Source organism: Phyllobates terribilis, unplaced genomic scaffold (assembly GCF_046119375.1).
Source record: "Phyllobates terribilis strain yellow unplaced genomic scaffold, ASM4611937v1 Scaffold_4__5_contigs__length_816908805, whole genome shotgun sequence".
In the NCBI taxonomy this organism is placed as follows: domain Eukaryota; kingdom Metazoa; phylum Chordata; class Amphibia; order Anura; family Dendrobatidae; genus Phyllobates; species Phyllobates terribilis.
The window spans coordinates 672,859,786-673,003,964 of record NW_027362764.1 but is presented as its reverse complement, the minus strand read 5'-3'; the positions used below and the strand labels follow the sequence as shown (position 1 = coordinate 673,003,964).

The window sequence follows — 144,179 nt, the reverse complement described above, 5'->3', positions numbered from 1 at the left end:
CTGCCTGATCTGGTGGACCTATACAACCACATCCCGGTAGGTTCTACCAACTGTACCCCGGCTTACCTGATGAGAGCAAGACCTGGTAAGCTGCCTGTTGATCTGGATATGGGAGTCCTGACACCCGAGGACACTTCACCAGAAGCAGACTGGGACACAGAGAGGCAGCAGCAGTACCAGAAAGTACAGGAGAGCGTTGAGCGAAGTCTCTGTCAAGCTAGAGAAAGACAGGAGAAGACTTACAACCAGTATGCTCCCGCTGTTCCCCTGGTACCTGGAGAGCAGGTCTTGAAGAGGAAGAGACGGCTCCACAAGTTGGACGACCAGTGGGAGAAGGACCCGTACACCGTACTGCCCTCAAGCCATGAGAACCCAAAAGTCTGCACAATCAGTAAGGACGGAGGAGAAACCACAGCCATTGTCTCCCGAGATCACCTGAAGAAGTGTCCCGAGCAGCTACGAAATCCTGAAGAAGATCAAGAAAACCCTCAACCCGTAGAGGAAAGGGAGGAGATGGTTAGTACTGTACTCGGAGACTTCCCTCGGTCTTGGACTCAAGTAAATGGCGCTGTTGTGGTACCCGTCCTCACCTTCTTCCAGCCAGCATCCCAAGTGCCTACGGAAAAACAGGTAGAGCTGGAAGAGCAGCCGGTCCAGGAGGCAGAAGACCCCACAAAAGCAGACCAGGAGAATCGATCCTCTGCTTATAGTGAGCCTGCCGTACCCCTAGTGAGCCAAAGAGCCCGTAGACAGCTGCCCAGTTTACCTTTGACAGCTCCTACATCTTGTAGCTCAGGACCAGTCAGTAAGCTCCGTAGGTCCACTAGAGCCACTAGAGGCCAGTTGCCCGTACGTTGGAGGATCTAAAGTGTTTAGACTGTTTTATTTGTATTTACCTGTTTATTGTTGCTTGTAAATAATTATGTATCTCTAGTTATTTCATAGGTGTCTTTAATGGATTATCCGGAATCCTTTGTATATATGTTTGGAGCGTAACCCAGGAAAGGACTAAGACTGTTAAAGACTCGGGGTAGGACAGACCCCTACCTGGTTACGGCTCCCTGTTCCTTGGTGAAATGGACACCCTTGTTTTCTTCAAAAACTGCACCCGGTTGCGGACACGCCGTGACCATCATAATGTGTTTTTCTTTGTTATGATGTTTCTGTTTATAACTTGTTTTGTTTGCAAAAATATGTTTAGTCCCGGAGTACTAAATTTCACTAGGGGGGAATGTGGCACCCCAGGGGTCTGGTTTCCACAGTAATAGCCATATTACGTCTGTGAGCAGGTGGGAGGTCTCCTGGTCAGGAATCCTAAGCATACCACACCTCCTGCCCAGTCCTGGGAGGGGAAGAACTTCCCCTATATAAAGCTGGGGCTGAGGCAGGGTTAGTAGAGTAGAGTGAGAGAACACAGACAGAGACACAGTCTGGTCTGTAGTGGAGCAGCTTTAGGGAAAGAAAGATCAGGAGCTCTGTGGGAGCTGTGCTAAAAGAGATCAGGGGCTGGAAGCTGTAGAGCTCGCCCTGATTGAAGAGTTCTGACCGGACCCGGAGTCCGAGGCTGTGGGGACGAATCCTTACCCAGCAGCAGAAACCGACCGGCAGGGGATTTCAGGTCCTCTGGCCAAGAAACCCGAAGGCACGGTCACACGCAAGGGACCAGCACCGCCGTCGTGGAGCGGAAGCTACCAGAAGGCCCCGAGTCACCGGCCATACGGGTGAGCACCACACGGTACACTCTGGGACGTGGGCTACTTTTACCCGCCTCTAGCAAGGTAGCCAGAAGAGTACGCTTAGTTGGGGAGGCCTACAACTCTGCCTGGCCAGGGGAGATTCCATCTGCTCACGGACTGACCAGGCCCCGATCGCTAGCCAGTACTCCGGGAGGGTCTACCTTTGCCACCAGTAAAGACCCTGAACTACACCGCACCGTCTCTGAGTGTTTCATCATCCACGTCCGCTGCCCTGAGGCCATACCCCTCCCGTTGGGGGTTATACCATCCACGCTGCACAACCGTACCACCGGCCTCAGCGGTCTGCCCTGCAGCGGCGGTCTCATAACCGCATTCAACGGGTGGCGTAGTCGAGCAATATAACATCTTCTGACAAGCACTGCCACTTAGTTTGACTCCCTGGGCACGGACCGGGTCACCGCCACGAAACTACTACCCCTATCAGATCCGGCTCCGGGTAGGCCCCCGCGTGCGCAACGCTACTCGGCACAGGTCCAGGGGCGCGTCAACTTTTGGCGTAGTCGGCAGGATTTCGTGCCCGCAACCACCGGGTACTGCGTGCCTGAAAAAGAGACTTTTAAACTTACCTGTGGTGAAGATTCCCGCCATCCGACGCCATCTTCTACCTTCTTCCCGCCATCCGTGGAGTTTTCCCGCCGTTGGACGCCATCTTCTGCCTTCTTCCCGCCATCCGTGGAGTTTTCCCGCCGTTGGACGCCATCTTGAAGACGCCACGCGGGAAGAAGAGGGGCGTGGACTCCGAAAGCGCGCGAGAACTGGAGCTCCGCCTCACGTCCGGACGCTACTCGGCACAGGTCCAGGGGCGCGTCACTAAACATCTCTGGGAACTCCTTCAAGATTGTTGGAAGACCATTTCCGGTGACTACCTCTTGAAGCTCATCAATAGAATGCCAAGAGTGTGCAAAGCAGTCGTCAAAGCAAAAGGTGGCTACTTTGAAGAACCTAGAATATGACATATTTTCAGCTGTTTCACACTTTTTTGTTAAGTATATAATTCCACATGTGTTAATTCATAGTTTTGATGCCTTCAGTGTGAATGTACAATTTTCAAAGTCATGAAACTACAGAAAAATCTTTAAATGAGAAGGTGTGGCAAAACTTTTGGTCTGTACTGTATAAAGGGAAGCCATCTTAGGGCGGCAGAGAACAGTTCGTTCAGAGAGTGCGGACAGTCAGTCAGGGAGTAGAGTCTCGTTAGGAGCTCTGCTCCATAAGTGGGGCCTAGTGATAGAGGCACAGGGGGGGAGCAGAGGAGAAAGGCTCCATTCTATAGAAGGGATCCCAGGGGGTACGGCGAGTGCAGGACGGCACCCGTACGCCCCGAATCTGCCAGGCGGCAGAGGGATCAGGCCGCAAGAAGGGTACCGGCCCCTGGACCAGCCGTGTTACTCCAGGTCTCGGCTGGAAAAACCGGAGGCTTCTGACTTTTATAGTGCAGTTTCCACAGCCTCATCCTAGTCACCGTGAGAGTCAAGTAGGTCCGGGAACTCCAAGTTGCCCAGAGGAACTTCAGAGCACCCGATCGGGACTGTGTATGGGGAAGCGCAGGGCAGGAGGGAGAAGACCCAGCATGAGAAGTCGGTCTAGTGAGGAACATAAGAAAACTCCGTCAAGTGCTCCTGACCTACCTGAGGAAGAGCTGAACCCCTGTTCTGGTAGACGCAGCGCGACGTGGGAGACTGGCACCCGCGCAGTGTACCTCTGGAACTTACATGAGAACTGTGAGTAAAAACTCGGATGACTGCACTGCACTGCCTCCGTCAGTTATTTCAGCTGCGCCATCTCTCCCTCTGCACTACAACGCCCAGCATCACCACCATCTGCACCTACACTGCCCCGAGGGCCCACTCCACCTGTGGGGAGCAGAAACATCCCAGCTGCCATCCCATCACCCCCGAAGGACTGCAGCAGCGCTGGTAATCCTTACCAGGTCCCACAGGTGGTGTCACGAACACTTCCTAAAACTACAAACCCCATATAAATAACATTCCCCTTTTTGTTGACCGCCCTGGGCTCGGACCGGACCAGCCGCCGTGACATATCCCTTTTCTCAGCATCCACCGGCCCGGCACCGAGTACCCCTCGGCCCTGGGGGCGCGTCAGATACGTACCTGATGCTGCATCTTGAGACAAACCCACGGGGCATACTGCCTCCGGCAAAGAAGGAGGCCAAAATCCAAGAGCGGTGTGCTCCTGATGCTACATCTTTAGACGGACCCTCCGGAGCCTACCGTCTCTGGCAAACCAGGAAGCTGAAAGCCAGGAGCTATGTGCACTTGATGATGCATCTTGAGATAAGCCCTCAGGAGCATACTGCCTACAGCAAAGCAGGAAGCCAGGAGTGATATGTATATGATGCTGCATCTTGAAGCAAACCCTCAGGAGCATACCGCCTTCAGCAAAGCCGGAAGCTAAAAGCCAGGAGCGGTGTGCTCCTGATGTTGCATCTTGAGACAAACTCTTTAAAGAAGTCTATGCAAGTGGTAGAAGACAGTTAGTGGCGTACCACCAATAGCGGCAGACCATGCTATGAAGCCTGCGAGTTGATACAGTTGAAAGTAATGATGGAATAGGGAACCGCGAGCTCCCTCCTCCATCATTTTCCCACTGCGTCTGAGCTCTGAAGTCTCAGCGCAGCAGGTGCGATGACGTCACTACATCGTGCCGATCAATCTAGATCTTCAGAACAGAAGCTACGGAGACTGGAGCAGTGGGGGAACGAGGAGCGGTGAGGGGATTTTTTTTTTGCTTTTTTTAGCAATGAGTACAGTCTACTGAGGAGGGCTAGTGAGGGCCATTATAGAGCGTGGAGGTTTGTGCTGAGACCATCATATTGTGTGGAGGATTTTGCTGGGGCCATCATACTGTGTAGAGGACAGTGGTGGCCATTATGCTGTATTGAGGGCTGTGTGGGGCTATTATATTGTGTGAAGGGCTGTCTTGGGGTCATAGTTGGGGCATCATACTGTGTTGGAGTTACCATACTTTGCCGTTGGATGGGTACAGTGGGATCATCATACTGCATGTGTGGAGGGTACTGTGGAGGAATTCTCTATGGGGGTATCAATGTGTTTGGGGGGCACTTTTGTTGGCCTCATACTTGGGGCAATTAAAGCAGAATTTAAGGGTTTAAGAAGGAAGAAAATTACTTTGTATGGGCTGCAGAGATGTGAGATATGCTCTTCTGTGACCCTGCTGAATATATATATATATTTTAGTGGGGGGCCCAGTTAGGACTTTTGCTATGGTGTCCCATGATTTCTATGTACGCTACTGAAGACAGTACCTGTATAATGCTATAGAGTCACATGGAGGCTTCTTCTCACGGATTCATATGGAGATAAATGTGGCTGGCTGTACCACATGTGATATTACAGATGTGTTCTCCCCAGGAGCATTGACTGTAAAGGTGAATAGAGGAAGACTTGTGAGACCCAAATTTTTAGGGTACCACAACATCCAATATTAGAGAATATTGTACAGGTTACATTCTTGTTTTGTTAATGCAATTACTACTAAAATCTGGTGGCAACTACATTTATAAATCCCTCTCGTGTGGTTTCCTATGTAGCCCCCACTGTGAAGTGCTGAATTATACCCAGTATTTCTTTTTCTACTTAATTGAGTCATGTGAATATGGTTGAAAATCCTGAAACTATGAATGGGTAAGGGGTTTAACTAAAATAAGTCACTCAACGACAGCTTTCAGATAGTGCCATGTGACTTTCCATGTGCAAATGAGTAGTCCAAATTAAGCACATTCATTAGGTTTACTGCCTTTGTTTTTAAAGCAGTTTTTTAATGAAAAGTAAATCATGCATGACAAATAATTGTAATAAGTCAAATTTGGTTGCCGAAGTCCGATTGAAATAAGTAGTTCAAATCAAAAGGGTTGTCCAGTACTTTTAAAAATATCCCAATGTGTTTTAATGATAAGTAGAAGCTTCTTTCTAATTACCTCCTGGTGCAGTTTCTGCCTGTGAGCGGCGCTATCAGTGGCAGCTCACAGGCAGCACGTGACCCCCTGCTGATGTCACGTCAAGTGAGGTGTGACTCAGCGCTGGGGTCCCCGTGGTGGCTGCTGGGTTGTGGGCGGAGTTATTCCCCGCAGCACACCCAGCATCCACTGCGCGCTTTCCCAATGAATGGGGACAGGGAGAACGCGCGGTGGATGCCGGGTGTGACGCGCGGGGTAACCCCGCCCACAACCCAGCAGCCACAGGTGGAACGCGGAAGAGGGACCTTCGGCTGCAGCCTGGACTTGTCGTGATGTCAGCGGATGTCAGAGCCGGCTGCAGCCGGAGGTCATGTGCTGCCCGTGAGCAGCCATCGATAGCGCCGCTCACAGGCAGAAACAGCACCAGGAGGTAATTAGAAAGAAGCTTCTATTTATCATTAAACCACATTGGCATATTTTTAAAAGTACTGGACAACCCCTTTAAGGTTTGCCTCAATACATGTGAATCGGTCGACAGGGGTAGGGGTACTCGGATACCGGGATGGATGGGCTACTTCGGTGGGGATCACGATTGATCGGTTCCCGTTCCGTGCCCTGGACCCTCAGTGAAGTGATGGGGGTTAGGATGATGGGAGTACTGTCTCGTGACACCTCCTGTGGTAACTGGTAATATCAGTTACCAGCGCTGTGAATGGTCGCTGAGGTGATCGGCATACGGCTTGTCCGAACGCTATAGGCAATAATCACAAAGTAGGCACACACACACACACGTTAAGTCTTTGTTTTAGTACCTTTCTTTTACTGATGTCCGGTAACAGGTACAGTTCAGGAGGGTAACCAGGTTTTCGGTGCAGGTAGAGATATTCACTCTGGAGATTTGTGCGGCCTCCTCTAACAATGTGTGCGTTGTTTGGGATCAGTCCTGCCTTAAGCTGAACCTGCCACCTTGACTTTCTTTGGGGTCCTTCTCCACACAATGAGGACCTTTCCTTGGGGCTACCAATTCTCTTTTTTGAGCCCCTGGTCCTATACTTGGTCAAGTTTGGCAACTCTTTCCCCTTCTTCTTCAGGGGGAGTAGATTCTCCTGATCTGTCCAGGTTTTCTATGCTATTCCTAAATTAATAGCAATCTCGGACTCCGGTGTCCGGGTGAGCTAAAGGGATAATCGTTTTATCTCTTTCTTTCTCCTTCTAGCCTCCGTCCCTCTCTCTAGGGCGCTTCACAACACAGATCGGTTTCCTAGTTCAGGGCTTAACTGGTCCCCGGCCAACAGCTCTCTTCTTCATCCTTCCTTCACCCCCATTTTCCAGACTAACTGCCGCTTTGCTGTCTCCCTGGAAACTGACTCCTCCCCTCAGACCTGGGGTGGAAGGTGTTGTGTGTGCCCAAGCGAACATCTCCTCCTGCACCTATGGATCCTGTGGTAATCCCCCGCAGGGGTGCCACACATGTGTCCTGGTTGACCTAATTATGTACTGATTTAGCCTTCTGTATTTTGTATGGCAATACACATAGTGTAGACACTATACATTTAGCCTCGCGCTGTGTGTGTTCTACAATTGGCCATAAAAACTTGCTAATTTTGATATGATCTACTGTGGGGTTGACCAAAATAGGGACTGGGGATTATACATGCTGTTTATACAGATCCCATTGGTTTCCCAATCCCCCTTGCATGTATCGGAGTGGGCATGTTAATAGTATAAGATCGTACTCAGTCAAGGTCCTAGTTGCCCTACCTCCTTGGGGGCATTTTTGTCCTTTTTGGAATACATTTTATTATGTGTTTTTTTCTTAGTACATCTAGAGTGTATATTTATATATGTGGTGCATTCAGTAACCTTTTATACTCTGGGTTCTATTTTAAGATTATTTCAATAAAGTCTATTAGTTTTACCCCTCTGTTATAATTTACACTATTAGCTGGGTACCACACTAGCTTTCTATTGCAGCCAATCAACAAGCTTTTAGGCTGTGGGCACTTCCGCAGCCTTCACAGTCATGCCAAGTATTGGCATGCCTGTGTCATCCATGACCTGGCCTGTATAACTGTAAAGCAGGTGTCAGAAATGCAACGCGCACAGACACAAAGTGAGGGCAGTCAGAGATGTGTAAAAACTATTTATATATATATTTATATACACTGCTCAAAAAAATAAAGGGAACACTCAAATAACACATCCTAGATCTCAATGAATGAAATATTCTCATTGAATACTTTGTTCTGTACAAAGTTGAATGCGCTGACAACAAAATCACACAAAAATCATCAATGGAAATCAAATTTATTAACCAATGGAGGCCTGGATTTGGAGTCACCCCCAAAATTAAAGTGGAAAAACACACTACAGGCTGATCCAACTTTGATGTAATGTCCTTAAAACAAGTCAAAATGAGGCTCAGCATTGTGCGTGGCCTCCAGGTGCCTGTATGACCTCCCTACAACGCCTGGGCATGCTCCTGATGAGGTTGCGGATGGTCTCCTGTGGGATCTTCTCCCAGACCTGGACTAAAGCATCCGCCAACTCCTGGACAGTCTGTGGTGCAATGTGACGTTGGTGGATGGAGCGAGACATGATGTCCCAGATGTGCTCAATCGGATTCAGGTCTGGGGAACGGGCGGGCCAGTCCATAGCTTCAATGCCTTCATCTTGCAGGAACTTCTGACACACTCCAGCCACATGAGGTCTGGCATTGTCCTGCATTAGGAGGAACCCAGGGCCAACCGCACAAGCATATGGTCTCACAAGGGGTCTGAGGATCTCGTCTCGGTACCTAATGACAGTCAGGCTACCTCTGGCGAGCACATGGAGGGCTGTGTGGCCCTCCAAAGAAATGCCACCGCACACCATTACTGACCCACTGCAAAACCGGTCATGCTGAAGGATGTTGCAGGCAGCAGATCGCTCTTCACGGCATCTCAAGACTCTCACGTCTGTCACATGTGCTCAGTGTGAACCTGCTTTCATCTGTGAAGAGCACAGGGCGCCAGTGGCAACTTTGCCAATCCTGGTGTTCTGTGGCAAACGCCAAGCGTCCTGCAAGGTGTTGGGCTGTGAGCACAACCCCCATCTGTGGACGTCGAGCCCTCATACCACCCTCATGGAGTCAGCTTCTAACCGTTTGTGCAGACACATGCACACTTGTGGCCTGCTAGAGGTCATTTTGCAGGGCTCTGGCAGTGCTTCTACTGTTCCTACTGGCTCAAAGGCGGCGTTAGCGGTCCTCCTGCTGGGTTGTTGCCCTACTACAGCCCCCTCCATGTCTCCTGGTGTACTGGCCTGTCTCCTGGTAGCGCCTCCAGCCTCTGGACACTACGCTGACAGACACAGCAAACCTTCTTGCCACAGCTCGCATTGATGTGCCATCCTGGATGAGCTGCACTACCTGAGCAACTTCTGTGGGTTGTAGAGTCCGTCTCATGCTACCACATACAAGTTATGACACTGTGGACAGAAAAATATGCCTATATATATATATATGCATATCTGATTTTAATTTATATGCACAGTGCACTTTCTTCTGGGTGATAATTCTACATGTTTTTTATCAGAATTAAATAAAACATTGATATTTTTAACCTCTTGCTACTATTTCCTGATTGATAATTGAGGTTATCCATACTAGCTATATTGTTGATTTCACAGAAGTTTGATTTACTTGGAGTTATATTCTGTTGCTTAAGTGTTCCCTTTATTTTTTTGAGCAGTGTGTATTAGTGTTGAGCCACCCCCGTAGTGTTCGAGTTCGGTTCGGTTCGTCGAACACCCGTGTGTTCGCCGAACTGTTCGTCGAACTGTTCGTCGAACACCTTCGAACACCGTTAAAACCAATGGCAGGCAAACAAAAACACATAGAAACACATAGAAAACACCTTCAAAGGTGTCCAAAAGCTGACAAACTGCTCAGAAGACACAACTAACACATGGAAAAGTGACAAGTACATATAGTCATGCGAAAAGAAAAGAGGTGGAGGAGTAAAAGGAGGGGGAGACACAGATATAGGCATGTCATGCCCTTCTAAAATCCAAAAAGTGAGAAGCCGAGACGGCCAGTCCGCTCCTGCCCGTGCCACCTCCGTGTCGCCGGGTTTGTGCCAGAGCCGCGGTGAACCCTGACGGCCAGCCCCCCTCTCCCAATACTGGTGCCTGTCCGCTGGTGGGTCGAGAGAGCCCCCCTGTGGTGGAGGCAGCTCTAAGCTTTTTAATTTAAATTGTCCCTCTAATTTGAATGAATACACTTTAAATCCATTTACAAGGATCTATTGGAGGGAAAGTCTCATGCCAGCAGCCGCGTAATTCCAGCTCCAGTAGCGTCCACTAAAGCTGCTGCAGTTAAAAAGCTTTTATAAGGATCGAGCTCGGCTGTCCACCGCAAGGCATCCTAGTGCCAGTCCCAGCCCCTATGCCTTGGGGTGCCTCCTGATGCTCTTCACTAAGTATCCCGTGGTCCCGAAGCATTTCCTTTGAAAAAATTAAGTGTCCAAACTACAGGTGGTGTAGCTTGCTTAACAGCCGGGATAATCCGCTGACTAGCAGACACTGCTACTAGGCACAAAGTATTTCCTGGGCTAGATGCAGTTAAAAATTTGTAAGTAGATACTCTCGTTGGATGCTGAGAAAGCATTCCATAGAGTCTCCTGGCACGCCATATATGATTCTCTTAAAAAGCTTGGGGTAGGGGTCTAGGGGACCCTTTTATAGCCAAAATCACGGCCCTGTATCACAATACGTCACCTAGGCTGAAGATAAATGGAACTGTAGCACCGAGGGCTCGGTTGCTACAGACGTATTGCACCTCACCCAGAGGTGTGATATCTCACTCTCAGATAAGGATGGAGTGTGGATCAGGACCCGACACCTGCATGCATTACACCACATTGCCGTGGGGCAGGGCGACCAATATGCCCCTGAGATGGGCACGACAGTCCCTGTCCCTGGCTGGAGTGGGGGGAGGGAACACTGAGGAAGGGGAACCCTGCAGTGCAGGAGCAGGGAGGAAGCAGTTCCTGGGTGCATTGAGAAGGGAGTATAAAAGGTGGGCACCATCTTAGTTCAGTGCAGAGAAGTCTGAGCAGAAGTGGCAGGGAGCAGGGGCTCTGCATGAGCTCTGCTCCGGAGGCGGACCTAGTAACAGAGGCCCAGGCCTGCAAGAGGGAGAAGGAAGGAAGAGGAGCGGAGAAGGCTCCAGGAACGAGGAATGAAGGGATCCCAGGGGTGCGGACGGGCGAGTCGCCACCGCACGCCCGAATCCACCTGCGTGGAGGGGTCAGGCCAAAGGGGGAGACCGGTCCCCGAACTAGTGGAGGCAGGAAATGACCCTCAGCTAGAAACCGGAGGCTCTGACATTTTATGTGGCACAGCCCCTTGCTCCACCCGCTAGGAAGGCACCACATAGGGTCAGGGAAACTGGCGCCAAGTTTACCAAGAGGAGGCCCGAGGCAGCCGGACAGAAGTGTTGGTAAGAAAGGCCAGACAAAGGACACACAAAGGGGGTCCTGTGAAGCGCTCCAAAGTTATCTGGGAGTTGTCTGAGCCCCTCACCTGGTGAGCACAGTACGACGTGGGCAGCCGTTACCTGCAGACGTGGTCTGGATAATAAGAACTGTGAGTAAAGGCCCTGAACTGCATCACTGACTCCGTGTCGTTACTGCTGCTGCCCTGCACCATCACCCCCATCCTCCGCATACACTGCCCTGAGGCTATACTCCTCCCGTGGGGAGTTATGCTACGCTCTGCTGCACCCACAACACCAGCCTTAGCGGTCTGCCCTGTAGCGGCGGTTCACTCTGACCGCAATCCACGGGTGGCGTAGTCGGACATTTAAACATCAAAACCACATAAATAGTTCCGCCACTGGTTTGACCGCCCTGAGCCACGGAACCGGATCGCCGCCACGAAGACTACAACCACCAGCATCCACCAAAAAGGGTCCGGCTCCGGGTGTCCCAAGGCCCAGGGGGTGCGTCAGAACATTTTCATCACCTTTCACAATCACCAATGGGACAAGGCAGGGATGTCCTCTGTCCCCTCTCTTATACATCCTAGTGACGGAGCACCTGCTCTCATCAATTCGCCATAACCCCAATATTAGGTGGATTGAGGTGGGAGGCACCGAGTACAAGTGCTCTCTATTTGCTGATGATGTCCTAGTATATATCACTCAATCACATATATCCATCCCTGCTGTTATGGCTGAAATAGATCACTTTGTTACATGGTAAAATTTTAAAATCAATGCAGCGAAGTCTGAGGCCCTCGATGTCTCCCTCCCTAAATCCATATAGGATTCCATCCAGTCCAACTTTCCCTTTGCCTGGCCCTCACAGGGTATCAAATACTTAGGAATTCCTATTCATAGAGACCTCTCCCATCTATGTTATCTTAATTTTGGGCCCTTTATTGAACAATTCCATACAGACCACGGTTGGCAAGTTGGAACTGTGAGATTCACTACGTGCACCACTGGTATTTTGTGGAAAAGCACATGTAAGATTCTGCAACAGTCTCTGCTGATACTCCTGCATGCGTGCATCCCTTTCTATGGCAGGAATAATTTCTGCAAATTTACTTTTGTACCGGGGATCTAACAGTGTGGCAACCCAGTAGTCAGGATTATTTCTAATTCTCACAATTCGAGGGTCATGTTGCAGGTAGTGCAGCAAGAAGGCACTCATGTGTGTTGCGCATCCAGGAGCACCAAGTCCCTGTTGTGTTGGTGGTGAGGTAACAATCATGCTTCCTTCCTCTGTCCTCTCCCCCCAACCTCGCACAACAGAAATGTGATCAAGGTCTCCCTCATCTGATGAGTCTTCCATCAGTTCGTCCTCCACTTCTTCCTGGGCTCCTGCACCTTCCTCACTAGTTTGGCTGCTACCATGCGCCCTGGTAAAACCATCTCCCCCACCCTCACATGCCTGCCGCCTTGGTGCTGCCGACCGTCTGGACCTTGCAGATGTTAGCCCTTCCGCATACAACTCCTCCTCCTCTACTTCCTCCACCTCCTCTTGTGCCACCACCTGACTCCGAATTCTGTTTAACATGTGCTCCAGCATGTAAATCACCGGAATAGTCATGCTGATAATGGCATCGTCAGCACTAAACATCTTCGTCGCCATTTCAAAACTGTGCAGAAGGGTGCATAGGTCCCTGATCTGAGACCACTCCTCCAGCGTGATTTGCCCCACCTCTGAATCTCGTTGGCCCAGGCTATACGTCAGAACGTATTGCACCAGGGCTTGTCGGTGCTGCCACAGTCGCTGCAACATGTGCAGAGTTGAATTCCACCGGGTAGGCACATCGCATTTTAGCCGGTGAAGTGGCAGGCCCAACGACTTCTGTAGAGATGTAAGTCGCTGAGCTGCGGGATGCGAACGGCGGAAGTGAGCACACAGCGACCGTGCCCTCTGCAGAAGGCCATCTAGTCTGGGATAGTGGGCTAAAAATTGCTGGACAACCAGGTTCAACACGTGAGCCATACAAGGCACGTGTGTGATATTGCCCCGGCGAAGGGCCGCACCCAGGTTTGCAGCATTGTCGCACACAGCCTTCCCTGGTTTCAGGTCCAGTGGAGACAACCATTCATGAAATTGGTTCTCCAGAGCTGACCACAACTCCTCAGCTGTGTGACTCACATTTCCCAGACATTTCAATGTAAAAACCGCCTGATGACGTTGAGCCCTACTGCCAGCATAGTAAGGAGGTGTGCAGGATCCCTTCTGCGCAGTTAGAAAGCTTGTGGCATGACCAGACAGGCTTTGGGTGCAGGTGGAAGACCGAGAGGAGGTTGAGGAGGCAGAAGCAGTGGAGGAAAAATGACATAAAGAGGATTGACGCACAACTCGTGGGGACGGCAAGACTTGGACAGCAGCCCCTTGTCCTGCTGTCACCATAGTTACCCAGTGCCCAGTCAGCGACATGTAACGCCCCTGTCCATGCCTACTCGTCCAAGTGTCTGTGGTGAAATGCACCCTGTCACACACAGAGTTTCTCAAAGAAGCGGTGATGTTGTGTGCGACATGCTGGTGGAGCGCAGGCACACCTTTCTTTGAGAAGTAGTGCCGACTGGGCATCTGGTACTGGGGCACTGCGACGGACATAAGGTCTCGAAAATCCTCTGTGTCCACCAGGCGGAAAGGCAGCATTTCTGTAGCCAAGAGCTTGCAGATGGTGAAATTCAACCTCTTAGCTTTCTCATGGCTAGGAGGAAATGGTCTTTTACTTGTCCACATCTGAGGGACCGAGGGCTGGCTATTGTGCTTAGACGGGGTTGATAAGGGTGTCCCCGGCAAACTGCCGGTCTGTGAGGAAGATGCAGGCGGACATGTTAGGTTGCCTTGATCCAAAGGTGGTGCTATCGATGTCGGACAGCGCTCAAGACCAGCTGGTGTTACCACCTCCAAAGAAAATGATGACCTGCCAATCACGCTGGCTGTTGCGGGTAAAGAGGTGGCAGGTCTGCGCCCCAAAACAGGTGTGACTGCTGTCCCCCCAGTCACAGAGGATGAAGAGGCTGCGGATGCACAAGATATGGCAGACGGTGGTTGGCCCGGCCGGCTAGACCGCATTGTAGCACACTGAGCTTCCCACTGCAACTTATGCTTCATGTCCATGTGCCGGTTCATGCATGAAGTACTCAAACTATGTATTTTTTGGCCTCTACTTAGCTTTTGCTGACAAATGTTACAGATAACACGAGTTGGGTCATCTTTATCGATCTGAAAAAATGCCCAGGCTATGCAAGGCTTAGCACCCATGCGACCTGAAGAGCCACCACGACTTGTGGTGAGAGGCAGAGTTGTGTTTGAGGATGCAGTTGTTGACGTGCTTCCAGTACTACGTCTCTGTCCAGGAAGGCGCAACCTGACCTCGTCGTCACTAGCATCTTCCTCCACCTCCTCTGCTGACCTCATCTCTTGGCTGACTGTGGGTTGACAGTAAGTGGGATCTCCGACCTCATCATCATCACCCTGTGCGTTATCACACCCGTCGTCCTCAGAGCCAACCTGTTCCTGCCCTGACAAAAAACTAAAGTTGTCGCTCCAATCAGGTATTTGAGTCTTATCATCGTCTTCCTCATTGTCTCCACCAACAGGAGTTACAGTTTGGGAATGAGAGTCTACATTATGGTCAGAACCTTCTGCGTCTGGTCCTGGATCCGACTCATAAAGATTCTGGGCATCAGTGCAGATCATTTCCTCGTCTGGATTCACAGAAGCGCTGGAGTCGACCTCTGATTCCCAGGCTATAGTATGAGTAAACAGCTCTGCAGACTCAACCATCTGTTCTACCTCATACTCAGACGGGCAGCTGGAGATTTGGGAGCTGTGAGGAAGCAAGTGCGATTTGGGTGACACCTTTGAGGACTGGAGTATTTGTGATGTTGAAGTTGATGTGGAGGAGAGCCCACTTAAAGGAGCACTTGATATCCGTTGAAGCACCTGCTGTTTTTGTGCCTCATCTGGAATTTGTAGCGATTGGCGTGGCCGTAAGAAAGGGATCTTATCACATTGTCCGCTAAAAGAAGTAGACATTTTAGTTTGGCTGGAAGATGGTCTTTCTTCTGCACCTACCCCACGGACACAACCTTTTTTCCCCTTCCCAACACGCCTATTCCCCTTTCCACCATCAGCAGGCCTTTTTCCACTCATTTTGGTGGTTAACTAATTCACAACTCTGGAGTTGTTTGCACAAAAAAACAATGGATGGTAACCGAGCAGAGCTGAGTGGCCAAACTGTGGTATTAGGCCAAAACTATTGGCTGGGTTAGATGCAGAAAAAAATTATTTTTAATTTGCAACCTGATGGAGGTCAGTATAGATGGACTAATAGACCAAGTCCCACACACCGCTAGAAGCCCAAATATTTTTTCAGAGCTAGATGCAGAAAATTTTTTTATTCAATTTGCAACCTGATGGAGGTCAGTATAGATGGACTAATAGACCAAGTCCCACACACTGCTAGAAGCCCAAATATTTTTTCAGAGCTAGATGCAGAAAAAAATTATTTTTAATTTGCAACCTGATGGAGGTCAGTATAGATGGACTAATAGACCAAGTCCCACACACTGCTAGAAGCCCAAATATTTTTTCAGAGCTAGATACAGAAAAAAATTATTTTTAATTTGCAACCTGATGGAGGTCAGTATAGATGGACTAATAGAACAAGTCCCACACGCTGCTAGAAGCCCAAATATTTTTTCAGAGATAAATGAAGAAAAAAAATATTTTTAATTTGCAACCTGATGGAGGTCAGTATAGATGGACTAATAGACCAAGTCCCACACACTGCTAGAAGCCCAAATATTTTTTCAGAGCTAGATGCAGAAAAAAATTATTTTTAATTTGCAACCTGATGGAGGTCAGTATAGATGGACTAATAGACCAAGTCCCACACACCGCTAGAAGCCCAAATATTTTTTCAGAGCTAGATGCAGAAAAAAATTATATTCAATTTGCAACCTGCTGGAGGTCAGTATAGAAGGACTAATAGAACAAGTCCCACACACTGCTAGAAGCCCAAATATTTTTTCAGAGCTAAATGAAGAAAAAAATTATTTTTAATTTGCAACCTGATGGAGGTCAGTATAGATGGACTAATAGACCAAGTCCCACACACTGCTAGAAGCCCAAATATTTTTTCAGAGCTAGATGCAGAAAAAAATTATATTCAGTTTGCAACCTGATGGAGGTCAGTATAGATGGACTAATAGAATGATGCTATGCCCAAAAGATTTTACTTCACTAGGTGCAGTAAAAAAATTGGTATTCTATACACAGGTGGTATATCTTGCAACACAGATAGGCTACTCCACTGACTAACACACTCTGCAATAGGCCAAAAAGGATTAGCTTTGCTAGATTCAGCCAAATGCTGTGAAAAAAACTTGCACAGCACTGGCACAGACCTGCCTGGCAAAAACTGATAGGAACTGATGTAACCTAGTCCTGAAAAGGACTCCAATTACAATTAGTCTTTACTCCCACAATCTATCTATTTAAGAGCACAGACCTGCCTGATAAAAGTCGTAGGAAATGCTGTAACCTAGTCCTTAAAAGGACTGCAATCACAACTATTCCCTACTCCCAAGCTATCTGTATATTTGTGCGAAAATTCGCTTGAAATTAACAAGGTATAGCGCACACAGCAACAGCGGTGCCGTCTAACACGCAGCTGCAGCAGTGAGAAAATGGTGGCGACGGGGAAAATGGCTTGGTCTTATAGGGCAAGGACATGTGACATACACTGCCAATCACACATGCCCTTGCTTGTGTGAAAAAAAGCACTTCGCTCCGTGTGTGCGCTGCTGATAGGCTGACAGATTGCACCTCCCCACTGCAAATGCGGGAAAGAGAAAAAAAAATGGAGATCTTCATTGTTCATGCAGAGATCCATCCCCTGCCCCTCCCCCCGCCCCGCTGTACACTCAAAATGCGTATTAACATTAATTTTCATCATTACTGAGAAAAAATCCAGTTATGATTTTGGTGCACGAACAGTTATCGAACATAACCTCGAACAGCCGAATTTTTCTCAAATTGTTCGTGTTCGCCGACCGGCTCGAACACCGCCCAAAACAGCTCGAATTTGAGATTGGCGAACAGTTCGAGTAGAACAACGCTCATCTCTAGTGTGTATATACATATACAGTACAGACCAAAAGTTTAGACACACCTTCTCATTTTAAGATGTTTCTGTATTTTCATGACTATGAAAATTGTACGTTCACACTGAAGGCATCAAAACTATGAATTAACACATGTGGAATTATATACGTAACAAAAAAGTGTGAAACAACTGAAAATATGTCTTATATTCTAGGTTCTTCAAAGTAGCCACCTTTTGCTTTGGTGACTGCTTTGCACACTCTTGGCATTCTCTTGATGAGCTTCAAGAAGTAGTCACCGGAAATGGTCTTCCAACAATCTTGAAGGAGTTCCCAGAGATGCTTAACACTTGTTGGCCCTTTTGCCTTTACTCTGCGGTCCAGCTTACCCCAAACCATCTCGATTGGGTTCAGGTCTGGTGACTGTGGAGGCCAGGTCATCTGGCGTAGCACCCCATCACTCTCCTTCTTGGTCAAATAGCCGTTACACAGCCTGGAGGTGTGTTTGGGGTCATTGTCCTGTTGAAAAATAAATGATGGTCCAACTAAACGCAAACCGGATGGAATAGCATGCCGTTGCAAGATGCTGTGGTAGCCAGGCTGGTTCAGTATGCCTTCAATTTTGAATAAATCCCCAACAGTGTCACCAGCAAAGCACCCCCACATAATCACACCTCCTCCTCCATGCTTCACGGTGGGAACCAGGCATGTAGAGTCCATCCGCTCACCTTTTCTGCGTCGCACAAAGACACGGTGGTTGCAACCAAAGATCTCAAATTTGGACTCATCAGACCAAAGCACACATTTCCACTGGTCTAATGCCCATTCCTTGTGTTCTTTAGCCCAAACAAGTCTCTTCTGCTTGTTGCCTGTCCTTAGCAGTGGTTTCCTAGCAGCTATTTTACCATGAAGGCCTGCTGCACAAAGTCTCCTCTTAACAGTTGTTGTAGAGATGTGTCTGCTGCTAGAACTCTGTGTGGCATTGACCTGGTCTCTAATCTGAGCTGCTGTTAACCTGCGATTTCTGAGGCTGGTGACTCAGATAAACTTATCCTCAGAAGCAGAGGTGACTCTTGGTCTTCCTTTCCTGGGGCGGTCCTCATCAAGTGCCAGTTTCTTTGTAGCGCTTGATGGTTTTTGCAACTGCACTTGGGGACACTTTCAAAGTTTGCCCAATTTTTCGGACTGACTGACCTTCATTTCTTAAAGTAATGATGGCCACTCGTTTTTCTTTCCTTAGCTGCTTTTTTCTTGCCATAATACAAATTCTAACAGTCTATTCAGTAGGACTATCAGCTGTGTATCCACCTGACTTCTGCACAACACAACTGATGGTCCCAACCCCATTTATAAGGCAAGAAATCCCACTTATTAAACCTGACAGGGCACAACTGTGAAGTGAAAACCATTTCCGGTGACTACCTCTTGAAGCTCATCAAGAGAATGCCAAGAGTGTGCAAAGCAGTCATCAAAGCAAAAGGTGGCTACTTTGAAGAACCTAGAATATAAGACATATTTTCAGTTGTTTCACACTTTTTTGTTAAGTATATAATTCCACATGTGTTAATTCATAGTTTTGATACCTTTTGTGTGAATGTACAATTTTCATAGTCATGAAAATACAGAAAAATCTTAAAATGAGAAGGTGTGTCCAAACTTTTGTTCTGTACTGTATAACCAGGCTTTGAACAAGGGTTAAGTAACAAGAATGATCAGGTAATAGTACAATAACAATGAACAATCTCCCAAAATAATGTGATGCGCCCTAGTCACCGCAGCAGTTCTTTAACTCCGTGAATGGCCCTAGCGGGAGTCACCGGTTATTCCCGCTAGGCTGCAAGTCTTTTTCTAACAAAGTCAATTAAATCTAGTTTAGCTTTTTCCTCTTCGCCTGCCCCCCTCTCAACTTGACATCTTAATCCCCACTGCCCTCGGTACCGTGGATGATTATTTGAAGTGTCGGCCCTATTCAGCGATGCAGCTCCTCTATTTCTGCTGGCATTACTCCTCCGATGCCGTTCTCTCTTATCTCTTCTTTGCTCAGCCGTTGGAGGCGGTCTCTCACGCCTTGGATAGCAGGGTCTGGACCTTGTCGGTTGACGGGCAATGTCGGGTACTGTGAAGTCACTCAGTACCACAAGCAGATCCCGAATCTTCTCAGCGGCCGCGGTACTTGGGGGACCTCTGCGGTGAATCCGGCATTTGTTCACCGGCGTCCGCCTGTGCTGCCTCGTAGGTCTCTGCCTCCGACCTGTCAGGCTGGTTTCCTCAGCGCAGCCAGTGCGTGGCTCCTTCTCTCTGCAGCTTGGCGCCGAAATCACCTCAGGTTTGGCGCGCTCGACAGTTATATTTAAAAACTCCTCACTGGACGTCACCTGACCGGGTCTCACGTTCAAATCTGTTCCCCCTTCAACATTCCTAAGGCATCTTGGTTCCGTTTGATTGCGGTCAACCAGCAGATGACAATAAGGCTTTTTGACTTCTATTACATAACCACAGGATCATGGGTGGCACCACCATTGTGCTCTGACTAGCGTAGGGACAGGACGCTGCTCAAGTGGGGGATAGTGTAAAATAAATAAATAAATAAATTTAAAAAAATGACGTGGGGTCTCCCATATTTTTAATAACCAGCCAAGGGAAAGCAGACAGCTGTGAGCTGGCTAATTATGCTAGGAAAGGGCCTATATCCATGGACCTTCCCAGCCTATTAGCAACAGCGGCTACCTCCCTCCTGCTCTGATTGACACACCTTGGCCTGGGTGTTTATAAACTCTCAGTCTGCTTCAGGGAGTTGGAGGTGATAATCACATTTTCGCTTGTGAAGGCTTGGAGCTTTAGCAGTTGGCTTACTTTCTCTCTGGTGCCCATGGAAGACGTTTGGTGTTATCTCTCTGGAGTCTGCTCAAGCTAAGTTTCTCCCCCTTTGTTTGTCCCCCTTGTTGTCTTTAGTTTATAGTGGGGACTGACCAGTGCTCATCCCCCCTCCCTATCCAGGGCCTAGCTCTTGGGATATACAGGGCTTAATTTTCCTGTTTGGCGATTGGTGTGGAACCAATATAGGGATGGTAGGGGAGGCAGGGTGTTATTAGATTTGCCTAAGGATCTCCACTCCCCCTTTCCCTAGTTTCTGGGCTTCCTTCCCTTCATCCCTTCATTCTGCACTTAGTCTTTCCCACACTGTGTTTGACATCATCCAAAGCCTTTTAAAGCTGGTTAAGGTAGCAAGTGCACGCTGCTACCACATACTTTCCAGGAGTCTAGCCACTCATCCCACTTAGCTTGGTACAGCCAAGTGCATTGTATACTCTGCTGCTCCTGAGTGCTATTTGCACATCCAGATTTGCTACAACAGGGTGCCTGATTGTCTTCTAAACTCTGCAGCACCAAGGTATCTGCCTACTCTTCTCTACCGTTACTACAGGATCAGACAAATGACAAAAGGTGATGTCACAGCTTGCCTTCACAGTGATCTCTGCACAGGTCACATTCATGCCCAAAACACTCTCCCATAGAAGTCAATGAACATGTCCAGAGCGCAGGTTCCTATGGTGCATGTAGTTGCTATAAAGCATAACAGTATAGGCGATACATTTTCTTTATAGCCAGCAATGCTGATCTGTGTCATCTAGGTCTGCTACATGGGGGCTCGCTTTATTTTTTATAGCAAACACATTTGATTTTTTTAGGATCAGATTTAGAGACTCCGGAGAAGTGCTTACGTTACATTGGATATTTTTTTAGGGGTGTTACTGACACTGAAATAAATATTTCCCATAAGTGCTTGTAATGGGATACTTTATAAAAATATATGCATTAAAGGGAACCTGTCGCGTCCTATCTACTATCTACACTGCCCCCATTGCTTTGTTAGTGATGCAATGTACATCAGTAACAAGATTTTTTCAATAAAATCGGTGGTAGTGTGGCGCCCCTGCGGGTTCAGTCGCCACAGAGGTACTGCATCTCACCCAGAGGTGTGGTATCTCACTCTCAGGTAAGGAAGGAGTACTGCCCGGGACCCTAACACCTGCATCCAACCCTACACTACTCCAGACCAGCAGGAGGGGCAAGATGCGTCGCTTCCCTGCTGAGCCCTGTCCCTGGCTGGAGTGGGGGGAACCAAAGTAGGGGGAACCATGTAGTGGGTGTGGGTGGAGGATGTAAATCAGGGGAGCACTTGTTAGGAATAGTATATAGAGAGAAGCCATCTTGAAAGGACAGATCAGTCTGAGAGGAGAAGTAGAGGGAGCAGGAGCTCTGCAGGAGCCCTGCTCAGGAGCAGGGCCTAGAGAGAGGCCCAGGACAGACTGAGGAGGAGAGGAGCAGGAGAAAGGCTCCAGGAACGTGGAAGGGACCCCAGGGGTACGGGTAGTGCTGGCGCCCGAATCTATCAGGAGGTGGAGGGGTCAAGGTCGCACAGAGGGGACCGGTCCCTAAACTAGCAGAGTTCTTTAAGTCTCAACTAGGAAACCGGAGGCTGAAGTATTTCAGGTACTGCAGCCAAAAGCCACATCTGATCACCAGAAAGGTGGCCATAGAGGACCCAGGGGACAGAGAAGACGTCGCCCGGCAAGGTCCGCAGCCACAGGCCTGAGATACTGGGTGTGAGGTGCAGTGAGACGGCCAGAAGGAACACACAGAAGGGGGTCCCGTTACGTACTCCGGAGTGACCTGGGAGTTTGCTGAACCCCTCCCTGAGTAAGTGCAGGACGCCGTGGGAAGTTACTCTAGTACTGGTAACTGGAAGTCTAAGAAACCGTGAGTAAACCCTGAGGACTGCACCTTACTGTCTCTGTGATTATTATCTGCGCCATCACCCGTGCCATACTACCCAGCACCATCTATAACACCTACAACATCTACACTGCCCTGGAGCTAAGCTCTACCTGTGGAGAGATAAACCAACTCTGCTGCATTCACACCAGCTCCAGAGGACCTGCTCCGCAGCGGTGGCTCCCTTTAGCCGCATACCACGGGTGGCGTCACGAACTGTATATAAGAACTATAATCCACTTTCAATAATCCCCCTTTTATTGACCGACCTGGGTCACGGACCGGGTCACCACCACTGTGACATCACCTGCACTGACCGGCCTGGCACCGAGTACCCCACGACCCAGGGGGCGCGTCATACTTCGCGTCACGAACAGGATATGAACCCACCCGTTATCACCGGCTATTGTGCGCTTAGAGACTGTGTTCTATACTGAATGTAGCGCTCGCCCCATAAGAACGGGCGCCATTATGTGCGAGACAAAAGACAACAAGAAACCACCTCCCATCGTGGGCCGGGTTCTAGAATGGCGCCAAAAGCCAGGCCCGCCCCGAGCAGCAGTGACCATGTATGTGGATGTGTCCATCAAGCTGGGGGGGCCGCCCCTAGGTGTGTCCGACAGCAAGCTGCCATGGAACCGCCCCCGAAAGGGGAGAGGAAAGAAGAAACCTGGGAGACAGGGCGGAGTCTCCAGCAGTCTAGACAGACCGCACCCAGCAGGCAACATGGAGGAGAGTCCGGAGCAAGCTCCCGTCCATGGCCTGCAGCAACCAGAAATGCCTCTCACCCTGGAGGAGGCAATAGCGAAATTATCCCTGGAGGATACCGAGTTCCTCCATGCCGAGAACCAGGAGCTAGGCCGGAGGATGGAGAGGGCCCAGCAGGATGCCATCGCTAGCTGGAAGGAGGAGCTGCTGGGGAAGATTGTGACCCGGCAGCAGCTAGCGCTGCGTTCCACCAGCAGCACCCCAGCCCTGGAGGAGCCTGAACAGAGCCAGGAGGCAGAGGACGGCACAGGCGTGGCCGCGGGAGCAGGTAAGAGGAGTCTCCCTGTCCCGGGCGCTGAGAGTGCTGACCTGCTCCTGGGCTTCCTGGCAGAGCCTCCGATCCCGGGCGCCTGCTCCACCGACATGCTTCTAGGCCCTCTATCAGAGCCACCTGCCCCAGCACCCGAGTGGGTTTATGGAAGTCCTGTCTACGACTGGTCCGCCAAATTTGAGGACCAGCAGGGACTCCCCCTGACACCCACACTTGCAACCCCAGTTACCTGCCAAGGAGGAGAGGAGTTTCGGTGGGACAACCGGGAGGGGGACCTCATGGGGTTCCTGTGAAAGACCCAGACCCAGGCCCTCAGGAGGGAGGAGTACTGCAGACTGGAGCTTCTGCAGCTGGAGAAGGAGCGTCACGACCGGCAGGTGCGGTGGGAGCAGATGGAGGCCTGGAACATGGTGGCCAAAACCCGGGCCCGCAAGGCAAGATCAACCACACCCAGTCCCCGTCTGGAGGGGATAGTGGTGAAATTCGACCTGGATGCCGGGTGGGGTTTCGTCAGAAAGCCGCAGATGGATCGGGACGTCTTTGTAAATCGGCGGGACGTCGAGCCCCATCTCCAACAGGGACATCCCGGCCGAGACCTCTACCCCGGTGACCGTGTCACCTTTACCCAACACAAGGGAGAGCGCTGGTGGTATGCCCTCCAAGTGTACAGAGTGGTGAAGGAGAGAAAGGACATGCCCCCACAGTACGAGGCTGATGACCCGGCTGGGTCAGCCTGCAGAGATCAGGTGTTTCCCAGGAGGGAACACCACTATTGAGTGAAGCTGAACTGAACTGTATATAGTTGCCCGGAAGGGTATAGCAGAGACACTGCAAGTTTAAAAAGTTTGTTTTTGTGTGCATAATTACCCGGCAAGGGTACCAAAAACTGACTGGGCTGAGGACTGTGAGCAGCCAAAACTTAACTTGTAAATAGTTTGCACTTCTTAAAGTGCCCCTTATTGGTTTCATACACCAAGACTGACCTCAGAACAAAAACCTGTTTGGCGTGGCCGAAGATGTGGTCCAACACCTGGATCACCTATGCCCTGCAGCCACACTCAGGGCCTACGTTGAGGGTTTTCGGACGGGTCCCTCATGTTCATCAGAATTGAACCTTGTTCAGTGGAATGGACACCCGGTTACAGATCGCGCTGTAACCTGTAAAAAAATGTTTATTTGTGAAAAATGTTTTATATGTGTGAAGAAGAAAAATGTGTTCTTTAAAAAAGTTTTATATAGTAACCTGTAACGTTTAAGAAGTGTGCCTCCCATAAAGGGAAGAAAAGTTTGTTTATTATCTTCTATGTGAATGCATTCTAAAAAAATTGTATGTCTAAAACCGCGGACGTGCTGTGTTTTACCAGGGGGTATGTGGCGCCCCTGCAGGTTCAGTCGCCACAGAGGTACTGCATCTCACCCAGAGGTGTGGTATCTCACTCTCAGGTAAGGAAGGAGTACTGCCCGGGACACTAACACCTGCATCCAACACTACACTACTCCAGACCAGCAGAAGGGGCAAGATGCGTCGCTTCCCTGCTGAGCCCTGTCCCTGGTTGGAGTGGGAGGAACTAAAGTAGGGGGAACCATGTAGTGGGTGTGGGTGGAGGAAGTAAATCAGGGGAGCACTTGTTAGGAATAGTATATAGAGAGAAGCCATCTTGAAAGGACAGATCAGTCTGAGAGGAGAAGTAGAGGGAGCAGGAGCTCTGCAGTAGCTCTGCTCAGGAGGAGGGCCTAGAGAGAGGCCCAGGACAGACTGAGGAGGAGAGGAGCAGGAGAAAGGATCCAGGAACGTGGAAGGGACCCCAGGGGTACGGGTAGTGCTGGAGGCCACCCGTACGCCCGAATCTACCAGGAGGTGGAGGGGTCAGGTCGCACAGAGGGGACCGGTAGCCCAAAACTAGCAGAGTTCTTTAAGTCTCAACTAGGAAACCGGAGGCTGCAGTATTTCAGGTACTGCAGCCAAAAGCCACATCTGATCACCAGAAAGGTGGCCATAGAGGACCCAGGGGAAAGAGAAGACGTCGCCCGGCAAGGTCCGCGGCCACTGGCCTGAGACACTGGGTGTGAGGTGCAGTGAGACGGCCAGAAGGAACACACAGAAGGGGGTCCCGTTACGTACTCCGGAGAGACCTGGGAGTTTGCTGAACCCCTCCCTGAGTAAGCGCAGGATGCTGTTTGAAGTTACTCTAGTACTGGTAACTGGAAGTCTAAGAAACCGTGAGTAAACCCTGAGGACTGCACCTTACTGTCTCTGATTATTATCTGCGCCATCACCCGTGCCATACTACCCAGCACCATCTACAACACCTACAACATCTACACTGCCCTGGAGCTAAGCTCTACCTGTGGAGAGATAAACCAACTCTGCTGCATTCACACCAGCTCCAGAGGACCTGCTCCGCAGCGGCGGCTCCCTTTAGCAGCATACCACAGGTGGCGTCATGAACTGTATATAAGAACTTTAATTCCCCTGTAAATATTCCCCTTTTTATTGACCACCCTGGGTCATGGACCGGGTCACCGCCACTGTGACATCTCCCCTAGCAACGACCGGCCCGGCTCCGAGTTTTTTTGAGGCCCTCACTCCAGCAACTCCGATCTAGTCTCCTCAGCAGTGAAGTGTCTAGATCAAGGCTAAAGTGAGGAGCACAAAAAATCATCTCTGATCTAGACAATTCACTGCTGAGGAGACTAGATCGGAGTTGCTGGAGTGAGGGCCTCAAAAAGTCAACTCTGACAAGTTCCCTTTAAATATTTGCACAGGTCCAGAGAATTTAAAGTGACCCCCCACCTCACAATGAAAATTCCAGAATGAATACATTTCATAATGCAAAAATGAAGATACCCTGTGCCTGATCATCCAGTGGATTGTAAGTCCGAGACGCTTCCCCTGCTCTGGACATGTCCATCTAAACGCAGGAGGAGTGTCTCATACTACCAAATAACAGTGTGCATAATCTACCGTGTTTCCCAAAATTAAGAACTACCCTGAAAATAAGCCTACTGTAGCGTCGGCGTCCCTGCCTCCTGCTAGGCAGGGACGCTGTTCCCCTCACCTCTCCGCTCCGTGCCCGGCGTCTTCCTCCCGCTCTGCTGGCAGCGCGCGCTCCTCCCCGGTCACTGTGCTTAGGGCGTGCGCTCCCCCTCTCTTAAAGGGGCCGCGCGTGCCATCCTAAGGAGTCCCCGGCCAATGGCCGGAGGATCTCTCCATATATAAGGCACCTCCTCCAAAATGGAGGTGCCCGAGCAATGTTGTAGCATAGTTCATCACTCTGCTTCAGCCCTCAGGTCCCGTTTCCAGTTACCTGCCAGCTACCTGCCAGTTTCCTGTCTGATACCTGCCTGACTCGTGTCTATCTGCTGTTATTCCTGCGGTCCGACAGTCTGCCTACCAGCCCTGCCAGTCTGTCTATGGATCCGTCTGCCCGCTCACCTGGGAGCGCTCACCTGCTACCTGCCTGCTAGCCTACCTGGAGGCTCTGCCGTCACGTGCTGTGACCACCTGCCCGTTCAGTGTCTCTTGCCCGCTCACCTGGGAGCGCTCACCTGCTACCTGCCTGCTAGCCTACCTGGAGGCTCTGCCGTCACGTGCTGTGACCACCTGTCCGTCCAGAGAATGTTGCCCGCTCACCTGGGAGCGTCCACCTGCCACCTGCCTGCTAGCCTACCTGGAGGCTCTGCCGTCACGTGCTGTGACCACCCGCTTGTCCAGAGACTCTCGCCCGCTCACCTGGGAGCATCCACCTGCTACCTGCCTGCTTGCCTACCTGGAGGCTCAGCCGTCACTTGCTGTGACCACCCGCTTGTCCAGAGACTCTCGCTCGCTCACCTGGGAGCGTTCACCTGCTACCTGCCTGCTGGCCTACCTGGAGGCTTAGCCATCACTTGCCGTGACCACCCGCTTGTCAAGAGACTGTCCCCGTCACTTGCCGTGACCTCCTGCCCTCTTACCCAGAGACTGTCCCCGTCACTAGACGTGACTGCCTGCCTGCCTTCCCTGGGTGTCACCCGCTTCCTTACAAGGACTGCCCCTTTGTATAGTTGCTCTGTGGTTCCACCTCCCAGACCCGTTACAGTTTGCTCGGGCCATGGAACCCGGTGGCACCCAAGCTCCCTCGCTCTCGGACCTATGTCATGAACTGTCCCGGCAGAGGTCCCAACAGGAGTCCATCCTGAGTCACCTGCGGAATGTCAACTCTCGCCTGGACACTCTGACTGCTCCACCAGCAACCACCGCTAGTGTCATGACTCGCAACCCGGCAGCGCCGCTGCCCACCAATACCATGGTATCCTGCCCCGGACCCTGGCTTTCTGCACCTCCTCACTTCGGAGGCGATCCTGCTCAAGCCCGGGGCTTCATAAACCAGTGCACCCTGCACTTTGAACTCCTGTCCCACCAGTTTATCTCCGACCGGGCCAAAGTAGCCTTCATTATGTCCCATCTCACGGGGGAGGCACTGGCTTGGCTAAATCCTCTATGGGAGAGAGGAGACCCCCTGGTGTCCGACCTGCCAGCCTTTCTCACGGCTTTCCGGAAAGTCTTCGACGAACCCGGATGGAAGACCTCATCCGCATCATCTCTGCTACGCCTCCATCAAGGAAATCTCACCATGGGCCAATATGCCATACGGTTCCGTACCCTTGCTTCGGAGCTGGCCTGGGATAACGACGCCCTGGTGTCTGTCTTTTGGGAGGGTCTGTCCGGCCGTATTAAAGATGAACTCGCCGGTCGGGACATTCCTACCACTCTCGACGACTTAATAACTCTTGCCACCCGGATTGACATCCGGTTCCAGGAGCGCGCCAAAGAGGTCACCCGTGAGAGGAGGTTTCCACGTCTAGCCCCTACCTTTCAGAAACCCGTCTCTTCTCCCGCTACTCCCCAGGCGCACTCACCCGAACCTATGCAGGTCGACCAGACCAAGATGGTCAAAACCCATCAAGAGTTACGCCGAGCTGAGGGGAGCTGCTTCTACTGTGGCAGTAAGGAGCACCGGATCCGTACCTGCCTGGAGAGGTCGGGAAACGCCTGTGTCTAGGATCGCTCAGAGAGGTCGTCCTAGACAAGAATAAACCCTCTCCTCAAAAAACATCTCATGAGGGGTAAAACCAGTGAGCTGTCTCAAGACTTTTGCAACTTTATTGTTGCAAAACATACTCATGGTATTGGTTACAGAAAAATTTCTAAACTACTGAAGGTACCAGTAAGCACTGTGGGGGCCATAATACGTAAAGTAAAAGAACATCATTTCACCATAAACCGGCCACAATCAGGTGTTCCCCCCAGATTTCAGGCAAAGGAGTGAAAAGAATTATCAGAAGATTTGTCCAAGAACCATGGGCCACATGTGGAGAGCTACAGAAATACATGGAATTAGCAGGTACAATTGTTTCAAAGAAAACTATAAGTAATGCACTCAGCCTCAATGGCCTACGCAAGACTCCATTGCTGAACAAAAAGCATGTTCAAGCGCGCTTATAGTTTGCTCAACAACATTTAGACAAGCCTCTGAAATACTGGGAGAATATACTGTAGTCTAGTCAGGTGAGACCAAAATTGAACTCTTTGGATGCCATACTACACACCATGATTGGAGGCTAAAAGACATTGAATATCACTAGTGATGAGCGAGTATGTTCTGTTAACCCTTTCGGTGAGTATGCTCGGGCCGAGCACCGAGTAGTTACAGCTGCTCGGTGTTATGTTTGAATCACTCCCATGTGCATGATTTGCGACTGTTTGACAGCTTTAGTACATTCCTCACATGTATTAAAGTTGTCAAACAGTCGCAAATCATGCACACGGGAGTGATTCAAACATAACACCAAGCAGCTGTAACTACTCGGTGCTCAGCCTGAGCATACTCGCCGAAAGGGTTAACAGAACATACTCGCTCATCATTAAATATCACCCCAAAAACACCATACCAACAGTGAAGTTTGGAAGTGGGAACTTCATGATGTGGGGCTGTTTTTCAGCATACGGCACTGGCAAACTTCATATAAGGCTTGAGAAAGGCGGGGTCACCTGAAACGTCACCTCAGGTGTGTTTCCCTCATTGTTGGTTAGTATCTCTGCTCTCCTGCTCAATCTATGGAAGTGCATGTTTGCAAAGGGATCACCCACTCCCAGGATCTTTCTGCAAGTTGGAAGCTTGCTCAAGCCTGTACCACAGTCTGGATGATTTGTTCACAGTGGTGAATATATGCTGCAAAGTTATTTATATTACTTGTATATACTATATATACTAGATTAAATATTTTTGGATAAATTATAAAGAAAAACAACTTGTGCCATTTTCTGTTTTGTATAAACTTCATATAAGTTTCATAGGCCATGCAACGCTCTTCTGGGAATTTAAATATGAAAATAGCCTCTTTGCAATCCTGAAAGCCAATATCTTTGCACGTGTAGAGTGGGGAAAAGACGGCATAACACCCCTATGAAGACCCCTGTTGTTTTAAATGTATGAAAATATACTGTATTGAATGTGTTACCCTCCTGGAGACTGCAGTTCCTGTTAGTCAGGGGTGACAGGGTTAACTGTAGGGTTGTCCCACAGTTGGGGAGGAGTAATATGGACCTATGTGTTAGTTCCCGGTTAGGAGTGAGTTTTTAGTGAGCAAGAGAGAAAAGAGGACACCCTCAGAGGAAGTCTATCATCATTGGGTGTGTGTGTGTGATAAGAGACAAGAAAACTGAAGCAAATTTCAGCAAGAGATCTTCAGTGTTGTCAGTTCCTCATAGCTGGCAAGTTTGGCGTACTTAAGTACTGTAAGAGCTAAAGTAAGCAGTGGTGTTATCCATACCTGGAGATCAGCCATGAATGAAGGCAGGGTCAGCCAGGCTGGGGAACAACAGTGAAGTGGTAGCGAGTAAGGGCTCCCTTACACTGTTTCACAAGAGTGCCGTGGCCACATTGACCCGTGGAACCCTAGAGTGCAGTTTGGTTGCAGTGGTCACAGCGAAAAACATTGACCCGTGTGGCCCTGTACTAGGAAGATGGAGTTACCCAATTTGCCCTGTTGTTCAGCTGTAATGTTCCCCACAAGTGTCGTGCTGTCATCCAGGAACAATAAGAATCTGACTCTGTATTGTGCAGAGGAAAACAGCAAGTTATTTCTTGCTACCCTCTAAGTTTTATTGTCAGTAAAAATGACTTTATTTTTGCAAACTTGCCTTGTTTCCTCATCGTGGGTTTAAAGGGGTTTGGCACCATTCAAATTGTGGCAGAGTTGAACGTGAAGGTGTCCACAGCAGCAATGCAACTACACACACCCAGCCGGGACCCCCATCTTCATGTAGCATGCCGGGGCGTAGAAGACAAGTAACTCGCCCACGGCTTACACCCTGTGCCACGTTACACATGTGTGGATTTGATGGGTTGTTACTGACATCTGGTGAGAATTTAATGTCAATAGCACCTTTAGAAATTTATTTACTTTGAAAATTGGTGATATGTACAATACTTATTTCACCAGTAGTATATACAGTGGTGTGAAAAAGTGTTTGCCCCTTCCTGATTTCTTATTCTTTTGCATGTTTGTCACACTTTAATATTTAAATTAGTTTTTTTGTTCACAAATATTTGACAAAGATAACACAAGTAAACACAAATTGCAGTTTTTAAAGGAAGGTCTTTATAATTAAGGGAAAAATAAATCCAAACCTACAGGGCCCTGTGTGAAAAAGTGACTGCCCCCCAAACCTAATAATAAGTCGGGCCGCCCTTAGCAGCAACAACTGCAATCAAGCGGTTGCAATAATTGGCAATGAGTCTTTTACAATGCTCTGGAGGAATTTTGGCCCACTCATCTTTGTTGTAATTCAGCCACAATGGAGTTTCCAAGCATGAACCGCCTTTTTAAGGTCACACCACAGCATCTCAGTCAGATTAAAGTCAGGACTTTGACTAGGCCACTCCAAAGTCTTAATTTTGTTTTTCTTAAGCCATTCAGAGGTGGACTTCCTGGTGTGTTTTGGATCATTGTCCTGCTGCATAATCCAAATGCGTTTCAGCTTCAGGTCACGAATAGAGATGAGCGTTGTTCTACTCGAACTGTTCGCCAATCTCAAATTCGAGCTGTTTTGGGCGGTGTTCGAGCCGTTCGGCGAACACGAACAATTTGAGAAAAATTCGGCTGTTCGAGGTTATGTTCGATAACTGTTCGTGCACCAAAATCATAACTGGATTTTTTCTCAGTAATGATGAAAATTAATGTTAATACGCAGTTTGAGTGTACAGCGGGGTGGGGGGAGGGGCAGGGGATGGATCTCTGCAGGAACAATGAAGATCTCCATTTTTTTTTCTCTTTCCCGCATTTACAGTGGGGAGGTGCAATCTGTCAGCCTATCAGCAGCGCACACACGGAGCGAAGTGCTTTTTTTCACACAAGCAAGGGCATGTGTCATTGGCAGTGTATGTCACATGTCCATGCCCTATAAGACCAAGCCATTTTCCCCGTCGCCACCATTTTCTCACTGCTGCAGCTGCGTGTTAGACAGCACCGCTGTTGCTGTTTGCGCTATACCTTGTTAATTTCAAGCCAATTTTCGCACAAATATACAGATAGCTTGGGAGTAGGGAATAGTTGTGATTGCAGTCCTTTTAAGGACTAGGTTACAGCATTTCCTACGACTTTTATCAGGGAGGTCTGTGCTCTTAAATAGATCGGTTGTGGGAGTAAAGACTAATTGTAATTGCAGTTCTTTTCAGGACTAGGTTACAAGAGTTCCTAACAGTTTTTGCCAGGCAGGTCTGTGCCAGTGCTGTGCAAGTTTTTTTCACAGCATTTGGCTGAATCTAGCAAAGCTAATCCTTTTTGGCCTATTGCAGAGTGTGTTAGTGAGTGGAGTAGCCTATCTGTGTTGCAAGATATACCACCTGTGTATAGAATACCAATTTTTTTACTGCACCTAGTGAAGTAAAATCTTTTGGGCATAGCATCATTCTATTAGTCCATCTATACTGACCTCCATCAGGTTGCAAATTAAAACTAATTTTTATCTGCATCTACAGTACCTCTGAAAAAATATTTGGGCTTCTAGCAGTGTGTGGGACTTGTTCTATTAGTCCATCTATACTGACCTCCATCAGGTTGCAAACTGAATATATTTTTTTCTGCATCTACCTCTGAAAAAATATTGGGCTTCTAGCTGTGTGTGGGTCTTGTTCTATTAATCCATCTATACTGACCTCCATCAGGTTGCAAACTGAATATATTTTTTTCTGCATCTACCTCTGAAAAAATATTTGGCCTTCTAGTAGTGTGTCGGACTTTCTCTATTAGTCCATCTATACTGACCTCCATCAGGTTGCAAACTGAATATAATTTTTTTCTGCATCTAGCTCTGAAAAAATATTTGGCCTTCTAGTAGTGTGTCGGACTTTCTCTATTAGTCCATCTATACTGACCTCCATCAGGTTGCAAATTAAAACTAATTTTTATCTGCATCTACAGTACCTCTGAAAAAATATTTGGGCTTCTAGCAGTGTGTGGGACTTGTTCTATTAGTCCATCTATACTGACCTCCATCAGGTTGCAAACTGAATATATTTTTTTCTGCATCTACCTCTGAAAAAATATTGGGCTTCTAGCTGTGTGTGGGTCTTGTTCTATTAATCCATCTATACTGACCTCCATCAGGTTGCAAACTGAATATAATTTTTTTCTGCATCTAGCTCTGAAAAAATATTTGGCCTTCTAGTAGTGTGTCGGACTTTCTCTATTAGTCCATCTATACTGACCTCCATCAGGTTGCAAATTAAAACTAATTTTTATCTGCATCTACAGTACCTCTGAAAAAATATTTGGGCTTCTAGCTGTGTGTGGGACTTGTTGTATTAGTCCATCTATACTGACCTCCATCAGGTTGCAAACTGAATATATTTTTTTCTGCATCTACCTCTGAAAAAATATTTGGCCTTCTAGTAGTGTGTCGGACTTTCTCTATTAGTCCATCTATACTGACCTCCATCAGGTTGCAAATTAAAACTAATTTTTATCTGCATCTACAGTACCTCTGAAAAAATATTTGGGCTTCTAGCAGTGTGTGGGACTTGTTCTATTAGTCCATCTATACTGACCTCCATCAGGTTGCAAACTGAATATAGTTTTTTCTGCATCTACCTCTGAAAAAATATTGGGCTTCTAGCTGTGTGTGGGTCTTGTTCTTTTAATCCATCTATACTGACCTCCATCAGGTTGCAAACTGAATATATTTTTTTCTGCATCTACCTCTGAAAAAATATTTGGCCTTCTAGTAGTGTGTCGGACTTTCTCTATTAGTCCATCTATACTGACCTCCATCAGGTTGCAAATTCAAAATAATTTTTTTCTGCATCTAACCCAGCCAATAGTTTTGGCCTAATACCACAGTTTGGCCACTCAGCTCTGCTCGGTTACCATCCATTGTTTTTTTGTGCAAACAACTCCAGAGTTGTGAATTAGTTAACCACCAAAATGAGTGGAAAAAGGCCTGCTGCTGGTGGAAAGGGGAATAGGCGTGTTGGGAAGGGGAAAAAAGGTTGTGTCCGTGGGGTAGGTGTTAAAGCAACAGTAACATCTGCAGAAGAAAGACCATCTTCCAGCCAAACTAAAATGTCTACTTCTTTTAGCGGACAATGTGATAAGATCCCTTTCTTACGGCCACGCCAATCGCTACAAATTCCAGATGAGGCACAAAAACAGCAGGTGCTTCAACGGATATCAAGTGCTCCTTTAAGTGGGCTCCCCTCCACATCAACTTCAACATCACAAATACTCCAGTCCTCAAAGGTGTCACCCAAATCGCACTTGCTTCCTCACAGCTCCCAAATCTCCAGCTGCCCGTCTGAGTATGAGGTAGAACAGATGGTTGAGTCTGCAGAGCTGTTTACTCATACTATAGCCTGGGAATCAGAGGTCGACTCCAGCGCTTCTGTGAATCCAGACGAGGAAATGATCTGCACTGATGCCCAGAATCTTTATGAGTCGGATCCAGGACCAGACGCAGAAGGTTCTGACCATAATGTAGACCCTCATTCCCAAACTGTAACTCCTGTTGGTGGAGACAATGAGGAAGACGATGATAAGACTCAAATACCTGATTGGAGCGACAACTTTAGTTTTTTGTCAGGGCAGGAACAGGTTGGCTCTGAGGACGACGGGTGTGATAACGCACAGGGTGATGATGATGAGGTCGGAGATCCCACTTACTGTCAACCCACAGTCAGCCAAGAGATGAGGTCAGCAGAGGAGGTGGAGGAAGATGCTAGTGACGACGAGGTCAGGTTGCGCCTTCCTGGACAGAGACGTAGTATTGGAAGCACGTCAACAACTGCATCCTCAAACACAACTCTGCCTCTCACCACAAGTCGTGGTGGCTCTTCAGGTCGCATGGGTGCTAAGCCTTGCATAGCCTGGGCATTTTTTCAGATCGATAAAGATGACCCAACTCGTGTTATCTGTAACATTTGTCAGCAAAAGCTAAGTAGAGGCCAAAAAATACATAGTTTGAGTACTTCATGCATGAACCGGCACATGGACATGAAGCATAAGTTGCAGTGGGAAGCTCAGTGTGCTACAATGCGGCCTAGCCGGCCGGGCCAACCACCGTCTGCCATATCTTGTGCATCCGCGGCCTCTTCATCCTCTGTGACTAGGGGGACAGCAGTCACACCTGTTTTGGGGCGCAGACCTGCCACCTCTTTACCCGCAACAGCCAGCGTGATTGGCAGGTCATCATTTTCTTTGGAGGTGGTAACACCAGCTGGTGTTGAGCGCTGTCCGACATCGATAGCATCACCTTTGGATGAAGGCAACCTAACATGTCCGCCTGCATCTTCTTCACAGACCGGCAGTTTGCCGGGGACACCCTTATCAACCCCATCTAAGCACAATAGCCAGCCCTCGGTCCCTCAGATGTGGACAAGTAAAAGACCATTTCCTCCTAGCCATGAGAAAGCTAAGAGGTTGAATTTCACCATCTGCAAGCTCTTGGCTACAGAAATGCTGCCTTTCCGCCTGGTGGACACAGAGGATTTTCGAGACCTTATGTCCGTCGCAGTGCCCCAGTACCAGATGCCCAGTCGGCACTACTTCTCAAAGAAAGGTGTGCCTGCGCTCCACCAGCATGTCGCACACAACATCACCGCTTCTTTGAGAAACTCTGTGTGTGACAGGGTGCATTTCACCACAGACACTTGGACGAGTAGGCATGGACAGGGGCGTTACATGTCGCTGACTGGGCACTGGGTAACTATGGTGACAGCAGGACAAGGGGCTGCTGTCCAAGTCTTGCCGTCCCCACGAGTTGTGCGTCAATCCTCTTTATGTCAAAGTTCCTCCACTGCTTCTGCCTCCTCAACCTCCTCTCGGTCTTCCACCTGCACCCAAAGCCTGTCTGGTCATGCCACAAGCTTTCTAACTGCGCAGAAGGGATCCTGCACACCTCCTTACTATGCTGGCAGTAGGGCTCAACGTCATCAGGCGGTTTTTACATTGAAATGTCTGGGAAATGTGAGTCACACAGCTGAGGAGTTGTGGTCAGCTCTGGAGAACCAATTTCATGAATGGTTGTCTCCACTGGACCTGAAACCAGGGAAGGCCGTGTGCGACAATGCTGCAAACCTGGGTGCGGCCCTTCGCCGGGGCAATGTCACACACGTGCCTTGTATGGCTCACGTGTTGAACCTGGTTGTCCAGCAATTTTTAGCCCACTATCCCAGACAAGATGGCCTTCTGCAGAGGGCACGGTCGCTGTGTGCTCACTTCCGCCGTTCGCATCCCGCAGCTCAGCGACTTACATCTCTACAGAAGTCGTTGGGCCTGCCACTTCACCGGCTAAAATGCGATGTGCCTACCCGGTGGAATTCAACTCTGCACATGTTGCAGCGACTGTGGCAGCACCGACAAGCCCTGGTGCAATACGTTCTGACATATAGCCTGGGCCAACGAGATTCAGAGGTGGGGCAAATCACGCTGGAGGAGTGGTCTCAGATCAGGGACCTATGCACCCTTCTGCACAGTTTTGAAATGGCGACGAAGATGTTTAGTGCTGACGATGCCATTATCAGCATGACTATTCCGGTGATTTACATGCTGGAGCACATGTTAAACAGAATTCGGAGTCAGGTGGTGGCACAAGAGGAGGTGGAGGAAGTAGAGGAGGAGGAGTTGTATGCGGAAGGGCTAACATCTGCAAGGTCCAGAAGGTCGGCAGCACCAAGGCGGCAGGCATGTGAGGGTGGGGGAGATGGTTTTAGCAGGGCGCATGGTAGCAGCCAAACTAGTGAGGAAGGTGCAGGAGCCCAGGAAGAAGTGGAGGACGAACTGATGGAAGACTCATCAGATGAGGGAGACCTTGATCACATTTCTGTTGTGCGAGGTTGGGGGGAGAGGACAGAGGAAGGAAGCATGATTGTTACCTCGCCACCAACACAACAGGGACTTGGTGCTCCTGGATGCGCAACACACATGAGTGCCTTCTTGCTGCACTACCTGCAACATGACCCTCGAATTGTGAGAATTAGAAATAATCCTGACTACTGGGTTGCCACACTGTTAGATCCCCGGTACAAAAGTAAATTTGCAGAAATTATTCCTGCCATAGAAAGGGATGCACGCATGCAGGAGTATCAGCAGAGACTGTTGCAGAATCTTACATGTGCTTTTCCACAAAATACCAGTGGTGCACGTAGTGAATCTCACAGTTCCAACTTGCCAACCGTGGGACCGTCAAGTGTTCAGCACTCAAACCGTAACAGAACCACAGTATCTGCTGGTAACATCAATTTTGCGGAATCATTTCACCACTTTTTTAGCCCATACTTTGCAAGGCCACAGGAGACAAGAAGTCTGACACATAGTCAACGCCTAGAGACGATGGTACAGGAGTATCTCCAAGTAAACATTGAAGCCACGACTGTGTCACTGGACCCTTGCTCTTTTTGGGCTTCCAATCTGGATAAATGGCCGGAGCTAGCCACTTACGCCTTGGAGATCTTGTCATGCCCCGCAGCCAGCGTTCTGTCTGAACGTGTGTTCAGCGCTGCTGGTGGTGTGCTGACAGATAAGCGCACGCGGCTCTCCACTGATAATGTAGACAGACTCACGTTCATAAAGATGAACAAATCATGGATCCGAAACGACTTTTCTACCCCTGTGTCATCCTGGGGAGAGTAAAAGCTTGATGATTGGTTAAAATCACCCTACCAAACGTTTTAAGCTTTCAAATTACTAATCATGTTTATCTGTATCTTGACTGGAAAATAATTTGGGCTTTGTAGCAGTGTGCAGCACTGATCCTATTAGGCCATCTATAATAAGCTCCACCAGATTTAAAATTAAAAATAATTTTTAGCTGCATCTAGCCCGGAAAATAATTTTGGGGCTCCGAGATGCGCAAGACACATAAGTGCCTTCTTGCTGCACTACCTGCAGCATGACCCTCATATTGTCAGAATTCGAAGTAATCATGACTACTGGGTTGCCACACTCTTAGATCCCCCAAACTTTTCGATCAACCTTTTCATTTTAATAAAGACCAAAAAAATGGTCATTTTTGAAATTATAAGCATTAGCAGGTTGTTAGAAACTGAAATCAAACAGTTTTCAACTCAAAACTTTATTCTAGGTGATGTTACATTTTCACATAGGACCCCTTGTTCGAAAGGAGCTTCTGAACTCTCTCGTCCATTGAATTTGTCAGGTTTTGGATGGTTTCTGCTTCAATTGTTTTGCATGAGGACAGAATACCCTCCCAGAGCTGTTGCTTAGATGTGAACTGCCTCCCGCCATCATAGACACTCCTTTTAATGATGCTCCAAAGGTTCTGAATGGGGTAGAGGTCAGGGGAGCATGGGGGTCACACCATAAGTTTGTCCCCTTTTATGCCCATATCAGCCAGAGATGCAGATGTTTTATGTGCAGCATGAGATGGTGCATTATCATGCAGAAAAATGATCTTGCTGTGAAATACACGGTTCTTCTTCTTGAACCATGGCAGGAAGTGCTGTTTGAGAAAATCCACATACATTATGGAGTTCATCTTTAGCGCCTTCAGGGATCCTAAAGGGGCCGACAATCTCTCTCCCCATGATTCCAGCCCAAAACATTACTCCACCTCCTCCTTGTTGGCGCTGTAGCCGTGTTTGCGTGGGGTGTCCATCAACCAGCCATCCTCCACTCCATCCATCTGGACCATCGAGCGCTGCACGGCACTCATCCGTGAACAAAACAGTTTTGAAATCAGTCTTCATGTAATGTTTGGCCCACTGGAGCCGTTTCTGCTTGTGTGAAGTGGATAGAGGAGGTCGACAGGATGGCGTATGCACAGCTGCAAACCTCTGAAGGACCCTGCATCTTGTTGTTCAGGGGACGTTGGAGGCACAAGCAGCTTCAAAAACTTGTCTGCTGCTATGACAAGGCTTTTTTGCCGCTGCTCTTTGAACCTGACGTAATTGCCTGTAGGAAAGAGTCCTCAATTTGCCCTTATCAGCACGCACACGTGTGTACTGTGAATCAGCTACATACTTCTTGATTGCCAAGACACTTCATCCTGATCATCGCACAATGTTGATTGTAGTCATGCCTTGACCTAAACACTCCACAATTTGTTGCTTCTCAGCAGCCGACACATCCTTTTTCTTTCCCATTTTGGCAGAAAATGTAGGTTGCTTAATAATGTGAGAGAGCCTTCTTAAGTAGTCTTGCCTTTCATTGGACACACCTGCCAAACTAATTAGCACAGGTGTCTGCAATTGCTTACAGTGATATAAAGAGCCCTGACACACATCACCATCAATGAGTTTAACTGACAAACAAACAAATTCTTCCCTTATCACTCCTAAACACTTTTTGCATAATAATTTGGAACGCGGTGTACATGTGCTTTTCCACAAAACACCAGCGGTTCACGTAGTGAATCTTACAGTTCTAACTTGCCAACCGTGGTCTGTATGGAATTGTTCAATAAAGGGCCCAAAATTAAGATAACATAGATGGGAGAGGTCTCTATGAATAGGAATTCCTAAGTATTTGATACCCTGTGAGGGCCAGGCAAAGGGAAAGTTGGACTGGATGGAATCCTATATGGATTTGGGGAGGGAGACATCGAGGGCCTCAGACTTCGCTGCATTGATTTTAAAATTTTACCATGTAACAAAGTGATCTATTTCAGCCATAACAGCATGGATGGATATATGTGATTGAGTGATATATACTAGGACATCATCAGCAAATAGAGAGCACTTGTACTCGGTGCCTCCCACCTCAATCCACCTAATATTGGGGTTATGGCGAATTGATGAGAGCAGGTGCTCCGTCACTAGGATGTATAAGAGAGGGGACAGAGGACATCCCTGCCTTGTCCCATTGGTGATTGTGAAAGGTGATGAAAATGTTCTGACGCACCCCCTGGGCCTTGGGACACCCGGAGCCGGACCCTTTTTGGTGGATGCTGGTGGTTGTAGTCTTCGTGGCGGCGACCCGGTTCCGTGGCTCAGGGCGGTCAAACCAGTGGCGGAACTATTTATGTGGTTTTGATGTTTAAATGTCCGACTACGCCACCCGTGGATTGCGGTCAGAGTGAACCGCCGCTACAGGGCAGACCGCTGAGGCTGGTGTTGTGGGTGCAGCAGAGCGTAGCATAACTCCCCACGGGAGGAGTATAGCCTCAGGGCAGTGTATGCGGAGGATGGGGGTGATGGTGCAGGGCAGCAGCAGTAACGACACGGAGTCAGTGATGCAGTCCAGGGCCTTTACTCACAGTTCTTATTATCCAGACCACGTCTGCAGGTAACGGCTGCCCACGTCGTACTGTGCTCACCAGGTGAGGGGCTCAGACAACTCCCAGATAACTTTGGAGCACTTCACAGGACCCCCTTTGTGTGTCCTTTGTCTGGCCTTTCTTACCAACACTTCTGTCCGGCTGCCTCGGGCCTCCTCTTGGTAAACTTGGTGCCAGTTTCCCTGACCCTATGTGGTGCCTTCCTAGCGGGTGTAGCGAGGGGCTGCGCCACATAAAATGTCAGAGCCTCCGGTTTCTAGCTGAGGGTCTGACACTTAATTTTTTCAAAGGAAATGCTTCGGGACCATGGGATACTCAGTGAAGAGCATCAGGAGGCACCCCAAGGCATAGGGGCTGGGACTGGCAGTAGGATGCCTTGCGGTGGACAGCCGAGCTCGATCCTTATAAAAGCTTTTTAACTGCAGCAGCTTTAGTGGACGCTACTGGAGCTGGAATTACGCGGCTGCTGGCATGAGACTTGCCCTCCAATAGATCCTTGTAAATGGATTTAAAGTGTATTCATTCAAATTAGAGAGACAATTTAAATTAAAAAGCTTAGAGCTGCCTCCACCACAGGGGGGCTCGCTCGACCCACCAGCGGACAGGCACCAGTATTGGGAGAGGGGGGCTGGCCATCAGGGTTCACCGCGGCTCTGGCACAAACCCGGCGACACGGAGGTGGCACGGGCAGGAGCGGACTGGCCGTGTCGGCTTCTCACTTTTTGGATTTTAGAAGGGCATGACATGCCTATATCTGTGTCTCCCCCTCCTTTTACTCCTCCACCTCTTTTATTTTCGCATGACTATATGTACTTGTCACTTTTCCATGTGTTAGTTGTGTCTTCTGAGCAGTTTGTCAGCTTTTGGACACCTTTGAAGGTGTTTTCTATGTGTTTCTATGTGTTTTTGTTTGCCTGCCATTGGTTTTAACGGTGTTCGAAGGTGTTCGACGAACAGTTCGACGAACAGTTCGGCGAACACACGGGTGTTCGACGAACCGAACCGAACTCGAACACTACGGGGGTGGCTCAACACTAGTCACGAACAGATGGCCGGACATTCTCCTTCAAGATTTTTTGTAGACAGCAGAATTCATGGTTCCATTTACCACAGCAAGTCTTCCAGGTCCTGAAGTAGCAAAACAGCCCCAGACCATCACACTATCACCACCATATTTTACTGTTGGTATGATGTTCTTTTTCTGAAATGCTGTGTTACTTACAGTACAGACCAAAAGTTTGGACGCACCTTCTCATTTAAAGATTTTTCTGCATTTTCATGACTATGAAAATTGTACATTCACATTGAAGGCATCAAAACTATGAATTAACACATGTGGAATTATATACTTAACAAAAAAGTGTGAAACAACTGAAAATATGTCTTATATTCTAGGTTCTTCAAAGTAGCCACCTTTTGCTTTGATGACTGCTTTGCACACTCTTGGCATTCTCTTGATGAGCTTCAAGAGGTAGTCACCGGAAATGGTCTTCCAACAATCTTGAAGGAGTTCCCAGAGATGCTTAGCACTTGTTGGCCCTTTTGCCTTCACTCTGCAGTCCACCTCACCCCAAACCATCTCGATTGGGTTCAGGTCTGGTGACTGTGGATGCCAGGTCATCTGGCGTAGCACCCCATCACTCTCCTTGGTCAATTAGCCCTTACACAGCCTGGAGGTGTGTTTGGGGTCATTGTCCTGTTGAAAAATAAATGATGGTTCAACTAAACGCAAACTGGATGGAATAGCATGCCGCTGCAAGATGCTGTGGTAGCCATGCTGGTTCAGTATGCCTTCAATTTTGAATAAATCCCCAACAGTGTCACCAGCAAAGCCCCCCCACACCATCACGCCTCCTCCTCCATGCTTCACGGTGGGAACCAGGCATGTAGCGTCCATTTGTTCACCTTTTCTGCTTCGCACAAAGACACGGTGGTTGGAACCAAAGATCTCAAATTTGGACTCATCAGACAAAAGCACAGATTTCCACTGGTCTAATGTCCATTCCTTGTGTTCTTTAGCTCAAACAAGTCTCTTCTGCTTGTTGCCTGTCCCTATCAGTGGTTTCCAAGCAGCTATTTTACCATGAAGGCCTGCTGCACAAAGTCTCCTCTTAACAGTTGTTGAAGAGATGTGTCTGCTGCTAGAACTCTGTGTGGCATTGACCTGGTCTCTAATCTGAGCTGCTGTTAACCTGTGATTTCTGAGGCTGGTGACTCGGATAAACTTATCCTCAGAAGCAGAGGTGACTCTTGGTCTTCCTTTCCTGGGGCGGTCCTCATGTGAGCCAGTTTCTTTGTAGCACTTGATGGTTTTTGCAACTGCACTTGGGGACACTTTCAAAGTTTTCCCAATTTTTCGCACTGATTGACCTTCATTTCTTAAAGTAATGATGGCCACTCGTTTTTCTTTACTTAGCTGCTTTTTTCTTGCCATAATACAAATTCTAACAGTCTATTCAGTAGGACTATCAGCTGTGTATCCACCAGACTTCTGCACAACACAACTGATGGTCCCAACCCCATTTATAAGGCAAGAAATCCCACTTATTAAACCTGACAGGGCACACCTGTGAAGTGAAAACCATTTCCGGTGACTACCTCTTGAAGCTCATCAATAGAATGCCAAGAGTGTGCAAAGCAGTCATCAAAGCAAAAGGTGGCTACTTTGAAGAACCTAGAATATAAGACATATTTTCAGTTGTTTCACACTATTTTGTTAAGTATATAATTCCACATGTGTCAATTCATAGTTTTGATGCCTTCAGTGTGAATGTACAATTTTCAAAGTCATGAAAATGCAGAAAAATCTTTAAATGGGACATACACCTCCCAAAAAGTTAAACTTTTGTCTCATCAGTCCACAGAGTATTCTCCCAAAAGTCTTGCCAATCATTAAAATTTTTTGTGGTAAAACTGAGATGAGCTTTTATGTTATTTTTGCTCAGGAGTGGTTTTCGTCTTGGAACTCTGCCATGGATGCCATTTTTGCCCAGTCTCTTTCTTATGGTGGAGTCATGAACACTGACCTAAACTGAGGCAAGTGAGGCCTGCAGTTCTTTGGATGTTGTTGTGGGTTTTTTTGTGACCTCTTGGATGAGTCATCGCTGCGCTCTTGGGGTAATTTTGGTCGGCCGGCCATTCCTGGGAAGGGTCACCACTGTTAAATGTTTTCGCCATTTGTGGATAATGGCTCTCACTGTGTCCCAAAGCTTTTGAAATGGCTGCATAACCTTTTCCAGACTGATAGATCTCAATTACTTTGTTTTTCATTTGTTCCTGAATTTCTTTGGATCGTACCATGATGTTTAGCTTTTCAGGATCTTTTGGTCTACTTCACTTTTTTAGGCAGGTCCTATTTAAGTGATTTCTTGATTGCGAACACGTGTGGCAGTAATCAAGCCTGTGTGTGGCAAGGGAAATTGAACTCAGCTTCCCAAAGATGTGATAAACCAAAGTTAATTTATGCTTTAAGGGTGGGGGGGGGGCAATCACTTTTTTTCACACAGGGCCCTGTAATGTTACCATTTAAGTGTGACAAACATGCAAAATAATTAAAAATCAGGAAGGAGGCAAACACTTTTTCACACCACTGTGATATATACTGTATTTATTAAAATAAACTGAACACAAAGCATAAATTATGTGCATCAGACACTTTACATACAGGCAAATGGCACTCACACATTAGACACCTAATGCACACATACCACTTACACATTAGACACATGCTGCATATAGCTACCAGTACTATACAAGGACCTTCTGTATATTAAAAGGGTTTTCTGGTTTAAAAAAAACACTATTCTCAATCAAAGTTTGTTTACTAGAAAAAAAAGAGCTCGCGATGAGAATGAGGATAGATGAGAAGACCGTTTATTTTATTTGTTTATCTACAGTATATGGCCACAATTGAGGGCATTAATAGCTGCCATTGCAACCCAAGGCCAAGTAATGGCCTTCGAGTCAGTCAGCTATGGTGGCCAAAAAGGCCCTGCAATAAGCAGGATCTAACAGGTAAAGTGTCAGTGTTAGGCCATGTTCACACTTTCAGTATTTGGTCATTATTTTACATTAGTATTTGTAAGCCAAAAGCAAGAGTGGGTGAAAAAATGCAGAAGTGGTAACGTGTTTCTATTACACTTTTCCTCTGATTGTTCCACTCCTGATTTTGGCTTACAAATACTGATGTAAAATACTGAATGTGTGAATGTGGCCTAAAACTGAGTGGGAGCAAATATCCTGCAGTATAGTGGATCAGCAATCAGGCAAGTAAATGTTAAAGTTCTATATAGCAACTACTGTATTTTTCGGACTATAAGATGCACTTATTTCCTCCAAAATTTTGGAGGAAAGTGGGGGGTGTATACATTATATGGTGGCTGTGGGTGGTGTGGGGGAGCAGCAGTGGTGGTGGAGTAGGCACAGGAGGCAGGAGCCGCCTGCTGCAGCCTACACTGTGCCCGCTACTAAAGAATATGAATATGATTTGGATGTGTATTCTTAAAAAGTTCAATTAATTGTAATCATTGGTGGCAGTTATGGATATGTATACATTGTAATAATCTATTGCTGTTTGGCTCCATGCATCCTTTGTATATGTCCTTATTCCTGTAAAAAAATAGCATACTATACTTACCTAGCCGTCCTGTCCAATGTGTGCGTGAGCCTCTTAATGCCTGCTTCCTCCGCCAGCACCTCGGCGTCCTTAGGTGGGTGTGCGCATGTGTAGGAGCCATGGCAACGCATCCAGTCTCCGGTCCATGCGAGTACCCATCTGACAGCCTAGGGCGGTTGGTTGTTGCGGCCAGCATTGGTGCATGTGCCGTGGTATCGGAACATGACTGGTTGATAGGTATACATGTGACCTCTATCAAATGGCTTAAAAAGGTACTGGAAGGTACTATGGGCACTACTGCTTACTCCCACGTGAACAAGAGTAATCGAAAAGCGAGTATGGGGGGGGCGTTTCATCCTCCCTGGGGGGGTGGCACCACTTAAAAGGGAAGGGTAAGAATTTACTAGTTACTTGACCTTTTGTAAGTGGTCCTTTATTAATATGCATTTGAGTATGTATGGGTGAGGGGTGCCATGCATACCAGGAAGAGGGACGAGGGGTTCCATGCATACCAGGATGAGGGGTGGTCATGCATACCAGGATGAGGGGTGCCATGCATACCAGGATGGGGATGAGGGGTGCCATGCATACCAGGATGGGGATGGGGGGGACCACGTATAACAGGAAGGAAGGGCCATATATAGTAGGATGGAGGATATTATTATACAGAATTGGGGGACATTAACCCTATACCAGTGTCATCAGCAGACCCCCTCCCCCATAACAGAGGGTCTGGCTTTCAAAGGGTCGCTTTTTAAGGGACTAGAAATGAAATATGCCAGAAATGGGCCAGAAGTGACCAGAAGGTACAAAGAACTATTTACTACTTGTACTTACATTCTCTTTCTCATTCTCCCTTACACTTTCATCATGCTTACATATGCTTTTACTGTTTTTGCCCCCCTAATCCTCACTCTCCTTCGCTATCCCCACACCCCAGCACCCTCTAACCAAATCATCATCTCTCCTTCCCTCCTTCCTCCCCACCTAACTTCATCTACAGATCTGCTCCTCAACCTCAGATCAATCCTCCCAAAGCATAAAACAAGCCGGACACTCTCTTTCTCCCACCTGCTCTCCCTCTCTCTGCTTCTCCTCACTGCTGGCGACATATCTCCCAATCCTGGACCCCCACAGCTTGCACCCTCCACCAACTCCCCCACCTGTCGTACCAAACCAACCTCAAACTACCGCAACCCCTCCTATGAAAAACCGGTCCCCCTGACGCCCACCCCGCTGCTCCCTCTCTCTAGAGCACTGTGGAACGCACGCTCTGTCTGCAACAAGCTCCATTTTGTCCACGACCTCTTTACCTCTCTTCATCTCTCCTTCCTGGCCATCACAGAGACATGGCTAACACCCTCTGACAATGCCTCCCCTGCTGCACTGTGTTATGGTGGCCTCCACTTCACCCACACTCCTCGCCCTGGAAACAGACATGGTGGAGGAGTGGGTCTTCTCCTCTCTAACAATTGCACCTTTAGCCCTACTCCTCCTCTTCCCTCCCTTATTCTCCCTTCTTTTGAAGTCCACTCTGTCCGCATTTACTCTCCCTCCAACCTCCAAGTGGCTGTCATATACCGACCCCCGGGCCCGATCACTGCCTTTATCGACCAATTCTCCACATGGCTTCTTTACTTTCTCTCTGCTGACATTCCCACAATCATCATGGGCGATTTCAACATCCCCACTGACACTCGCCAGTCAGCAGCATCAAAACTCCTGTCGCTTACTTCATCCTTTGGACTTACTCAGTGGTCCTCCTCAGCCACCCACACAGACGGACACACACTAGACCTCAGCTTCACCCGACTCTGCTCCCTATCTAACCTCAAAACCTCCCCCCTACCCCTATCTGACCACCATCTACTCACCTTCTCATTCCTGTCCTCCTCACCTGTCACCCATGTCCGGCAGCTAGCACACCCCCGCAGAAACCTTGCACATCTAGACACTCACACACTCTCTGACTCTGTTCTACCACTGACATCCATATCCTCACTCCATGACACAGACAGCGCCACTGCTTTCTACAATGCCACTCTCGCATCAGCTATTGACTCGGTCGCCCCTCTTATGCATGGCAGAGCGTGACGAGCCAACAGGCAACCCTGGCACAACAACCTCACTAAACAGCTTCGACAAGCGTCCTGGGTTGCGGAGCGGCGTTGGAAGAAAACTCATACTCAAGAAGACTTCACTGCATTCAAACAAGCAATGCTCGCATTCAAATCAGCACTCACCTCTGCTAAACAGGCCTACTTCACAACCCTCATATCCTCCCTTTCCTACAACCCCAAACAGCTATTCAACACTTTTAACTCTCTCCTCCGCCCTCCACTGCCCCCTCCGACCTCCCTCATCTCTGCCGAGGAGTTTGCCACACACTTCAAAAACAAGATTGACCAAACACTGCAAGTCTTTACTGTCCGACCACCACAACCCCTTTGTTTTCCACACCATTTCCTTAACCCCATAACCTCCCTTCCCAACATCACGGAAAGAGACCTTACTCGTCTCCTCTCCAAATCGCACCTCACTACATGTGCACTCGACCCCATCCCATCCCACCTCCTCCCCAACCTCACCCCCACACTCGTCCCATCCCTAACCCATCTCTTCAACCTATCACTATCCTCTGGTACCTTCCCTGCTGCCTTCAAACATGCCACAATCACGCCCATCCTCAAAAAGCCATCCCTCGACTCATCTGCCCTGTCCAGCTATCGCCCCATATCGCTGCTCCCATTTGCCTCAAAACTCCTTGAGCAACACGTTCACGCTGAACTTTCCTCCCACTTTTCATCTAACTCTCTCTTCAACAACCGACAATCTGGCTTCCGCCCCCACCATTCCACCGAAACTGCCCTTACCAAAATCACCAATGACCTGCTCACAGCCAAAGCTAACAGACAATTCTCTGTACTCCTTCTTCTTGAGCTGTCCTCTGCTTTCGATACAGTTGACCACTGCCTTCTACTACAGATCCTCTCTTCCTTTGGCGTCAAAGACCTTGCCCTATCCTGGATCTCCTCATACCTTTCTAACCGCACATTTAGCGTCTCCCACTCCCACGCTACCTCCACACCCCGTCCCCTCTCTGTTGGAGTCCCTCAAGGCTCTGTCCTAGGACCCCTACTCTTCTCAATCTATACCCTTGGCCTGGGACAGCTCATAAAATCCTATGGCTTCCAGTACCATCTGTACGCTGATGACACCCAGATCTACCTCTCTGGCCCAGACGTCACCTCTCTGCTGTCCAGAATCCCAGCATGTCTATCAGCCATATCCTCCTTCTTCTCCTCCCGCTACCTCAAGCTTAATGTGGACAAAACTGAACTCATTATCTTTCCACCATCTCGCATATCCTTCCCACCTGATCATTCTATCACAATAAATGACATCACTCTTTCCGCTGTACCGACAATCCGCTGCCTCGGAGTAACCCTTGACTCTGCCCTGTCTTTCAAACCCCACATCCAAGCTCTCGCCACCTCCTGTCACCTCCAGCTCAAAAATATTTCCAGAATCCGTCCTTTCCTCAACCCTAACTCTACTAAACTGCTTGTGCATGCCCTCATCATCTCCCGCCTCGACTATTGCAACATCCTCCTCTGTGGCCTACATGCTAACACTCTCGCACTCCTCCAGTCCATCCTCAACTCTGCTGCACGACTTGTTCATCTCTCGCCTCGCTACTCCTCTGCTAAGCCCCTTTGCAAATCGCTTCACTGGCTCCCCTTCCCCCAGCTTTTCCAGTTCAAACTACTAACACTGACCTACAAAGCCATCCATAACCTCTCTCCTCCGTACATCTCTGAACTAATCTCCCGATATATTCCCTCACGTAACCTCCAGTCCTCCCAAGACCTCCTTCTCTCCTCCACATTTATCCGTTCCTCACCCAATCGCCTCCAAGATTTCTCCCGAATATCCCCCATCCTCTGGAATTCTGTGCCTCAACACGTCCGATTATCCACCACATCCAGATCCTTCAGACGGAACCTGAAAACCCATCTCTTCAAGAAAGCTTACAACCGGGAATGACCCCGCTGCCTCCTCAACAACACCGAAGCTACTGCAACCCCCCAACCTACTGTCTCCTCCCCACTCCTGTAGAATGTAAGCCCGCAAGGGCAGGGTCCTCTTCCCTCCGTACCAGTCTATCTTTGTTAGTTTGTTTACTGTAAGTGATATTTTTACTTGGTATGTAACCCCTTCTTATGTACAGCACCATGGAATCAATGGCGCTATATAAATAAATAATAATAATAATAATAATAATAACAGGGCATCATGACCACATTTTTTACTTAAATTTTTTTTCTATTTTCCTCCTCCAAAACCTAGGTGCATCTTATGGTCTTATAGTCCGAAAAATACAGTATGTAAAAAAAAAATTAAAAAAAATGTAAAACTAATTAAATTCTAAATAAAGTGTGAAAAAATATCGGAAAAATATTTAGTCCCTAGAAATGCTGTTTTATATAATAATCAAAGTAAACAAAAAATGCATGTTTTGTCATGTGTCTGGGTTGGAAGCCTTGCGCCTGAGTTTTGTGGTTGGCTTTTTTGTCCACTGAGCCACAGCAGACACACCTTTTCTCCAAGTGTTTCGTTTCTGTTATCCTTGCTTTAGTCTTTTTAGAGTAACAGGTATTTTCATTTACTCATTTGTCTCCTCTATCACCTTTTGGGTGCGGCTTTATATACTTTCCCCCTGCTGGTATTTCCTGCTGGTGATTGTCTCATATGGATGTTCAGCCATACTGAGGTACTTTAAGCCAGTCAGTATGCGCTTGATGGTTTTGCAACTGCACTTGGGGACACTTTCAAAGTTTTCCCAATTTTTCGGAGTGACACCTTCATTTCTTAAAGTAATGATGGCCACTTGTTTTTCTTTACTTAGCTGCTTTTTTCTTTCCATAATACAAATTCTAACAGTCTATTCAGTAGGACTATCAGCTGTGTATCCACCTGACTTCTGCACAACACAACTGATGGTCACAACCCCATTTATAAGACAAGAAATCCCCCCTATTAAACCTGACAGGGCACACCTGTGAAGTGAAAACCATTTCCGGTGACTACCTCTTGAAGCTCATCAAGAGAATGCCAAGAGTGTGCAAAGCAGTCATCAAAGCAAAAGGTGGCTGATTTTGAAGAACCTAGAATATAAGACATATTTTCAGTTGTTTCACACTTTTTTGTTAAGTATATAATTCCACATATGTTAATTCATAGTTTTGATGCCTTCAGTGTGAATGTACAATTTTCATAGTCATGAAAATACAGAAATATCTTTAAATGAGAAGGTGTGTCCAAACTTTTGGTCTGTACTGTACATTTGCATCCTGCCTGAAAAAAAATCCTCCACACCGCACCCTTAACCGCTTCCAGACCGCCCACTGTACATAAACGTCGGCGCTGCCTGGGCTCTGTGCAGCGCCGACGTTTATGAACGGTCGGTGGTCCCGCAGCCCTCAGGACCCCCAGGGTCCTGCAAGCGCTGCGGGTGAAGTGCAGAGCGACAGCTCTGACAGGGGACATCATCAGGATCTGATTGGATCAGGTCCCAATGATGTTAACCCTTTGCTATCTTCTATATGCCGCGATCTATAGTGATCGCGGCATTTAGAAGATAGTGAGAGGAGAGGGGGTCATCCACTTACCTCTCCGACGGCCCCCTGATGTCTTACAGGACCTGCCATTTTCATGGCAGCCGGAGGTCACATGACCGCCTCCGGATCTGCCATATATGGTGTCCTGCTAGGCTCAGCCTGCAGCTGAAGCCTAGCAGGAGGCAGACAGTGTGAAACTGTCAGCAAAGCTCTCATGCAATGCAATACATGTTTATTGCATTGCATGAGAACAGTGATTAGAAAAATAAAAATTAATGTCCCATACAGGACTAAGTAAAAATGTAAAAAAAGTCTAAAAAATGTTTTCAAACTGTTAAAAAAAATCACAAAATAAATAAAAATAAATAAATAATATATTAAACCAATAAATCCGTATATTTATGCAAAAACAAAAAAAGTACACATATTTGGTATCGCCGCGACTGAAACAACCCGATCTATAAAACTTTCACACTAATTAACTCCTTCTGTGCACACAGTAATAAAAATAAATAAAAAACGGAGCAAAAAACTATGCTTTTTCATCATATCACCAAACAAAAAGTGGAAAAAATGCGATCAAAAAGCAAAATGGAAATAAAAATGGTACCGCTGAAAACGTCATCTTGTTACGCAAAAAAAAAGCCGCCATACAGCTCCATCAGCCGAAAAATAAAAAAGTTATAGCTCTCAGAATAAAGCGATGCAAAAAAATATTTTTTCTATAAAATTGTTTTATTGTGTAAAAGCGCCAAAACATAAAAAAATACAGTAAGTGTAGTATCGCTGTAAATGTACTGACCCGAAGAATAATGCTGCCTGATCACTTTTACCACATGCATAACGTCATAAAAAAAAACCTCAAAAAACAATTCCTGAATTGTTGGTTTTTTGTTAATTTTACCTCCCAAAAAACGGAATAGAAAGCGATCAAAAAATGTCACGTACCCAAAAATGGTACCAATAAAAACGTCAACTTGTCCCGCAAAAGACTAGCCCTCGCAGGACTCTGTTGGCCGAAATATGGAAAAATTATAGCTCTCAAAATATGGCGATGCAAAAACTAGATTTTGCAAAAAAAGCGTCTTTTAGTGTGTGACAGCTGTCAGTCATAAAAACCTGATTTAAATCTGGTATCTCTGTAATCGCACCGACCCGAAGAATAAAGTAATTTCATCACTTATACAGCACGAGGAACGGCATAAACTATAAATAAAACCAATTCTTCACCTGCTACTGATTTGTTTATTATGTCTCCCAAAGATCGCAGTAAGGCTCTGCTGACATTTATCCTGCGCTCTGCGCTGAGCACTTACATCAGAGTTTCCGTGTAAATCTCTGAAATACGTGATTCAGACGGAACCCATGACGGAAGATTCCCTGTAATGAGGCAGATATAGGCCACTGTGGATGCAGTCTGGCCTGTGATCCCACGGTGTCAGTTTTTTAGGAGTGCATAAAAGTGTGGTTGGCCACAGTTTTGTGCACTTCTGAAAAAAAGGACACCGCTAAACAGAGGCCAGACGGAGTCCAGAGTAACTCTGCTGCCTCATTACAGTGAATGGATCCCGCAGGGGTTTCATCTGAATTACATCACTTGGAAATTTAGATGGAAACCCCGATGTAAATGCTCAGCCTAGAGCGCCGGATAAATGTTACGTAAAATGTTCCCAATAAAAGCTTCAACTCAGTCCTCAAAAAAATCTAGTCCCCACTCAGGTCCGTCATCTGTTAAAAATATAAGGGACTTCTAAGTTACTGGTAGCAGAAAGGCTCTGGAAAAGCGAAATGGCCCTTGCCCCCCAAAAGAAATTCAGAAAATTTTGTGCTCCCAAATCCAAATGCCTAATCTACAATAATTTGTTCTCCAATTGTCAAATAGCGCTCCGTCCCTCCCAGATCTCGCCGTATGGCTAAGCGGTACGGTACAGCCACATATGGGGTATTGTCACTTTTAGAAGAAATTGTGTGACACGTTTCGGCACCATTTTTACCCATTGTCCTGTGTGAAAATGTAAAATCTGAGGGTGAAACATTTTTTTGTGCTAAAAATATAATTATGTTTTTTTCACTGCCCAATGGTATAAATTTAAAAATTAAAAAACACTCACTACTTCCCTAGATGAATTGCTTGAGAGGTGTAGTTTACAAAATGGGGTCACTTGTGGGGGTTTCTGCTGTTTCGGCATGTCAGCGACTCTTCAAATGTGACATGGTGTCTGCAACCTATCCCAGCCAACATAGCACTCCTTTCTCTTCCGAACCCTGCCGTACACCAACGCAGTGGTTTTCCCCCACATATGGGGTATCGGCGTACTCAGGAGAAATTGCACAACAAATTTCATTGTGCAATTTCTCCTGTTATCCTTATAATAATGCAAAATTAGGGGATGAAAAACATTTTTTGTGGGAAAAATGTGAAAATTTTATTTTTACGGCTCAATATTATAAACTTCTGTGAAGCTCCTGGGGGTGCAAGGTGCTCACCACACATCTAGATAAGTTCCCTAAGGGGTCTAGTTTCCAAAATGGTGTCACTTGTGGGGGGTTTCCGCTGTTTAGGCACATCAGGGGCTCCCTGCAGTGCGCCCAAGCAGTGGTTTTTCCTCACATATGGGGTATCAGCGCGCTCATGAGAAATTGCACTACAAATTTTGTAGTCCATTTTTTCCTGTTACCCTTGTGAAAATAAAAAAATTGTGTCTAAAGTAACATTTTTGTGAAAAAAAGTTAAATGTTCATTGTTTTCTTCCACATTCCAAAAATTCCTGTGAAACACCTGAAGGGTTAATAAACTTCTTGAATGTGGTTTTGAGCACCTTGAGGGGTGCAATTTTTAGAATGGTGTCACATTTGGGTATTTTCTGTCATAAAGGCCCCTCAAAGTCACTTCAAATAAGATGTGGTCCCTAAAAAAATGTTTTTGTAAATTTTGTTGGAAAAATTAGAAATCGCTGGTCAACTTTTAACCCTTATAGCTTCCTAACAAAAAAAAATTTTGGTTCCAGAATTGTGCTGATGTAAAGCAGACATGTGGTAAATGTTATTTATTAATTATTTTGTGTGACATATCTCTCTGATTTAAGGGCATGAAAATTCAAAGTTTGAAAATTGCAAAATTTTCAAAATTTTTGCCAAATTTCTGATTTTTTTCACAAATAAACGCAAGTGATATCGAGGAAATTTTACCACTATCATGAAGTACAATATGTTACGAAAAAACAGTCTCAGAATCAGGGGGATCCGTTGAAGCGTTGCAGAGTAATTACTTCATAAAGTGACAGTGGTCACAATTGAAAAAATTGGCCAGGTCACGAAGGCAAAAACAGGATCTGGCGCAAAGTGGTTAAATACAAATATGCAGCACACCATTACTATTCAACTAGCGACTGTGCAATCCACTATTAAAAATATAAATTGATTCAATTTCCTCCCTCTCACCCACCCAATTCATTATAATTACATCTTCTCTGCCCTCCAATTCATTATAATTCCATGTCCTCTCCCTCACCCCCAATTCATTACAATCCCATGCCCTCCCTCCCATTCCTCCATTCATTAGAATTCAATTTCCTCTCTCCACCCCTTACCATTGACATCAATCCCACATCCTCTCTCTCATACCCTCCCACCCACCAATTCATTAAAACTCCAATTCATGGAACCCAATTCATGGAACCACTTACCTTCCCAGGCGATTCCCTGTGGCCCTGCTTCCATCCTTTTCTGGCTGAGTACCTCTTAAACGACGTAGCTGGCATGATGAGTTCATCATGGCAGCTGAGACATAGAGAAAGCGCCGGTTAGCAAGTCTGGTTTGCTATTGCTAGCAGCAGAGATACTGCCAGTGGTGGCGAAAAAATATATAATTAGGGCAGTCTTGCTACGTGTTGCCCCTATATAGAGTCCCAGGCGGTAGCACAGATTGTCCTCATTGCAATCTATCCCTAGCTGCAGAAACAGTGCCATTGCCCAGAGCCTCCAGTGGGCCAGTTCGATGCTGCCACCTGACAGATGTCTGTCATCCAGCCAAACCACTGCACCTTCTTTGAACTGATGAGGGGCAAACGCCCCAGAACACATGTCTGCAAATGGAGTTTTTGGTTTAGCTTTTAATCCTTAGTCATGTGGCAAGGCCCTTTAACCGGTTCAGGACCGCCCACTGTACATAAACGTCGGCGCTGCCTGGGCTCTGTGCAGCGCCGACGTTTAAAAACGGTGGGTGGTCCCGCAGCGCTCAGGATCCCCAGGGTCCTGCTAGCGCTGCGGTACCGGTTCAGAGCGATAGCTCTGACATGTGGCATCATGGGGACCTGATTGGATCAGGTCCCCATGATGTTAACCTGTTCCTATCTTCTAGATGCCGCGATCCATAGCGATCGCGGCATTTAAAAGATAGGGACAGCCGGTGGTCAGCGATCGGGAACCCCAACATACCTGTCAGCGGCGGGGATCCCGGTGCTGTGACCTCTGACATCATTGAGACCTGATTGGCTCAGGTCTCGATGATGTCAGCGTCACACCAGCCAATCAGAGAGATCACCAGGGAAGTTTGTTTTAGCAACAAACTTTCCCGGGCGATCTGCCTGATAAATGCAGTTTCTCCTCCGATCTCAGTGAGAGAGCAGAGGAGAAACAGTGTGACAAGAGCTGTCAGCCTTGCCACTGTGAAAGTAAAAAAAAAATAAATAAAAAAGAAAGTAAGAGTTAGGGTTAGTGAGTCTGTCAGATCAGTCAGTCCTGTCAGATCAGTCCAGTCAGATCTGTCAGTCAGTCAGTCCTGTCAGATCAGTCCAGTCAGATCTGTCAGTCCTGTCAGATCTGTCAGTCAGATCTGTCAGTCCTGTCAGATCTGTCAGTCAGTCAGTCCTGTCAGATCTGTCAGTCAGTCCTGTCAGATCTGTCAGTCAGTCCTGTCAGTCCTGTCAGATCTGTCAGTCAGTCAGTCCTGTCAGATCTGTCAGTCAGTCCTGTCAGATCTGTCAGTCAGTCAGTCCTGTCAGATCTGTCAGTCAGTCAGTCCTGTCAGATCTGTCAGTCAGTCAGTCCTGTCAGATCTGTCAGTCAGTCAGTCCTGTCAGATCTGTCAGATCAGTCAGTCCTGTCAGATCTGTCAGTCAGTCAGTCCTGTCAGATCTGTCAGTCAGTCAGATCTGTCAGTCAGTCAGTCCTGTCAGATCTGTCAGTCCTGTCAGATCTGTCAGTCAGTCAGTCCTGTCAGATCTGTCAGTCAGTCAGATCTGTCAGTCAGTCAGTCCTGTCAGATCTGTCAGTAAGTCAGTCCTGTCAGATCAGTAAGTCAGTCCTGTCAGATCAGTCAGTCAGTCCTGTCACATCAGTCAGTCAGTCCTGTCAGATCAGTCCGGTCAGTCCAGTCCGGTTCCGTCCTTTCAGTCCGGTCCGTTCAGTCCAGTCAAAAAATATAAAAATAAAATGGCCCGTCAGACTTATACCGCAGAGGAGGTGTATGCCCTGCTGTGTTCTGACACTGATGACAGTGCAATCTCAGATGGAGATATGGATTTTGAGGGCTTTAGTAGCGGCGACACTGAGAGCCCAGAAATGAGCAGTGATTCTGTTCCATCCTCAAGCCCAAGGACCAGTACAGCAATAGGGGCAAATAGCGCTACTGGAGAAACGTCTCCAAATCAGGGAACACTGCCCAGTACAAGCGCTGTCCCTGCTACTAGTGAATTGGCGCACGCCAGTGTACAAGGGGCGTTGCCACATGATCTAGCATTTCCCAGATGGGAGGCTTCAGATTCGGCTGCTCCATTCAACCCTGATTTCAACGCCATTCCTGGTATAAATGTGGAGGTGGAAGATTTTCGACCAATTCATTTTTTTAATTTGTTTTTTACAGACAGCTTGCTAGAGCATATTGTCGTGCAAACAAATTTATACGCGTCCCAATTCATAAGCCAGAATCCCCGATCTTACTATGCTAGGGCAAATTTATGGACACCAACTAATGTCCCGGAAATAAAAAAATTTTTAGGACTTACATTTGCCATGGGGCTTGTTAAAAAACCGAGCATTCGATCCTACTGGTCCAACCACCCTGTTCAAGCCACCCCTATGTTTTCAGTCATTCTGCCTAGGACCCGTTATGAAATGCTCATGCGGGTTTGGCATTTGAACGACAATAGTCAATGTCTGCCCAGAAATGCCCCAGAACATGACAGGTTATATAAAATTAGACCCATCATTGAAAATTTGTCAGAAAAATTCTTAAGCCTCTACACCCCAAGACAAAATATTTCTATAGACGAGTCCCTTGTAAAATTCAAAGGAAGACTGCACCTCAAGCAATTTATCCCATCTAAAAGGGCAAGGTTTGGAATAAAGCTCTATAAAATGTGCAAAAGTTCAACCGGATACACATCCGCTTTTCGCATATATGAGGGGAAAGATAGCCAACTAAACCCACCAGGATGCCCTACTTATCTGGGGACATCTGGAAAAATTGTTTGGGAGCTGATAAGTCCATTTTTTCAAAAAGGCTACAATCTATATGTGGACAATTATTACACCAGCATACCCCTATTTAAAAGTCTGGTTGAACACAACATCGGGGCTTGTGGGACCATCCGTAAAAACCGTCAGGGGTTTCCACAACCATTGGTCAACCAAAAGTTTCAAAAGGGGCAGTCAGGGGCTGTACGCAACGGAGAGCTGCTTGCCCTGAAATATAGGGATAAGAGGGATATTTTTGTCCTCAGCTCGATCCACACAGATGCCACAAGGGCCACTGTAGAACTAGGATCCACCACTCCGAAGCAAAAACCTGTGTCAGTCATTGACTACAACAAACACATGGGGGGTGTGGACCTTGCAGACCAGGTTCTACAGCCATACCAGGTATCAAGAAAGTCCTATACCTGGTATAAAAAGTTGGTTATTTATTTGTTTCAGGTGGCCACATACAATTCTTTTGTGTTGTACAAAAAAGCAGGAAATTCAGATCCTTTTCTTGATTATCAAGAAAAGGTAATTGAAAATCTTGTCTTTCAAAGTGTTAGCCCCGCTCATCCATTAGAATCTGAGGATGTGAAAAGACTCACTGAGCGACATTTTATTGCACTTATTCCAGCAACGGAAACAAGAAGGAATCCCCAGAAAAGATGTCGTGTATGTACTAAGAGAGGAATGAGGCGTGATACCCGCTACTATTGCCCACAATGCCCATCATTGCCAGCCTTATGCGTCACTGACTGCTTTAAAATCTTCCACACAGAACCACGTTTTTAAACTGTAAAAATGTATCCCAATTTGTCATTCAAACATTTGGTTCATTTAGTGAATGACACAATCGAGTAGAGCTCACTTAATTTCCAGGGGGGGTTCTCCAGAATCTAAACCTTCCATTGCGTGCTTGTTTCTGGAAATCATCCATTGAGTTAAAATGGTCACTAAACCCATAGATGAATTCCCAGAGGGGTTTCATTTCCAAAATGGGGTCACTTCAGGGGGGATTCTTTAGCTCTGGTACTCTGAAAAGTGCCAGAACAGCATAATCCCCCCTAAAGTGACCCCATTATAGAAATGACACCTCTGTGGGAATTCATCTATGGGTTTAGTGACCATTTACCTATCTACTTATTTTCCCACCACTAGATTAATTTATACAGAGGAGTAGATTGTAAAATTCGGTCACTTGTTGTGGGTTTCCTCTGTTTAGGCACCTCAGGGGCTCTCCAAATGCAACATGGCGTCCGCTATCCATTCCAGTCAAATTTCCATTCCAAAAGTCAAATGGCGCTCCTTACCTTCCAAGCCATGCCGTGCACCCAAACAGTGGCTTTGCACCACATATGGGGTATCAGCGTGCTCAGGAGAAATTGCACAACACATTTTGGGGTCCATTTTTTCTGGCTGCCCTTGTGAAAATTAAAAATTTGAGGCTAAAGTAGCAGTTCTGTGTTAAAAATGTGTTTTTTTATTTTCACACTTCAACATTATAAAATTCTGTGAAGCCCCTGGGGGTTCAAGGTGCTCACCACACATCTAGATAAGTTCCTTGAGGGGTCTAGTTTCCAAAATGGGGTCACTTGTTGGGGGTTTCCTCTGTTTAGGCACCTCAGGGGCTCTCCAAATGCAACATGGCGTCCGCTATCCATTCCAGTCAAATTTCCATTCCAAAAGTCAAATGGCGCTCCTTACCTTCCAAGCCATGCCGTGCGCCCAAACAGTGGCTTTGCACCACATATGGGGTATCAGCGTGCTCAGGAGAAATTGCACAACACATTTTGGGGTCCATTTTTTCTGGCTGCCCTTGTGAAAATTAAAAATTTGAGGCTAAAGTAGCAGTTTTGTGTTAAAAATGTGTTTTTTTATTTTCACACTTCAACATTATAAAATTCTGTGAAGCCCCTGGGGGTTCAAGGTGCTCACCACACATCTAGATAAGTTCCTTGAGGGGTCAAGTTTCCAAAATGGGGTCACTTGTTGGGGGTTTCCACTGTTTAGACACCTCTGGGGCTCTCCAAATGCAACATGGCGTCCGCTATCCATTCCAGTCAAATTTCCATTCCAAAAGTCAAATGGCGCTCCTTACCTTCCAAGCCATGCCGTGCGCCCAAACAGTGGCTTTGCACCACATATGGGGTATCAGCGTGCTCAGGAGAAATTACACAACACATTTTGGGGTCCATTTTTTCTGGCTGCCCTTGTGAAAATTAAAAATTTGAGGTTAAAGTAGCAGTTTTGTGAAAAAAAGTTAAATGTTCATTGTTTTCTTCCACATTCCAAAAATTCCTGTGAAGCACCTGAAGGGTTAATAAACTTCTTGAATGTGGTTTTGAGCACCTTGAGGGGTGCAGTTTTTAGAATGGTATCACTTTTGGGTATTTTCTGTCATAAAGGCTCCTCAAAGTCACTTCAAATAAGATGTGGTCCCTAAAAAAAATGTTTTTGTAAATTTTGTTGTAAAAATGAGAAATCGCTGGTCAACTTTTAACCCTTATAGCTTCCTAACAAAAAAAAAATTTTGGTTCCAAAATTGTGCTGATGTGAAGTAGACATGTGGGCAATGTTATTTATTAACTATTTTGTGTGATATATCTCTCTGATTAAAGGGCATGAAAATTCAAAGTTTGAAAATTGCAAAATTTTCGCCAAATTTCCGATTTTTTCACAATCAAACGCAAGTGATATCAAAGAAATTTTACCACTATCATGAAGTACAATATGTCACAAAAAAACAATCTCAGAATCAGGGGGATCCGTTGAAGCGTTCCAGAGTAATTACCTCATAAAGTGACAGTGGTCAGAATTGAAAAAATTGGCCCGGTCACGAAGGCAAAAACAGGCTCTGGCGCGAAGTGGTTAAAGGGTCAAATTTGACTTTTAGGATTGCTACCTCCAATAGTTGGCACTAGAATTCCAGTTGTCTTCTTCTCTAAAGAAACTAATTTCATAGTTCTAAATGAAGGAATAAAAGCTTGTTTTTCTTTGCAACCAAAGTTTCTACTGTCAGAAATTTTAATTTGACATGGAAAAGGGTATTTCAAAACCTGATTATAAAGACCTAGGAGCATATTGTGGTTCAACATGGCCTACATTCAGCTGCAGCAATAGCTGTCACAGTGGACCATTTGCTTATGTTACTCACATGCTACTCCATTGCACAAACCATCCTGACTGCAAAAAATGTTTATGGTGTACAATCAGTGAGAAACATAAAACATAAAAGGTGACATTCATGACAATCATCAATAATTGACTGGCAGATGCTCTGACCGCCCTTTCTTCGAAAAACAGAGGTTCTGTAACATATGAGGTTTTTCATTTAATGCATCATAAAATTGTAAATTGCTACGATTTTTAGAATCCATTAGAGTACTGAAACCTATATAAAAGCACTTAGTCTGATCCCCTATTTTTAGCAATGAAATTCCATATATGCCCATATCCCAGAATAGAAACCTGTGTAGTTGCCAAGGTTTGGTTTACAGAGATAATTCTCCTTTACATTGCATAGTAGTCACTTATCTATTCATTCTTCCTACCTATTCTCAGCTAAATCAATATTTAATGATCTTCCTCTTGTAAAATAATATCTTATATATGAAAGTTTATTCAGCAGATCAATATATTAAGGCCTATTTATACTGTGCACATTACTTACTGTATACAGGGAAAGCATTAGCATGATCCTTGGAATTGCTATGAGTAATGTGCATGTAATTTTTAATATACAGAGTCGAAATATAATGGATATTTTCCAGTGAAATCATATTGTCTGACCAAGTTCATAGATTAAATAAAGTCAAAAATATAGATTTAAAGTTTTGGTGTCTTATTTTTGCATGAAGATCTGACAATTCTCGCTTCAAGTGGTTGAAGTTCTCTGTGATTTTCTAATATGAAAGTTGGAGCTTCTTTGTCTGAAGAACATAGTAAACCCCGGAAATGGAGAAGCTAGTGACAAAATGAAAAATAAAACAGTTTATTACACATATGCCATTGATTAACAATACTCTCAACAATTTTTACATAAACCAATAATGAAAATGATTATAAGAAACTTTGTGATATATCTTAAGAGAATTCTTCTTTCCCTCTCAGCTTGCCTCCTGAACTCACCATCCACTCTGAAAAAAAGCAGCTCAACTCCGTCTTATTCAGGGTAAGACAAGCTGTCGGCAAAGTGAGGAGTCAGATGCTAAGCTTTCTAACAAGTCTGTTACCTCACTCCAGAGCTGGATTCACATCTTCACTGCTCAGTGTAACGCTCGAGCATGGATCGTGGACCCTTGGTGCCACAGTCCGGGGAGAGCCTGGTTCTTCACTAGAGCCCCTGATGGTGTAGTTAGACGTGAACTCAGGTGGACGCCACGTGCTTCTCCAGGACAGACCCCAGAGCTGCAATAGCTGACCCCAGAGGGGCAGGGAAGCAGGACCGGAGCCAGAGTAACCAGCCGTACAGGAACTGGTTAACATGAGGAATGGATGCTGTACAGCTGGTAGACAGAATGAACCATTATCCATTCTCTCTACCAGCCTTACAGCATCCATTCCTCATGTTAACCATTTCCTGTCTTGCCGGTAACTCAGGCTTCGATCCTACTTCCCTGCCCCTCTGGACAGAATAAGTTCAGGAGCATAGGGCAGACTTGGGTGCAGGATCACAAGTGCTGGTTCAGAAACAACAGATTCAGAGTTCAGGTCCAAGCCAGAGAGTCCCAGGGAAAACAGATTCAGACAGACAAGACCTGATAACGAACTTAGCAGCTTCAAGACAAGCTAGACACAACTAAAGTCCTAGATATTGAACAGTCACCTCCCTATAGGGGAGGGTGCCTTAAATACCAGATGCCACCCAGCTATTGGCTGGGGACATTTCAGGACTGTGTGCACTACCCCTTTAAGAAGCAGGAAGTGTGTGTGTGCGCACATTAGGCACGCTTGCCTGGGACCTGCGAGGATTGTGCAGGCACGGAGACCAGGGAACTGTGACGAATGCCCGCAACAGGAGTGCGACCAGGATGGTGAGCATGTCGGCGTCCCTGCCGGGGAGGGGAGGAGGCACGCAGGGATGTCATCATTACACTCAGTATTTATATATAATCTCCTCCATGCCTCTCCTAGTTCCATGTGCTAACTAAGGAATGAAGAGCAAGACTGCAGAGGGGAAAACTAGTGAAAATAAAGGTTATACAGTGCTGGCCAAAAGTATTGGCACCCCTGCAATTCTGTCAGATAATACTCAGTTTCTTCCTGAAAATGATTGCAATCACAAATTCTTTGGTATTATTATCTTCATTTAATTTGTCTTCAATGAAAAAAACACAAAAAGAATTGTCCTAAAGCCAAATTGGATATAATTCCACACCAAACCTAAAAAAGGGGGTGGACAAAAGTATTGGCACCCTTTGAAAAATCATGTAATGCTTCTCTAATTCGTGTAATTAACAGCACCTGTAACTTACCTATGGCACCTAACAGGTGTTGGCAATAACTAAATCACACTTGCAGCCAGTTAACATGGATTAAAGTTGACTCAACCTCTGTCCTGTGTCCTTGTGTGTACCACATTGAGCATGGAGAAAAGAAAGAAGACCAAAGAACTGTCTGAGGACTTGAGAAACCAAATTGTGAGGAAGCATGAGCAATCTCAAGGCTACAAGTCCATCTCCAAAGAACTGAATGTTCCTGTGTCTTCCGTGCGCAGTGTCATCAAGAAGTTTAAAGCCCATGGCACTGTGGCTAACCTCCTTAGATGTGGACGGAAAATAAAAATTGACGAGAGATTTCAACACAAGATTGTGCGGATGGTGGTTTCTTCCTGAAAATGATTGCAATCACAAATTCTTTGGTATTATTCTCTTCATTTAATTTGCTTGCAAGGAAAAAACACAAAAGAGAATGAAGCAAAAATCAAATCATTGATCATTTCACACAAAACTCCAAAAAAGGGCCAGACAAAAGTATTGGCACACTCAGCCTAATACTTGTTTGCATAACCTTTAGCCAAAATAACTGCGAAAAACCGCTTCCGGTAACCATCAATGAGTTTCTTACAATGCTCTGCTGGAATTGTAGACCATTCTTCTTTGGCAAACTGCTCCAGGTCCCTGATATTTTAAGGGTGCCTTCTCCAAACTGCCATTTTGAGATCTCTCCACAGGTGTTCTATGGGATTCAGGTCTGGACTCATTGCTGACCACCTTAGAAGTCTCCAGTGCTTTCTCTCAAACCATTTTATAGTGCTTTTGGAAGTGTGTTTTGGGTCATTGTCCTGCTGGAAGACCCATGACCTCTGAGGGAGACCCAGCTTTCTCACACTGCAAAATTTGTTGGTAGTCTTCAGACTTCATAATGCCATGCACAGGTCAAGCAGTCCAGTGCCAGAGGCAGCAAAGCAACCCCAAAACATCAGGGAACCTCCGCCATGTTTGACTGTAGGGACCGTGTTCTTTTCCTTGAATGCCTCTTTTTTTTTCCTGTACACTCTATGTTGATGCTTTTTCCGAAAAAGCTCTACTTTTGTCTCATCTGACCAGAGAACATTCTTCCAAAATGTTTTAGGCTTTCTCAGGTAAGTTTTGGCAAACTCCAGCCTGGCTTTTTTATGTCTCGGGGTAAGAAATGGGGTCTTCCTGGGTATCCTACCATACAGTCCCGTTTCATTCAGACGCCGATGGATAGTACGGGTTGACACTGTTGTACCCTCGGACTGCAGGGCAGCTTGAACTTGTTTGGATGTTAGTCGAGGTTCTTTATCCGCCATCCGCACAATCTTGCGTTGAAATCCCTCATCAATTTTTCTTTTCCGTCCACATCTAGGGAGGTTATCCACAGTGCCATGGGCTTTAAACTTCTTGATGACACTGCGCACGGAAGACACAGGAACATTCAGGTCTTTGGAGATGGACTTGTAGCCTTGAGATTGCTCAGGCTTCCTCACAATTTGGTTTCTCAAGTCCTCAGACAGTTCTTTGGTCTTCTTTCTTTTCTCCATGCTCAATGTGGTACACACAAGGACACAGGACAGAGGTTGAGTCAACTTTAATCCATGTTAACTGGCTGCAAGTGTGATTTAGTTATTGCCAACACCTGTTAGGTGCCACAGGTAAGTTACAGGTGCTGTTAATTACACGAATTAGAGAAGCATCACATGATTTTTCAAAGGGTGCCAATACTTTTGTCCACCCCCTTTTTTAGGTTTGGTGTGGAATTATATCCAGTTTGGCTTTAGGACAATTCTTTTTGTGTTTTTTTCATTGAAGACAAATTAAATGAAGATAATAATACCAAAGAATTTGTGATTGCAATCATTTTCAGGAAGAAACTGAGTATTATCTGACAGAATTGCAGGGGTGCCAATACTTTTGACCAGCACTGTAGGTCATATAATGACCAACAGCTTATTCTGAAAAGCTACTTGAAAGTACAGTGATCTATAAAGAAACTTGCAAAAAACATGTATAATGAAGGGACGACTGCATATCTCAGGTGAGTTAAAGCAATGACTTGTGCTGCGATTCCAGACACAGCCTATACACGAATGGCACTATAGATCTTTTTTCTTTTTCTTCTCATATAACCCCTTCAAAAGGAACTGTAAAGTTTATAAAACAAGAAAGAAAATTCAAATACCAGCAAAGTAATATTCCATAATCTAATCCTGTTCTACAATTTAACATAACAATATATAGGTTTGCCAGTTTACTGCCAATCTTCACGGTCAACGGTCTATCTGATGTAAAAAAGGATGAAAAACAGCTCAAGTTTTTATGAGAATCAAATGTGCTGGACGTTTTTAAAAGTTCTAAATTTTAATTCATAGGGTAAAAATAAAAATGTCTGTAGTATACTTTAAAGAACCATCCAGGGACCATAGCCAAAGACTAGACTAATCCAGTACCGCCCCCACAGCAGATGATTGTCAGGTCTCTTGCTATGAGAGAGACCTATCAATCATCTCTACCAGTGATGGGAGCTTTAAAATACTGGAGCATTTGAGAAAATAACATATTTAGCTGCAATCATGACTCAGACTCCAATTCATGCAGCCAATACCGTGATACCAATCAGGTGACAGGTTCTTTTCAACTAGGTGTTTTTTGTTTTTTTTACACACCTGTTCTGAGCTTATAGGTATTGCTTCCTGGAAGATAATCCATGTCACACATTCTAGGTAAGGACTTGTTGTCAGGGACCCTTGATACGTCCAGTAATTTCGGTCATGTGGTAGCAAACTTGAAAGATGGAATTTTGTGAAGGGACATTCTTTATCCTAGAAAATATAGAAGTCATTGTTAAAATAGGAATCATGTACATTATATATGTATACATATGAAGCTATAAGCTCATAATAGGAGACCTTCTTGTAACAGATATACATTTCAAGTTTTTTTGATACTTTACAGTAGACTTTTCATTTCGCTTATATTAAAATGCTTCTTCAAGGGTACCTTCATAGACTGTATTTTTCAGAAATGGCAGTTTTTCAGCATTTATCCTCAGAGTGTTTATTTTTCAGCAACAAAATACTGACACCAGATCTCAACAGATCAATATGAAACACGGTACAATGTTTTTCTGCAATTTTTCCTCATTTTTGCTTATTTTTGGTCCAGGAGTTTCTTTTCCAAAAAGCAGTGTGCTCTAGTCATGGTGTTTTTTCATCAAAAAACCTTGGACCCACAATCAGTGAACCCATAGCCGTGCATAAAATCTCCAACCTTTGGATCATGAAGAGGCTGTTGGTGCAGCTCATGTGAATTCTCTGTTTGCCAGTACCGATTGTTCTGCGAAACCTGTAACCAGGCTTCATCGAACATGATGGGTGGTGAAAGCCTGGAGGTCTCTCTTAAGGAGGGAGGTACTGTTAGAAATAATGATTCTGTGCTCGCACCTGGGAACATGGGAATAGATCGGGTCAGGTGCCACACTACTCTAGTCACAAGCGCTGCCATTGTCCTGACCCTGGAGGCGGAGCTAACAAATGCACATGGAAACTGTCCCAATCTCATGAAGTGTTGTGTTCTGGAGTAGTAGGATGTGTAGAGACGTGGGGCGCCGTGTCTCCCATGGATCTCACTACCTGGGAAACATGGGATACTGTGTTGCCTGGGTGCCAGGAAATGCACAATGCTGCTGTATCTAACACTGGGCAGTGGTGGGATTGTGTCCATTCAGTTGTGCAAGTTAGCAGGGAGTGGTTGTCTGGGAATGATTGGGAGGTATTCAACACCTGATCATTTCCTTCAGCATTAGGCGGGCTATTTAACCTTGCTCCCAGCTCCGGCCTTTGCTGTTTATTGCAGTTCTTATGTGCTGTGGTGGGGAGTAGTGCTAGCAGTGGTGTTGCTATCTTTTCCGGTGTTTTCCTAGGGGTTTTCTTCTACTCTCTTCTTGCTACACTTCCTGGGGTTCTTGCAGAACATAATTCTTGACTAGGCAAGTTGGCGACAGTTGGCCTGGGATGTGGTCTGCCAAAAACCCCCTTCCATTTACTGTGAGCTTGGTGGAGAGTACTCCATGCCCTCAAGAGCTCGCCTACCTGGGAAGCTTGTGCCAAATATGTCTGTGGCTGCGCCTTTGCTGGTTTAGTGTCAGTCTTGCTGGGTCTCTCTGCCTTTAGTGCATAACAGCTCTGAAGCTGAAAATGTATGTCCCATCGATATCGGACCTATACAAACCCCAATATTCATAACTCTCCACCGGTGCCCTAGTGGCTACCAACAATGTTTTGATGGAAGGACTCTCATCCTGGGGAACAATAGCTATCTCTAAAAGGTGTTAGACATTCGCTTCCCTTCCTTTCAAAATGTAACAGGTCTTTCCTGTCTAATTACCTGTCCAATCTATAGATCTCAGTCTTTCACAATACATAACCTCTTTCAGTCACCTGGGCGCTGCCTGGAGACTGGACTTCAAGCAAAATATTAATTAGATTTATCACTTCCCTATGTCCACTGTGCAATTCTACATCAAGGAGGCTTAGAATGTCAGCTCTTTTTCCTACTGAAATTCTGTGTGAAAGGAAGGAAGGGGGGAGAGGGGTTCATCTTAATATGATCATATCCCATAGCAAATAGCAATATGCCATACGCTTCTGTTTAGCTTGCTCAAACTCTTGCACAAATGACAATATGGCTTCAGATGAAGTGACATCAATTCAAGTTAACAGGTTGTTTTGCTGAAATGGAAAAATGTTTCCTTTCTTTTCCTCCAGTTTCTCCTAACCCTCTTCTGGATGTCTGCAATAACATCAGCTATCTAAGCACATAGTTACCTATATTTTTTGGAATCGTCTATGTCATTATTATATAAAACATCACAAAGCTCTATGTTTTGCTTCTGTGGAGCACTTGAAGGACTCTAAAAAGGACTGGCCGGCGAAGGCCCCTAAGTTGTTTAGAGTCCATCATTTACTAAGTCTTGCTTTTATACAAATAAATGCTTTGTAGGACTTCAGATGTACATGTCAATAAACACATTAATACAGTAGGTTGAGAGGTACAAGAGTCCTAGCTTTCCTTCTATTAGAGGATGACTAATTTGCAAACCTTTTTCCAGAGAAACATTGTCTGGCCTATGCCAGCTTGGCTGTCTCTACGAGGAGAAAGAGAATCCCACATCTCCATCCAAGGCCTCTCCGACAGACAACCAGTATCCTACTCTGTACTGACCTTACTCTAGGACAAACCTGGAAATAGTAGTCTACAGGTGGGTGTCTTTCTTTTGGGAAATACTCAGGTTTAATTGAATCATCCAGTCACGTGACAAGCGTGAAAACTACTTATGGACAGCCAAAACTCTTAAAACATAGGACTGGTCCAGATCTGACTCTGCAATGACGTTTTAAAACAAGATCATTCAGCTGTAGGAACAGGAAGCCGGCTATCAGAGATGACCGGACTCGTCGTAAATAAAGCAGGGATGGTTTATTACCTTCTCTGCCTTCTTGATCTGTGTATACACAGGACTGAACAGGAGCTGTGTACATGGTTCAAAACATCTCTTCTTCCTCCTGTCCCAAGAATACAGCTCATGCCCAGGGTGGCATTAGTTATACCAATCTCACTACACTGTGACTGGATGCAAAGTAAGATCAGTGTCACTACTACCTACCTGGGCAAGGGCAGTGTGCTGATGAAGCTGGGGGAGAACAACCTGGGCAAGCGCAGTGCGCTGATGAAGGTGGGCGTGAGATCAACTGGGCAAGAGCAGTGCACTGATGAAGCTGAGGAGAGACCAACCTGGGCAAGCGCAGTGCGCTGATGAAGGTGGGGGGTGAGACCAATCTGGGCAAGAGCAGTTCATTGATGAAGCTGGGGAGAGACCTACCAGGGCAAGAGCAGTGCACTGATGAAGCTGGGGAGAGACCTACCAGGGCAAGAGCAGTGCACTGATGAAGCTGGGGAGAGACCTACCAGGGCAAGGGCAGTGCGCTGATGAAGGTGGGTAGAGTATATCTGGCTTCATTGTATACAGGAAAGCAGAACATCATTTTCATACATGAGAGATTACAAGATCTCTGAGCTTGATTACAAGATCCAGGGCAGGATTAGTCAGGGGGCGGCATTAATGCTCCACCAGACTAGTCCTGGATAACTTGCATACCACAATCCAAATTTATAACTTGATTTTTTAGAAATAATTGTACGGCAGATAAAGGACCTTCTCATAATCCAGGAATAGACTTAGACAAACTTATGCTGGGGGTTTAGGAGGAATTTAGGAGCTGACTGGTTCTCTTTAAAACTGCATGTATGCAAAAAAAAAAAAGTACGTGTTATGAATGGGGAAAGTGACTCAGTCTTGACCTGGCTAAGGAATCAGTGAGCTACTGTGCATTGTAGCCACCTCCCATAGGTGGCAGTAGAGTAGCAGCTTTCTTCCTTTTTGATCTGCAATATCATGATTAGAAACACTGAGGCTATTCCCGATCAGAACATACAGTTGACTTTTGTACTTAGCTTTTTCTTTAGTTCATAGTCTGAATATACCTTATAAAGACATTCCTTATCTGCTAACAGATAAATTGGCACATACCTTTGTTTTGACCTGGTCCAGATTATCAATGATATTTTGAATGACTGGATTTGGCCCTCCAATCTGTAAAGAAATTATTTTATTTATTGCACTTAGATAATAGTTATTTTTCAGAACTAGGTGAGTGGTAACTAACCTTTGATCTACAATGATACAGTGTAGATTATGAATGATACTACTTGGGTAAACCTCAGGTCATTAAAGGGAGTCTGTCACCTCCAAATTGGCAATTAAACTACCTATACATTTACATAGCGGACTTGGCCTCGGGGCCAATTTTCACATGCCCGTATGGAGAACAGTCAAATGGAATTAGTGCTCAAAATGGATCTATTTGCTACTTGAATGAAATGGTAGCATAGGGGTACCATTGATTATTACGGGGTCTGTCTGGTTTCTGTTTGGTGTCAGCTTTTGCTCTGCACCTTTTCTTCAATTCTAAAACCAGACACATAACTGAAACCTGATAGACCCCATAATAATCAATGAAGTCCCTATGCTTCAGTTTGCATCAGTTAGCAAATGGATCCATTTTGGACATAAATTCCACTTGACTGTTGCTACAGAAGAAAAGACAAATGGACGTGAGCACAGAGGCCAACATCACGACAAACACAGAGGCCCTGGAATCAAATGCACTGAAATGTCCGGGGAGAGCGGCCATGAAGAGGGCTATTTATCGGTCTTATTAGCCTGAGCAGATTAATTATTAACGGCAGAAGAAAGCTTGATGAATAAATTGCTTGTCTTTCAATTAGACTGTAAACCACTTAGGCCATTTACAGTTTATGTAATCCTAACAGATCTGACTTCTTACCAGGTACTTGGTTAATGTTCATGCTGAGAGGAAACGTGTGATCCCCACAGAAATACCAGAAGACTACAGAGAAGGGTGTTCTTAAAAAGAGAGGCTAATGCCACTGTGTATTACATGGGCACCCATATAACTGGCCTGGCGCAGTGTGCGGCCGGGGAAATTTCTGATCACTACAGCTTCTCCCAAAGATAACAAGTGAGGACAAGTCCTTAAATAATTCATTAATAAATATTCATTTAAAGCAGATCTGGGCAACGTGCGGCCCGCGGGCCACATCTGGCCCTCTGGCTGTTCCAGTCCGGCCCGCGGACCGAGACAGCCGAAGGGCTGATAACAGTGGCCCACGGGCCGCACTGCACCGCACGCCGTCACCGCTCGCCGTCACTGCCCGCCTGCACACCGTCACCGCTGTCTCAATCCGTGGTCTCAATCCGCGGTGAATGCATTGGTGGAGGAGGGGCCGCCACTTCCCTCTTCCACCAATCAGCGTTAGAAACAGCTGACACAATGGCATCAGCCTGCACACTGTGTAGAGTCAGTGCATCAGAGACAGGAGCGTAGGGAAACGGGGAGTGAAGTAAGTATATGCTGGACACAGGGACGGCTTTGCTTTGATGCTGGACACAGGGGGGCTTTAATGCTGGACACAAGAGATGCTTTAATGCTGGACACAGGGGGGGCTCTCATGCTGGACACAGGGGGGCTCTCATGCTGTACATAGTGGGGCTCTCATGCTGGACATAGTGGGGGGCTCTCATGCTGGACACAGGGGGGTCTCTCATGCTGGACACAGGGGGGTCTCTCATGCTGGACACAGGGGTGTCTCTCATGCTGGACACAGGGGGGGCTCTCATGCTGGACACAGGGGGGTCTCATGCTGCACACAGGGGGGTCTCATGCTGGACACAGGGGGGTCTCATGCTGGACACAGGGGGGACTCTCATGCTGGACACAGGGAGGGCTGTCATGCTGGACACAGGGGGGTCTCATGCTGGACACAGGGGGGGCTCTCATGCTGGACGCAGGGGGGCTCTCATGCTGGACACAGGGGGGCTCTCATGCTGGACACTAGGGAGGGCTGTCATGCTGGACACATGGGGGCTCTCATGCTGGACATAGGGGGGCTCTCATGCTGGACACTAGGGAGGGTTGTCATGCTGGACACAGAGGGGCTCTCATGCTGGACACTAGGGAGGGCTGTCAGGCTGGACACAGGGGGGGCTCTCATGCTGGACATGGGGGGCTTTAATGCTAGACACTGGGGGGCTTTAATGCTGGACACTGGGGGGCTGTCATGCTGGACAGTTGGAAGGGCTGTCATGCTGGACATGAGGAGGCTCTCGAGCTCTCATACTGGACATGGGGGGGTGGGTGGTGCACATGCTGGACTTGGGAGGGCTGTGTGGGGCTCATGCTGGACATGGGGGGCTGTGTATGGCTCATGCTGGACACGGGAGGGCTGTGTGGGGCTCATGCTGGACATAGGGGGCTGTGTGGGGCTCATGGTGGACACAGGAAAGCTGTGTGGTGCTCATGCTGGACACGGGAGGACTCTGTGGGGCACATACTGGACATGGGAGGGCTGTGTGGGGCTCATGCTGGACATGGGAGGCTGTGTGGGGCTGATGCTAGACATGGGGGGCTGTGTATGGCTCATGCTGGACACCGGAGGGCTGTGTGGGGCTCATGCTGGACATGGGGGGGCTGTGTGGAGCTCATGGTGGACACAGGAGAGCTGTGTGGTGCTCATGCTGGACACTGGAGGACTGTGTGTGGCTCATACTGGACATGGGGGGGGCTGTGTGGAGCTCATGGTGGACACAGGAGAGCTGTGTGGTGCTCATGCTGGACACGGGAGGACTCTGTGGGGCTCATGCTGGACATGGGAGGGCTGTGTGGGGCTCATGCTGGACATGGGAGGCTGTGTGGGGCTGATGCTAGACATGGGGGGCTGTGTATGGCTCATGCTGGACACCGGAGGGCTGTGTGGGGCTCATGCTGGACATGGGGGGCTGTGTGGAGCTCATGGTGGACACGGGAGGACTGTGTGTGGCTCATACTGGACATGGGGGGGGCTGTGTGGGGCTCATGCTGGACATGGGGGGGCTGTGTGGGGCTCATGCTGGACTTGGGGGCTGTGTGGGGCTCATGCTGGACATGGGGGGCTGTGTGGGGCTCATGCTGGACATGGGGGGGCTGTGTGGGGCTCATGCTGGACATGGGGGGCTTTGTGGGGCTCATGCTGGACATGGGGAGGCTGTGTGGGGCTCATGCTCATGTTAATATTAATATTGAGCAGAATTAATTTCAGCCTATTGGTTCGGCCCTCCCCAACAGTCACGGTCTCTCATGTGGCCCCTCGGGAAAATTAATTGCCCACCCCTGATTTAAAGGGTTATTGCCCCCCTCCCCGCCCCCAAAAAAACAAGTTGGACATGGAATACCTTGCTGATTTCTGGGGGACTGGAGATGAGGGGGGGCCGACTGCTGAGATCCCAAGTGATCCGAAGATTGGAGCTTAGGAACCTAAGAACATGCATTTCATCACCATTTTTTGATGAAAAACTGTATAAACCAGACTGGGTGACCTAACTGGTTGGACCATATCTCTATTGACTCACCTCTCTATGTGCCCAATCAGACCTCAATGACAATGGAAGAGATAGGATCTGGCACAGCTCTAAACAAAACAGTCTGGGAAAGATTGTGCACGGCCAAGGGGGCTGCCGCACCCCACAATGAACAATGCAGAAAAAACAGGGCTGTTCACCTTTATCCACCCATCTATCCCAGACTGTTTTTAATTAGAGCTAAGCTGGATTCGATCTCTTCCCCACTTCCTTTGAGGCCTTCAGGCATATGGAGGTGATCACTAGAGTTAAAGTCCATCCAATGAGGTCACCTGGTCACTTGTGGGTGGCTTATGTACTTCTTGATCAAAAATATATACCAAGTTCCTCACGTTTCTTACATGTATAGCAATATTGGAATGCTCGTACCCGTTAATTGCAGAGTGCCCACAACGTACATGCACCTACACGTTAATTTAATACCTTAGGAGTGCTGGCCTTGCCCTATATTTTCTGTTTCTAGCATTAGGTATTTTTATTTTAGAAGAGCTTAATCCCACCTCATTGCTTATAATAAGGGCTCATGCAGATGACCGTCTTTTCGGTCCTAGTGATGGGATAAAACATCAGATTGACCTATTCAATGGGGCCATGCACATGTCCAATGCACGATTTGCATCCAATATTTGAATCGCACTCGGCCATGCAAGTCAATGAGTCCATGGAGAAAATAGTACCGCGCTCGGATGACATCAGAGTGTGGTCTGATTTTTATGGGATGACAGAATGGAGAAGACGGAGATTTTTTTTTTCCATTTTCTCATCATCCGAGAAAATTGGAGCACACTATGATCACACTATGATCACACTATGATCAAACTATGATCAAACTATGATCAGAGTGTGAATGGCATAATCGGACTGATTTTCTCGGATGAGAGAAAATACAATCATCGCCTAAACCTGGAGATATTCTTAATCTAAATATACCAGACATTAGAAATTAGATTAGACTTTTTTTTATTTTTTAGGATGATGCCATTATTTCCCACCACAGATGTATGCAATAAATTCTGATACTGTAAATCAGTTCTAAGCTTGGAACCAGGTTAGTCCATGAAAGCATGTCATAAAAGGTCTTTCAATACTGCTCAGTTTTCCACTGTAACTGGGGCATTCATATGAGCCAAGGTTACAAGAAAAATAGCCAGAGCTGCCATTCCGTCCAACTCTGATAGAAAGAGGGGTGTGCACAGAATAGCTACACCCCTAACCCTGCCTTGTCCCTTTGTGCGTCCTCACAGATATAATGTCCCTTGTGAAGCCCTTTAGTTTTTACACAGAGTTTGTTAGTCTTTTATGGTCCCCATGCAGTGCGACACCCCTACAACTCCTCTCCACACATTATGATGCTCTAAAGATGCCCCCCCCACACACAATGTATAACCCTCCCACACATTATCATTCTCCCCCACAGTGCCCCTCCTACACCATATAATGCCCCACAGTGCTCCTCCCACACAGTATGATGCTCCAGATTGCCCCTTCCACAGTATGATGCCCCAATTGCCATTGCCACACAGTATGATGCCCCCAGATTACCCCTCCAACACAGTATGATGCCCCCAGATTGCCACTCCCACACAGTATGATGCCCCCAGATTGCCCCTCCCACACAGCATGATGCCCTCAGATTGCCCCTCCCACACAGTATGATGCCCCCAGATTGCCCCTCCCACACAGTATGATGCCTCTAGATTGCCCCTCCCACACAGTATGATGCCCCCAGATTACCCCTCCGACACAGTATGATGCCCTCAGATTGCCCCTCCCACACAGTATGATGCCCCCAGATTGCCCCTCCCACACAGTATGATGCCCCCAGATTGCCCCTCCCACACAATATGATGCCTCCAGATTGCCCCTCCCACACAGTATGATGCCCCCAGATTACCCCTCCTACACAGTATGATGCCCCCAGATTACCCCTCCTACACAGTATGATGCCTCCAGATTGCCCCTCCCACACAGTATGATGCCTCCAGATTGCCCCTCCCACACAGTATGATGCCCCCAGATTGCCCCTCCCACACAGTATGATGCCCCAGATTGCCCCTGCCACACAGTATGATGCCCCCAGATTGCCCCTCCCACACAGTATGATGCCCCCAGATTGCCCCTCCCACACAGTATGATGCCCCCAGATTGTCCCTCCCACACAGTATGATGCCCCCAGATTGCCCCTCCCACACAGTATGATGCCTCCAGATTTCCCCTCCCACACAGTATGATGCCCCCATATTGCCCCTCCCACACAGTATGATGCCTCCAGATTGCCCCTGCCACACAGTATGATGCCCCCAGATTGCCCCTCCCACACAGTATGGTGCCCCCAGATTGCCCCTCCCACACAGTATGATGCCTCCAGATTGCGCCTGCCACACAGTATGATGCCCCCAGATTGCCCCTGCCACACAGTATGATGCCCCAGATTGCCCCTCCCACACAGTATGATGCCCCCAGATTGCCCCTCCCACACAGTATGATGCCCCCAGATTGCCCCTCCCACACAGTATGATGCCCCCAGATTGCCCCTCCCACAAAGTATGATGCCCCCAGATTGCCCCTCCCACACATTATGATGCCCCAAGATTGCCCCTCCCACACAGTATGATGCCCCCAGATTGCCCCTCCCACACAGTATGATGCCCCCAGATTTCCCCTCCCACACAGTATGATGCCCCCAGATTGCCCCTCCCACACAGTATGATGCCCCCAGATTGCCCCTCCCACACAGTATGATGCCTCCAGATTGCCCCTGCCACACAGTATGATGCCCCCAGATTGCCCCTCCCACACAGTATGATGCCCCCAGATTGCCCCTCCCACACAGTATGATGCCCCCAGATTGCCCCTCCCACACAGTATGATGCCCCCAGATTGCCCCTCCCACACAGTATGATGCCCCCAGATTGCCCCTCCCACAAAGTATGATGCCCCCAGATTGCCCCTCCCACACATTATGATGCCCCAAGATTGCCCCTCCCACACAGTATGATGCCCCCAGATTGCCCCTCCCACACAGTATGATGCCCCCAGATTTCCCCTCCCACACAGTATGATGCCCCCAGATTGCCCCTCCCACACAGTATGATGCCCCCAGATTGCCCCTCCCACCCAGTATGATGCCTCCAGATTGCCCCTGCCACACAGTATGATGCCCCCAGATTGCCCCTCCCACACAGTATGATGCCCCCAGATTGCCCCTCCCACACAGTATGATGCCTCCAGATTGCCCCTGCCACACAGTATGATGCCCCCAGATTGCCCCTCCCACACAGTATGATGCCCCCAGATTGCCCCTGCCACACAGTATGATGCCCCCAGATTGCCCCTCCCACACAGTATGATGCCCCCAGATTGCGCCTGCCACACAGTATGATGCCTCCACTGAATAATGGCCTCTCAATTCCTCTCTTGTACAATTATGATCCCCATTTTTAGCTGCATTTCATTCTGAAAAAATAGGGCGATAACTAGAGCAGCTACTCTTTACCGCCCCCGCATCAACCAAGATTCACAGACTTCTGCATAGAAAATGTGCCATGTTACGCAATTAACGATATTCCACATCTGAAGTTTTCATGTTTACAGGATTATTTTGCTTTCATTTTAGGAGAAATTGATAGGTTTGTAGTTACATATAGTCATATAAGAATAGCAACATTATTAAATCAGTAAATGTAGGTAAAACTATCATGGTAAGACATTTGTTGGAAATATAGAGCGTACCTTCAATAGCACACCTAATACAGCCAAGCCGTCAGGATGCTTCACAGCCTCATCAAAGGATAGGTACTTCTGGGCATTCCAGTGCACTATGTGCATCTTAAAAAAAACAAAATATTTGACACTTAATCATCTATCTACTCGTTCTACAAGTACAATTAACAAAGTACATATATGTAAAGAGACGGTTAAATGGAATTTACCTAATATTGTTATTATTATTGTTCCCCATAACTGGATGCATGTTTAGCTTTTTTTTTTAGAATTGCTTTATCATTATGAGTAGAAAGATTGGTTGCTAGAAATGTATTTCCTGAGAACCTTGCGATTGACAAACATTGTATCCCTAGCAATTAATCTCTCTTTTGTATCAGTCCGTTATTATATCCCTAGCAACCAATATGTCTTTTGAATCGGCATCTCTCTCTGTCTCTGCGCTCCTTTGGGTGCCATATTAGTGCAGTGTTCCATACTCTCATTCAATCCCTTCCCCTCTTGCAGACAGGCTTGGACTGGCCCACAGGAACACAGGAGAATCCTCCGGTGGGCCACCTCTTATATGAGCAGTACTTGGCACAATATACTTGAATCACTATGTACAGACAAAGCCAGCATCTTATTCATTTATCAATCTACCCAGATCATTGTTATATAAATTTGTGATTGAGGATGATGTCACATTTGCATGAAGCTGAAAAGTGGGGCCCTGGAGCGGGTTACTGGTGGGCCCTTAGCACCCCAGTCCAACACTGCTTGCAGCAATACAATCTCAGAGAGACAGAAAAAAAAAGAAAAAGTCATCCCCCTCCTCCCTGACGTTTGTTTTGTTTATTATTCTAGGTTAAATTCAGTGATGGAAAAAACTATTCTAAAGCGGAAAAAAGGCCATAGGAGTTTAACATACAGTGGATTTTGTTGTGGATTCATTACAGATTTGAATGGCAAAAAAACACTATGTGTGAACTTACCCTGAGTGACACTGAATATCTATACAGAATCTCTCTTTGATTAGACATGTATCAGGCTTATATAAAAATGAGGAGAGCCTGTCATGCCCAAAAGCTTGAAGTAAGCATAAAAGAGCCAGTCTTAAAGGGAATCTGTAACCAAGTTTTTGCTACCCCATCTGCAAGCCACATGATGAGAGTGCAGAGACTCTGATTCCAGTGATGTGTCACTTACTGGACTGCTTGCTGCAGTTTTGATATAATCACTGTTTTATCTGCTGCAGATCTACCAGTTCTCTGAATGCTAAATTTTGCATAACCCCGCCCATACCACTGATTGGCAGCTTTCTGTGTACACTGTGCATAGGCAGAAAGTGGCCATTTAGTGGTGGGGCGGGGTTATATAGAGCTCATGAATATGAAGGACTACATGGCAGCATTTTTACTAGTCCTCTAGTGATAAAATCACTGATCTATCAGCAGGAGATTATCAAAGCTACAGCAAGCAGCCCAGTAAGTGACATATCACTGGAATCAGGGTCTATCCCTCTACATTATGCTGCTTTCAAGATTAGGTGGCAAAAACCTGATGACAGATTCCCTTTCAGAATTAGATTATTGGGGAAATATGTTGCTCTTAAATGAATCTATGGACAAAATCAAGGTCAAGTGTGTTTTTTTCTTGTTTTGTCTACTAGTTATGTGGTCTAAAACATGTTTTACTGGTAAATCAAGCAAAACGATTAAATGCTGGTCTGGTCATGATGAAAGCAGATCTGTCATCACTTTCCTCCTATGTAATAGACCAAGTGCATTGTACAGGTCCTGCAGGTGTTTTGGGGATTGCAGTATTTTGGGGATTGGAGAACTGAAATCGTCACTACTGTCCACATTATTTGATCGGCAGTCGTCAAGCCAAATCCTTTTCTTAGTCTTTTTTTCTCTCCTGAGACCATATCACCTTACCTCAGCTGGGTATTCGTGTCCATCTATTACATGCTCAGAGCCATCGCAGTCAGAAGAGCCCCAGTGAAAATGGAACTGACGTAAGCGATAATAACCAGTCAATGGTCCATCGCTTATAACTAAAACGCAAAGGGATTGCAGTCAATCTCACAGGAAAATAATGTGTCTTTCTCCAAAAGGATGACTGTTAGTAGCGTTAACATATGAAAACAAGGATCAGCGCGTATTAACTATGAATAATGCTGTAGCAATGGTGACATTGTAAGGTAAACCCCATAATAATCCTAAAATAACAGAACAAGTCATTATTAGACATACTTGTCAATACAATCAGCGCCCACAATATCTCATAATTTTTTTTCTGCAGGCAAAACCGGCTCTCTTGGCAGTAAAGAAGCAGCTAAGAAAAAAGCAGGTTTTGCTCCTTTTTTGCTGCTTATGTTGCTGCGTTTTTATTGTCTCGTGCATGCTGCTAAAGTTTAGTGTCCCCCCAAAAAAAGATGATGCAACTCCCTTAGGTTTCTGCACGAAACATACAGAAAAACCTGATACCTGCATTTTTGCTGCATTTTTACACTTACCCATTGCTTTGTAAGGCCACGGCCCCACTATCAGTATTTGGTCAGTATTCGGTCAGTATTTTTTCTCAGGAGTGGGAGCCAAAACCAGGTGAGGAACAATCAGAGAAAAGGTATAATAGAAACAAGTCACCAATTCTACATTTATCACCCACTCCTGGTTTTGGATCCCACTCCTGAAAAAAATACTGACCGAATATTGACCAAATACTGATAGTGGGGCCGTGGCCTAAGGGGAGAAAAATTGCTGCAAAAACGCAGAAAGAAGTGACATGCTGCAGTTTGCAAAAACGCAGCAGTTTTCCAAATAAGTCAGGAAAAAAAAACGATGTGCGTGCATGAGATTTCTGAAATCTCACAGCTTTTGCTGGTACTGTAAAACGCAGCTTAAAATTTGTATAAAACCCCCCAGCAAAAATGCAACGTGTGAACATAGCCTTGGTGTTCGAGATTGAGGCCGCATCACTGCTGTACTGTGAAAATAAAAGTCGTAAAACAGAACACCCCGTGTATTCTACAGACTTACCTCCAAGTCTTCCATGTTACAGAGGCACACTCAAAACATTATTTCTTCTGAGAATTCAATGGAAAAATCGTGGTGCGCTACGTTGCAAAGTATTACAGGGGGAATGCTTCTAGGAGACTATATGCTTCCACATAGAAGATTTTTATCGAAATATAAAAAATGTCTACCGATACGGCAGTACAGTGTGGACCCTCCAGAGTATACGCCATAAATATCTGATAGGTCACAGTTTTGGAATCTGCATTTATCGCTAGGACAGGGGCCATTTTTTTGGAACCCCACTTCAATTCTATGGGAGTTACAGACAACTTAGCACAGTGAGTAAGACGGTTTCTGCAGCCCCAAACTCAGTGGCGGGAACCGTATCTATGGGACAATTATACAAGAGGTTAATATCCCTCTAATCTTGCCATTCATATTCAGTTTCCAACACTCCAAGGGAGTCTGTCAGCCCAAACTGGAGGTGTAAACTAAGCACACAGCCTTGTAAAAGACCTCACCAGTCACCGCTATAAAACTCTCACCTTTAGGCCAAGTTCACACATTCAGTATTTGGTCAGTTTATTACCTCAGTATTTGTAATCCAAAACCAGGAGTAGAAAAGTCAGAGGAAAAGTATAATAGAAACGAGTCACCACTTCTGTATTTATCACCCCCTCCTGGTTTTGGATTACATATACTGAGGTAAAATACTGACCAAATACTAAGTCTATGTGCCCACATAGCAGATTTGATGCAGATTTTTTTTGCCTCTCTCTGGCAGAAAAAAACGCATGCACATTTACATGCGTTTTTTCTGCCAGAGAGAAGCGTTTTCGCATGCGTTTTTTCAAGCAGTTTTCCAAGCGATTTTGAGCATCATGCAACTGGCATGGATTTATAATGTGTGAACAACTGATGTTTTAAATGCAGCATCTATAGTAAAAAAAAGAGAATTAAAACGTTAAAAATAAAAAAAAACCTTTATACTCACCTCTCCGGTCTCCCCCTGTCTGCTCCCGGCGGCGATCCTCTCTCCTCGGCGTCCCGCGGTGTACTGTCAGGACCTGCGGTGACGTTATTTAGTCAGCTGATGGTCACGTGACCATCACCTGCCCGCCGACGTCAGCGGTCACGAGACCATCAGGTGACTAAATGACGTCACCGCAGGTCCTGGCAGTACACTGCGGGACGCCAAGCAGAGAGGACGCCGCCGGGAGCAGACTGGGGGCCGCCGGAGAGGTGAATATATAGGTTTTGTTTATTTTTAACTTTATTATTTCTTTTTTTTCACCGCGTGGTAGCCGGGATGAAGAGGAGTTGTAGTCTCCTCTTCATCCTGGTACCACACGCACCGCGATTACGCTGCAAATTCGCAGCCATTGAATTTAATTGAAACGCAGCAAATCCACATATACCTGCAGGTTTGCTGCATTTCAATGTTCCTCAATGACCGTGAATTTGCAGCGTAACCGCGGTAGAAATGGTCATGCTGCGTTTTGTAACGCAATGCGAATTCGGTGCGCTAATTAGCACATCATGTGCACAGCATATTCGAGTTCACATTGCTTTGCATGGTAGACTGTTTTACAAGTGTTTTCGCGGCGTTTTCGCAGCCGTAAAAACGCTACAAAAACACTACGTGGGCACTTACCCTTAAAGTGTGAATGTGGCCTTAGTGCTCTAATCACTGCCTACATTCTGCAGAGACTGAAGTTCCATCAGAAAAGCTAATTATGGTGCCTGGCATATCCTTGGTGTGGCCAAGAGGCTCGGTGCACTGTTTTGCCTACTGGTTTTGCATGTCCCCACCTCCCTCACTGGTAATTGACAGCACTGGCTTGTCTGGAGCAAGCACTGTCTGCAGAGAAAGATTAGGCAAGCATAAGCTGTCAATCACCAGTAAGAGAGGCGGGGCATGCAAAACAAGTGGGTGGAACAGTGCATAAAGCACCTTAATTAGTATATCTGATTACACTTCAGTTTCCCTAATACAGTGGCAACAATTAGTATATGTGCACACAGAGAGGGTTTTTTTAAGTCAAAAACTTGAGTTTTTCAAGCAGAATTCACTTCAGGAAATGCTGTGTTTCTGTACGAGTTTTGTTAAGGTTTTTTAACAATTTTTGTGGCTGATTTTCTCACGTATTTTTTCAATCACTAAACAATTAATAAAATACTAGGCACAAACGCCTCAAAAGCACTTGGAATACGCTAAAATAAATGCCCAGGCTTCTTTGTGGCAGTTTTGTAGGCCTTCCATTGACTTCTATTGTAAAGTATGCAGCGGTTTCATAGCAGAAACGCCTGAAGAATGGTCAATTCACTTCTTTTAAACACTCGGCATTTCTGAAAACCTGAAGCTAATTAAAAGCGATCCGAAGACTGAATGCGGAACAGCAAGTAGTTTTTCAACAAAAATGAATAGGAACAGACTTTCAAGCATTTATTGGGCTATTTTCAAGCAGCTATTGGAACAAACCCTCTTCAAAATATTCTTCTAATTCCATGTGCACATAGCCTAAAGGTGCAATTTTTTTTTATAGGGGCAATATCTCCTACAAAGCGATATGCTTAATTTATACTATCATTTTGGACTGACAAAATCCCTTTAGTTAAAGGGGTATTCCCATCTCCAAGATCCTATCCCAATATGTAGTAGGTGCAATAATAATATTAACAAATATCTCCAATTAGAAATGTAGTATAGTTCTTATGATTCGCTATGTCACTTACCCCATGTGCAGGGCATTGTAGTAGCTTAGGTGTCTATGGTTCCGTCTAATAACAACTGACTGTCGCTATATGAGCTACTGCAATGCCCTGCACATGGGGTAAGTGACATAGCGAATCAGATGGTCTATTCTACATTTCTAATTGGAGGTATTTGCTAATATTATTATTATTACACCACCTACATTTCGGAATAGGATCTTGGAGATGGGAATACCTCTTTAGTTATACCAGGGTTATTCCTCAGAAATGCCATAGATTATCCTTCACAAAAAGGGTTTATAGTAGCATTTTATACATAAAAGGGCTAAACATTGAATTGTTGTTCCAAGTTATAGTAGGGGAACTTATAATAAAGTCTTATAAAAAGTAGAAGTGTATTCAAGAAGGTGACCAATTGTAGTATTTCATCAGTAGCACATGCTGGCTGTCCATGTCTGTGCTGGATGTTGGCCTCTGTTTGTCTTCTGTGTCACAACTCCATCCCCACCTGTGACGACTACTATGTCTATGTCTGTCATAGGTCCCTACATAATCATATAGATCAGTCATTTAGCTTGTAACATACCTGACTTATCATTGGTGTCTTCAAACTCCACATTAAAACAGTGACCCACATTAACAAGTCTTCGGGACGACTTAGGATCGTAGTAGATGTAGAGAGGTCTTAGCGAGGAGTCATATCTGACTTTTTGAGAATAAATATTAATTGGAGACTGACGAGGCCGGCATTGTTCATTGCGCGAGGTGGATACGCCCATTTTTGGCTTTTTCCTGGAAAGTATGAACATAATACACGATTATCAATGCATTTTCCGTTTGTAGCGATTACAGCCAATTATTCTTGGTCCATCCATGATGCCTTAGCCCCATCTGGATTTATCGAACGATAATACGAGCAGTGCATATATATTCCACCGTGTGCTGAATATCTGAGTAATACTGCCAGTAAGATCTCTGTAATGACTGTGTGAAAATAATTTGGACCATGTGGAATTTTGTAGTTATCCAATGAGAAGGAAGAAATCGGTTTCCACGGCTCAGTATACATTCCAAAGCCTATTCTCACAGTCATCTGCTCAAAATACTTAAGGGAGATCAATAATATTTTCTTAGACATTTGCACTATCATGAAAATGTTTTTGCCTTTATAAATGATGTATGGGAAATTATTTATATCTTACTGACATAGATCAGCACAGAAACTGAGGCATTAAGGACCTGTCAGCTCTCCCGACATGACTGTTTAACTAAATGATTGCACTTCCCATAACAATCCTGGAGCATCGTTTCTGAGCTCCGTTACTCCTCTGTTATTCCTACCAGAAATGTATTAGTAAATTGACACTAGTGTTTTACCAGTTGGGGGTGTGTCCATATCTCAGCGCAGCGGGAGCGATGACATCACTGCCTCCACTGCCCTGAGATGTGCGGGCACTTCAGAACGCTCGCTGCAGAGACGGGAGCAGTGGGGGAATGAGGAGGAGAGTGGAGTATTGTATTTTTTTTTAAATCAGCAAGTATATTGTGGTGGTCATAATACTTTATAGAGGACTGTGGGGAATGCATTATATGGTATGGACTATGGAGGACTATAGGGAGTGCAGTATACTGTATGGACTATGGAGGACTATGGGGAGTGCATTATTCTGTATGGAGGATTATGGGGAGCGCATTATACTGTATGAAGGACTATAGGAAGCACAGTATGCTGTATGGATGACTATGGGGAGTGCATTACACTGTATTGAGGACTAAGGGAAGTGCATTATACTGTATGGACTATGGAGGACTATGGGAGTGCAGTATAATATATGCTAGACTATGGGGAGGGCACTGTACTGTATGGAGGACTATGGGGAGTGCATTATACTGTATGGACTATGGAGGACTATGGGGAGTGAATTATACTATATGGAGGATTATGGCGTGCTGTATACTATATGGAGGACTATGGGGCCCATTATACTATATGGAGGCAGGGCCGCCATCAGTGCATTACTGCTCTTACTGGCGTATGGGGCCCGGTAAGCAGAGGGGCCTGGACAGGGCCCCTGCGATCTCGAACTGAACTTGCGTCCTCGGATACAGGTTCACTTTAAATCTATTGCCATGCGGGAGTCTTCCTGCACGGCCATAGTTAACAGCCATCAGCCAATCACAGGCCGGCAGCTGACCTCAACGCGCATGTCACTGGCGTATGACGTCAGTGCCGGCCTGTGACTGGCTGGCATCTGTGCTTCAAAGCAAGGAAGGAGCGTCGCTGCTGGAGCGACGGCAAGGTAAGGAGGAACTTTAGTTTTTATGAAACATGGGGGCAGAGATGAGACATGGGGGCAGAATGGGATATATCAGACATGGGGGCAGAATGGGATATATGATGCATGGGGGCAGAATGGGATATATGAGGCATGGGGGCAGAATGGGATACAGGCTAACTAAAGTAAAAGATGTTCACTGAGCAATCATTACTGTTACACACCTGTCCTGGGTCTGGGCTCTGCTTCCTTCACTCTGATTCGCTAAACTTTCTAGCGCTCCATATTGGCTTTGCAAGTAGCCTGGTGTGCTACCATGTGATCAACTACCTAGGCCTAAATTGAAATTCAAATTGAATTTCCTGGCCAAATTCGAGGGAACTGACGAATTTTAATTTCAGCATATTCGTTAATTAGTATCCATAATCATTATATTACACCGAATAGTCATAGAACCGTTAGGTCCTCTTTAAATGAGTTCTAGTATTCTAGATATACAAATTATCTGCCTATCACTCTTACAAATTCTTTTTTTTTTTACAGATTTTCTGAAGAAAAAACATCTAATCATTTCAATTAATAGGATTGTTCAATTTAGAAAACCCATTTTCACAAACCACATCATGGAATTCGGAGTTAGAATGCGATCACGTGTTCAGGATTCTTATCTCTTGACCAGAGTAGAGAAAAGGCACAAAGTCCGAGGACTTCTGAATTACGCAAACAGCCCACTGATATAACTCAGCGACTTATGAAGATCAATTAGGAATGTACAGTATAAAGTCGGCTCAGGAGCGGAGCGAGCGGTCTCATACCAGGGAGACAAGGCTGTGTTACATAGCTGGTATCTGCCTGTATCTACAGCAGCTTGAGCACACTCTGACCGCTGTAGATTAACCACTTAAGCGCCAGTGTTAATCTCGGACAGCATCATTTAAAGGAGGTCAGTGCCATTGCCACAGGCAGAGCTCCATAAGAGAACCGTGATTTCCCTATACTCTGCAATACTATATACACACATATATATATATATATATATATATATATATATATATATATATATATATATATATGTGTATGAAGTTGACTAAAAGGGATAAAAAAAAGTTTAAAAATAAAATTAAAAAATTAATTAATTAATTACCATACTTTTCCCCCCGTAAAAATAAACATATTTAATATAGTCCCAAAATAGTAACACAATATAAAATGATTGAAACCATACATTAAATGCCAAAAGGAAAAAAAAAAACATCAAAACACCAGAAGTGCATTTCTTTCGCGTTGTCATATAAACAAAAAACAAAACAATAAAAAGCGATCAAAAAATGTTTCTTTTCACAATTGTCAGAAAGACTGGGCAAGTTTGGGATCACCATAATTGTATTGACCCGAAGAATCGTGTTGCCAGGTCATTTTTACTGCACAATAAGGACTGTAAAATCCCAAAAAAACAAATGAGGAATTCCATTTCTCTTTTTGCAATTTCACCAATATTTGCAATTTTTTTTCCTGTTTGTCAGTAAATTTTATGTTAAAATTAATATTGCTATTTAAAACTACATATTCATACGGCTATGTCGATGGAAAAATAAATAAGTTATCGTTCTTGGAAGAAGTGTAGGAAAAAATGACAGTGGAAAAACAAAAAATTCCTGGGTCATTACGGGGTTAAATGGACACTGTGTTCTGCTTTATTTTCTCTGTAGTAGTGCTGCTGGGAAATTTAGCATTTCTTCACCAAAACTTACGGAAATCACTGGGGGTTCCACTAATTTGCTCATTGTTAAGGGCAGGGCTGTGGAGTCGGTAAGCCAAACCACCGACTTCACCTCCTCAATTTCCATGACTTCCGACTCCAACTTCACGACTCCACAGCTCTGCCTCGCTACTCAGCAGGTACATAAAGTGCAGCACAGATTCATTTCAACTAAAAGCTAAAATCCTTAGATCAGGAACAGAACAGACATTTATAGGACATTTCATAACTTTTCCAAATTCTTATTTACAGCACATACTGCATTGTACTAATAAACCCAATTTATTATATATTTTAGGAGTCGATCCATTTTATACCGACTCAGACTCCACCAAAATGGACACCGACTCCGACTCCACAGCACTGGTTAAGGGATCATACTACTAACAAGTAGGTATTGTCCAAGGAGAAACCCCTTAGGATGGGTAAGGTGCATTTACAACGGCCAGTCGTGTTCCAGGTATAAAAACCACATTACCAAAAAAAAGCTTTACAATATGGCTGCGATTTGTGGTAGAACGGACTTTTTTTTTTTTTACATTTTACTTAGTTGAGTATAGAAGCACTCCTCCTCCCGTCAACATTTTTAACCGCTTATCATATTGCAATCAACATATTATATGGCACTGTGTACTTACAATTGCTCATTTCATCCTTCTACACAGTTAATTATTCTCATTTCCATTAGGTCTATGACATCAAGTGATTGGGAGTGCTTCTTTAAGTGTCCACATTTTTGTTATTCTTCAGCCATGTGAAAACATCCTTAACCCTTTTACGACGTTTAACGTACCCATACTTCATGGTTGGGAAGGGGTTCCCCATCTTTGACGTATAGGTACATCATGGCGTCGGACGCCAAGTGATAGCTGAGCCCCGGCTGTCACGGCCTGGAGCGGAGCAATCCCCACACAGCTGCACAGGGGCCCAAGATGCAAGGGAGACAGCTTACACATCCATAGCAGGTGGAACTGTGCATTTTAATAAGCTATTTGACTGCAAAGGGCCGATATATTGTTCTTACACAGGGGCCATGTTCTGTGTCCCCTGCAGCCTCAAATGTTCTCAATATAAACATCATCTCAGCATGTAAAAAAAAAGTTTCAGGTCTCATGAATGGGGACAGAGACACTTCTAAAATATTGTATGTTCATTTTCTCTTACTATCCCTTTTGAAAATTAAAAAACTTGAGGCTAAAGCAACCTTTTAGTTAAAAAAAATGGTAATCTTCCACTGACTTAGCTCAATGTTATACGATTCTGTGCATCAATTGAAAGTTAAAAATGCTCATTACACCGCTAGATAAATTCTTTGAGGGGTGTAGTTTCCAAAATGGGGTCACTTGTGGGGGGTTTCCACTGTTTATACATTAGGGGCTCTGCAAACACGACATGGTGTCTGCTCTTGATTCCAACCAATTTTGCACTCCAAAAGTCAATGGTGCCATTTTATCCTGTTACCCTTGTGAAAATAAATAATTTGGGGCTAAAAGAACATTTTTGTGGGAATAATGTGAATTTTATTTTCACGGCTCAATGTTATAAAATTCTGTGAAGCATCTGCGGGTTCAAGGTGCTCACCACACATCTAGATAAGTTATTTAAGGGGTGTAGTTTCCTAAATGGTGTCACTTGTGGGGGGGGGGTTCCACTGTTTAGGCACATCAGGGGTTCTGCAAATGCGAGATGGTGTCCTCTGTCTATTCCAGCCAATTTTGCACTCCAAAAGTTTAATGGCGCTCCTTCCCTTCCAAGCCCTGCCGTGTACCCAAACAGTAGTTTTCCCTCACATATGGGGTATTGATGTACTCAGGAGAAACTGCACAACAAAATGTATGGTCCATTTTCAACTGTTACCCTTTTGAAAATGCAAATTTTGGGGCTAAATCAATATTTTAGTGGGAAAAAGTAACATTTTCATTTTTTCCTTCCACATTGCTTTGATTCTGGTGAAGCCCCTAAAGGATTAATAACTTTTTGAATGTGGTTTTGAGCACCTTGAGGGGTGCAGTTTTAAAAATGGTGTCGCTTTTGGGTATTTTCTGTCACATAGGCCCCTCAAAGTCACTTCAAATGGGATGTGGTCTTTAAAAAAAATTGGTTTAATAAATTTTGCTGGAAAAATGAGAAATTGCTGATAAACTTTTAACCCTTCTAACTTACTAGCAAAAAAACCCATTATGTTTCAAAAATGGTGCTAATGTAAAGTAGGCATGTGGTAAATGTTATTTATTATGTATTTTGTGTGGTGTAACTCTCCGGTTTAAGGGCGTAGATATTTAAAGTTTGAAAATTGCAAAAATTTCAATTTTTTTGTGAAAATTTTTCGATACTTTCATAAATAAACGCAAATCATATCGTCCTAAATTTACCACTAATATGAAGTACATGTCACAAGAAAACAGTCTCAGAATCACTGGGATATGATGAAATGTTCCAAAGTTATTACCACATAAAGTGACACTACTCAGAATTGAATAAATTGGCTTGGACAGGAAGGTGAAAATAGGCTGGGCGGTGAAGTGGGTAAGTATGGACTCCCGGCATGTCAGCTTTCCAGAGTAGTCTGGTTTAGTAAATGCTTGTATTCTCTCTAAAATAACAACTCTGGGGCATCCGTCTTATCTGCATTTTGCTGTTGCTTCCTTATTCTGCCTGGAAATGTAGGACTTGAAAAGTGAGTTAACATTCCCTTTTCATTATGACATGCTGCCCATAGACAATCTGATATTACATAAGAGTATGTAAGGATATCCTCCTTTTAGTAGGAGGATGGATATGCTAACTTAACAATTTATTCATACATTTCCAGGAGAAGTAACAGAGGGACGGCATAATGCAAATTTCTAAAAAAAAAGACTTTCCAGCATTGTAATTTCTGGTAGAATTCAACTGTTTAATAAGACAGACAAAATAGGATGCTTGATAGGTCAGTAATTGTTATGTCAGCAATTTCTTTTTTTTTCCCCCAATGATGACCCTCACAATCTTGTTACAGTATCCGTATATTTCTAGAGTTCTTTATGTCAAAAATGTATATTAGATTATTATTATTGAATTAAAATCACTTTTACAGCCGGAGAAGGCTTAGGCATTGAGATGAAGAATGATGGGTTAGCAACGTGTTGCGTTTGGTTTGTATATAAAATAACATATCCATGGAACGTCAATTTAGTTTTTGCAGATACAAAGCTTTATTCCAATGTCCGGCTTATTAAGAGCCTCCGTAATGTACTTGTCGTGGGCAGGGAACCGCAATGTGCATATTATTGGCAGTTGTCCAATACTGCATCACTGTCTCCTTCATATTCTATTACAACTACTGTATATATAGAAACCCACATTGTACATGAATAACTAAACCTTACTGACATGAAGAATAAAAAAAAACACATTAGAATTTCATTAGTCATCTCTGAAGACCATTGTTTGTTCGCTTCCAGTAACCGCTTCACATTTAGCTATATACATTGACATGATTGTATCGATACTCACAGCTCGTACGTCTCACTTCTCTTCCTCTTCTTCTATGAACTCTCCGGTCACTACTCCTCTTTTTAAATCAACGTACATCAGCGGCACAGCAATAACCCAGTAAGTCAGACTGGTTCTACAAGCCAAACCTACGAGTGATGGAAGTGGGTGGAACACCATGGGATGACTAGGCTGCTGGAGAGGGACATGCTCCCTTTATAAACACAGGTGTCTGATGCTGACGATAGATCATTTGATAGCGGAGAATAAATGATTCGATGCATTTTGTTCTGGTCGGTTTTTGATGCGGTTTTCAGGATAACATGAGGGGCAGCTGTAAAGTGCAGTTTTCTTTTGGGCACATTTCCACTGCAAAAATCTTACCAAAAAAACGCATAACAAAAACCACAGAAAAACACGCCAAAGAGTTGAAACAATGCTTTTTTTTTAACATACACTAAAAAACATGCAGAAAAAGAAAAAGCGATGTGCACTGTAGTGCGTTTTCTCTTTTAAATAAATGGGAAGATTATTACGAGCAGATTTGAGGCGTCTTTTTTTCATGTGGATTTTGGCACAGAATCCGACCCAAAAACAAAATAATATGTCATTGTTAAAGTGGTTGTCCACTACTTTTTATTATCCCCCTAATGTATTCCCCTGGGGCCCATAAGGGTTTTTCTAAATACCTTGCGCTGCTGTTCTTGCCTGTGAGTTGCACTATTACTGGCCGCTCACAGGCATCACGTGACCCCCAGTGACTCAATTCTGCGTTCCAGGTGGATGCTGGGCTGTGGACGGGGTTACCCCATGCGTCACACCCGGCATCCACCACGCGCTCTCCCTCTCCTCGTTCATTGGGAAAGCGCGCGGTGGATGCTGGGTGTGACGCGCGGGGTAACCCCGCCCACAGCCCAGCAGCCACTGCGGGGACCCCAGCGCTGATGTCACGCCTCACTTGTCGTGACATCAGTGGCGGTTCACGTGATGTCTGTAAGCGGCCAGTGGGCTCTGGGGGTAATACATTGGGGGGGTAATAAAAAGTAATAGACATCTTCTTTAACTTATAATAAAGGAGTTGTCCAGTCTTCTGGTGAAAGTCTGCAGCGACTGTGTGACTGTATATTTCTGAATTCTTACAGTGCGCATACTGCACACTGTCAGGAGTCACGGGCGTTGTTGGTGAGATCGGCGGTTGCAAGACAGCTAATATACGTTTTTCATACATACAATCATTTGCCGACTGGATGTGCTCATTCAATACAAGTGAATTGAACGAGGCCGAGCACGTCTAGTATGCAAATTGTATACTTGCGGTAATGTGACCGCCTGCTCCCCACAATAATGCCAGAGAATCCTGACAGTATGCAGTGCGCATGTTAGGATTCAGAAGTATGCAGTCACACAGAGGGAGGCTGAGCAGACACTTTTATCAAAAGACCAGGCAACCTCTTTAGGCCACGGCCCCACTATCAGTTTTTGGTCAGTACTTTTTCTCAGGAGTGGGAGCCAAAACCAGGTGAGGAGGAACAATCAGAGAAAAGGTATAATAGAAACAAGTCACCAAATCTGCATTTATCACCCACTCCTGGTTTTGGCTCCCACTCCTGAGAAAAAATACTGATCAAATACTGATAGTGGGGCCGTGGGCTTAAGACCAATGTTAGACCAGAGACTGTCAGAAGAAAAAATTGCTGCATGCCCGACTTTGATCCAATAATTGGCCATACTAGTCAATTGTTTCGGATCCGGGTGGTGGAACCTCTGTGCTGCGGTGCAAGGAGGGACCAGAGGGGCGTAACTAGGTATCAACTCGGACTGACCAAGGTCGCACGGCGGCTCAATCGACTCCGTGAACCAGGGAAGGACCGAGCAGAGGGACCAGGTGCTACTCTGGGCCAGTCCTTGTATGAGAGCAGGTGACTCCCACGGGTAACTGGCAGGAGCCTCCAGGTAGGCTGGCTGATAGGCACGGCAGGTCACAGGTACGTTCTCCGGGTAGGCAGGCAAGCCTGGCCCATAGACAGACTGGCGGGTTTGGACCGTAGGCAGACCATCGGGCTGGAGAGTGCACTTGGCTGGCGGAGACAGGTAGACAGGTTGGCGGACTGGAGTGGTAGTCAGGCTGGCGGACTGGACGTCAGACTAACAGAGGGACCTGAGGGCTGAAGCAGAGTTTAGAACACTAAGCTACAACCTTGTGCGGGCACCTCCATTTTGGAGGAGGTGCCTTTTATATGAGAAGTCCTCCGGCCATTGGCCGGGGACTCCTTAGGACGGCGCGCGGCCCCTTTAAGAGGGAGGGAGTGCGCGCGCGCCCTAAGCACAGTGCCCGGGAAGCTGCGCACGAGAATTTCATGTCAATAGCACCTTTAGAAATATATTTACTTAGAAAACTGGTGAAATGTTCAATACTTATGTCACCCGCTGTATCATCTAAAATAGTCACAATCATTACAAGCGCAGCTGATGATTACATGGAAATTTTGAGCAAATGATCAGCAACCCCAGTAGCAAATCCAGAGTGAGGATGAGGAGGCAGAGCAAACGCCAGAGGGATGTGCTGGAGAGGAGGAACATGGAACAAGAATCCACCAAACTAGGACAGTAATTGTTGAGGACCCTATCAGGGTGGAGGAGGGGCCACTTATAGATGTTATTATTGGAAAAACAACTTTAAACCATTTGAAGACTTTAAATGACTGCTTTTTAGCACAATAACCCTATGTAATATACAGGTATACTGGTACAGTAGCAGCAATATTCTGTAATACACATCCTGTCTTTAATGATTTGCCAGACACGGTACTAATGACATGGTGGGATGCGTAGGTTGAACAGGTCTTAACAGTAACTAGCGCTATAAATAAAATGTGTCCCATATGCAAATGTGTAATTACAGTAAGAAAAGCAATGGAGGCCAGGTAGTGTCTGTATAATGTACTGATGAAATAAGGGAGTGAAGTGCAGTCTCAGCCTAAATACCGGCGGGGCACTGCCAGATCCTTATAGATAAGATGTGTCGGCTTATGTGAATGATCTATTTGCTTTCAGTGTCTTTGAAATGGTCACTTGTCACCAGACTAATGTTATCTTATTTTACAATCCTATCTGCCACGGGTGACTGCTGGCTAACTACCTTTTGGCAACCACAATAATACCACTCAGCCATTTAGGATCCTCCTAATAGAATCATAGAATGGTAGAGTTGGAAGGGACCTCCTGGGTCATCTGGTCCAACCCCCTGCTCAACCTTTATAGTACAGAAGCATGTAGACACTGCACCCCACCCACTGTTAAGCAACTATTAGTGTTGAGCGAGCACTAAAATGCTCGAGTGCTCGAAGCTCGGGCCGAGCTCGCCGTGATACTTGGGTGCTCGAGCAACGAGCCCAATGTTAGTCTATGGGAGACCCGAGCATTTTTGCGGCGGCACCACCAGCAGTCTGTAGAAAGCCTAAAAAGTGCCAAAAACGATAGTGACAGTGCTCAAAAGACATGGGGACTGCATGGGCATCGCCCCAGGAAGCATTTCTGACCCCCAGGTCACTGCTGTCAACAACGTGGTCAGAGGTATTAAGCCACTTTTACGGACTCACAATAAAACGTTCAAAAACTAAACTGAAACGGTTTTCCTGTGAAATATGTTAAGGAACTTCCTTTCCAGGGTAAAGACTTGTGTATAAGGTAAAATAAATAACCAAAACCAGAAATACTCCTCCACACCTTGGGCTATGTTCACAAGTGCATTTTTTGCACTTTTGTATTGCTTTCAACCGTGACAAATGCATTCACCGGGAAATGTCATTTTAATATTTTACAATCTTATCTGGCCATGTGCTGTGTGACACATGCATACAGCGCTGAAAAGACATGGGAACAGAATGGGGAAGACCCCTGGAAGCATCTCTGACACCCAGGTCACTGCCTAAAAGTTTCCCCATCAGAAGTGATCCTTTCCGCATCAGAAGATGCAGATTTGCAACTATCCCCGTGCAAGTCCTTGTCCCAGGGCAGTGTTCAATTGCACCTCCCCAATTCCTTGCAATGCAAGCGCAAGTATGCAGCCTGCCACCCACCCACCCCCAGGCTGCAATACCATACTGCTAGCTTGCTTGCACTTGAAATGGGGCCTTTTAGCTTGGAGGAGGCCGAAGCTGGACACTACCTCATGGTTGCTTCGGCAGCGAGGTATCCATACTCAGTCCCCAGCCGCCCGGCGGCCGGGTGTCCACGCTCGGTCCCCAGCCGCCAGGGGGTGGCCCGGTGTCCATAAACAGTCCCCAGCCGCCCCTATTTCTCCTTGGAACATCCCCCCACACTTTTCTTAGCCCGGCCTGCTTTAGGGCAGCATTGGACGAGCCCACCAGAGAACCAGACTCCTCCGGTGGGCCTTGGCTTCTCCATCAGGGGAGTTGAGAGTGCCAAGGTGAGGAGCATGATGATGATGATAGAAGTTAGCATCTGCTTTGTTTTCTTGGAATGCAAGCGCATGTATGTAGTAGCGGCTAGGCCTGAGGTGGTCAGCGTTTTGGCGCATATCCTACCTCCTCCGAGGATTGCTGGATGTTTTCCTGCTACTATCCCAGTTCTATGACTCCCGTTAAAACAAAGCTTCAGGTGATGAATGGTGGATGAGGTGGTGGCAAAGGAGAAAGAGCAAGAGGAACAGGGACCATTCACATCAATATCAGGCCAGTCAACCACACATGTCTAGTAGGATATGTTTCTGTACCAAAAGGAGAGATTCAGCTACACAGTTATAGGGCATGCAGTGAGTGCAATGCCTGCCAAAAATTTCGAGGCACTCCAATGCCCCTTGAAAGTGACATGGAGGTCAGAGGGCCTTAACTAAACCGTTTTTTCCATTTATAGCAACTGGGTCTCCTATGCACTGCAGGCCTAAGCAGTGAAAGGAAGGCTTTCCAAAAATTATGAGGAACTGCAATGCCCCTTGAAACAGACGTGGATTACAGCATACTAAAAACCTTCTACCCATTATTGGGGAGTGGGTCTCCCTTAGTGTTCGCCTATGCATTGAAAGCAAAAGCTGACTAAAATTAGGAGGAAATGCAATGCCCGTTGGAAGAATGGTGGAGTTCGCAGTGGAATAAAAAGACAATATCAATGCCCCTTGAAAAAGTGGTGGAGGTCGCAGTAGCTTAACAAGACGCTTTAATGCCCCTTGGTAAAGTGGTGGAGGTCGCAGTGGAATAAAAAGACAATATCAATGCCCCTGGAAAAAGTGGTGGAGGTCGCAGTAGCTTAACAAGACGGTTTTATTGCCCCTTGGAAAAGATGTGGAGGTCGCAGTGGAATAAAAAGACAATATCAATGCTCCTGGGAACAGTGGTGGAGGTCGCAGTAGCTTAACAAGACGATTTTAATGCCCCTTGGAAGAGACGTGGAGGTCACAGTAGCTTAACAAGAAGGTATTAATGCCCCTTGGAAGAGACGTGGAGGTCGCAGTGGAATAAAAAGACAATATCAATGCCCCTGGGAACAGTGGTAGAGGTCGCATTAGCTTAACAAGACGGTTTTAATGCCCCTTGGAAGGGCGGTGGAGGTCGCAGTAGCTTAACAAGACGGTTTTAATGCCCCTTGGAAGAGTGGTGGAGGTCACAGTAGCTTAACAAGACAGATTTAATGCCCCTTGGAAAACTGGTGGAGGTCGCAGTAGTTTAACAAGACAGCTTTAATTCCCCTTGGAAAAGTGGTGCAGGTCGCAGTAGCTTAACAAGATGGTTTTAATGCCCCATGGAAGAGACGTGGAGGTCGCAGAGGAATAAAAAGACAATATCAATGCCCCTGGGAAAAGTGGTAGAGGTCGCATTAGCTTAAGACAGTTTTAATGTCCCTTGGAAGAGCGGTGGAGGTCGCAGTAGCTTAACAAGACGGTTTTAATGCCCCTTGGAAGAGTGGTGGAGGTCACAGTACCTTAACAAGACAGCTTTAATATCCCTTGGAAAAGTGGTGAAGGTCGCAGTAGCTTAACAAGACAGCTTTAATGCCCCTTGGAAAAGTGGTGGAGGTCGCAGTAGCTTAACAAGACGGTTTCAATGCCCCAGGGAGAAGTGGTGCAGGTCGCAGTAGCTTAACAAGATGGTTTAAATACCCCATGGAAGAGACGTGTTGGTCGCAGTGGAATAAAAAGACAATATCAATGCCCCTGGGAAAAGTGGTGGAGATCGCAGTAGCTTAACAAGATGGTTTTAATGCCCCTTGGAAGAGACGTGGAGGTCGCAGTGGAATAAAAAGACAATATCAATGCCCCTGGGAAAAGTGGTGGAGGTCGCAGTAGCTTAACAAGACGGTTTTAATGCCCCTGGGAAAAGTGGTGGAGGTCGCAGTAGCTTAACAAGACGGTTTTAATGCCCCTTGGGAGAGTGGTGGAGGTCACAGTAGCTTAACAAGACGGTTTTAATGCCCCTTGGAAGAGACGTGGAGGTCGCAGTGGAATAAAAAGACAATATCAATGCCCCTTGGAAAAGTGGTGGAGGTCGCAGTAGCTTAACAAGACGGTTTTAATGCCCCTTGGAAAAGTGGTGGAGGTCGCAGTAGCTTAACAAGACGGTTTTAATGCCACATGGAAGAGACGTGGAGGTCGCAGTAGCTTAACAAAACAGCTTTAATGCCCCTTGGAAAAGTGGTGGAGGTCGCAGTAGCTTAACAAGACAGCTTTAATGCCCCTTGTAAAAGTGGTGGAGGTCGCAGTAGCTTAACAAGACGGTTTCAATGCCCCTTGGAAGAGACGTGGAGGTTGCAGTAGCTTAACAAGACGGTTTAAATGCCCCCTGGAAGAGTCTTGGAGGTCACAGTAGCTTAACAAGACGGTTTTAATGCCCCTTGGAAAAGTGGTGGAGGTCGCATTAGCTTAACAAGACGGTTTTAATGCCCCTTGGAAGAGACGTGGAGGTTGCAGTAGCTTACCAAGATGGTTTAACTGCCCCTTGGAAGAGTGGTGGAGGTTACCGTAGCTTAACAAGACGGTTTTAATGCCCCTTGGAGAAGTGGTGGAGGTCGCATTAGCTTAACAAGACGGTTTTAATGCCCCTTGGAAGAGACGTGGAGGTTGCAGTAGCTTAACAAGATGGTTTTAATGCCCCTTGGAAAAGTGGTGGAGGTCGCAGTGGAATAAAAAGACAATATGAATGCCCCTGGGAAAAGTGGTGGAGATCGCAGTAGCTTAACAAGACGGTTTTAATGCCCCTTGGAAGAGACGTGGAGGTCGCAGTGGAATAAAAAGACAATATCAATGCCCCTGGGAAAAGTGGTGGAGGTCGCAGTAGCTTAACAAGATGGTTTTAATGCCCCTTGGGAGAGTGGTGGAGGTCACAGTAGCTTAACAAGACGGTTTTAATGCCCCTTGGAGGAGACGTGGAGGTCGCAGTGGAATAAAAAGACAATATCAATGTCCCTTGGAAAAGTGGTGGAGGTCGCATTAGCTTAACAAGATGGTTTTAATGCCCCATGGAAGAGACGTGGAGGTCGCAGTGTAATAAAAAGACAATATAAATGCCCCTGGGAAAAGTGGTAGAGGTCGCATTAGCTTAACAAGACGGTTTTAATGCCCCTTGGAAAAGTGAAAAAAAACCAAGCAATGTGAACTGAGGTCTAAGATGGTAGACATGCAAGAAATAGGAGCATGTTCACACTAGCAAAAAGAAGCAAAACCTACAAAAGACAAAAAATATATCTCTCATACCCTACCATCATTATATATAAATGTAAAGCAAAGTTGCATAATAAATATAGGGTACTTAGTGAACTATTTTTGATCAAAAAAAGTATACAAGCCGTCCCACCAGCGGCAAGGTGACACTAAATTGGGACGGTACCTATACTGTCTATATTAAAAACCTTACTGTATATCAAAGTTGAAGTAATGCATATAAAAGGGTAGACAAATAGGACCGGGTCCCAACTCCAGACCACCTAGGCCCGTGGTAAGCTACATATATACTAATCAGCTCAACAAAGGGGATGCCACACCCTTAAATTGCACAGAATGCAAACAAGACAAAAAAACAAGCAATGTGAACTGAGGTCTAAGATGGTAGACATGCAAGAAATAGGTGCATGTTCACACTAGCAAAAAGAAGCAAAACCTACAAAAGACAAAAAATATATATCTCTCATACCCTACCATCATTATATATAAATGTAAAGCAAAGTTGCATAATAAATATAGGGTACTTAGTGAACTATTTTTGATCAAAAAAAGTATACAAGCCGTCCCACCAGCGGCAAGGTGACCCTAAATTGGGACAGTACCTATACTGTCTATATTAAAAACCTTACTGTATATCAAAGTTGAAGTAATGCATATGTGGCACCCCAGGGGTCTGGTTTCCACAGTAACAGCAATGTTATGTCTGAGAGCAGGTGGGAGGTCTCTTGGTCAGGAATCCTATGCATGCCACACCTCCTGCCCAGTCCTGGGAGGGGAAGAACTTCCCCTATATAAAAACCTGGGACTGAGGCAGGGTTAGGGAGTTCAGAGGGAGAGTTCAGCCAGGAGGGCTGACAGGGAGCTGTGGCCCCGGCTGGGCCCAGCTCCTGGGCCATGCCAGGAGTAGAGAAGAAGTAGAGACAGAGAAGAGAAGCAGCTATGGGAAGAAACAACAGGAGCTCTGTGGGAGCAGTGTTACAAGGAGTCAGGGGCTGGCAGCTGCAGAGCTCGCCCTGACTGAGAAGATTTCTTACCGGACCCGGAGTCCGAGGCTGTGGGGACTAACTCCTACCCAGCAGCAGAATCCGTCAGGCAGGGGATTTCAGGTCCTCTGGCCAAGAAACCCGAAGGCACGGTCACACGCGTGGGACCAGCACCGCCGTTGTGGAGCGGAAGCTACTAGAAGGCCCCGAGTCACCGGCCATACGGGTGAGCACCACACGGTACACTCAGGGACGTGGGCTACTTATACCCGCCTCTAGCAAGGTAGCCAGAAGAGTACAGTTAGTTTGGGAGGCCTACAACTCCGCCTGGCCAGGGGAGATCCCATCTGCTCAAGGACTGACCAGGCCCCGACCGCTAGCCAGTACTCCGGGAGGGTCTATCTTTGTCACCAGTAAAGACCCTGAACTACACCGTACCGTCTCCGAGTGGTTCCTGCTACCCCCATCATCCACGTCGGCTGCCCTGAGGCCATACCCCTCCCGTTGGGGGTGATACTATCACGCTGCACAATCCTACCACCGGCCTCAGCGGTCTGCCCTGCAGCGGCAGCTCCTTCGCTGCATTCAACGGGTGGCGTAGTCGTACAACATCTACCGCTAATACAGCGCCACTTAGTCTGACTCCCTGGGCACGGACCGGGTCACTGCCACGAGACTACAACCCTCAACAGATCCGGCTCCGGGTAAGCTCCCGCATGCGCAACGCAGCGCGACACAGGCCCAGGGGCGCGTCAACTTTTGGCGTAGTCGGCAGGATTTCGTGCCCGCAACCACCGGGTACTGCGTGCCTGAAAAAGACTGTTCAAACTTACCTGTGGTGAAGATTCCCGCCATCCGGCGCCATCTTCCGCTTCCTTCCCGCCATCGGTGGAGTTTTCCCGCCATCCGGCGCCATCTTCGGCCTTCTTCCCGCCATACGTGGAGTTTTCCCGCCATTGGACGCCATCTTGAGGACGCCGCGCGGGAAGAAGAGGGGCGTGGACTCCGAAAGCGCGCGAGAACTGAAGCCCCGCCTCACGTCCGGACGTTGCGTAAGGTCCTGGAAGGAGCCCAGCAGACGCCGACGTCACAGGAGCGCGACGGAAGGTCCTCAACCCTGACGATCCACTGCGGAGCCGCGGCCTACGGAAGAGGATCATCGCAAGGTAGGCCACGGTCCACTAGGGGGAGGAAGGATGCCGGATACGGAGGAGAGCTTCACCGCTTCAACCCCCGCCAGCGCCACCGCTGTTGCGGTCATGCCTTTCACCATGCCCTATATCCCGGGGGCAGCCTGGCTACCCCAGTACTCAGGGGAGTCACATACCCTGCATGACTTTAGAGAAAAGCTGGATAGCCTCTTCCAGGTGTACCCCCTCACAGAGGAGCAAAAAGTGAGCATCCTGGTGGCCCAATTAACCGGGGCAGCCCAGAGGGAGGTAAAGTCCTGGCCACCTGGGAGGAGGACTGTCGCAGAGATACTAACCCAGCTAACCGAGGAGGAGCTGCAGTACTACCAATACGAGGAAAGCCAAGAGGACCCGGACGGGTCTGAGGACTACCCTCAGGAGGGAGCACAAAGAGGACATAGCTACTGAAGGGAAGTAGCGTGAATAAAGAGCTGTAAATAGTTACCCGTTAGGGTACAAGGACTGCTGCTAATTAAAATATGGTCCCCGTTGGGATTAGTGAATTGTTCCCCGTGTGTCCCTATCCCTTACCAGGCTGAGGACTGTGAGCAGCCATCCCCTATCCCTTACCAGGCTGAGGACTGTGAGCAGCCAATCCTTATCCCCACTGGCCGAGGACTGAGAGCGGCCATATCCTGTAAATAATTATGTGTTTCTAGTAATTTATAGGAGTCCTTGGTGGATTTACCGGGAATCCTTTGTACAGTTAGTGGAGCGTAACCCAGGATGGACTAAAAGACTGTTAAGGACTCGGGGCAGGACAGACCCCTACCTGGTTACGTCTCCCTGTTTTGGTGAAATGGACACCTTTGTTTTCTTCAAAGACTGCACCCGGTTGCGGACACGCCGTAACCATCTTTATGTGTTTTTCTTATTGTATTATTATTGTTTATACCTTGTTATGTTTTTCTAAAAATATGTTTAGTCCCGGAGTACTAAATTTCACTAGGGGGGAATGTGGCACCCCAGGGGTCTGGTTTCCACAGTAACAGCAATGTTATGTCTGAGAGCAGGTGGGAGGTCTCTTGGTCAGGAATCCTATGCATGCCACACCTCCTGCCCAGTCCTGGGAGGGGAAGAACTTCCCCTATATAAAAACCTGGGACTGAGGCAGGGTTAGGGAGTTCAGAGGGAGAGTTCAGCCAGGAGGGCTGACAGGGAGCTGTGGCCCCAGCTGGGCCCAGCTCCTGGGCCATGCCAGGAGTAGAGAAGAAGTAGAGACAGAGAAGAGAAGCAGCTATGGGAAGAAACAACAGGAGCTCTGTGGGAGCAGTGTTACAAGGAGTCAGGGGCTGGCAGCTGCAGAGCTCGCCCTGACTGAGAAGACTTCTTACCGGACCCGGAGTCCGAGGCTGTGGGGACTAACTCCTACCCAGCAGCAGAATCCGTCAGGCAGGGGATTTCAGGTCCTCTGGCCAAGAAACCCGAAGGCACGGTCACACGCGTGGGACCAGCACCGCCGTTGTGGAGCGGAAGCTACTAGAAGGCCCCGAGTCACCGGCCATACGGGTGAGCACCACACGGTACACTCAGGGACGTGGGCTACTTATACCCGCCTCTAGCAAGGTAGCCAGAAGAGTACAGTTAGTTTGGGAGGCCTACAACTCCACCTGGCCAGGGGAGATCCCATCTGCTCAAGGACTGACCAGGCCCCGACCGCTAGCCAGTACTCCGGGAGGGTCTATCTTTGTCACCAGTAAAGACCCTGAACTACACCGTACCGTCTCCGAGTGGTTTCTGCTACCCCCATCATCCACGTCGGCTGCCCTGAGGCCATACCCCCTCCCGTTGGGGGTGATACTATCACGCTGCACAATCCTACCACCGGCCTCAGCGGTCTGCCCTGCAGCGGCAGCTCCTTCGCTGCATTCAACCGGTGGCGTAGTCGTACAACATCTACCGCTAATACAGCGCCACTTAGTCTGACTCCCTGGGCACGGACCGGGTCACCGCCACGAGACTACAACCCTCAACAGATCCGGCTCCGGGTAAGCTCCCGCATGCGCAACGCAGCGCGACACAGGCCCAGGGGCGCGTCACATATAAAAGGGTAGACAAATAGGACCGGGTCCCAACTCCAGACCACCTAGGCCCGTGGTAAGCTACATATATACTAATCAGCTCAACAAAGGGGATGCCACACCCTTACATTGCACAGAATGCAAACAAGACAAAAAACCAAGCAATGTGAACTGAGGTCTAAGATGGTAGACATGCAAGAAATAGGTGCATGTTCACACTAGCAAAAAGAAGCAAAACCTACAAAAGACAAAAAATATATATCTCTCATACCCTACCATCATTATATATAAATGTAAAGCAAAGTTGCATAATAAATATAGGGTACTTAGTGAACTATTTTTGATCAAAGAAAGTATACAAGCCGTCCCACCAGCGGCAAGGTGACCCTAAATTGGGACGGTACCTATACTGTCTATATTAAAAACCTTACTGTATATCAAAGTTGAAGTAATGCATATAAAAGGGTAGACAAATAGGACCGGGTCCCAACTCCAGACCACCTAGGCCCGTGGTAAGCTACATATATACTAATCAGCTCAACAAAGGGGATGCCACACCCTTACATTGCACAGAATGCAAACAAGACAAAAAACCAAGCAATGTGAACTGAGGTCTAAGATGGTAGACATGCAACAAATAGGAGCATGTTCACACTAGCAAAAAGAAGCAAAACCTACAAAAGACAAAAAATATATCTCTCATACCCTACCATCATTATATATAAATGTAAAGCAAAGTTGCATAATAAATATAGGGTACTTAGTGAACTATTTTTGATCAAAAAAAGTATACAAGCTGTCCCACCAGCGGTAAGGTGACCCTAAATTGGGACGGTACCTATACTGTCTATATTAAAAACCTTACTGTATATCAAAGTTGAAGTAATGCATATAAAAGGGTAGACAAATAGGACCGGGTCCCAACTCCAGACCACCTAGGCCCGTGGTAAGCTACATATATACTAATCAGCTCAACAAAGGGGATGCCACACCCTTAAATTGCACAGAATGCAAACAAGACAAAAAACCAAGCAATGTGAACTGAGGTCTAAGATGGTAGACATGCAAGAAATAGGAGCATGTTCACACTAGCAAAAAGAAGCAAAACCTACAAAAGACAAAAAATATATCTCTCATACCCTACCATCATTATATATAAATGTAAAGCAAAGTTGCATAATAAATATAGGGTACTTAGTGAACTATTTTTGATCAAAAAAAGTATACAAGCCGTCCCACCAGCGGCAAGGTGACCCTAAATTGGAACGGTACCTATACTGTCTATATTAAAAACCTTACTGTATATCAAAGTTGAAGTAATGCATATAAAAGGGTAGACAAATAGGACCGGGTCCCAACTCCAGACCACCTAGGCCCGTGGTAATCTACATATATACTAATCAGCTCAACAAAGGGGATGCCACACCCTTAAATTGCACAGAATGCAAACAAGACAAAAAACCAAGCAATGTGAACTGAGGTCTAAGATGGTAGACATGCAAGAAATAGGAGCATGTTCACACTAGCAAAAAGAAGCAAAACCTACAAAAGACAAAAAATATATCTCTCATACCCTACCATCATTATATATAAATGTAAAGCAAAGTTGCATAATAAATATAGGGTACTTAGTGAACTGTTTTTGATCAAAAAAAGTATACAAGCCGTCCCACCAGCGGCAAGGTGACCCTAAATTGGGACGGTACCTATACTGTCTATATTAAAAACCTTACTGTATATCAAAGTTGAAGTAATGCATATAAAAGGGTAGACAAATAGGACCGGGTCCCAACTCCAGACCACCTAGGCCCGTGGTAAGCTACATATATACTAATCAGCTCAACAAAGGGGATGCCACACCCTTAAATTGCACAGAATGCAAACAAGACAAAAAACCAAGCAATGTGAACTGAGGTCTAAGATGGTAGACATGCAAGAAATAGGAGCATGTTCAGACTAGCAAAAAGAAGCAAAAACTACAAAAGACAAAAAATATATCTCTCATACCCTACCATCATTAAATATAAATGTAAAGCAAAGTTGCATAATAAATATAGGGTACTTAGTGAACTATTTTTGATCAAAAAAAGTATACAAGCCGTCCCACCAGCGGCAAGGTGACCCTAAATTGGGACGGTACCTATACTGTCTATATTAAAAACCTTACTGTATATCAAAGTTGAAGTAATGCATATAAAAGGGTAGACAAATAGGACCGGGTCCCAACTCCAGACCACCTAGGCCCGTGGTAAGCTACATATATACTAATCAGCTCAACAAAGGGGATGCCATTAGCTGATTAGTATATATGTAGCTTACCACGGGCCTAGGTGGTCTGGAGTTGGGACCCGGTCCTATTTGTCTACCCTTTTATATGCATTACTTCAACTTTGATATACAGTAAGGTTTTTAATATAGACAGTATAGGTACCGTCCCAATTTAGGGTCACCTTGCCGCTGGTGGGACGGCTTGTATACTTTTTTTGATCAAAAATAGTTCACTAAGTACCCTATATTTATTATGCAACTTTGCTTTACATTTATATATAATGATGGTAGGGTATGAGAGATATATTTTTTGTCTTTTGTAGGTTTTGCTCCCTTGGAAAAGTGGTGCAGGTCGCAGTAGCTTAACAAGACAGCTTTAATGCCCCTTGGAAAAGTGGTGGAGGTCGCAGTAGCTTAACAAGACGGTTTCAATGCCCCATGGAGAAGAGGTGGAGGTCGCATTAGCTTAACAAGACGGTTTTAATGCCCCTTGGAAGAGACCTGGAGTTTGCAGTAGCTTAACAAGACGGTTTAAATGCCCCTTGGAAGAGACTTGGAGGTCACAGTAGCTTAATAAGACAGTTTTAATGCCCCTTGGAAAAGTGGTGGAGGTCGCAGTAGCTTAACAAAACGGTTTTAATGCCCCTTGGAAAAGTGGTGGAGGTCGCAGTAGCTTAACAAGGCGGTTTTATTGCCTCCTGGAAAAGAAGTGGAGGTCGCAGTAGCTTAACAAGACAGCTTTAATGCCCCTTGGAAAAGTGGTGGAGGTCGCAGTAGCTTAACAAGACAGCTTTAATGCCCCTTGGAAAAGTGGTGGAGGTCGCAGTAGCTTAACAAGACGGTTTCAATGCCCCATGGAGAAGTGGTGGAGGTCGCATTAGCTTAACAAGACAGTTTTAATGCCCCTTGGAAGAGACTTGGAGGTCACAGTAGCTTAACAAGATGGTTTTAATGCCCCTTGGAAAAGTGGTGGAGGTCGCAGTGGAATAAAAAGACAATATCAATGCCCATGGGAAAAGTGGTGGAGATCGCAGTAGGTTAACAAGACGGTTTTAATGCCCCTTGGAAGAGACGTGGAGGTCGCAGTGGAATAAAAAGACAATATCAATGCCCCTGGGAAAAGTGGTGGAGGTCGCAGTAGCTTAACAAGACGGTTTTAATGCCCCTTGGGAGAGTGGTGGAGGTCACAGTAGCTTAACAAGACGGTTTTAATGCCCCTTGGAAGAGCGGTGGAGGTCGCAGTAGCTTAACAAGACGGTTTTAATGCCCCTTGGAAAAGTGGTGGAGGTCGCACTAGCTTAACAAGACGGTTTCAATGCCCCTTGGAAGAGACGTGGAGGTCGCAGTGGAATAAAAAGACAATATCAATGCCCCTGGGAAAAGTGGTGGAGATCACAGTAGCTTAACAAGACGGTTTTAATGCCCCTTGGAAGAGACGTGGAGGTCGCAGTGGAATAAAAAGACAATATCAATGCCCCTGGGAAAAGTGGTGAAGGTCGCAGTAGCTTAACAAGACGGTTTTAATGCCCCCTGGGAAAGTGGTGGAGGTCACAGTAGCTTAACAAGACGGTTTTACTGCCCCTTGGAAGAGACGTGGAGGTCGCAGTGGAATAAAAAGACAATATCAATGCCCCTGGGAAAAGTGGTAGAGGTCGCATTAGCTTAACAAGACGGTTTTAATGCCCCTTGGAAGAGCAGTGGAGGTCGCAGTAGCTTAACAAGACGGTTTTAATGCCCCTTGGAAAAGTGGTGGAGGTCGCAGTAGCTTAACAAGACGGTTTTAATGCCCCATGGAAGAGACGTGGAGGTCGCAGTGGAATAAAAAGACAATATCAATGCCCCTGGGAAAAGTGGTGGAGGTCGCATTAGCTTAACAAGATGGTTTTAATGACCCTTGGAAGAGCGGTGGAGGTCGCAGTAGCTTAACAAGACGGTTTTAATGCCCCTTGGAAAAGTGGTGGAGGTCGCAGTAGCATAACAAGACGGTTTTAATGCCCCATGAAAGAGACGTGGAGGTCGCAGTAGCTTAACAAGACAGCTTTAATGCCCCTTGGAAAAGTGGTGGAGGTCGCAGTAGCTTAACAAGACAGCTTTAATGCCCCTTGAAAGAGACGTGGAGGTTGCAGTAGCATAACAAGACGGTTTTAATGCCCCATGAAAGAGACGTGGAGGTCGCAGTAGCTTAACAAGACGGTTTCAATGCCCCATGGAGAAGTGGTGGAGGTCGCATTAGCTTAACAAGACGGTTTTAATGCCCCTTGAAAGAGACGTGGAGGTTGCAGTAGCTTAACAAGACGGTTTAAATGCCCCTTGGAAGAGACTTGGAGGTCACAGTAGCTTAACATGACGGTTTTAATGCCCCTTGGAAAAGTGGTGGAGGTCGCATTAGCTTAACAAGACGGTTTTAATGCCCCTTGGAAGAGACGTGGAGGTTGCAGTAGCTTAACAAGACGGTTTAAATGCCCCTTGGCAGAGTGGTGGAGGTTACAGTAGCTTAACAAGACTGTTTTAATGCCCCTTGGAGAAGTGGTGGAGGTCGCAGTAGCTTAACAAGACGGTTTTAATGCCCCTTGGAAGAGACGTGGAGGTCAGAGTGGTTTAACAAGACGGTTTTAATGCCCCTTGGAAGAGTGGTGGAGGTCGCAGTAGCTTAACAAGATGGTTTTAATGGCCCTTGGAAGAGTGGTGGAGGTCACAGTAGCTTAACAAGACAGCTTTAATGCCCCTTGGAAAAGTGGTGGAGGTCACAGTAGCTTAACAAGATGGTTTTAATGCCCCTTGGAACAGTGGTGGAGGTAGCATTAGCTTAACAAGACGGTTTTAATGCCCCTTGGAAGAGACGTGGAGGTTGCAGTAGCTTAACAAGATGGTTTAAATGCCCCTTGGAAGAGATGTGGAGGTCGCAGTAGCTTAACAAGACGGTTTTAATGCCCCTTGGAAAAGTAGTGGAGGTCGCATTAGCTTAACAAGATGGTTTTAATGCCCCTTGGAAGAGACGTGGAGGTTGGAGTAGCTTAACAAGATGGTTTAAATGCCCCTTCGAAGAGACGTGGAGGTCAGAGTGGTTTAACAAGACGGTTTTAATGCCCCTTACAAGAGCCATGCAGCATATTAAAAACATTATTCCCATTATTGGGGACTGGGTCTCCCATAGTCTTTGCCTATGCCTTCCAAGCAAAAGCTGCCAAAAATTTGGACGGAGGAACTTGCAATGCTGGCAACACGGACCACAGTCACCCTTGTGGTATAGTGGTGGTGGAGGCTGAGGATAAGGAGGAGAGCAAAAAAAAGCCGAATTGAGGAAGCGTATACCCATGTGTGGGTGTGAAGCGGTGCATGGGAATACACCTCCCGAAATAACACAGTGGATTTGACTTTATGTTACTGTCATTTGGTGGTGATGAGAAGTCTGGCCCAATCCAGCCCTTGGTAATTTTGATAAGGGTCAGCTTGTCAGCATTGTCAGTTGACAGGCGAGTGCGCTTATCAGTTATAATTCCCCCAGCGGCACTAAAAACACGCTCCGATAACATGCTAGCGGCAGGGCAGGCCAGGACCTCCAAGATGTACAGAGCGAGTTCATTCCAAGTGTCCAGCTTGGATACCCAATAATTAAAAGGTACAGAGGAATCACGGAGGACACTGGTACGGTCGGCAAGGTACTCCCTCACCATCTTTTGAAACTTTCCACTCCTTGTGAGAGTACCCCGTGCCTCAGGGCCTGTAAGCTGGGTCGGTCTCAGAAAACTGTCCCAGAATGTTGACAGTGTTCCCCTGCCTCTGCTGGATTGGAGTTGCGTCTCTCTCGCCTGAACGCCTTGGTTGGTCAACGAACTGTGACCTCTGCCGCTAGCGTGTTCAGATGGGAATTTTTTTAACAGTTCTGCAGCAAGGGCCTTCTGGTACTGCCCCATTTTTGTAGACCTCTCCACCTCAGGAATAAGAGAGTGAAAATTGTCCTTGTAGCGGGGGTCTAAAAGTGTCACCAACCAGTAATGACTGTCACCCAACATTTTGACAACGCGAGGGTCACGGTTAAGGCAGCGTAACATAAAGTCAGCCATGCGTGCCAGACTGGTAACGGGCAAGACTTGCGTGTCCTCACCAAGATGACGACTGACCATGCTCTCCTCCTCCTCCTCCTCCCCCCTGTCTTCAGGCCACCCACGCTGAACCGACTGTATGACAGTTGTACAGGTACTACCGTCTACAGCACATGATACCAGCTCCTGTTCTTCCTCCTCTTCCTCTCCCTCATTGTCCCCCAATGCACGTTGGAATGGGATGAGGCTGGGCTGTGTGTAATCGTCCATTACAGGTCCTTGATCCATCTCATCATACTCTGGCTGCAATGCCTCCTCTTTAACCCTTTCGCAACCTTGGGTTTTGTCGTTTTTGCTTTTTCGTTTTTTGCTCCCCTTGTTCCCAGAGCCATAGCGTTTTTATTGTTTGGTCAATATGGCCATGTGAGAGCTTATTGTTTGCGGGACGAGTTGTTCTTTTCAACGCCATTACTAGTTTTACCATATCATGTACGGGGAAACTGGAAAAAAATTCCAAGTGCGGTAAAATTGCAAAAAAAAGTGCAATACCACAGTTGTTTTTTTTTTTTTTTTTTACCACGTTCACTGAATGCTAAAACTGACCTGCCATTCTTATTCTACAGGTCATTACGAGTTCATAGACACCAAACATGTATAGGTTCTTTTATATTTAAGTGGTGAAAAAAATTTCCAAAATTTGGTAAAAAATAAAAAAAAAATAGCGCCATTTTCCGAGACATGTAGCGTCTCCATTTTTCGAGATCTGGTGCTGGGTGAGGGCTTATTTTTTGCGCGCCGGGCTGACATTTTTATTGATAACATTTTGGTGTAGATCCGATGTTTTGATCGCCCGTTATTGCATTTTTATTGCAATTTTGCAGCAACCAAAAAACGTAATTCTGGCGTTTAGAATTTTTTTCTTGTTACGTCGTTTACCGATCGGATTAATTCTTTTTTTATATTGATAGATCGGGCGATTCTGAACGCGGCGATACCAAATATGTGTATGTGGGGTTTATTTTTTATTATTTTATTTTGAATGGGGCAAAAGGGGGGTGATTTAAACTTTTATATTTTTTTAATTTTTTTATTTTTTTAAAAACTTTTTTTTTCACTTAACTGCATGCTTCAATAGTCTCCATAGGAGACTAGAAGCAGCAGTTGTCTGATCGGCTCTGCTACATACAGGGGACCAGCAGATCCCCTGCATATAGAATTGGTCCTGTGCTATGAGCGCTGACCACTAGGTGGCGCTCATAGCGACCAGATCATGACAACCACAGGCGTCTGCTGCAGACCCTGGGTTGTCATGCACGCCCATCGGCGACCCGCGATCACGTGACGGGGTCGCCGGTGGGCGGGGCTTAGGACACGCTTCAAGGAAGCGCGCGTTAAATGCAGCTGTCGGAGATTGACAGCGGCATTTAACAGGTTAACAGCCGCGGGTGGATCGCGATTCCACCCGCGGCTGTTGCGGGCACATGTCAGCTGTAAGAATCAGCTGACATGTGCTCCGTTCAGTGAGGGCTCAGCGCAGCAGCCCTCACTGAACGGGCAGTACGCAAATGTGCGTACTAATACGGCATGGCCTCTAAAGGGGTTAATTCTCTGCAGAGAGCGTTGCAAAAGACAGACAAGTGGGATGCTGACGCTAATGATGGTGTCATCGCCACTCACCATCTTGGTGGACCCCTCAAAGTTTGTCGGTGTGCCGGAAGCTGCAAACGCTGTGGCAACACAGCAAGGGCAGCGGAAGCTGTAGCCGACTTGCGAAAATGAGCTGACAGGCGGCGCACTTTGACGAGCAGATCTGGCAACTCGGGGTACGATTTAAGAAACTGCTGAACCACGAGGTTAAGCACATGAGCCAGGCATGGTACGTGTGTGATCTCGCCTCACCTCAGAGCTGTCACCAGGTTACGGCCATTGTCACACACGACCATGCTTGGATGTAGGTTCAGCGGTCTCAGCCACAGATCTGCCTGCTCTTTCACAGGTGTCCACAACTCATAAGCAGTGTGAGGTTTATCACCTAAGCTTATGAGTTTCAGCACAGCCTGTTGCCGCTTGGTGGAGGCAGTACTGTTGTGCTTCCAGCTTGTAACAGATGTGGCGATATCTGAGATGGAGGCTGAACATGAGGAGGAGGAGGAGGATGATGAACAGGAGCCGTACACTGTGGGGGCAACTCTGACTGACATAGGGCCCGCAATCCTCGGTGTGGGGAGAATGTGTTCCGTCCCAAGGTCCGACTGGGTCCTGGCTTCCACTATGTTTACCCAGTATGCCGCCAGGGAGATGTACCTGGCCACAAGCACTTGTCCACCTGTCCGTTGTCAGGTGGACTCTCCCAGTAACTGCGTTGTTGAGGGCACGGCAGATGTTTTGGGACACGTGCTTGTGTAGTGCGGGGATGGCACACCGGACAAAATAGTGTCAGCTGGGGACCGAGTACCGAGGGACGGCCACCGCCATAAGGTTGTAGAAGGATTCCATCTCCACCAGCCTAAAAGGCAGCATTTCCAACGCAAGCAGTCGTGAAATGTGCGAATTTAGGACTGTGGCCTGTGGGGCATTGGCTGCGAATTTGCGCTTTCGTTCAAAGCTCTGGGATATGGACAATTGAATGCTGCGGTGGGACGTGGACGTTGATGCTGTTTCTTGAGAAACTGCCATAACAAGTGAAGACTGAGAGGAGGGGGCATCTTTGCATGCTGTATGGACAGGGGATTGCTTTGCACGCACAACAGGGGGTTCTATTACATGCACAACAGCGGAAGAAGCAGTGGTGACACCCGCTGACACTGGTCGTGGACCCTGGGGTTCGCCCCACAAAGTCGGGTGCTTTGCTGCCATGTGCCTGATCATGCTGGTGGTGGTCAGGCTGGTAGTTTTGTCACCCCTGCTGATGCTGGCATGGCAGGTGGTACAAATGGCCTTTTTGGGGTTATCAGCAGAGTCTTTAAAAAAATTCCAGACTCTGGAAGACCTACCGGTTGTACTGGCAATGTCCCTCGTGTTGGTGTTACGGGGAACTGTTGCCCACCTTCTGTGTGCGGCCACCACACTGCTTCTTCCTGCCTGTTGGGGTACTCAGCCTCCCTCCCCCTGTGTGCTGCTGGCCTCGCTCTGCGTGTCCTCCTGCCACGTTGGGTCAGTTAGTAGATCATCCACCACCTCCTCCTCTTCCACTTGCGCACCACGATCCTCCTCCTCACTTTCTGGCAATTGGGTCTCGTCATCGTTTACCTCTTGTGACAAATTGCCAGTGTCGACTTCCTCTGGCCGTGGCTGTTCAAATATTTGGGTATCGCTACATGGGATCTCCTCTTCCACCACTTCAAGCGGAACAGGCGAGGGGCCCAAATATGGAAATGGACCAGTGAACAGCTCTTCAGAGTGTCCAAGTGTGGGATCAGTTGCTGTCTGACGACACTCGGCATGGTGGGAGGAAGGAGCATCATGGTGAGGAGGAGTATGCGGTCGAGACTCATGGCTACTAAAACTTGACCATGTGGAAGACAGACCGGAGGTGGTGGTGCCCAGGTAACTGGAAGTATTATCTGCTATCCAATTAATAACCTGTTCACACTAATCAGTTCGCAGTACTGGTGTTCTAGTGTGCTTCCCTAGTAATTCGGTCAAGAAGTGGGAGCGAGAAGATGTGGCTGTTGGTTGTGTCACATTTTCAACTTGGCCACGGCCCCGTCCTCTACACGCACCATCACCAGAACGTCCAGTTCCCCGTCCCTTGCCACGCGCCTTGCCCATTGTAAATGAAGTAAAATAGCTTACACTCACACTATCAATGGAAAAAGGGTAATAAAAAGGAGATTAGAACCGTGGAAGAGGAAAACCACAGTTCTATTTGTCTGGCCTACACTAGACTCTTTTAAACAGATATATTGGTGTCTGACCAGTCAGGGAGACACTATTAGTTTTTTTTTACGGCAAAAATTGCCAAAAACAGGATAATACACAGTTTTGACCTGTGGAACTGCAAAACCACAGTTCTAATTTACTGGCGTATACCAGACTTTTTTAAATAGATATATTTGGGGCTGAACAGTCAGCGACACACTCAAACTGTTTTTTTTATGTAAAAAAGGCCCAAAAGTGGATAATACAGAGATTTGAACCGTGGAACTGCAAAACCACAGTTATAGTTATGTGGCGTACACCAGAATCTTTCAAACAGATATATTTGTATCTGAACAATCAGTGAGACACTATTACTGTTTTTCTTTATGGAAAAAAATGGCAAAAACAGGATAATACAGAGATTTGACCCGTGGAACTGCAAAACCACAGTTCTATTTTTCTGGCCTACACCAGACTCTTTTAAACAGATATATTGGTGTCTGAACAGTCACAGACACATTCAATTTTTTTGGGAGGGGGAAAAAATACCAAAAGGTTAATAAGACGGGTATTTGTACAGTCTGACTGAGGAAAAAAAAACAAAACAGGATTTAGATGAAAAAAAAAAAAATTTTTCCTGGCCCCTGCGACCGGGGTGGTAAGTCTAGCAATTTGACCAACAGGAGCACACAGGACTGTAATGCAGCGTTTGCTGGTATAACCACTGCGTCTCCTATACAGCCTGCCTGCCTGCCTGATATCTGGGATGGATATTAGTCCTGAGAAGGACTGTTTGTTTGATTTGGTAGGCTTTAGAGACCCTACACTACCTATTTCACAGTATATATCTCTCCCTAACTCAGCAGCACTGACCCTACACTGGCTGATCCGGATCGACTGTGTCCAAGATGGCGGCGCCAAGTTTTAAATACTCGAGGTGACACTGTGCGGCCAGCCAATCACTGTAATGCCCACAAACAACATGGCTGCGGCATTACAGTGACTGGCTGGCAATCCCTGCATGTTCATTAGCTCTGTAAAGAGAAACAAACGTGGAGGGCGGAGACCCGAGCTCTCGCCCGAGTAACCTGGAAATGCTCGGTGCTCGCCGAACATCCCGAGTAGCGTGACGCTCGGGCGAGTAACGAGCAGTGTCGAGCATGCTCGCTCAACACTAGCAACTATAGCTGTGAAGTCAGGACAATAGCGGCTTCTTTTGGCTACCAAACCTAGTGATGCCAATAATGAATAGTTCTGTTCATAGGAGATTGTCTCGATGCTGTAATCACTCTCAGTGGATAAAGAGCAGTGCCACGTTGCTGATATACCACACTGTGCCCGTACCGGAGTGGCATAGGGCAGACAGTAGTGACAGCATGGATTTAGTAAATGCATCTTTTCAAACTTGAATTCGCCAGCTTCATTGAATTTAGCCAGGAAATCCATTTTACAGCTAATCAATTGGTCATAAATTAAAAGTACTCCAAAGCCTCCAATTGCCCCGAAAAGACTGTATATATCATTGAATTGCAGCAGCACTATAACCGCAAGGATTAAGCTAGAAGCAGCTGCCAGCTACAGTGCATTGTGAAAGTATTTGGCGCCCTTGAACTTTTCTACCTTTTGCCACATTTCTGGCTTCAAACATAAATATCTAAAATTCTAATTTTTGGGGGAAGAATCAACAACAAGTGGGACACAATCGTGAAGTGGAACAAAATTTATTGGATATTTTAAACTTTTTTAACAAATTAAAAACTGAAAAGTGGGGGGTGCAATATTATTCGGCCCCCTTGAGTTCATACTTTGTAGCGCCACCTTTTGCTGCGATTACAGCTGCAAGTCGCTTGGGGTATGCCTCGATCAGTTTTTCACATCGAGAGGCTGAAATTCTTGCCCATTCTTCCTTGCAAAACAGCTCAAGCTCATTGAGGTTGGATGGAGGGCATTTGTGAACAGCAGTTGTCAGCGCTTTCCACAGATTCTCGATTGGATTCAGGTTTGGACTTTGACTTGGCCATTCTAACACCTAGATACGTTTATTTTTGAACCATTCAATTGTAGATTTTGCTTCATGTTTGGGATCATTGTCTTGTTGGAAGATAAATCTCCCTCCCAGTCTCAGGTCTTTTGCAGACTCCTACAGGTTTTCTTCCAGAATGGTCCTGCATTTGGCTCCGTCCATCTTCCCATCAATTTTAACCATTTTCCCTGTCCCTGCTGAAGAAAAGCAGGCCCAAACCATTATGCTGCCACCACCATGTTTGACAGTGGGGATGGTGTTTTGAGGGTGATGAGCTGTGTTGCTTTTACGCCAAACATATCGTTTTGCATTGTGGCCAATAAGTTTGATTTTGGTTTCATCTGAGCAGAGCACCTTATTCCACGTGTTTGGTGTGTCTCCCAGGTAGCTTTTGGCAAACTTCAAACAAGACTTTTTATGGATATCTTTGAGAAATGGCTTTCTTCTTGCCACTCTTCCATAAAAGCCATATTTGTGCAGTGTACGACTGATTGTTGTCCTATGGACAGACTCTCCTACCTCAGCTGAAGATCTCTGCAGCTCATCCAGATTGATCATGGGCCTTTTGACTGCATCTCTGATCAGTCTTCTCCTTGTTCGAGATGAAAGTTTAGAGGGACGGCTGGGTCTTGGTAGATTTGCAGTGGTCTGATACTCTTTCCATTTCAATATGATCACTTGCACAGTGCTCCTTGAGATGTTTAAAACTTGGGAGATCTTTTTGTATCCAAATCCTGCTTTAAACTTCGCCACAACAGTATCTCGGACCTGCCTGGTGTGTACCTTGGTCTTCATGATGCTCTCTGCACTTGAAACAGAACCCTGAGACTATCACAGAGCAGGTGCATTTATACGGAGACTTGATAACACACAGGTGGATTCTGTTTATCATTACCAGTCATTTAGGACAACATTGGATCCTTCAGAGATCCTCACTGAACTTCTGGAGTGAGTTTTCTGCACTGAAAGTAAAGGGGCCGAATAATATTGCACACCACACTTTTCAATTTTTAATTTGTTAAAAAAAAGTTTAAAATATCCAATAAATTTAGTTCCACTTCACGATTGTGTCTCACTTGTTGATAGTTCCCAAAAAAATTAGAATTTTATATCTTTATGTTTGAAGCCAGAAATGCGGCAAAAGGTAGAAAAGTTCAAGGGGGCCAAAAACTTTCACAATGAACTGTATGTGTCACTCCCTGGCCCTGCCTCACAACACGGTGACTCCCCTAGTTCGCTCACCCTATCGATTATATCTATTTTCTTCCTCTTCTCCTCATACACCAGTCATCTTCAATATGGTATTGCCACTAACTATTCATAGTTTCTTTATTGTTTTATGGCTTTCGCTCCTTATTTCTATGTCTAAGCTGTAAGGTCTTCTCACTATCTAGATTCACCATAAATTGGCTGCTGCGTTCTCTGCCTCTGCTTTTATACTGGCCTCCTTATTGACTGTGCTAAACTATGTCATGTGACAGCTGCAATGCACTATGTGGAAGGTCAACTGGCTGTGCCTAAGGTCATGTGGTCCTTCTCCAGCTAATACAATGTGTAAAATTTTGGCATCCATTTTGGGCGATTCACAAGAAGCGAATTGCATAATGTTCGAATTCAGCAGGTTTAGTGAATTCCTAACAACTGGACACAAATTTGATTATCATTGAATAAAATTACGGTTTATTAACAAGATCAGTTCAAGCTTATGTGCTCAACGGGCTGCATAAAGGCCCTACAATAATCAATGGAGCAGTTCCCATGAGAAATTTAGAAACAGAAACACTCCACTTAATTTTAAGTTTTAAAAAAGGTAAAATCTAATTTTATTTTACTCAACATTGTTCAGTTTTGTAACAGACTCCTCTAACAGTTCTCCAAATTATGAGATGTCTGCTCAGAATTTATTGGGTCAGTAATTACCGGTATATGGAAATCACCTAAGCATTACTGATTTATAACGAGTGTGAGGTGCAGGGACCGGGCAATGGTTATCCCAAACTAAACTAATCTACATTTATTACATGCTTTCCAGGTTTTTCAATGAAACCTAGCAATCATTTCTAAGCCTTGTATTAATAGCATCATCTAGCAGGACTTATAAAGCATCTGGTAATGTTTATCCGGTCACACCTATGAAGTATTCTGGGTAACACTGTTGGAATGTGGCTTGACTGACATTTCGGTGACTTGTGTACACTCATCAACTGCTTGCTAGGTAATTTCCACTGATGGTAATGTCAGTTACTATGTCATTTTCTATACCACTCCCTACAATGTGCAGTCACACAAAGCTTTCCATCTTGAATCCATTGTTGCATAATTCACATAATACACAACCAGCCGGCATGATGATGCATGGAAACAAATTTAGAAATGATTAAGTGCCTATAAAACCAGTTTTACAGAAACATAAAGAGAGGAGGGCAGTATTCAATATCAATAACAATAGATCGCTAGACTGCAGTAATAGAAAGCTTGTAAAGTATTATGTAATTTGAAGTTCATGTGCCCATAAACTTTCCACATATCGTTGCAATTCCTTCATATAAATAAAGGTTCATCATGTTGAAATCCATCATGCCCGATCCTTCTTTCCCCAACGTCTGCCGTCGAGGGAGAGTGGAGACCCCCTCCATGTACATCAAATAGTTAGCCTATCTCAATGATGTCAGTGGATTTGGATAATTTCTCTCTAATGTGTATCCTGGTTGCCAAATTGATATTTTATTTGTTTTCTGGACAGTTTATAAAAAAAATCAAGGACAGAAAATACTTTTTATGGACACATTGGAAAACCATAATAAATCATTATGATTATATGTGATAAATGTCTGCAGCCTATAATTCTGATGTGTATACAGTACAGTCAAGAGAATGCTAAGAGTGTGCAAAGCAGTCATCAAAGCAAAAGATGGCTACTTTGAAGAACCTAGAATATAAGACATATTTTCAGTTGTTTCACACTTTTTTTTTAAGTATATAATTCCACATGTGTTAATTCATAGTTTTGATGCCTTCAGTGTGAATGTACAATTTTCATAGTCATGAAAATACAGAAAAATCTTTAAATGAGAAGGTGTGTCCAAACTTTTGGTCTGTACTGTATATCAGCTACATTAATTGCAAACTGTAAAATGAGGATAGTTACAGTTAAAATAATCTGAAGTTTCTTAAAAAAAAAATCATGAACGTCTTGAATTTATTTTTACGGACAGAGCAAAAAAAAGTGCCCTATTTTTACCGGCTATCCTAGATTTTCAGGACAGTTGGCAACCCTGGTGTGTATGGACACCTTTACACTTCCTAGAGCAGGGGTCTCAAACACATGGCCCGCGGGCCGCATGCGGCCCCTCCGGCTGCTTCTTGCGGCCCGCAGGCACATAGACCCCATAACGATCGCTCCAGCGGACATCAGCGCTGTAGTGCAGTGTATTGCCGTGCAGAGACCGGCTCTCTGCACAGCAATACCAGTGGCAGCCGCCAGCCTATCAGAGGCCAACAGCTGACATCTGCGTCCCAGCACAGCGGCGTATGATGTCACTGCCATGCGCAGATGTCAGCAGCTGGCCTCTGATAGGCCGGCGGCTGGCACTGGTATTGCTGTGCAGAGAGCCGGTCTCTGTGTAACATGTGTACTTTAGATGCAGCGACACAGAAACACAGAGCAGCCAATGCAGGGTTAATAAACAGGGGAAGTTTATGATAACAGGGTCAATCTCCACGCAGGGAGTAACAGAGGAAAATATGGGGAAAAACAAGGGAAGTAGCAAGTAAAAGTCTTTAACTGACAGTTCACAGTTTAACTAGATATAGCAGAGTCAAACCAGTTGTAAACAACAGTTTTTACACTTAGCTGACTCTCTTCCTCCACAAGGCAGTTGCCAGCTGATGCCGGTGTTGATTTCTTCAGGCTTCCCCGCCCAAACAATGCTCCGTCTTCTGGCGGCAGCGGGCGGTCTCCGGTTTTACCCGCTGAGCCCCTAGTCCATAACACGGCACCTCACGTGCTCGGCTCCACAGACCCTGCGTCTCTTCTCCCTCTAGTTGGCTTGACTCCTCCGGTCCACTGCACTCGGCTCTTGCTCCCAGTACTGGAGCTAGGAGCCTGGACCCTCTCACATTGCTCTCCTGAGCGGGACTCTGCTCTCCCTTTTCCGCGCAAAAGTCCCCGTCTCTCCCTCTCTCTAGCCACGCCATCAGTTTTCCGGTCACCTGACCTCCCAGCTCTCACTCTGGACACTCCCCCAGCTTCCCAGTTACCTGACTCCTGTGCTGGAAGTCTGTCTTCCCCCTGCAACCAGAGGTACGGCCCCGGCAGTTCCGGATCCCTTTGTCACGTTACTGGTGATACTGGACTGGAGGTCAGTGGCCAGAGCAGATGTGTACAGATGACCTGACCGTGGGAAGACTTCTGGGGATGCAGTATATGGCGGTAGTAGTTCACCTTGTCAGGAGATGCAGTATATGGCGGTAGTAGTTCACTATGTCAGCAGATGCAGTATATGGCGGTAGTAGTTCACCTTGTCAGCAGATGCAGTATATGGTGGTAGTAGTTCACCTTGTCAGCAGATGCAGTATATGGCGGTAGTAGTTCACTATGTCATCAGATGCAGGGGCCCACCCAAGCAAGGGCCGGCCGGGATCACACATGAGCACCAGGTTCGTTTAGGCAATAGAAGTTCGAGGTAGGAACAGCAGAGTCTTCACAAGAAGCAGGAAAGCGCCAGCAGAACACCTTCCAAATCAGGAGCTCAGATAATGCTTCACTCAGTTAGACTGAGCACCACAAAATACTCAGCAACAGGAAGCTGCACAGGGCCAGGTATATATAGCAGGTCTAATCAATCTCAATCAGGGCGGGAACAATCAGCAGGGCAGGTGATGATCTCTATCCCAGACGAAGTTCATATGGTTTCAGGCAGGAGTTAAACAAGTTCCGAATAGCTCCACAGCAAAGGAACAGACTAGCAAGCAATGGTTCACAGGTTCAAATCCTAACAATACTCCCCTCTTAACGGCTGCCTCTGGACGCAATTTGCCCAGGCTTTGCAGGATACCGCTGATGAAATTGTTTAATCAAACGGGGAGCATTGACGTTGCTTACTGGTTCCCATGAATTTTCTTCCGTGTCGTAGCCCTGCCATTTGATTAAGTATTGTAAACAATTTCTGTGTATTCGGGAATCTAAGATCTTTTCCACCACAAACTGCTCCTGTCCGTCCACTTTAATTGCATCGGGAGGCGGAGGGGGACGTTCTGGAAATGGATTGGCTGTGGCGGCTTTCAACAAAGACACGTGAAACACGGGATGAATCGTCATTGATGTTGGTAGCTGTAGACGTACGGCCAATGGACTCACAATCTTACTGATTTTGTATGGTCCCACAAACTTTTGTCCTAATTTAGGAGAAGGAATCTTCAATTTCAAATTCTTAGTGGATAACCACACTCGATCTCCAATCCTAAACGTGGGAGTGGGTCTACGATACTTGTCAGCAGCTTTTTTTTATTTCTCCTGAGCTTCCCTTAATGTGTCTTTCAGATCATTCAGATTTTGCTGTAGAAGAGAGATTCTTTCTGCGACTGCTGGTATTAATGGTGCCACAGGATTCTTGGGAAGGATGTTTGGGTGATATCCAAGATTTGCAAAAAATGGCGTCTGTTTCGTAGAGGCATTCTGTGAATTGTTATATGAAAATTCCGCAAATGGCAACAGATCTACCCAGTCGTCTTGCAGATGGCAAATATAACAACGAAGATACTGCTCCAGCGTCTGATTCGTACGTTCTGTCTGACCGTTAGATTGCGGATGATAAGCGGTTGACAATCGTACCTTGATGTCTAGCGCTGAGCATAGACTGCGCCAAAATTTAGATGTAAATTGCACACCTCGATCTGAGACGACTTCATCCGGCACTCCGTGGAGGCGAAAAACATTGCAAATTATCAGATCAGCTGTATCTTTTGCTGAAGGCAGACCTGAACACGGGATAAAATGCGCTGCTTTCGTAAGTCGATCCACTACTACCAGAATGGATGTTTTTCCCTTGGAGTCTGGTAGGTCTACTATAAAGTCCATTGAAATCGATCCCCATGGTCGAGTTGGGATGGCGAGAGGCTGCAATAGTCCCATAGGAGATGCACGTGGAGTCTTATATCTGGCACAGATGTCACAGGAATTAACGTACTTCTTCACGTCTTCTTGAAAGTTCGGCCACCAAAAGAAACGTGACAAAAATTCCTGCATTTTCTGTACCCCTTTGTGCCCTGCAACTTTAGAATCGTGCACTAGTTGTAGAACTTTTAACCGAGCTGCTTCTAGCACATATAGTCATCGACCATCGGTCCATACTTGATTTTTAAAAAACAGATGCACATCCCCTGATGGACGTGATAGAAACGAGTCTGTTTCGTATGCTGCTTTCAAATCTTCCAGCAAATCCCCATCATGTATTACTCCCAAGATCTTAGTATCTGCCACAATGGGTTTGGGTGTTGTCACGAGGTTAGCCTCACTTGAAAACATTCGGGATAATGCGTCAGCTTTCTTGTTACGGGAGCCTGGTCGGTATGAAATTACAAAATTGAATTGACTCAAAAACAGACTCCAACGGGTCTGCCGAGGAGAGAGGCATTTTGCAGACCTGATAAACTCTAGATTGCGATGATCGGTCAACACCAGAATTTGGTGTGCAGCCCCCTGGAGATGATGTCTCCACTCTTTGAATGCTGATATGATGGCGAGCAATTCTTTATTTCCCACGTCATAGTTTTTTCGGCTAAAGACATACGTTGTGAGAAAAATGCGCAGGGATGCAGCAACTTCTTTTACCCTGTCCTCTGAGAGAGGATAGCACCGACCGCACAGTCTGAAGCATCCACCTCGACGATAAAAGCCATCAGGGTCAGGATGGCGTAGTATGGGAGCCGTCGTGAATTTCATTTTTAAACGAGAGAATGCTTCTTGCGCTTGGGGGGTCCTGATTAATTTTGTTCCTTTTTTTGTTAGTTGCGTGATGGGTGCCACAATTTCTGAAAAATTCTTGATAAAACGTCTGTAAAAGTTGGCGAACACCACAAAACGCTGAACTTCTTTCACATTTTTAGGGATAGGCCACTTGGTGATAGCTTGCGTTTTCTTAGCATCCATCCGTAATCCTTGAGGTGAAATGATGTATCCCAAGAACTGGATCTCTTCTTGATGGAATTCACATTTTTCTAATTTAATATATAACGAATTCTCCCTTAACTGTTGTAGCACTCGTCTTACGTGTGTCTGATGTTCCTCCACAGAGTTTGAAAAGATCAGGATGTCATCTAGATAAACGACCATGAACTGGTCCAACAGGTCTCGGAAAATATCATTTGCCAGGTGCTGGAAAGTAGCTGGAACATTGCAAAGTCCGAAGGGCATCACTAGACTCTCAAAGTGTCCATATCGGGTACGAAAAGCCGTCTTCCATTCATCCCCAGGTTTAATACGTACTAAATTATATGCCCCACGTAAATCTAACTTAGTGAAGATTTTCGCACTTTGTACTTTTTCTAGTTGTTCACCTTGTCAGCAGATGCAGTATATGGCGGTAGTAGTTCACCTTGTCAGCAGATGCAGTATATGGCGGTAGTAGTTCACTATGTCAGCAGATGCAGGGGCCTGCCCAAGCAAGGGCCGGCCGGGATCACACATGAGCACCAGGTTCGTTTAGGCAATAGAAGTTCGAGGTAGGAACAGCAGAGTCTTCACAAGAAGCAGGAAAGTGCCGGCAGAACACCTTCCAAATCAGGAGCTCAGATAATGCTTCACTCAGTTAGACTGAGCACCACAAAATACTCAGCAACAGGAAGCTGCACAGGGCCAGGTATATATAGCAGGTCTAATCAATCTCAATCAGGGCGGGAACAATCAGCAGGGCAGGTGATGATCTTTATCCCAGACGAAGTTCATATGGTTTCAGGCAGGAGTTAAACAAGTTCCGAATAGCTCCACAGCAAAGGAACAGACTAGCAAGCAATGGTTCACAGGTTCAAATCCTAACACCCTTGTTCTGAAAATACTTACACCCCGGTCTTCCCTCTTACACCCCCGCTCTCCTTTAACTCGCCATTCCACTGGCGAGAGTTCCTTCACCAAACGTTCACATTCTTGGACTTCCTGGACGATACGGTACCATATGAATTGATCTTGTTCATAACGGTAAGGAGGCAGTCCTGCGGTTGTTCGGTGTGACCGGCGTAACTCAGTTTGACCGATGGGGGGTGCAGGGTCACTCGGATTCCCAATCTCCGCCTGCCCGGTGGCTTCAACCGAGGTTGTTCCCTCACCGCGTGCACTGGGGACTGCAGGTAATCGAGTGCTGGGGCTTGGAGGTAGAACCAACAATCCTTCTTCGTCCACATCGTGGCTTGGGGCAACTGTGACAGGATCCTCTCTAGAAGCAGGTGATTCTTCTCCATCCTCGTCATCTTTAGACAGACAGGGTCGCAGCATACTACGATGAACCACTCTGGTAGGGGCTCCTTCCGCCCTGGGAGGGAGTGTGAGATCATCTTCGCCCAGATTAACACACCGCACTATAACATTGCCACCCTGAACGGTGGCCAGTGTCCGAGAAACCAAGAGTCCAGGGGGTACTTTGTCCATCGATGTTGGTTCTATCTGAACTTCGACCCCCTCAAATGGTGTGCAGGCCCGTGCAGATAACATGAGTACAGTTTGTCCGGGCAGTAAGGTGAGCGCCGTAGCTGCTGGCACTATTATTTTCCCCAGGATCTTCCCTTCACTCGATGTCTCCTGAGCCTGGGCAGCTCGGATTAGTTGTTGAAAGACCCTCCTTTGGGGGGTTTGCGGGTCCCACTGGTCTAGAGGAATCTCCTTCGGCTCACTAATCAGGATTTGCCCAATCTCTTTCAGTACATTCATTGTGAGGGTCACTGGGGGTCCACTTCCGGTTCCCCCTGTGACCAGGATGACTCCTTTTTTCCCACATCTTTTCCACACACTCGGATCTTCATCCACACCACCCCTGCGACCGGGATGGGTAATTGATTAGCTGCCGTGAGTCTAATTACTGGTCCCCATTCAGGCTCTGCAATGTCTGTGTCTAACGACTGTGTTACGCTCGCGCCCGGACTAACTGGCGTGAGCGTGATTAGTGATCCCACTGTACCATGAACCGAGGAGTGCCTGGAGGGGCGTAACTAAGTATCTACCCGATCTGACCAAGGTCGCACGGCGGCTAACGACTCCGTGAACCAAGGAGGAACCGAGCAGAGGGACCAGGTGCTACTCCAGGTCAGACCCCGGTCACAGCTGTTGACCGACACTGGGGAATGCAGGAACAGGCAGGTTAGGCTGGCATACAGACAGGTTGGTGATGGCAGGCACGGCTGGTATGCAGACAGGTGGGTACTGGCAAGCACGGCTGGTATGCAGACAGGGGGGTACTGACAAGCATGGCTGGAGTGCAGACATGGAAATACTGGCAAGCACGGCTGGAGTGCAGACAGGGAAATACTGGCAAGCACGGCTGGAGTGCAGACAGGTAGGTACTAGCTGGTTGGAGCGCAGGCTGGATAGAGTCCAGTACAGACTGGGAGACAGGAACAGAGCCGCAGATGCGGTAGACAAGCAGAGTAAAGCGAAACCGCCGGAGCGGAGGGCAAGGCAGAGCAGAGCGGAACCGCAGGTGCGGTGAACAAGGCAGAGCAGAGAGAAACCGCCGGAGCGGTAGGCTAGGCAGAGCAGAGAGGAACCGCCGGAGCTGTGGGCTAGGCAGAGCAGAGGGGAACCGCCGGAGCGGTGGGCAAGCAGAGCAGGACTAAAAAGCAGGTGCGGTGAACAAGGCAGAGCAGAGAGGAACCTCCGGAGCGGTGGGCTAGGCAGAGCAGAACTAAACTGCAGGTGCGGTGAACAAGGCAGAGCAGAGAAGAACCGCTGGAGCGGTGGGCTAGGCAGAGCAGAGAGAAGCCGCCGGAGCGGTGGGCAAATCAGAGCAGAGAGAAATCGCTGGTGCGGTGAGCAAGGCAGAGCAGAGAGAAGCCACCAGAGCGGTGGGCAAGGCAGAGCAGAGAGAAGCCGCCGGAGCGGTGGGCAAGTCAGAGCAGAGAGAAACCGTTGGTGCGGTGAACAAGGCAGAGCAGAGAGAAGTCGCCGGAGTGGTGGGCAAGTCAGAGCAGAGAGAAGCCGCCGGAGCGGTGGGTAAGGCAGAGCACAGGGAAGCCGCCGGAGCAGTGGGCAAGTCAGAGCAGAGAGAAACCGCCGGAGCGGTGGGTAAGGCAGAGCAGAGGGAAACCACCGGAGAGGTGGGCAAGTCAGAGCAGAGAGAAACCGCCAGAGCGGTGGGCAAGACAGAGAGGAGCGAAACCGCAGGTGCGGTGGACAAGGCAGAGAGGACAGGGCTCTGTTCACATGAAACAGACTGGAAAGTACAGGAAGATACGGAGGAAGGGAAAAGGGACAAGCAAAACCAGATACACACAAGGTACTTCCTATGAAGTAGCGAGTGGACACAAAACTCACAAACAGAAGTACAGAGACAACGAGTTGGAGTTAGGTGCAGGTTCAGACAATGCAGGAAAAGGGAGGGTATGGACATAGAGACAAAACAGGTAACAGGCTAAGATACAGTTCAGTCAGGAACTGCTACTGCAATGAGATACAAGAACGAGCCTGGGTATACAGCCCCCAGAGAGGCGGAAACAGACTAGAAGTCAGAGATAACAGACCTGGGTATACAGCCCCCAGAGATGGTGGAAACAGACAAGAAGTCACAGATAACAGGTCTGGGTATGCAGCCCCCAGATAAGGCGAAAACGGACAATAAGTCACAGATAACAGGTCTGGGTATGCAGCCCCCAGAGATGGCAGAAACAGACAATAAGCAGAACTGGACCTTTCAACTTCAGAGTCAAGGAGCACACTGAATGTTAGTGTTGCTCAGGCCCGTCCTACTGGGTGGAGGGGGTTTAAATATCCAGTGACTCACAGCAATAGGCTGGAGATGCATTAGGGGAGCGCCCACAGCAGCTATAAGAATCAGGAAGTAACCGGGCCACCGCCCTAAGCAGTCAGTCAAGAGACATGCACACGGCATGAACTGGAACACGGTTTGCAGGCTAGACTGACAGGTAAGATTGCGGTCTTGCATAGTGGGAGGTGGTGCACTATGCAAGCACGCCGCCAGGGATGTTACAGACTGCATCCTGTCGACTACGCCAAATGTAACACGGGTACTTTAGATGCAGCGACACAGAAACACAGAGCAGCCAATGCAGGGTTAATAAACAGGGGAAGTTTATGATAGCAGGGTCAATCTCCACGCGGGGAGTAACAGAGGAAAATATGGGGGAAAACAAGGGAAGTAGCAAGTAAAAGTCTTTAACTGACAGTTCACAGTTTAACTAGATATAGCAGAGTCAAACCAGTTGTAAACGACAGTTTTTACACTTAGCTGACTCTCTTCCTCCACAAGGCAGTTGCCAGCTGATGCCAGTGTTGATTTCTTCAGGCTTCCCCGCCCAAACAATGCTCCGTCTTCTGGCGGCAGCGGGCGGTCTCCGGTTTTACCTGCTGAGCCCCTAGTCCATAACACGGCACCTCACGTGCTCAGCTGCACAGACCCTGCGTCTCTTCTCCCTCTAGTCGGCTTGACTCCTCCGGTCCACTGCACTTGGCTCTTGCTCCCAGTACTGGAGCCAGGAGCCTGGACCCTCTCACACTGCTCTCCTTTGCGCCCCCAGCTTCCCAGTCACCTGACTCCTGTGCTGGAAGTCTGTCTTCCCCCTGCAACCAGAGGTACGGCCCCGGCAGTTCTGGATCCCTTGTTCTGAAAGTACTTACACCCCAGTCTTCCCTCTTACATCTGCGCGGCAATACACTGCACTACAGCGCTGATGTCGGCGGCTGCTGGACAGAGCTGCGATCATTACAGGGTCTATGTGCCTGCGGGCCACAGGTGCAGAAAGGACGCCGAGCGAACAGAGAACAGGTGAGAAGAATCTTGTTTTTTTCCTCTGTCATGTGAAATACAGCACAGGGGACCTGTGCTCAGTATGGGGAGGGGCACTGTGCACAGTATGGGGGGGGCACTGTGCGCAGTATGGGGGGACGGGGACCCTGAGCGCAGTATGGGGGGACAGGGACCCTGAATGCAGTATGGGGAGACAGGGACCCTGTGCGCAGTATGGGGGGACGGGACCCTGTGCGCAGTATGGGGGGACGGGGACCCTGTGCGCAGTATGGGGGGAAGGGGACTCTGTGGGCAGTATGGGGGGGGGGCCCTGTGCGCAGTATGGGGGGGTGGACCCTGTGCGCAGTATGGGGGGGCGGACCCTGTGCAAAGTATGGGGTGGGGGGATGGAGCTTGTGCGCAGTATGGGGGGAACCTGGATGGGGGACATGTCTGCAAGATAAGGACCAGGATGGGGGACCATGTCTGCAATATGGGGACCATGTCTGCAATATGGGGGACCATGTCTGCAATATGGGGGACCATGTTTGCAATATGGGGGAGCTGGATGGGAGACCATGTCTGCAATATGGGGACCATGTTTGCAATATGGGGGACCTGGATGGGAGACCATGTCTGCAATATGGGGGACCTGGATGGAAGACCATGTCTGCAATATGGGGGACCTGGATGGAAGACCATGTCTGCAATATGGCGGACCATGTCTGCAATATGGGGACCTGGATGGGAGACCATGTCTGCAATATGGGGGACCTGGATGTGAGACCATGTCTGCAAGATGAGGTCCAGTTCAAAAGGTGTATAGAAAATAAAATGGTATCACTAAAAATGTCACTTTGTCATGCAAATAATGCGGCCCCCCAAATTAAATGTTTTTCCATGTGCGGCCCATATACCCGGCTGAGTTTGAGACCCCTGTCCTAGTGTGAATGCACCCTAGGTGAGCATATACAGTATTTACCACTATGTACAGGTGCATCTCACTAAATTAGAATATCATCAAAAAGTTAATTTATTTCAGTTTCAATATAAAAAGTGAAACTCATATTATATAGAGTCATTACAAACAGAGTGATCTATTTCAAGTGTTTATTTCTGCTAATGCTGATGATTATGGCTTACAGCCAATGAAAACACAAAAGTTATTATCTCAGTAAATTAGAATACTTTATAACAACAGCTTGAAAAATGTTTTTAAAATCCGAAATGTTGGCCTACTGAAATGTATGTTCAGTAAATGCACTCAATACTTGGTCGGGGCTCCTTTTGCATCAATTATTGCATCAATGTGGCGTGGCATGTCATGGACAGGGCTGGCTCCAGGATTTTGTGGGCCCCGGGCGAAAAAGTCTCAGTGGGCCCCTTAACATATACCACCATTCATGATGCACAGATGCGATAGAGAAATATAGGTATACAACATAGGGTTCAGCCTGTTCTCTCATCCTTCACATATGCAAACATGCACACACACACAGTACGCATAAATGTGCACACACACACATAGTACGCAGACATGGTGAATCTGGCGACAAGCCTCACTTACCTGCCCCTTGTCCTGTGTCCGGTCCAGCTGTGCGGGGCGCCGGCATGTCTGATGGCCATCACAGGCTCTGGACCAACAGAGGGGCCCACTTGCCGTCGGGGCCCAGACCGCTCCCCCAGAATATGCGCAGGGAGGACCTCCGGCGGTGTTTGATTGCCGGCACTTCATCGGGGCCCCCCTCCTGCACGCTCCGCCAGCGCTGCTTAATTGCCAGCACTTCATCAGGGCCCTCTCGGGGCTTCTCTTCAGCAAGGCCCCCGCTGGGGCCTCCCTTCATCAAGGCCCCCTTTCATCAAGGCCCTCCACGGGGCCTCCCTTCAACAGGGCCCCCCATTGGGCCTCCCCTCATCAGGGCCCCCCTTGGGGCTTCCCTTCAACAGGGACCCCACGGGGCCTCCCTTCAACAGGGACCCCCTTGGGCCTCCCTTCAACAGGGACCCCCCTCCATCGGGGCCTCCCTTCAACAGGCCCCCCCTCAACAGGGCCCCCCTCCATCGGGGCACCCCTCCTGCACCCCCCGCTCCGCTGTTTGATTGCCATCGCTGCCCGCCGGCACTGTGCTCAGGCATGGGCGCGCGCTGTGTGGCTGTGTCTTGTAGTAATGACACGGCAGGGGCGACACAAGCACAATTAAAGGTGCAGTGTCGTCCCTGCCGTCTTTACTACAATACACAGCCACACAGCGCGTGGCCATGCCTGAACACAGTGCCGGTGGGCGGCGGCAATCAGACAGCGGAGTGGGGGGTGCAGAAGGGGGACGACTGCTATGGGGCTACCCCGGCTCACGGGCCCCATAGAAGTCCCGTGGCCTGCCGCCATTGGAGGTACGCCACTGGTTTAACTACAACTGTTCAATGAAGGCCTCAGAGGATTATTTGAGAACATTAGGGATCAAACAACTATCTAAGGGTTAACAACATTTCTCCTTGCGGAGAGTGACATGTTAAGCATGTCAAGGTGGGGAGACTTTTTAAGCTGCAATGCTCCTCTGGGAAATATGCAAATTGTCTCTTCAGAGAGAAAGAGAACTAGAACTCTAGTGCCACCTAGTACCAATCCTAAAAGTCAATATTGACCCTTTAACAAGTCTTGTCACATGACTTAGGATAAAAGCCAGAACCAGAAACTCAATTTGCAGACACTGTGGTTCGGGGTACTGCCCCTCGTCAGTGCAAAGTGTGAGTTCTCGTTTGGCTGGGTGAGAGGCATCAGACCGGTATCTAAACGGTAACATTTCTCCTTGCGGAGAGTGACATGTTAAGCAGTCAAGGTGAGGAGACTTTTAAAGCCGCAATGAGCATTGTGGCAATTGCCCGATTGCTACTTATAAAGGTCCATGATGTCCCAATTGGTGGAATAAAAGACTTTTATGAAAACGATTTGATGAGTGCCGCTTTTTTCTTTATACTGCAAGGTGGAATGTTACCCAACTGTCAGTAAGACTAAGGGACCATTTACACAAACCGACTGGTGGCACGATATGACCACCGATCAGTAAACTTTTGCTGATCGGTTGTCATTTGAATGTCTGTTTACACTGGCAGACCAAAGTAAAGATGCACACCGTTCACATCACCGGATGAACAAGCGTTTTGCTCATTCATTTACACAACAAGATAATCATGAAATTTTGTGGAGTGTGTTTGCATCCGTCATGTGCATGTGTAGCACATAATCACTCCAGGAAACTAAACAAAGACCCGAACAGACCACTGGAGGATCTGCACTGGAGCATAAGGGGATTTACAATTGAGAAATGCGGTTTTATTTTTACATTTCTTGCATTTACTTTAATTTCTTCAACGGTTGGACTAGTCTTTTAAAGGGGTTATCCGGTACTTTACATTGATAGCCTATCCGTAGGATAGGAGATCAATATCAAATACTAAGGGGTGCTACTCCAGCATTCCTGCCAATCAGATTTTCTCCGTGCCAGCAGCAGATGGATGCGCTCAGTTTCAGAACCGTACTACACAACTTCGTCAACTGTATGGTGGCCACAGCAGGGTACTGCAGACCCACCCCTGTTCAAACGAATAGGCGTGGATGTGCAGTACATGGCCACAGCCACTATATAGTTGACAGAGCTGTGTAGTTCTGCTCCGCAATTGAGCACATCCGGCCACTGCCGGCATCGGGAAAAGCTAATCGCAGAAGTGCCAAGTTTCCCACACTCACCGATCTGATGTTGATCACCTATTCCATGGATAGGCCACCAATATAAAATACCAGCCAACCTTTCTAAAGTTCCACAGAATGCCACGTACCTTGGCTGTAGAGTAAGATTGCTGCTGCCGCTGTAGCGGATGGCAGCTGTTAGCGTATTGTTTAAGGGAAAGCATCATCATGAATTTGATTCCATCTCCTTACAGAAATGTTGGATGATAGTATGGGTGGTAATCTGATAATAGCCTGAAAAGCCAAACTCATACTGAAGGGACTGTGAAATGTTTCAGAGCGGTGCATCACTATGTCTCCCATCATCGTCACTTACTTTTCATGGTAACGCCAGTGCTCTGCCCTTTTCTGTAAAAGCCCAGAGGACAATTCTCATCAGTTAAAGGTGATTGACATTGAAGTGGTATATGCAGTCCAATCTCTCTAGTCATCAGAGGGGAGGATTTTTACCCTAAAGCCACTATGAGACAAGTACTGAGGTTGTGTGATACCTTTTTATTTTCTGAGTAGATTACAGGTGCGGCTGGTGCGACTACAAGTCTAACAAGTTTATTTCTTCAATGACCAGAGCTATAAAGATTGTGGGATGTTTTATTTTATGATGAAAATCACTTCTGATTTTCTATTTTTAATTTTAATGAATGTGGGAAGAAATTAAAGGGAGACATTCCTTTGTTGCATTTTGTCTCATAACTTTAGGTAAATTCCCAACTTACATGCAGCGGATTTGATGCGGTACCAGCTTGTGAGGGACTACGTCTGATTGTTTGTCCGATATCATTCCAAAAATTCATACTCTGAAGGTAAACATTTTGGTTATTTAGAGCATTGGGGACTTTTATTGCGTCTCAGCACTCCGTGACCCCGTTCTGTAACTTTACGTGGTCTCCACTTCGTGGCCGAGTTGCTGCGGTTCCTTCCACTTTTTAATAACACCACTCATAGCTAATAATAGAATAATTAGGAGGGAAGAAATTTCACAAACTGACTTGATGTTGGACCATGATGTTATACAACGGAGGCAATATGACGGAATGAAAAACTTGACTTCAGTGATTAAGACCTGTGCCCCAGTACTTTTGTCCATTAAGTATATGCTCATAGGAAAGTATTAGTGTCTCGTTTTAGCATCAAAAGAAAATAAAAAATAGTCCACCACCATATCTTTTTCTAGTGGGTAGGGAATAAATCCATGATTTCATAAATACTTACCAAGAAAAGGACTTGACACAACAATGTATAAGATGACCATTCATTTACTTTAATACCATTACTATTTAAAACCACTACATGTGGCCAGATACAATAGTGATGGGTTTTTGGGGCCCGACACCAAAATATCAGCTAAAATCCTGGATGTCTTACTCCATGATATGGTCTTGTTTTGTTTTAAGAATTTACCTTTAATTGATTGCACATGATTTTATCCAAAACAGCACAAAAATAAATATAGCCATAAAATGGCCAAATGACTAGTCATAGATCAGCCAGATACATAGACCCAATACAGTGCGAAACGCAGAATCTAGATCGGTACTGTCATATTGCACCCAAATGGTTTTAAAATCTTTCATATAAATCTAAATAGAAAGTAAAAGTCCGGATGACTCACCAACCTGAAGGTGCACAGAACACAGGGTAATGGAGCCAACAAGTGAAAGGGAACTCCAGTACCAAAATGTCAGTTAAAATCTTAACCTGGCTTCATTAAATATCCACAAACATAATTCTTACAAATACACAGAAGTATATAAACTGACTTGTTTCGGATAGCAGGAGATCCTTAGTCATCATATAAACATACTATTCAGGCACACACACAGACATACATATTATTACAGAGTCAGGGAGGACAAGGTTAAGTCCTAGGTCTGCAGGTTTTGATTAGATGCACCTGCCTAGCTTTTTTACTAGAATTAAGGCCTGTGTTCCCTAGGTATATCAGTCTGCTTTATGAAGCAGAGTCGAGTGTGGTGCTGGTGAGTAACCAGCCAAAATGTGAGCTGTAGCTGAGAGAGAAATGTGCCAGAGTATCTCTGTGAATAGAGACTGCATGAGTCAATTAGGAAAGCTGAGCAGTCTGTGTGTTGGAGCTGCAGAGAACAGTGTGGAAGCTGCAGCCTGTTCAGTATAAACTGTGTCCAGTGTTGAACACTTCTGTTTGGCGCTGGAAGACATGTGGAACTGGGCCTCTTCTGTGTAGGAAGTTTGCTCCAGGAGAAAAGACTGTAATCTGTGAGACTGAGCCCGTACTAACACATGTGTCTGCTGAATGAACTGTTTATTTGCTGTATACGTTTGTGCCCAGAAGAGGCCCTTTTTGGTTTTGTATTCCTTGGAGTTTTATAAAAGCAATAAAACTGCACATTTGAACCAAACTGAATTGCCTTTGTTAACACTACCTATTGCCTACCTAAGAGCGTGAATCCCTATAATCATAGGCGTAGCTAAGGGTTCAGCTCAGGGGAGGCGAAACATCTGAGTGGGCCCCTAACCGGTAACCCTGACTATGACTATGGTGGCGCACTGATATTACCGCCATATGGTGACATATAGTGGTAGATACCAGTCTGGCAGAACATGCAAGTGATTACAGTACAGTTACAGATGGTGACTTACAGCTGACGTTCTTTCTGATGGAGTCGTTCACTTTTTTCGTCTTTTCCATTTGGTCCAGACCGACATGGTAACTTCTTCCAGCCACGACTTGTCTGCAGAAATTACAACAAAGACACATTTAACTTCTCACATTTTCAGCACCATCCCTGTCTATTCCCAACCTGCATAAACTCCTCATCCTACTCATACCCCAATACTGAGCAGCTGCTTCCGTACATGTACCCATTACTGCACCTGCTGTGTGGTAAAATAACAGTGCTCCACTTAGTGCCTCACATACAGTATTAATGCCCACCACTGTGCCCCTTACATAGTAATAATGCCTCCTTTGTGCCCTCTACATGTTAAAATTGTCCCCTAGAAAATATTAATACCCTGTGCAAATTCGCTAGAAAACAGTGTCTATATTTTGACCCATTGATGGCCACAATACTTTGAATGTCCCTATAACAATAATGCTTCTTAAGTGCCTACTTAACATTTAATAATGTCCACTGAGTCCCCCAATGTACAGCTTTTCTATACACAGTACGATGAGCCCACATTTCCTTTTATACAGAGTATGTTCTTACAGCTCCTCTATACACAGTATGGTACAGTATGATGTTCCCACAGCTCCTCTATACACAGTATGATACCCCCACAGCTACTCTATGCATAGTATGATGTCCCCACTGCTCCGCCAAAACACAGTATAATGACCCCCACTGAAGCCCTCACACTGTATAATGGCCCCCACAGTAGAACTCGCACTGTATAATGGCCCCTGCATAAGCCCCCAAACTGTATAATGGCCCGTACATTAGCTTCCATGCTGCATAATGCCTCCCGAATTATCCTCCAAACTGTACAATGGTCCTCACATTAGCCCCCAAACTTTAAAATGAGCCCCAAAGTAAGCCTCAGACTGTATAATGGCTCCCGTAGCTTCCACACTTTATAATGGTCCCCACTGTAAGCCCTAAACTGTATAAAGAGCCCGCACATTGGCTCTTATTCTGTATAATGGGCTCCACATTAGCTCCAATACTGTATAATTGCCCCCACTTTAGCTCCTACATTGTATAATGACCCACACATTAGCCCCCAATTTGTATAATGGGCCCCAGACTTTATAATGCCCCCACGGTTTCAGATTCCCTTATTATTTATGATGCCCCCACAAGTTTTAATTAAAATGAAAAAACATCCTATACTCACCTAATCCAGGATCCTAATGACTCCACCGGTGAAGCTCAGGTAGACCAAAGAGCTGCCATAGCGCTGACGCACGCACAGGACATCAGAGTCCAGCTTTGATGTACGGCGCGTGTCAGCACCTCGGCTGTTCAGTAGACCGCAGGCTTATTGCGACCTGTGATCTACAGAATGCTGATACAGTTACTGCTGTTAATGCAGTTATTGGAATTAATGCTGATACAGTTAGCTGATACGTAGCTTAGTTAAGGGTGGGTCCCCTGAGCGCGGGGCGACCACACCCTTTGCACCCTCGGTACCTACAATATACAGTGGGGAAAATAAGTATTTTATACACTGCCGATTTTGCAAGGTTTCCCACCTACAAAGAACGGAGAGGTCTGTAATTTTTATCATAGGTACACTTCACCTGTGAGAGACAGAATCTAAAACTAAAAACCAGAAAATCACATTGCATGATTTTTAAATAATTAAATAGCATTTTATTGCATGAAATAAGTATTTGATCACCTACCAACCAGCAAGAATTCTGGCTCTCACAGATCTGTTGGTTTTTCTTTAAGAATCCCTCCTACTCTGCACTGTACTTACCTGTAATTATCTGTATTAATTGCACCTGTTTGAACTTTTTACCTGTATAAAAGATACCTGTCCACCCAATCAATCACACTCCAACTTCTCCACCATGGCCAAGACCAAAGAGCTGTCTAAGGACACCAAGGACACAATTGTAGACCTGCACAAGGCTGGGATGGGCTACAGGACAATAGGCAAGCAGCTGTTGGCACAATTATTAGAAAATGGGAGAAACACAAGATGATTGTCAATTTTCCTTGGTCTGGGGCTCCATGCAAGATCTCGCCTCATGGAGTGAGGATGATTCTGAGAAAGGTCAGGAATCAGCCCAGAACTACACAAGAGGACCTGGTCAATGACCTACGCCGTTATGCAATAAAATCCTGTAGGGCACACAAGGTCTCCCTGCTCACGCGAGCACATGTCCAGGCCCATTGGAAGTTCGCCAATGACCATCTGGATGATCCAGAGGAGGCATGAGAGAAGGTCATGTGATCAGATGAGACCAAAATAGAACTTTTTGGTATCAACTCCACTCGCCGTGTTTGGAGGAAGAAGAAGGATGAGTACAACCCCAATAACACAGTCCCAACTTTGAAGCATGGTGGAGAAAACATCATACTTTGGGGGTGCTTTTCTGCAAAGGGGACAGGACAACTGCACCGTATTGAAGGGAGGATGGATGGGGTCATGTATTGTGAGATTTTGGCCAACAACCTCCCTCACTCAGTAAGGGCATTCAAGATGGGCCGTGACTGGGTCTTCTGGCATGACAATGACCCAAAACACACAGCAAGGACAACTAAGGAGTGGCTTCGTAAGAAGCATTTCAAGGTCCTGGAGTGGCCTAGCCAGTCTGTAGACCTCAACCCAATAGAAAATCAGGGAGAGGGAGCTGAAACTCAATATTACCCAGTGACAGCCCCAAAACCTGAAAGATCAGAGAAGATCAGTATGGAGGAGTGGGCCAAAATCCCTGCAGCAGTGCGTGCAAACTTGGTCAAGAACTACAGGAAACATCTGACCTCTGTAATTGCAAACAAAGTTGTCTGTACCAAATATTAAAGAGAACCTGTCACATCATTTTTAGCAACTAAACTGTCCCCAGTGCATTGTTAGTGATCACTAACAGCTTGTTATGGGAAGTCACGGGAATCCGCTCCAAAATCCCACGCTTGCACAGTGTCGAGCGGCTCCCCGCTCATGCGCAGTGAGGAGCGGCTGCCCGCGCGTGTGCACTGAATCTAGGTGTACTTACCCAGCTTCATTGACTGTGTGTCCATGCGATGGAGTTGCTGCGAGTCATGAGCTAGCGCGGGCAGCCACTGGACCCTGTGCAAGAACTGGGAGCCGCTTATCACTGTGCATGCGTAGGGAGCCGCTGGACACTGTGCAAGAATTTAAAGCGGATTCTCGTGACGTCGGCGCTTCCAGGAACATCAATCACAGTGCATGGGCATCGGCAATGTAACGAGCCTGTGACTGAAAGAAAATGAAGCCCACCCCTATGACTAAATGAGAAGGTACTATATAACTATATTAAGGTATTTTTTTAGATGATTACAGCGCCGTTTTGATTAACGAGATTTTAATATCTCCATCCCTGGGTGGATTCACTGGGTAAATTGAGAGGTGTTTGTCTCACACATGCGGGGTGTATGGAGGTTGCAGATCTCGTGGATTGTGCTCCTTTGCTAAAGGACTAAGAAGCTGGACTCTAAGCCAGGTGGGCTAACCAGCACTATTGTATAGACTTGTTACTTTATGTTTTACTTGCTGCCGGACAAAGGCTGTATTTAAGTTTTCTATGATGTGGTTTATGAGAACTAAAATAAACCAGCCAGACTGTAAATAGAAACGGTTCCTGTTATACCACGGATTGCTCCCAAGTGAGTAGCATTGTTACAATATATATATAATGTAACAATGATACTCACTTTGGAGCGATATGAGGTATAACAGGAACCGTTTCCATTCAAAAGTCCGGCTGGTTTATTGCAGTCCTCATAAACCACATCACAGAAAACTTAAATACAGCCTTTTTGTCCGGTATAACATAAAGTAACAAGTTCATACAATAGTGCTGGTTAGCCCACCTGGTTAGATTCCAGCTTCCATGTCCTTTAGCAAAGGCATTCCATTCAGGAGATCTGCAACCTCCTTACACCCCGTATGTGTGAGACAAACAGTTCTCAATTTACCTGGTGAATCCCACCCAGGAGTGGAGATATGGTGAGCAGCCATTCAGCTGCTCCTAATCAACCTGTCAAGGTCGATTAACCCATTTTAATCATATATACACCTAAAGCATTACTTCAAGTTTATCTCCCAACCACTAGGTGTCTAACAGCCACGCTACAATATATATTTATTATGCCCACAAACAAAATAATACAGCAGCAGTACTCAAGAGCTAAGATGGAAGCAAACATTGAATATATGATATTTTAACTGCATTACTGCTATATAGTATCTATAATATAACCGGGGATGCGTGTTTCTGTCCGAAGCCTCGATAGACTGCGCATGCGTGACGCGCAGTCTGGCTCCAGAGAGAAGCACGCATCCAGCCGTTACAGGTAAGAGGAGGTGTATGGCGCCGGAGATCGCGCGGTATGTGTAGACACTGAACGCATACTGCGATCTCCGGCGCCATACTTACATACTTACCTGACCGGGAGGAGCGTTGCCGCGGCGCCTCTCTTCGCTGGAGACCGGGGACGGAGTGAAGGCGTCGGACCGGCGCGTGCGCATAGCGCTATCCGGCGCCATTTTACTTCAGCAAAATGGCACCGGACAGCGCAGTGCTCTGGCGCCGCACTCCTCCCCCGGCCTCCGGCAGAACAGGACACAGCAGAGCTGGAGCACAGAGAAGAAACACAGTGTGAAAGGGGTGAGGGGACCATGCATATATCAGGATTGGGGGGTGAGGGGTACCACACATACCAGGATTGGGGGGTGAGAGGTACCACACATACCAGGATTGGGGGTAAGGGGTACCACACATACCAGTATTGGGGGTGAGGGGTACCACGCATTCCAGGATTGGGGGTGAGGGGTACCACGCATACCAGGATTGGGGGGTGAGGGGTACCATGCATACCAGGATTGGGGGGTGAGGGGTGCCACGCATACCGGGATTGGGGGTGAGGGGTGCCAGGCATACTGGGATTGGGATGAGGGGTGCCATGCATACCGGGATTGTGGATGAGGGGTGCCACGCATACCGGGATTGGGAATGAGGGATGGGGTGCATTGCATACCAGGATGAGGGATACCATACACACCAGGATAGGGATGGGGTACCATGCATACCAGGATGAGGGATACCATACACACCAGGATAAGGATGAGGGTTGCCACGCATACCGGGATTGGGGGTGAGGGGTGCCACGCATACCGGGATTGGGGGTGAGGGGAGCCACGCATACCGGGATGAGGGGTGCCACGCATACCGGGATTGGGGGTGAGGGATGCCACGCATACCGGGATTGGGAATGAGGGATGGGGTGCATTGCATACCAGGATGAGGGATACCATACACACCAGGATAGGGATGGGGTACCATGCATACCAGGATGAGGGATACCATACACACCAGGATAAGGATGAGGGGTGCCACGCATACCGGGATTGGGGGTGAGGGGTGCCACGCATACCGGGATTGGGGGTCAGGGGAGCCACGCATACCGGGATGAGGGGTGCCACGCATACCGGGATTGGGGGTGAGGGATGCCATGCATACCGGGATTGGGAGTGAGGGATAGGGTGCCATGCATACCAGGATGAGGGATACCATACACACCAGGATAGGGATGAGGGGTGCCACGTATACCAGTATTGGGGGTGAGGGGTGCCACGCATACCAGGATTGGGGGGTGAGGGGTGCCACGCATACCAGGATTGGGGGGTGAGGGGTGCCACGCATACCAGGATTGGGGGGTGAGGGGTACCACGCATACCAGGATTGGGGGGTGAGGGGTGCCACGCATACCGGGATTGGCGGGTGAGGGGTGCCAGGCATACGGGGATTGGGGATGAGGGGTGCCATGCATACCGGGATTGGGAATGAGGGATGGGGTGCCATGCATACCTGGATGAGGGATACCATACACACCAGGATAGGGATGGGGTACCATGCATACCAGGATGAGGGATACCATACACACCAGGATAAGGATGAGGGGTGCCACGCATACCGGGATTGGGGGTGAGGGGTGCCACGCATACCGGGATTGGGGGTGAGGGGAGCCACACATACCGGGATTGGGGGTGAGGGGAGCCACACATACCGGGATGAGGGGTGCCACGCATACCGGGATTGGGGGTGAGGGGTGCCACACATACCGGGATTGGGAGTGAGGGATAGGGTGCCATGCATACCAGGATGAGGGATACCATACACACCAGGATAGGGGTGAGGGGTGCCACGCATACCAGGATTGGGGGTGAGGGGTGCCACGCATACCAGGATTGGGGGTGAGGGGTGCCACGCATACCAGGATTGGGGGTGAGGGGTGCCACGCATACCAGGATTTTGGGTGAGGGGTGCCAAGCATACCAGGATTGGATGGTGGGGACAGGATGGGGGCAGCACAAATACAAGGAGGGGGGCAGCACATACCAGCATGGGAGACCATATACCAATAAAAATGCTCGCCACCCGGGCGTAGAACGGGTTCAATAGCTAGTATACTTATAAAAATGAAAGTACCTCGAGCATAAATTGGCCAATTCATGAGGGCCCATTAACCATGGCAAGGTGACCTTTCTTTGATGGGACCCTAAACTAATATAATTTTGTATATATATATATTTATACATGCCCAGGAAAGTACATGTGTTATGCTATGACTTGGGATCATCTGTGTTCCCGTAACGCATCAGTTAATGTACTTTTGTGTATTTTTACAAATTATGTTTGTGGATATTTAATAAATGCAAGTCAAGATTTTCACTGACATTTTGCCGCTGTAGTGTTTCTTTAACTATTCAAATAAGTATGTTACAAATTTATGAAAAAAAAAAGCATAAAAAAAATCAAAACATGTTTACCGCACATTACTAAATGAGTATTTTCAGTTCATGATCACTATGAGCGGAATAAATAAATGCATAGACACCAGCTCACCCTAGAAATTGCTGATCATTACCAAGCCTCTATGAGTCAATGTGTGAGCACTGACCACAGAAAAAGAAAGGTCTCCACATTACATACAGATTTTCAGCCATGGAAAACAATGTAACAACATGCAGTCCTGACCATACCATCAATGCAAACTTATCCCAACAGGTAATAGATAGAAAAAAAGAGCACATTTTCTCCATCACTCATGCTCTTCCAGAGATGACACCCACCGACAGTATATATGTATATGCAAACATTGTAAAATCCACTATACCAGTCCTGGATGTGCTGTATATAGTAAGATCTTGGATTATGGATCCTCTGTGCCCGGGGCGGATTGGCGCAGGCTACATGTAGGACTCACAATAGCCTTTGATCCCTCATGCTGCCAGGGCATATCAAAGACAGGACTAAGAATAGATTAATAAACTAGTATATTTCGCACATAACGGAGTTGTGCATAATGCATTTTGCAGCATTTTCTTCCTAACAGATCTGCCTGCTCCTTTTCTTTTTTTAAAGCATAAGAGGAATAAGTAAATAAAAAAAATAAGCTAAAGGACAAATGTGTCTGAGCAGCAGTGAGATATACAAGCATATACATATTGTCACAGAGAGAATCTACTATGCCGGGTAAGAAGCAATACTCTACCAGGTGGAAGGATCTCTTAGGTCATTAGTCTCACACATCCAGCTGTTCTGTGGAGTAGAAGCCTGCTCTTTACATTCCTATCTACTCTGTTTGTACACTTGTACTATGGTCCTAGCAACTGAACCCTGAGTGAGTATGTCTCGCAGGAGCAATAGGCAGTACAGGATTGATTAGAGCCTCCATGTTTCCTCCCATTGGGGCCATCAGTGCCATAGAGAAGCGTTACCTAGTCCTGGGGTCAGTGAATTCCATGTGTTACTTTTCTCAGATGAATTCTTGAGACGTCAGATCAGTTTATTGTTAGTGTATCTCTTCTTCTATTTAGTTACAGCTAATCCGAAATGTGACCTCTTCTATGTATGAATATGCCATTTACAGTGAAGTCAATGACACCACTGCTTCCCTAATAACTATATGCATTTTACATTAAAAAAGTAGTTATTAAATGGGAACTGTACTTTCAACCAACTTCAGAGAAAAATGAAGCAACAGATCACGGCACATATACTAGGCTTATAAAAAATAATGAACTCGAGTGACTGTAATCAGTACTGGGCTATATAGATGGAAAAACAGATAACTGGTTCAGGACAGAAATGGAAAGAAGCCTGCAGAAAAAATGTGCAGAAAGAAGCCAAAATGTATAAAAAGTAAAGCTTTATTAAACATATTAAAGGGAACATGACAGGTGATACGTGCTGCTCAAACCATGGGCAGCATGTATCAGCCACTGGGTGTATGATCGCTGTGCACTAGTCGTACAGGCGTGTCCCGGAGACTTCTCCATGCTCGCTGACAGTGACTGACAAGTTTCTCCCTATACACACACGTAGGCAGAGGCTTGTCAGTCACTGTCTGCGGGTGGGGAGAAGCCACCTAGTCCCCAGCAGCTATTAAAAGTACGTTTATCTCATATATTGTGTTGTGATAGTACAGCCAGTGCCTGATATATTTCCCATGGTTTGGGCACCACATATCACCTGTCAGGTTCCCTTTAATAAAAAAAAATTATAAAAAATTAGGAAACGAGCAGGTGGTACTACAGCACAAAAATATGGTAGGAGGTAAGTACAGAGATCGCATAATAGAAAAAAAAATAAAGTAATAGGCTAATAAATAAATACAGACCAAAATAAATAGCAGTGCAAGATCAACAATGTTAATCTACAATAACAATGTATAAAAGATAAAAAGTAGGTCAAGGTAAATGCATGTGCTAAATCACTAGGATACTATGACACTGTGCTGATCTGGAATGACATCGCAAGAAAGCCCAGGAAAGTCCAATGCAGCCAATAACCCAACACCAATGGAAAGAATAAATAGTGAAATCTGAATAAAGTGAACATTGCCTCCTGCTGATGTGCATTTTCAGCATTTTTATTAATATGTTAAGTTTTATTAATTTTGGCTCCTTTTAACACGTTTTTTTTTGTAGGTTTCTTTCAATCAACTGTGCATAAATCAATACTACAGGAGAATATAAGAAACTTCACTGTATATCTTATCAGAGAATTCTGCTTCTTTCCCCACTTCTGAGATACTTCTTTCCCTCCCCCATTTCCTGAACTCACATCCACTCTGGTAAAAACAGTTTAACTCCATGTTGCTCAAAATAAGACAGACTGTTAACACAGTGAGATATCAAGTTGCACCTGCTATTATATTCTATATAGAGGGGAGGTGGGAGAAGGAATGAGGAGCATAGTGAGAAAACAAACAGAGGGAGAGACACAAATAACATGGTGAGCTTTCTAACAAGTCTTTTACCCCACCTCAGAGCTGGATTCTCATCTACACTGCTCAATATTGTTGTATAATGTTCTCCATGGTGCTGCTTCTGTGTGCAGTAATTAAGTGCATGAATCCATCACTGTGTGCCGTGCTCTGTATGAGCGATATAACAGCAGTCTTCTCCCACCTGCTCATAGTCAACAGCAAATTTTGAAATAGAGCCTGCAGATGGGAAAAAACTGGGGAAAATGCAAGTCATATAATGGCAAGAAAAGGTGTTACTCCTCATGTACACACAAGACAGCTTCTACTGAAAAGTTACTAGACTGTATAGTTACCCTTTAAAACTTCTGTTTAGCAGTTGACTGTTTTAGGAAAATCTGGGTGATAAGAATGTGGCTGCTATATGGATATGGCTCCCATCCATCTTCCCTAGAATCTGTAATAGAAGAGCACACTCGATGCCACCTAGAGTAGGCAGATTAGCTGTTCAGTGTCCGGGAAATCTTGGAGACAACTTCTATTAACCCCTTAACAACACTGACGAGCATTTTACAGAATTCTAAACTTGGATGTTAAATTCAGATTTTTTATTAATATAAATAAAGGTTTAGAATGTTAAACAGCAAATGCGGTTTCGATCCGGGACAGAGAACTTCATCAGGTTTAATGAATGACGGTAATAGTTACTCAGGAATATTTAAATTGAAAAATGGCGCTAAAAAATATTATAGGATTAAAGGTCAACAATCACAGGTAGGTTTATACATAACTCATAATAAATAAATATGTGAAAAACTATACTAAATCAATCTCAACACAGCTAAAATCGCTTGGCTAAATGAAACATAAGAAACAAAAAAAAGTCAAGATTGTTGGAAGACCATTTCCGGTGACTACCTCTTGAAGCTCATCAAGAGAATGCCAAGAGTGTGCAAAGCAGTCATCAAAGCAAAAGGTGGCTACTTTGAAGAACCTAGAATATAAGACATATTGTCAGTTGTTTCACACTTTTTTGTTAAGTATATAATTCCACATGTGTTAATTCGTAGTTTTGATGCCTTCAGTGTGAATGTACAATTTTCATAGTTATGAAAATACAGAAAATCTTTAAATGAGAAGGTGTGTCCAAACTTTTGGTCTGTACTGTACATATATATAATTAAAGCAATATGCCAAAAGAGGAAGGGCGATGCATTATTTGACACTAAGAAAACTGACAATGCTACGGCTATTCCAAACAGTAGGGGCTTGTCAAGATGTTATAGCTATAGACCCATCGCTAGAGGTCTCCCAGGCAGTCTCTCAAGTACAGATGGTCATTAGTTGTGTGTACGTTCAGCCACTAGGTGTCACTCCAGGACAGTTTTCTGCTAATTGATATGATGTGGCTATATTATTTGTAAAAACAATTTTTGTCACAAAGTATCAAATCTGTTTCAATTCGTATCTATGACCCAATGAAAACAAACGACTTTCATCATATCTAATTTACAGGAATGAGTTACAGTGAAATATTGGGATACACTTTGCTTAAAGAATCTAATTATACAGCATTTGTATAGTGCTACCTATGTATTGTAGCCCAGAAGAACATTTTAATAGGTAAACGACATAGTTGTTACTTTTGCAGGTCAGTTATTCCTTTATATGGATAAACTCCTCTGTAGCACTAGATTTAAAGGAGGTGATACCATGTTCTATTGTTCTGCAGCATAAACACTTGGGTTGATTACATTTATTACTTCTGGGTCTCTCAATATTAATTTCCTTCTCAGAGATATTTCTATGATGTTGGAGCTTACTAGGGGTCTGAAGGCAGTCTGACACTTCACCTTCTTGCTTCATTTTCTTAAAGTTCCTTAAAAGGAATCCGTCAGCATGTTCTTGTCATGTAATCTGTTAACAGAATGATATAGAGACAGACACCCTGATTCCAGTGATGTATCACTTAGTTTCCTGGGTGCAGTAGTTATGACAGAATCGCAATTTTCTCTACTGCAGATCGACCAGTTCTCTGAATGCTGAGCCCTGTATAGCCCCGTCCACACCACTGATTGGCAGCTTTCTATGTACACTATATTGACAGAAAGCTGCTAACCAGTGATGGGGGAGTGGTAGGACTAACAAGCATGAGGCAGCCAGTCAGATAATCTCCTACTGATTAAACACTGAATTTCCTGAAATAGAAATTGTCTAGTAAGTGACAACACATAACTGGAATCAGGGTCTCAGCTCTTATATCATGCTGCTCTCAGAACACATAGCAAAACCCTGCTGAAAGATTCCCTTTAAGAAGTCTTCTTGGATTAAGCCACCCGCCCTCTTGCATGCCTTATTGATTAGTTTTTCTGGATATTTTTTCTCCAAAAATCATTTTTGTATGCAAATTTAATATGAGTTTAAATATCCAATGGGTTTTGGTTTACTATTTTGCAGAATTTTACTGCCAATTTCTCATCCCCGTGCTGTGAGAAACACAAGCTGTATAATTTACACATATCTACACAGTCTAGTCTAAGGTAGTGCTTGATATTAGTGTACAATGAATTGTGTGGAGGCTTGCAAAAAAGCAGGAAGTATTATCACTAGTGTTGAGCATTCCGATACTGAAATATCGGGTATCGGCCGATATTCGCGGTATCGGAATTCCGATACTTAATTCCGATACTTTTAGAATATCGAATACCGGAATCGGAAGTTCCCATAATGCCTGCGCTCTGCAGTGTCTCTGAAGGATGACAAGCTGGATGGCAGCGCTCAGCTGCGATCCAGCCTGTCATCAGAATGCCATCCCAGCGTGAGAGAATTCCCCTGATTGTTTAAAAGCCGGCGGGCGGTAAAAAGCCAGCGGGTGGTAAAAAGCCGCCGGCTTTTAAACAATCACACAGCCCCATACTGCTTCCCCGCAGCCTCCCACAACCGATCCTCCGCTCCCCCCATCCTGATCGTAAGGACCGGGCGGGGAGCGCAGCACCAAGGAGTGGGGAGCGAAGGACCTGGGCGAGGAAGCCGGCAGTGAAAAGACTTCACCGCTGGCTTTCCCGTTCTGTGCTGCGCTTTCCCGCCGGTTATTTCAAATGAACAGCTGAGGTATCAGGTGATGCCGATCAGCTGTTCATTTGAAGTCGCCGCGGTGCCCTCAGAGGGTTCATGTGAGTTCATGCTTGACTGCATTGCATGAACTCACATGAACTTTCCCACGGCCACACAGGTCAGCCTCACCTCCCAGACCATCAGACCCGTCATGATTAGTGTGTGCGCGGTGTCTGTGCGATGTCTGTGGGTGTGTGCGATGTCTGCGGGTGTGTGCGATGTCTGCGGGTGTGCGCGGTGTCTGTGCGATGTCTGCGGGTGTGCGCGGTGTCTGCGGGTGTGTGCGATGTCTGCGGGTGTGTGCTATGTGTGCGGGTGTGCGCGGTGTCTGTGCGATGTCTGCGGGTGTGTGCGTGCAGGCAGACATAGGCC

General features: G+C 46.3%; 1 protein-coding gene across 4 annotated transcripts; it reads right to left on the bottom strand.

Annotated features, from left to right (window-relative positions):
- Window positions 1-60,205: 60,205 nt before the first annotated feature.
- On the bottom strand, window positions 60,206-139,109 carry LOC141265871 (carbonic anhydrase 13-like). 4 transcript variants are annotated; one of them, XM_073679522.1, is made up of 7 exons: window positions 138,978-139,109; window positions 82,129-82,334; window positions 77,745-77,863; window positions 75,835-75,930; window positions 68,656-68,718; window positions 64,733-64,888; window positions 60,206-60,567 (listed from the first exon to the last, which is right to left on the bottom strand). In XM_073679522.1, the coding sequence occupies exons 1-7, from the start codon at window positions 139,013-139,015 to the stop codon at window positions 60,430-60,432; spliced, it is 816 nt and encodes a 271-aa protein (XP_073535623.1). In that variant the 5' UTR covers window positions 139,016-139,109; the 3' UTR covers window positions 60,206-60,429. The 4 variants fall into 4 exon arrangements, with proteins under 4 accessions (XP_073535623.1, XP_073535625.1, XP_073535627.1 ...); XM_073679524.1 differs by lacking the exon at window positions 138,978-139,109 and adding an exon at window positions 138,600-138,707; XM_073679526.1 differs by lacking the exon at window positions 138,978-139,109 and adding an exon at window positions 138,556-138,676.
- Between the last annotated feature and the right edge of the window lie 5,070 nt (window positions 139,110-144,179).

Bases quoted from the DNA above. Each gene is read 5' to 3' on its own strand.
- LOC141265871 (XM_073679522.1), bottom strand. From the start codon at position 139,015: ATGTGTGAGACTAATGACCTAAGAGATCCTTCCACCTG. The intron at 77,864-82,128 runs GTATGTTACAAG...TTTGCGTTTTAG, and splicing joins AGACACCAATGATAAGTCAG to TTATAAGCGATGGACCATTG. The intron at 60,568-64,732 runs GTGTGTAAAAAA...TTTTGTCACTAG, and splicing joins TACCTATAAGCTCAGAACAG to CTTCTCCATTTCCGGGGTTT.